This window comes from Prionailurus bengalensis, chromosome A2 (assembly GCF_016509475.1).
Source record: "Prionailurus bengalensis isolate Pbe53 chromosome A2, Fcat_Pben_1.1_paternal_pri, whole genome shotgun sequence".
NCBI lineage: Eukaryota > Metazoa > Chordata > Mammalia > Carnivora > Felidae > Prionailurus > Prionailurus bengalensis.
The window spans coordinates 120,897,667-121,020,045 of NC_057348.1; the positions used below are offsets into that span (position 1 = coordinate 120,897,667).

General features: G+C 42.0%; 2 protein-coding genes across 4 annotated transcripts; one reads left to right on the forward strand and one right to left on the reverse strand.

Annotated features, from left to right (window-relative positions):
* Window positions 1–9,692: 9,692 nt before the first annotated feature.
* Window positions 9,693–20,904, reverse strand: FKBP14 (FKBP prolyl isomerase 14). The gene is made up of 4 exons (XM_043589182.1): window positions 20,517–20,904; window positions 17,248–17,399; window positions 13,824–13,951; window positions 9,693–10,965 (listed from the first exon to the last, which is right to left on the reverse strand). The coding sequence occupies exons 1-4, from the start codon at window positions 20,711–20,713 to the stop codon at window positions 10,807–10,809; spliced, it is 636 nt and encodes a 211-aa protein (XP_043445117.1). The 5' UTR covers window positions 20,714–20,904; the 3' UTR covers window positions 9,693–10,806.
* A 1,707-nt stretch (window positions 20,905–22,611) lies between these two features.
* On the forward strand, window positions 22,612–85,475 carry PLEKHA8 (pleckstrin homology domain containing A8). Of its 3 annotated transcripts, none has more exons than XM_043589179.1 (14): window positions 22,612–23,092; window positions 46,139–46,255; window positions 47,466–47,621; window positions 49,003–49,127; window positions 52,518–52,676; window positions 53,666–53,706; window positions 55,438–55,592; window positions 57,462–57,621; window positions 58,013–58,098; window positions 62,310–62,368; window positions 63,199–63,329; window positions 63,961–64,031; window positions 74,142–74,203; window positions 79,597–85,475. In XM_043589179.1, exons 1-14 carry the CDS (start codon window positions 23,053–23,055, stop codon window positions 79,792–79,794), a joined length of 1,560 nt encoding a protein of 519 aa, XP_043445114.1. In that variant the 5' UTR covers window positions 22,612–23,052; the 3' UTR covers window positions 79,795–85,475. The 3 variants fall into 3 exon arrangements, with proteins under 3 accessions (XP_043445114.1, XP_043445116.1, XP_043445115.1); XM_043589181.1 differs by having other exon boundaries at window positions 22,642–23,092; window positions 79,601–79,713; XM_043589180.1 differs by lacking the exons at window positions 74,142–74,203; window positions 79,597–85,475 and adding an exon at window positions 65,145–67,317 and having other exon boundaries at window positions 22,642–23,092.
* The last annotated feature ends 36,904 nt before the right edge of the window (window positions 85,476–122,379 follow it).

Here is a 122,379-nt window from a genome sequence, read left to right on the forward strand (position 1 = left end):
AAGGCTGAGGGAATCCGCGGAAGCACTGCAGGACAGAGCAGTGGTCATATACTCTTGGAGCACAAAGGGACCTTATTGCACATTTAGGCCAACCAAGGAAACTGTCCTTTTACTGTTAACCTATTTCTGTCTTTAGATTAGAGTAGGTGTTTGGGGTTTTGTTTTTTTTCAAAGACGTAACATAGTTGGATCTTGCTTTTCATTCAGACACCCTCTGCCTTTGAATTGGAGCGTTTCCATCAGCGGCTGTTAACATTTGGCAAAGTCTGGAGATATTTTTGGTTGTCAAAATGGCAGAGGTGGAGGAGGTCTCTGCTGGTATCTAGTGCATGGAGGTCAAGGGTGCTATTAAACACCCTAGGATGCAGAGCACGATCTCCCAAAACTAAGAATTATCTGGCCCTAAATGTCAATAGTACTGAGGTTGAGAAACTCTGATTCAGACCATCTATATTTAATGTAATTATCAGTATGGCGAGTTACAAATGTAACATCTTGATACTTCCATTTGTCCCATCTGTTTTTTGTTTGTTTGTTTAAGTTTATTTATTTATCTGAGAGAGACAGAGACAGTGTGAGTGGGGGAGGGGCAGAGAGGGAGGGAGAGAGAGAGAATCCCAAGCAAGCTCCATGCTGCCAGCACGGAGCCCAATACAGGGCTCAAACTCATGAAACCATGAGCTCATGGGCTGAAACCAGGAGTCAGTCACTCAACTGAGCCAGCCAGGTGCTTTTTACTTGCCTTCTTTTGAAGAACTGAGATTTGGGGCACCTGGGTGGCACAGTCAGTTAAGCGTCCGACTTCAGCCAGGTCATGATCTCACGGTCTGTGAGTTCGAGCCCCACGTCAGGCTCTGGGCTGATGGCTCAGAGCCTGGAACCTGTTTCCGATTCTGTGTCTCCCTCTCTCTCTGCCCCTCCCCCGTTCATGCTCTGTCTCTCTCTGTCCCAAAAATAAATAAACGTTGAAGAACTGAGATTCTTTTTAGTATTCCATTTTAAATCCATTATTGGTTTCCTAATCATACTGTGTGTTTTACTTTTTTTTTTTCAATTTTTTTAATGTTTATTTTTGGGAGAGAGCAAGAGAAAGAGAGAGAGAGTGGGGGAGAGGGAGGGGCAGAGAAAGAGAGAGAGAGACAGAATCTGAAGCAGGCTGCAGGCTCTGAGCTGTCACCACAGAGCCTGATGCAGGGCTCGAACTCACAAACCGTGAGATCACGACCTGAGCCAAAGTCGGACGCTCAACCGACTGAGCCACCCAGGCACCCTTGGGGTAGCTTTAACTCTATGGCTACTTTAGCCCTTCTACTAAGGTATGACTCACATAGGGTCTCTAATAAATGTTCCATGCAATCGATAAGGTGATCCTGGCTGGTAGAAACGTGAACAATTCCCAGTTTTGTGTGAGCTCTGCAAAGTTTTTGGTGCACAGCTCCCAGTAGTTGTTTCTTCCTCAGCCTTGTGGAGATTCATCATTTGCATGCCTAAACTGGTATTCAGTCGATGACTAAAATGCAAACTTCTAAATTTCTTTTCCATTTAGTTTTCTGCAGAACTCTGCCCCACGTATTCCAACTGCTTTGACCTTCCTGAACTCTGATCACTCTTTCCTCACCCGCTCAAAACAACTGGGCTCTGTTTGTTTCCCCTTGTCTTTGCCATGTCTGGTTCAGGAATTGCCTCCACGCAGAAGGCTAAGGCGATTGTAGGTCTCTTCTCATTTGTTTCCTTTCTCTTGAGAATCACAATCCCGCTCTGCCTGCTGACCAATGTCTGACCCACGTTGTCTCATCTATTTTGCCCAGTTTTCTAGTTGCTTACAACAGGATAGCAAGTGCCATAGCACATTTACCTTCCTAGGAAGATGTGGAAGGCTAATCTTCCACTAATCTTCATACCTCTGAGGAACCACATGGACTGATACAGAATCAGCTAGGCCCATTATTTAATAAACTATAAATGCATAGTTTATTTATACTTCTAGAAGTTCTTCAACACGTCTAATTTAACAAGAAACATTTATGGAACGCTTGTAGCAGGAATTGTACTTCTGCTACAAAGATGTAAAAGGCATCGTAGCCCCTCCTCTCAGGAAGTCAGAGGCAGGCAAGGAAATTAAGTAGAAATTAAGTAGAAAGGTAATATATGCATATATTCCACATTCCCGTCAGGGTAACATAAGAATTAGGCACAGATAAATATGTGGATCTAGCATATTGGGAAACGTAAACAAGTATGAAAGATGATCATAAATGAGGGTTACTCGAACACAGACCATCTAAAAATATTATCGATGACAATGTTGCCTTTTCTTCTAAGCAGTGTTACTGTCTGAAGAACCCCGTACAATGATTTCGAGGAGCTGAAGTACGTGTGTAATTGAGAAATGCCTTTAACACATTACTTACAGAGGTGTTTTCCACTTAGTGCTTCTTCTGGTGTATAATTGTAGCAGGAAGAAAAAGATCTGTCACTGGGCAGATCTCATGGGGATGAACAACAGACAGTATTACGTGAACGAGACACTCACATAAGGGTAAGAAAGCCCGTGTAATTGCTTTGTATGCAATCTTATGAGAATCAAAAGAGGTGCTGAGAGCAAAGCCATCAGAAAATGAGAAAGAAAGCTAGTGAAGATTAGTCAGCCACCTGTCTTAATTCTATGACAACCATGTTTAGGAGGTTAGTTTTCTGAATTTGGTTACCATAGAAACAAACCTTTAGCATGCCCTTAAATCAATTTACAGAATTACTGCCCATATCGAGTATAAGCAACACTGAGAGATTTTAAGTACTGAAATCTATTTTTAAGTTATCTTGAGAATTTAAATGATCCATCGAGCCCTTTGAATATGTAATTTGGACGGCCATAAATTATCTTTTGGCAAAAGGTATAAAATTGTATTTATTGTAACTAGGTGATGGGCTTATAAATTCAATTACTCAAGTGTGTCATTTCAGTGAACGTCTTCTATTTAATTTGAAGTAACAGCTCCTAAATGTTCTGGATCTGGTTTTAAAAACAAATTATGTATGCTTCACACGCTCTGTGCCTTTAGGAGTCATTCATGGGTTTAGCCACTGTACAGATGATTTAAAGGAGAATCGCTAAGACCTTGTCTTGTCATCATCAAAGAACAGACTAAAAGATTCTATGACCAGACTGGGAGCTTCAACCTAATCCTGTCCCCCTGATGTTTTCCTAGTTTGCGTGTGTGGAAAAGGTCCACCCCATGCTACCCACAGTTTTAAAACAGGACTTGTTTTTAATATCCTGGTGATACCTGAGGCCACCTTTTAATGGATGAAAGCTTATCCAGAATTGTAGACGTTGAGCCTCTTAGATCTGCAATGTTAACACCACTGCTCCCTCGAGATAATACAGGACTTTCAACAGAAACTATTATTAGTGGGGCGCCTGGGTGGTTCAGTTGGCTAAGCGACCGACTCTTGGTTTCGGCTCAGGTCACGATCTTGCGGTTTGTGGGGTCCGGCTCCAAACTGGACTCGCGCTGACAGCACGGAGCCTGCTTGGGATTCTGTCTCCCTCTGCCCCTCCCCTGCTTTAGTGCGCCCCCTCCCTCTCTTTCTCAAAATAAATAAATAAACTTAAAAAAAAAAGTTATTATTTTCCAATCTTCCCGAGAACTAAACAAAGTCTTGTCTAAATTGCTGTAGGAATTTTGGGTTCAGTTAAAGGAAGACTTATTTCATGCTATCAGTGATTCAGCAATCATCCTACCTATTGAGAGAATGTATAAAATTTCTGACTCCAGAGGAAGAGTATGTTGTTTTGGGCATGCATCTAACTTTCATGAAAGAGCAGAAGATTGGTATCATTTTGTTTCCTATTGGACTAATTACCTGGCTTTCAGATAATTGGAAATAATCTAACATATGGAGAGACTTGAGTGTTTAAATTCCTAATTATTCTTCACTCTCCTTTCCATTGACTTTCTACTTTTCAGTCGAAATCCAGGCCCTAGGTTTCCACTATTACATCCCTTATACCAGCTCTTAAACGCGCAAAGGATTTAACTTTTTGTGTACAAAGAGTGATTTATTCCTTGGAGTCGGAATCTGTGTCTGGTTCATTTTGATTTTCAAAAAGCATCTTATCATATTTTTTTGAAACGAAAATTGAGCAGGAATTGTTTTACTGTCCTATGAATTTCTCAGATAGTCAATCTTTCTCAACTGTGAATATAAAGAAAGGATTGAGCTTTAAGACTTATCAGTGAATTTCTAGGACAGGCAAATAAAGCAGATTGGTGGTTGCTTAGGGAGTTGGGGAAAAGGGGGGATTGACTACTTGGGTGTGGGAGTTTCTTTTGGATAAGAAAAACATTCTAAAATGGATTGTGGTGATGGCTGCACAACTCCGTATGCTACAATTTATTGAATTGTAAAAAAAAAAAAAATCATTGTATTACATGGTTTTATTTTTTAAAAATACCCTACCTCAAGAAGAAGAAAAAAAAAAAAACAACCAAAAACAACCATTGAACATTGCCCAGCTCAGAGGAAATATAGGTCAATGATAAAGAGTGAATAGTTTTGAAGAATTATTGCCATAGTAGGAAAATGTTAGGAAAAAAGAATCCAAGGAGCAGAGTTGGTTTACCGTTCAGTCTTTTTTTTTTTAATTTTTTTTTTCAACGTTTATTTATTTTTGGGACAGAGAGAGACAGAGCATGAACGGGGGAGGGGCAGAGAGAGAGGGAGACACAGAATCGGAAACAGGCTCCAGGCTCCGAGCCATCAGCCCAGAGCTTGACGCGGGGCTCGAACTCACGGACTGCGAGATCGTGACCTGGCTGAAGTCGGACGCTTAACCGACTGCGCCACCCAGGCGCCCCCCGTTCAGTCTTAATGTGAGCAAGAATCAATTAACTTTAGTAGGCTGCTTAATTTTCTTAAAAATGTTTCTTACTTTAAGGCAAATCTCCTGTATGAATATCAGTCCTCTTCTTGGTTATTCTACACAAGTACCTTACCCATTCAATTTAATTTAATTTAGCTTCTAACTTAAGAGCTACTTTAAAAAAAAAAAATCTAGGAGTGCCTAGGTAGCTCAGTTGGTAAAGCAACTGACTCCAGATTTCAGTTCAGGTCTTGATCTCACGGTTTGTGAGTTTGAGCCCCGCATTGGACTCTGTGCTGACAGTACAGAGTCTGCTTAGGATTCTCTCTCTCTTCCCCTCCCCTGCTCTCTCTCTCTCAAAATAAATACATAAACTTTAAAAAATATATAAAACAAACAAATTTAGACTGTTTCAAAATGTTTTCTGCACAAAATAGCTACACAACAATACAAGATACGATTATAATGGGAAAAGAAACAAACAAACAAACACCTGTATGTGGTTGAATGTTATAATATCCTAGTCTCCTGCCCGGAGGTAAAATTATTATCAGTTATATTAACATAAAATACATTCTAGCAGAGTAAGGCCAATGAATGAGAAAATGTTCTGAGAAACTGGAATTAAAGCCCAAAGAGTCTCCCTACCTTTACTTCATTCTTTATAATAACGAGAACTGTCCCCCAATACCTCAATTCACATTGCGTGTGAAATGTTTTCACTGCAACTGTTCACCAGAAAAGAAATTACCTCTATCCCTACAGCAGTGTGGAATTTTAAATTAAAGAAATGACTTGTAAATTCCCAGAAATCCCCAAGTGAGATATAATTTAGCTGTTACTGAAGACCAAGGGGACAGCATTCACTTTACTCTAGATTTTTAGAGTAAAAAACCTCAGCAAACATCTCATGCAATTTGTTTTTAGATCATAAAATAAAATTAATGTTAGTCTAGGTCCTAGGCATTTAGATTGGCTTTGTAAATTATTGGCTGACTCATACTCACTACAGTCATCCATTTTATGCCAGAGGCTTTATTAGCAGTACAGGAACACAAAGAAATGGTAAACAAAAGAATCCTTGATTAGTGTGCTAGGTGTTTTCAGAACTCCAGAATCTCCCGACTGTTTGTATGCTTTTCTTTTCCTTAACAATAACCTATGTATATCAAAATGAGCCACTTAATCCCTTGGGTAAACCAAAGCTGAAGGAATGAAAAAAAGATTATTGTTGGTTTTACATGGAGAACTACTAGGAAATTTTACCTAAATTATAAGTGAAACATAGAAATATAGGCAAAGTACAGAAAGACAGATTCCAAATCAACCAAAAGGAAATTTAACTGCATGGTATAGACAAGTTTTCAGAGAAGGGAAATCATGTACTAGAGAGAACATTTCAATGACTATCTTTGATACGAAACTATATATATACATATTCATATATATGTATATAATCTATTCATAATATATGCATATATTATACATGGCACATAGTTTATACACTATATACAACACATACATATATTTAGTTTTTAAAGGCAATCTCTTGACTGTATATTCTTCTAAACATGTGGGCTATAGATAATTCTGAAAAAATAATAAAGAACAATAATTTTGGGAAAGTTTGGGTCTCTTTTCTCTCTTCTGGTAGGGAAGATGTTCACAAAAACATACTTACTGATGATCTAACTTTTTGCTGTGAGAAGTTAGAGTCCTAAAAAATTCCTAACCCTGGGGAAAATAGTATCTCCAGACAACTTACCCTTTTGACTGTACATTCAGTTTTAGGCACAATTAGTTTCCCCAATGACCAATGCTTTACAGAAAACAAGAAAGAATATTCAAAGAAAAATATAGAAGATCGTATATTCAAGGGCAGGGAGTTGGTGACGTGAATCATCTCTCAAATTAAGAATCTTAGACCACCTGCATCAGTATCATCATCTAGCAAGTGGGCTAAAATGCAGAACCATGGGCCCAACCCAAGAATGAATCAGCATTGCTGGGGAAAGGGGTCAGGAATCTGCATATTTCACACATATACCATGCATCTCTGGTGTATGCTAATTTTGAGTCACTGCTACATTTCTGCAACATTTAGGAAGCAAAGCAAGCCTCTCATTGTATTTGAGGATGGTACTAGGAAACCAGTGTTGATAAGGTCTTTGTCTTCTGTCAGCCTGGAGCAAGGAGCTGAAGGCAGCAGAGGCAAGGCTGAAAGCAAAGGCAAAGCAATGTTTTAAACAGAGAAAAGAATTTACCCTTCAAATAGACTCCAAACCCTTATGTAAGAATGTATGGATTTCATCCTACTGAAAAGAATATGCAAATCTTCCTAAATAGAATGCTACAGATATTAAGAGAGAAAAGTACTATAATTTTCATGTGTCCAAATGGGCATAGGAATGTATAATCACGCTTGACATTTTAGGTTTCAATTCAAACAGAAGTGGGTAAGAAACAAAAAGAAAATAAATCAAAACACCCTTATGACCAAGTGCTCTGCAACTCTGGAAAGTAAGTTGCTTGTTATTTTTTTCCCAGGGTTATTATTACGATGAGAAGTCCCTTTTTTAATAAAAGGGTGAGAGATGTATTTTTTTCCATAAAATTCCACCAAGTCCCTTTTTCTCCTCTTGCAGTTTCCAAACAACGCTGAGAAATCATCCATACGCTCAATTCAGTAGGGACAGACAGCATGCTCATATCTAACAGCGCTGTAGATGTAAAGAATTTCCTATATATCAGGAAGGGGTACAAATTCATTTCCACAAGCAAAGATTCAAATGGCTGATTCCCCTTCTGAATCAGAAATCATTGTTTCTTGTTATTTTTATGACAACCCAGCATTTCATTTAATTACATTTTACAGTGCTCACTCACTCACTAGGCATTAATCATCATAATGTCCACCTGTGACAAAATAAAATCCCAAACGAAAACGATAGTGAGAACTACCACCCAAACCACACTGAATAAAACCCAACACACACACTTTCTCTGGTACCAGAATTCACTAGCAGCTGTTGCCCACGATTCTCAATGTTTAATGCTTATTTCAAAACAATTGAAACCAAAGCACAGTTTTTCTTACACATATCTCTAAACAGAGCAGACAAGGGCGCCTGGGTGGCTCAGTCAGTCGAGCGTCTCTGACTCTTGATATGGACTCAGGTCATGATCCCAGGATCGTGCAACGGACGGAGCCCCACGTCAGGCTCCCCAATGAACATGGGAGCCTGCCTGGGATTCTCTCCCTCTCCCTTTGCCCCTCTCCCGCACTCACACACTCTCTCTAAAAATTAGAAAAAAAAAATTAATGTCAAAAAACAGATAGATAAAATAAACAGAGCAGATAATCACGTTCCATGCGTCACTACACCCCTCTCCTACCATGACCCATCCATCTTCCCTATCCAGTTTCAACATAAAACCTAAAATAACAGGTAAGAAAATCAATAAAGCTGCTAAGGAAACTGGCACTTGAAGAAGGTTTCACAAAACCAATCATTCCCCAAATAAAGTTTATTTTGAAAAGAATACAACATGGTCATATAAACTTAAGTAGGACATATCTAGCAATATTAAATAGTCAAATTATATTACAAGTGAGGTCACAGTTCATGTCTGATTATTACCACGAATGGAAAGGGGGTAGAGGTGCAGCTAAACCAAAGGCAGATGCTTAAAAACGACCATAACCTATTTATATGCTTTCATTTCATGTTTGTGTCTAAAGATTTAGGGGCGCCTGGGTGGCGCAGTCGGTTAAGCGTCCGACTTCAGCCAGGTCATGATCTCGCGGTCCGTGAGTTCGAGCCCCGCGTCGGGCTCTGGGCTGATGGCTCGGAGCCTGGAGCCTCTTTCCGATTCTGTGTCTCCCTCTCTCTCTGCCCCTCCCCCGTTCATGCTCTGTCTCTCTCTGTCTCAAAAATAAATAAAAACGTTGAAAAAAAAATTAAAAAAAAAAAAAGATTTAGATGAGAGTTTATGTGAACTCACATATAAAGAAATACGCTGCCCAAATAATCACAATTCTTTTTGCTTTGCCTGCTTTACCGGAGATAGCATCGCCAATAACGTCTATACAAGGTGCTACGGCGTGACAAGCTCTCTCCTTCCCGACGAACACAGCATAAGGCTTTCTGTATTGTGGTTCATAACTCCTCCGGGTTGAGGAAAATAGCAGTGACAATTTAAGAGTTTTTGACATATAGCTGATTTCATCAGAAAAAAGGTGTTATATATGTTCTTCTCAAGAACTTTATGTTCTGGTGAGGAAAATGTCAACAGAGAAGTGGCAAAAGTAGCCTGTATATGATGCAATAATTGTTCATGACTCTCTAAAACAAAACAAAACAAAACAAAATAAAAAAACCTAGCGGTAAACAAGCATGAAAGGACTAAGAAACATGCCTGGATCTTCTCACAGGACAGGGTTTTTGAGGCAATTCAGTGCTAACCCCAAGACTATTCAATGAAACCAGAGCCTTTCCTAGATCAGGGGAAGAATTCAAAAGTACCTACAACAGCCAGTTCACCATCTTCAAAGGATAAGGAGCCAAAGATAAAAAAAAAAAACCAAAAACAGAGCTGACTGCTTTGAGAGCAAAGTGAAGAGAGAATTAGGTCCAATGAGTTCAAAGGGAAGTTTTGCTTTTTCACTAGTAGAGGGCAAAACAAACATACTGAACTTGGGGACTGGGATCTGTTTGCACAAGTTAGCTGTTGACCTCGGACAAAACAATCAGTCTCTTTGAAGGATAATGTCCTCATCTATAAAACAGTTACATTAAGATCCACCAGTTGTTTCCCCCCCCCCCCCCCCCACAGGGCTCAGAGCAATGAAAATCAAAGACAATAATGCACTTGAGATCACTTTGTAAATGATAAAGAACTATTCTTAGTAAATGGAGATTTGGGAGCTTTTTTAAAGGAAAAGGATAAAAGCCAATTTCAGGTAAAATTATAAAATCATCCATTTTTTTGACGCAGGACAGATTTCTCTGCAATAATAGTAGCAGCTGTGGATCCATGCCATTTTTTGATGAGCAGAAATAGGAAATTTTCGATTGGCTTACTAACTTCTCTCATGATACAATGTTATTGTAGTATAATACATTAGTAATAGATTTTATTCATTAATAAACCAGGAAGGGTAATCTGCTAGACTTAAACATTGACTAGATACAACTCTCTACCTCAGCAACAATGTTTTGACCCGTTATTACAAAGAGCCAGACACATAAATAATTTGTCCTATTTCTCATTATAGATTATTAGTCACTAGGAACCAAACTTTATAAAACTTAAGTCCTGGGCAGAATGTTTCAATGTATACATATTTATAAGTTATTAACTTTGTTACTCACTTCAGCCTTACACATCTCAGTAGAGCAGTAACTGGTTACAAGCCCAAATCAACAACCAGTTTCCTCTTTTCCTTAAGCAGAGACTCAAAGGCAGTTACAGACCCACTGTTTCATTATAACATGAAAATAGTAAGCCTTGGGCTATTGCAAAAGGTTTCTCAAATGTCAGTATCTAACTTGGAGAAAATAGAGGGAAGGAGAAATAGAGGGTGCCGATTTGTTGGGCATGCTTCTGGGTGCAATGTTTTAAAATTACAAGTAAGCAAGTAAACCATAAGGCTTCATATGTGAAAGTGGAAAATAGTTCAGCAGTCTTCTGTTCAAAGACAAATTAATTTTTTTCTTCCCAATAACTCACCAGAAAGAAATGGGCACTTAGGAATCTTAAGGGGTTTTTCAAATAATATTCAGAAAAAAAAAAAAGAAAAAAAAAAAAAAATATATATATATATACATATATAAAACCAGAACAGGAACAGCACATTATTTAAAAATAAGACCTTCTTTTAAAATGGTTGCCCTGTCTTTAAGGATGGATGCCATATAAAATGGGCAGATGTATCTTTATAACTCATCATGTTTATATGTAAATTCTCTGGCAGATATAAATCCATCTTTGTCTTCATCTTCTTTATCAAAAATATCCTCCACCAAAACATCATGATGACTTTCATTCACCACTGCACCATGCTTTTCAAACTCCTTCTTTAAATACACTTTAACCTACAAAATAATGGGTCTCATTAATAATTCTAATTCATAAGACACCCACACCAAGCCTGTTAATATCACAGAGTGGACTGGTAGTTTACTGGATTATATACAACAATGACTAACCAACTGCTTTACAATATATCATTGGATATATTTCCAATGACAGTAACGGAAATTTTTTTTTCTCCTTAAAAACTGTTGCTATACTGCTCCAATATAGACACAGAATATTGCTCAGAGGCAAAGATAAGGTTTATATCATCCAGTAGGGCACCTGGGTGGCTCACTTGGTTACACGGCCCAGTCTTATCTTGGCTCAGGTCATGGGATTGAGCCCAGAGTGGGGCTCTATACTGACAGCTCGGAGACCGGAGACTGCTTGGGATTCTTTCTCTCCCTCTCTCTCTGCCCCTCCCCCACTCACACTCTTTCAAAATAAATAAATAAACTTAAAAAAAAAAGAAAAAGCACCCAGTGAAAGGATACTACCTGCTCTTAATCTGAGTCTAAATGAAGCCAACCATTTGAAAAACAGTAGTCTTTCATTCCATTGAATTATCCAGATCTCTAACTAGGGTCAGAATTCCAGGTACTTCTCTCTTAAAATCAGATTAAAGAATGGCATTTAAAAAATTTATTTAAAATTTTTTAAATTTTTTAAATTCCAGTATAATTTACAGTGTTATACTAATTTCAGATGTACAATATAGTGAGTGATTCAACAAGTCTATACATTACTCAGTGCTCATCATGATAAGTGTGCTCTTAATCTCCTTCACCTATTTCACCCATTGATCCCACTTGCCTCCCCTCTCCTAATGGCATTTTTAATTTAACTAAGTGTCTGGTAATAGTCCATGCTGTGGATCTGGCTATGACCATGCCTCATGACCTCCTAATCTCAGAAATTAAAGCAAAATCCAGCCTGATGAGTACTTACACTAAAAATTTTCACTCATTCAGATATTTAAAGACATAAACAAAATCCTGTTCCCAATTACCCACTAGATTGACCATAATGGAGTTTAACCTGTATTTTCATTTTTAATCAGAGCTCTATTACTCCTTCTGTTAGATCAGTAATTTCAAGTCCTCCTTCCTGCCCGTATCGCCAATATACAAACATATGACATATTTTTTTTTTAATTTTTTTTTTTCAACGTTTATTTATTTTGGGGACAGAGAGAGACAGAGCATGAACGGGGGAGGGGCAGAGAGAGAGGGAGACACAGAATCGGAAACAGGCTCCAGGCTCTGAGCCATCAGCCCAGAGCCTGACGCGGGGCTCGAACTCCCGGACCACGAGATAGTGACCTGGCTGAAGTCGGACGCTTAACCGACTGCGCCACCCAGGCGCCCCAGACATATTTATTTTTAAGATTAAGGAGATTTAATGAAGTTGTTAAAAAAACAAAAAAAGGATGATAAGGCCAGATGGATTAATGTACAATATATCCCTAGGATATACTGTGAGAATAAAGCAAGATGTCAAATATTATGTATATCGTGCTATTTTTTGTGTAAGAAAAGAGGAAACAGGAATATGTATTCATGTTTGCTTGTATTTGCATAAAGAAACACTGGAAAGATACATTAGAAACTAATAAAACTGGATGCAGAAAGGGACAGATCACATAGTAGAAGAGGATGTGGGTGGGAGAAAAACTTTTTAATAAACACCTTTTTTAATTGGATTGATTTTTTTTTAACGTTTATTTATTTTTGAGACAGAGAGAGACAGAGCATGAATGGGGGAGGGGCAGAGAGAGAGGGAGACACAGAATCGGAAGCAGGCTCCAGGCTCTGAGCCATCGGCCCAGAGCCCGACGCGAGGCTCGAACTCTTGGACCGCGAGATCGTAACCTGAGCTGAAGTCGGACGCTTAACCGACTGCGCCACCCAGGCGCCCCTGGATTGATTTTTTTTTTTTTTTAACGTGCTGTATATTTAAGGTTTCTTAAATGAAAGGTTACTGAAATTTACCTTGGATAGAAAAAAGTCCTATGACTGGTAATAGTACAAGGTGTTATAAATTTAGTAGCTGTAGATCATGACCCTATGAGTTCATAATAACTTCCCTTATTTAAGACTTAATCATTTCCTGGCCATTAGAATGAAATTGATTGAAACATAAAAAGGGACTTGATTTCTGACCAGCCAGGCCACAATGGAGAATATGGGCAGACAAAGAAAACTGAGTAGCTCTCTACCTCCAATCCTTTCCTCACAACAGCCAGATTAAGACAGGTATGTGTAAAAATGGCTGCGAAAGCCTAAATGAATTACAGGGAGAAGACTTCTTCCTTTATCCTTACGCAAACACCAGAACTAAGAGGGGGCTGGGAAAGGTCTTCCGCTCTAGAAAATCCAGACCAGAGTCTCCTTTCTCCAGGTGCTACCCAGAACAAAAGAACCCAGCAGGTGGGCCGTTTGCTGCTAAATGCCAGGAAATTACAACAAAGTGCATTTAACAGCCAGTTGACAGTTTTAAACAGAAACTGTCAACAGGAGATATTTCTCCAGACATCCACATTTCTTATATAGCAACTTCAAAATGGGAATTGTCTTAGCAAAATGGACCTTTCAAAAACTCAGAAAGAGGGAAGGATACGGTAAACCTTAAACATGGTGGGGTAGGGGTGGGGGGAGAGGGAAGCAAAAGAATGAATGGTGCTGAGTCTCAATATATTTCTCTCCAAAACAATGATTTCCTATTTTTAAAAAAGCCAATATTCAAAGCATCAGTATTATAAGAAAACTTATAAACAATATTTTATCCAAACCAAAATAAATTTTCTCTAGAAGTATATTTTTTAATAAGTGAGAAGACACAAGCAAACAAAGGAGTAAGAAGAAGGAAAGATCACCTCATCTTTAGAGAGTTTCCAGTCATCATTAAGATCCATTTCTTGGAATGACTCATGGGATCTTGGTCCATTTCGAATCTCCAAGAGATCAATGTTGAATATCAGTGTACTCTCTGGGGGAATTTTACCTGACATGAAGAGAGACGGAGGTTAACTTTTACTTAAACAATCCCAAAGTTTTGATGACAGGAAACTTATGACACTGAACAAAATATTCTTTTGATTGAATTCAATGAAGAGCCTTCCTAAGGCTATCACATATGATGTAAATTACTTGTAACTATATGTTACTGAAACAAATAGAATAGCAAAGGAATAATCCAAACTGGTAGATCAAAAGCAGTCTGCGTTTGGCTTTGCAATTACAAACTGTTTCGTGCACACAAACACACACATACATACAGATGTGCCTAATGGCCTGGTATTAAATTTCAACTATGATTAAGATATTATATATTACATGTCAAGAATGACTTAAAGGGCTGTAGATAATTCAGAGTTAATTATAGTACAAGTGATTTAACTAACTTTGGGGGGGTGGGGGGGGGTGGGGGGGTGCACAAAAGTCCTGACCTAGATATACGTAGACTAGTAGCATTTCTACCACTAGGAGGCAGTATCTAACTGAGAGAGATCTGGTGTCCCACGAGCCGGTATTAAAGCTTAAACTTGCCCCTCTTTAAGCCTATTTCCTCATTTATAGAATGCATTTATAAAATGCAGAATCTGTTGGGAAGATGGAGGAAAATAAAGCTATGCAAAATATTTAGCATTCTGCTTCATAAATAGTAAGCTCTCAATGTATTACTAAGACATAATTCTCTTATAAGCTTTAAAAACAATACAGAAAGGTTCAACAATTTCAGACTTGGGAAACACCTCCTCTGATATAGAACATATATATAATTATATACATATTCTGAAGAAATTTCATGAGAGAGAAGAAATTAAAACAAATTTCTGAGAAGGGAGATAAAAATCTTTTAAAACATGAAAAGAGCTCTATTAAAAGTCCCAGGGGCCTTTTCAAAAAAATACTTTCTGGGCAGTATGAACAATTTTTTTTTTTCAATTTGTTTCCTTATAACTGTATTTAACATAAAGGTCTGGGTAAACATTACAAATATTTCTTAGTCCCCCCCCCCATCCAAATCCCACATATTTCTGTCAAAGAGCATTTGTTAAGTATTAAAGAGAACAAAACTTACACTCTGTGCCCAAGCTTACCATTCCAGATCTAGACAGAGAAGGGACATGCACTAGGTCGTTGATAAAACTGGTGTCTTTCCAAAGGAGACATGCAAACGTGGTACCAAATGACTACAAAATTAGTGTTAAATACACATTAGCAGAATTAGTTTCATGGCTCTCAGTCTGGACGAGTTAAATACAGTATGGAGTAAGAGTAATGGATTAATTCTACATATACATTAAAGGTGAGGCAATAAAGATACAGCAGGAAGGTGATGAACATCAGAGAAACATTTTCTAGATACCTGATTTTCTTCTCTAAAGAGATGATTATCGTAATAATTGAATTTGGTTAGTAAATTCCATTCTTTGCATAAGATTTATATAGCAAGTTCCATTTTAGAATATAATGTTACAAGGGCACCTGGGTGGCTCAGTCGGTTAAGCATCTGACTTCGGCTCAGGTCATGATCTCACGGCTCATGAGTTCGAGCCCCTCCTCGGGCTCTGTGCTGACAGCTCAGAGCCTAGAGCCTGCTTCATGTTCTACGTCTCCCTCTCTCTCTGCCCCTCCCCCGCTCATGCTGTCTCTGTCTCTCAAAAATAAATAAACATTAAAAAAAAAAAGAATGTAATGTTACACATATGGCATTTACTTTCTTCTCTGGAAACTGGGGTTAGGATTCTCACTTTGTAACTTGTTAAGTTTAGACCTACGGATACTGTGAAGTCTGTTATTGCTACAGTATCAGAGTGGATCCCTGTCTGGTTCTGGTGACTACTTAATAAATTTTTTTCTTCATTATGTAATGCCTGCCCATTGTAGAGAATTTGGAAGAGACAGAACCAGAAATAAAAATAATTCCAACCCATCCATTGTTAACATTCTTAATTATTTTCTTGTGATTCACTCTGTGTGTGTATATACTTTTTTCTAATACTTACTCTTGGATATAGTATAGCTTTATTTTCCACTTTTGTATATAACATTATATCTTACCCATTTGGATATAATTTTTTTAATCCTTGAAATGCCATTTTGTAATAACTGGGCCATATTTTAGTTAACCCTTCTCATTACACATTGAAGTTGATTTCAATATTTTTGCTATTAGAAACAATGTAGTGGGGCACCTGAGTAGTCCAGTCCGTCAAGCTTCAGACTCTGGCTCGGGTCATGAACTTGCCCCGTGAGTTTGAACCTTGCATGGGGCTCGCTGCTGTCCCCACAGAGCCAACTTCACCAACTTCAGATCCTCTGTCCCTCTCTCTCTGCCCCTCCCCTGCTTCTAGCTCTCTCTCTCTCTCTCAAAAATAAACATTTTAAAACAATGTAGCAATGGACATGCCTGTCCACAAATATTTCTCCTGATACGTGATTATTCCCTTAGGTTAAATTAGAAAGGAAATATATCTTGTGCAGGAAACGTCATCTGGCCTCTTGTAAATAGCCCTTTGGAAAGCTGCGTGGGTCCCCACTCACACAGCAGGTGTACATCCTGGAACAAACTAGCACAAAGTCTCCTGGAATCAGCTAGCCTATTTGCTTCTATTTTATAACACTCATTTCATGTCACTCCATCAGGTTTTATAAGTGAATTATAACAACAGTTATAAAACAACTTTAACACAAGAATGAAAACAACCCCCCCAAAAAAGCTTTGTTAAAGAAAACTTCAGTTGTGAGCCCCCTGCAGCCCACATCTAAACCCCATTTAATACCTGAATAATCTATATTTCACACGTTCAACTCATCGAAACACTTATGTGGAATAATCTTTCTTTTTGGTGTTAAGATAAATTGATGAGTTTCAGCTGGGGAGGATGAAAACGTTCTGAAACTGGATAGTGGTGATGCTTGTACAACAGTGTGAATGTTCATAATGCCATTGAATCGTACAGTTAAAAGTGGTTAAAATAGGAACCATTATTTTGTAAGTATTGTGCCATAATTTTTAAAAAAACATTCTTTTGGTTAATATGGTGGTAAACTGTTAATGATAGAGTTAAAGGTTCCAGAACTTTGTATCAGTAGTTCAGTTGACCATTAAGATAGAATGGCTTTAATTTGGCCATCTCAAATGATAATCAAGATGCAATCATACTTAAAAAAAAAAAAATAATACACATCTTCTACTTCTGGGGGAAAAATACATCCTAGTTACGCTGACTTCTGTTTCCTAATCCAGAGAAGAACCCCAATGCTGTAGTAAAAATGTGAAATTGTTATTACCTTTTCCTTCTTTTCCATAGCCCAGGGCAGGAGGAATGGTGAGCTTTCTCTTCTCTCCTACACACATTCCCTTCAAGCCCTGGTCCCAACCTTTGAGAGCCTCCAGGATGCCCAAGGTAAACCAAATGGGCTGACCATTGTTATGTTTGTGACTACAATAGAAAGAAAACATATTAGAACTCTTTAGTAACTTTCTTTTTTTATTGATGTGGGAGCATTTTATTCTACCAATAAGTGATTCAGTTTGGGAATTAACAAAAACAGCTATACACATACACACAAAACCAGGTTAATTTTGTAATGATTTAATCCACTGCCCCTATTTCTTGATGCAAATTTCATACAATTGAATCAGGTAGAGAAGGGCAGAGGGAATAATAATAAAAACAGTTAAAAATTATTTGAGATTTACTGTGTACCAGGTATTACCCCAAATTCTTTGCCTCTTTTAACTCCGTGAGAATGATCATATGAGGTAAGTACCATCATTTCCCCATTGTACAGAGGAGGAAACTGAGGTTAAATGTGCTGGTATTTGATCTAACTCCAAACTTCAAGGTCTTAACCACAGCGATGCTGTCCCAGGAACGTCATCCCTGGCAGAAGAGGGAGAAAATCATGGAAAATGGGTGAATTTGGGAAGAAAGAGAAGTTAAGGAGAAGTTACTGCCAAGACAAGTGGGTCCACACCCACATGGACACTGGAGAGTCAGGAGCATGGCATCTTCTAGTCTGCCTATAAGCCCTGCTGATGTACAGTCTCGCGATGGCTCTGACAGGTGGAAACGGCTGCTCTTCAACCCGAACCCCACCTAGATGCTGCCTGCAGGCATTTTCTGTGGGGCTGTGCAGGGAAACCTGGGGGAGTTGTCCCTCAAGGACTGAGGAAGAAGGAAATGATCCAAATATCCTGGCTTAGGATGTGGAGAGAGGCCAGCCTAAGAAACCCAGCCTGCCAAGCTACTGGGGGGCCTGAGGGCTGAATAGCACCTGAGCCCCAGTTCACTCCTTTTTGGTACATACGGAAAGTATTCTCAAGGATATCGGATAGGTGAGAATGAGAAATCACTCTACTAGGTTTCATGGACACCATGGTTAATTACTAAATCTAGGTAAAAGCCATTACTTCCTCTTTTCTTAATTTCCCCCTATGACTAAAGACACAAATTGCCAACTGTAGAACACTTGGGAAGGCTGGAAAAGAATAAAGAAGGAAGAAAACAATCTGCCACCCAGTGCTGACTACAGTTTTGGTACATTTCTTGTCACAGCTAAAGGATTTAAGCTATTTACCACACAGGCTATTATTCTAGACATAGCAAACATGCTTTCCAACAGATCACTTGATGGTACTGCTTCATAAAACTCAGGGTTAGCAGTTCCTGACCATTTACACTGAGGCCGCATGACAACCGTCCCCTCATCAGGCACCAGACCTTTATTTATTTATCTTTTTAATGTTTATTTCTTTTGAGAGAGAGAGGGAGAGACAGAGTATGAGTGGGGGGAGGGGCAGAGAGCAGAGGGAGACACAGAATTCGAAGCAGGCTCCAGGCTTTGAGCTGTCCGCACAGAGTCCAACATGGGGCCCAAACCCACAAACCCGCAAGACCGTGACCTGAGCCGAAGTCAGACGTTTAACCGACTGAGCCACCCAGGCGCCCCCCTGCTTTTTTTTAATGGGTACTAGAACTTTAGTAGCAAACTGCTGAATAATGTTGTATGGCTACCACCAAAGGCCAATAGGTTTTTCATTCTGAGACCTGAAAGACATCAGGCTGTGTCTAAAAGAGATCAGACTAAAAATAAAGATGCAGTTGAAAATTTTAAATGCAAACCTTAATCTTGTTTAACATCTACTGTGGCACTGGCCTTGTTGCTAAGAAGATGGAGCTGTTGAGAATTCTATGGCAAGCCACTGTTTCAGAAATTTTTGCAAAGGCTAACAGAGTTCAAAGAAGAACGCCATTCATTTCTCCAAAACCTGACAGGCCAGGTCTGAATGCTCAATAAAGGCAGTTCATCCGAAAATGAGGTCTAGGATGGGCCACAAAGCTTCACTACTTTAGTTCATGCCATTTTCTCTACCTGGAATGTCCTCCTTGCCCCCATTCTCCACCTGGAAGGAACCCTCCACCCATCTTTCGAGACCCATCTCAATTATGATCTCTGGGAAGTCTTTCTCTTACCCCACCCCCCCAGAGCATCATTAATGCCAGACTCCATTATGCTTTGCAAACACTTTGAACACCCTGTACTACATAGCATGAGCTATTTACTTGTCATCCTCCTTCCTGTAGATGATGTACTGCTGGAGGACAGGAGCCCACTCTTAAGTCACCTTTGCATCCTCAAGGCCTGACTTGTGATCACTCAAGAAGGGTTTGTTAGATGGACAAATAAATGAATGGACAAGGATGGAGAAGCCAAAAAGTTTTAATCTCCCTAGTCTCAAACACAGGGCCTAACATAAAAGAAATGCTCAATAAATAATCTTGGAATGGAATGAAGAGAATGAATGCCTAATTAGAAATCATTACCCTTGTGAAACATCCATGGTGCAATTTCTTTGTTCGTATAGAACAGAATAATGATAGTGTAACCACCTGAAAATCATTCACTATAGTTATTGGATTAATCTTTCAAGGCCATAACCATACCATCAATGAAATCTTTGAATTTCTAGAAAGAATAAAATAATGAAACAAATCATGGTACTATACCTTGACCAAAATGTCATTTGTACGAACAAAAATTAAACAGATCAATAGGCTAGCATTAGCATACCCTACAACAAGCAAATAAATGATTGTGTATTCTGCCCATGAAGTCCCTGCGAAAAATTTAAAGTAAATTTCACCTACACCAAATCCAAAATGGAATTGAGTCATTTTCCCTCGGGAATGGAGTTTGGGAAATGAAATTCCTTTACAGTTTTTTTCTACTTATTGCCTAATTACACACCTAGATACTTCTGCAATATGTCAAAGATTCTAGTTCTAATTTTTATAGTAAAAATTAACCTTTATCCTTACCACACGTTTCCAAGTTCCAAGGAACTTCAAAGGCACCGTTATTGTCTTTATTGTTTTTAACCAAATTGTTTGTCTTGATTGTCTTTAAACAATTTCCTTGCCCAAAGAAGGAAATAACAGATTTCAATTTTTCAAAAGAGAAGTGAAACCTGATACAGGCCACCTTTCCTGCCAGAGAGCTCGCACAGGTCGATGGGTTCTTCACTATTTTACCTGCGAGGTGTAATTACTTACGTGGAGTGAAATAAGGAGCCATCCTTTTCTAAGTAGCCTTCATAGTGGACCAACATCAAATCTCCCCCTTTGGTCTTGCGATGGCAGATGAACGGCTTCTGGAGCACCTCAATCTTCACTTCTGGTTCAGGGATCAGAGCCCCACTCAAAGAAGTGACCGACAACGTCAGCACCGCGTTCCACAAAAAAAGCCTCATGCTGCTGGCGCAGGAAAGTTCCTACAAAAACAGAGAAAGGGCCCCCGACCTCATAGAACTAAGAAAGTATTTGAAGGCTTCAAGACAACGGCTTTTGGCAAGTTCATGACTACCGCTTCCCAGCAGACGTGGCACACTTACTACGACAACTTTCCCACGTAATGCGAACCCGCCTCTAAAGCGTTAAACCCCAAACCCGGGCCTGACTGGCTCTCACAGGTTGGCTCTTGGGAACGATGGCTCCCCATTGGCTAGCAGTGCAGTCCGCCGGAGCCTCTCAAGCCAATGATGCTGCAATAATTACAGCTGGGCGGAGCCAGGACTTGGTCAGGCCGCGAAGCACAGGGAGGGGTCCTAGAGAAAGGCGGACTGAGGAATTCCACAACCTTGGACTTTGGGAGATTTCTGGGGAACGCAGCTAACCGGAAACCCCTCCGGCAGATTTACAGCTGTGAAGCTCCCCGGCTGAGCGTGCTGAGCGCCCAGGCTAAGTGAAAAGGTAGCGGTATCCGGAAAGGCCTGTTTACTCTTGCGCACGCTGAGAGGTTACTCCCCGCCCCTAGGAGTCCACAATCCTGTATTGTTACTTAACTTACAGTATAAACGATAAAGGCTTAAATATTTCTGTAGGGTTCGCAAAGCGCATTCCCGTTGCGTAAACCTCACTACACTGCCAGTAAGGCAGGTTCTTTAATCCCATTTAAATGATAAATGTATCTGGGCAAGGAGAGGTTAAGGGTCCTGCTTAAAATTGTTCAGCCCCAAAGCATTTGAGCTCCGCCTTCAAACCCGGTCTTCTGATGCATTCTACAACACCGCATAATGTTATGGCTGCTAACGGTTTATCTCTTAGTGACTTTAATGTAGAAGGTAAATAATAGCTTCTATCGAGGAGACGGACGTGCAGACCTCCACTTTATAGAAGAAACAGTAATCACAGTTACGAGTTACACTGGCTTATCTTAGCTTAAAATTGTTAGCTTTACATTTTTCGCCTAATTTCAAAAGCAACACATGTTCATTGCAGTCGATTTGGAAGAAACTGGAAAGCACGAAAGTAGGTTTTCCAGTTAAAATAAAAGAGCCGAATTAAACATGAATTTCAGATAAACAACGAATCCGTTGTTCTGCATTTTTGCTAAATCTGGCAATCTTATGCCAAAGAAAAAGAGAAAAAGAGATCGCCTATAGCGCCACCATCTACAAATAATCATCTTAACATTTTGGTTCATGCTTCTGTGACATAGGCTTAAAAGAAATTAGATCAGATTGTACACTTTCTTTCATAACATGCTCTTTCCACTTAATCTATCGCTAACATTTTCCCTGGTCAAACATCCTTGGCACAGTACTTTCTCACATTTTAATACGCTTAGGAATCCTCTAGAGTATCTGTTAAAATGCAGATTTCAACTCAGGAGGCCTGGGCTCGCCGTGAGTTCCTGCAATTTTGACTAGCTCCTAGGTGATGCTAATTCTGCTGTCCATGGACCGCACTTCCAATAGCTAGGCCTTAGAGTTTAAACATGTTTACTAGCCACACTGTATTCTATCGTGAAATTCCCGTCGACTCCGTACGCTCTATTGCTAGCTGCCTCGATTTTCTGGCATCAAATTAGCCTTGAAACAAGATTTGGACCCTGGGGGCTCTAACACAGGAGGCACCCTAAGGGGCCACACTGACCCTCAAACATCCAGAGGTGGGTCCGGCCCCACCTACGGTACCATTAACAGTCTGGACTGTGTCCCGCATCGTCTCATAGGTCGCCCTTCTCCACTCTGACGCATCACCTACTCTCAAGCCCACTTCCCAGGACTCAATTTCCCTGCCTGCAATTCCCGCTACGTCACCCCGCCGCCGCCGCCGTCGCAGCCAAACCCCGGAGTGGACCTTGGGAACGTGCGCGCGAGCGGCGCACCAGACATGCGCGAGCGGGCCCCGGGCTCGGCGCGTCGAGGATTCAGGTAGCGCGCTGTGGCACCGCCAGTCACCGGTTCCCTCGCTACAGTGGCCCCTTGGAGGCTGCAGCCACCACTCGGGCCCACCCAGTGCCTTCGCCTCCCTGTGAACAGCGCGCCGCTCCACCGCACGGGGGCCCTGGCCGGCCGCGTCCTCACGTGCCGAGGCCGCCGCAGTGACCCCGCCCCCGGGCCGAGGATGTGAGGCTGGCCGGGTGTCCCCGCACCGGGCCCGGGCGCCGGGAGTCGGCGGCTCGGCAGCTCTGGGCGATGGCCCTGCTGCCGGTGCTCCTCGCCTCCTGGGGCCTGGGGCAGTGAGGGGGCCGGCGGGCGAAGGGAAACGGCCCCGGCGCGGCGGGGGCCAAGGGGCCGCGGGCGACATGGAGGGGGTGCTGTACAAGTGGACCAACTATCTGAGCGGTGAGTGGGGGGCGCGCCAGGCGCCGGGTCCTTTGTTTGAGCGGCGGGAGGGCGGCGTCGGACGCGCGTTCCCGGGGGGGTCGGGGTCACGGCCCCTAGTGAAACCGGAGAGGCCGGCACGGGTCGGGGATACTTGCCCAAAGCCGTTCTCACGGGGCCGTGTCACCCATGCTGTAAGGACACAGTCCTCTGCTGGGGCTGGGTGAGGCCCATAACTGCCCTTTCGCTTCAAGGAAAGCTACAAAATGCAGAGGTTTGGGGTGACTGGAAAGGCTCGATGCCCTCGGCGTCAGCGGGAAGGAGGCGCTGACTCCCGCAGTGGGGGTCTTCTGGGAGCCTATCGAATTCTGGCGAAGGAGCTGGTCTCGCCCGCCCAGCAGAGAGGTCGGAAGGTTTCCTATGAATGCTAGAGGTGACTTGGAATTCCAGAGGTGAAAGGTCCTTTTTCAAACAAAGTCCCCAGTGCAAACACTTTCCCTTTGTCACTTTCGGAGTCATCTGCGTGCGGACCAAGATACCAGAATTCCATCTCAATAGTTCAAAGCTCCAAAGTATGTACACGGTTTTTGCTTGTCTCACTTGAGCGTTCTTTTTGTTTTACAGACCCAGAAATTCCCACAAAATGAAACGGTAGCAACTGTTTTTGTTGCACTGCTGAGCAGAATGGCTTAAAAATATACTCTGCCCCCTTTCCAGTGTGTGGAAGTACCTTCCTTCATATCTTGTAAGGTCGTAACTATTCTCCAACCGTGAATATGATTCAGAACAAGCATATTTTCGTTTTTGCAACCAGTCTTTAGTAAAAGCCTTCTGCATGCTAGCAACTGTGTTAGGCACCATTTTGGAATTAAACTTTATTATGGAAAAAGAGCTGGGCACTTTTAATTTTAATAGCAGTGTAGTTGAAACCAGAGGTATTCCCAGTATCTCTTATAGTGGGAGAGATATATTTTCCCAGCCTTTGATAGAACAGGACAGTTAAAAAAAAATTCATTAATGTTTATTTATTTTTGAGAGAGAGAGAGAGAGCTCAAGCAGGGGAGGGGCAGAGAGAGAGAGGGAGACACAGAATCCGAAACAGGCTCTAGGCTAAGAGCTGTCAGCACACAGCCGGATGCAGTCTCCAACTAATGAACTGTGAGATCATGACCTGAACCGAAGTTGGCCGCTCAACCGACTGAGCCACCCAGGCGCCCCGGGACTGGACAGTTTTTTAAATGTTTTAGTGTGGTGATGCTCTAGGGTAGTTTAAGGACTCATGTGTCTGTGAGGATCATTTGGCATATTGACTTTGATGAGGTTACACAGCACAGCCAAAAGTGCACCTGTTGGCTGTACCCAGAATCTCTTCCTTTTGCAGACTGTGGTTAGAGGTGAGTTGTTTATTTTCCTGATACTCATTAGTAAAGACTGAGTGAAGAAAGGTGTTTTAGAAGACCTGGCCTTGGCTTTTGAGGACTTTCTTTGATGTCAAATGGTTCAATTAGATGTGGGTAACTCGTGGCTAGGCTTTGGTGAATGTCCAAGGCTCATTAACACTCTGCTAATCTAAAGGGAGCATGCTTGATCCGGTAATTTGTCTTTCAGGTATCTCCAGGTTCTGAGATATATGGATCTTAACCCCTTGAGTAAAATTTAGTGCCTGGTCTCTCACCCCTTTCCATCACACATGCTTTTTAACTTTTTTCTTTCATCCTGAACCCTCTTCCTTCTTTTCTTCCATCCCCCTCCCCTGCCTTTTTTTTTTTTTTTTCCCCTCACTTTTCTTACTCTCATCCTCCTTTATATAGAAAGTTTAGTCTGTGTGTATAGTACCTGCTTCCTGGTTGTTTTTTTTTCCCCCTGACTATTGTTATGTATTCTTCAATACAGCAAAATTTCTCTAGAAGGATCTTTTGGAATCTTTATCATGTGATGCCTGTACCATCTGTCTAGTTGGAAAAGAGTCTCCTTTTTTCTGCCCCAAGTAAGAGAAGTTAATTCTGCGATTGGCGCCAGGGTGGAAGCCCTAAAAACGGGAGCCTGGAGCCATTGCCAGAGGCAGCTGTCCTTATATCATGCTGCTTGTTCCCTTGACCCACATGCCACCTCGTTGTGGGCATAGTGTTCACAGAAGCCCATCACACCACCGGGTACTTTTACTGGATATACTTAGAATTATTTTTTAGCACACTGTCTTTCATCAGGAGATAAATTTACTTTGGAACGAAATGGCATAGCCTAGGAGGAACAAATGCATTGTCGTTTCGTCCACCCGCCTATGTGAGATAGTCTCCCAAAAGAACATAGTGTGACTGTTAATGACAAGCTTTGATGAAGACATTACTACTTTTTCTTCTTCTGATACTTGTTTTTAAAAGTTACATTAAAAAAAATTTTTTTTTATGTTTATTTTTGAGAGACAGAAACAGAGCATAAGCAAGGGAGGGGCAGAGAGAGAGAGAGATACAGAATCCGAAGCAGGCTCCAGGCTGTGAGCTGTCAGCACAGAGCCCGACGTGGGGCTTGAACTCACGTACCGTGAGATTGTGACCTGAACTGAAATCAGACGCTTAACCGACTGAGCCACCAAGTACCCCTAAAAGTAACATGTTTTCGGGTTGCCTGGGTGGCTCAGTCGGTTAAGCGTCCAACTCTTTTATTTATATTTTTTTAACATTTTATTTTGTTTTTTGAGAGACAGAGGACAGGCAGGAGAGAGGCAGAGAGAGAGGAAGACACAGAATCCAAAGCAGGCTCCAGGCTCTAAGCGGTCAGCAGAGGGCCCGATATGGGGCTTGAACCCACAAACGTGAGATCATGACCTGAGCTGAAGTTGGATGCTCAACCAACTGAGCCACCCACGCACCCCAACGTCCGACTCTTGCTTTCAACTCAGGTCATGATCTCACGTTTGTGGGTTCAAGCCCCACATCAGGCTCTCACTAACAACATGGAGCCTGCTTGGGATTCTTTCCTCCCTCTCTGCCCCTCCCCCGTGCTCTTTCTCTCTTTCTCTCTCAAAATAAATAAACTTTTTTTAAAAAGTAATGTTTTTCCTTAGGGTTTTGCACACAGTAATTTTAAAATAGATATCCCAGGGGCACCTGGATGGTCAGTCGGTTGAGCCTCCCGACTTTGGCTCAGGTCATGATCTCACGGTCGTGAGTTCGAGCCCCCGTCAGGCTCTGTGCTGACAGCCGAGAGCCTGGAGCCTGCTTCAGATTCTGTGTCCCCCTCTCTCTTTGCCCCTCCCTCGCTCGCACTCTGTCTCTCTCTATCTCTCTCAAAAATAGATAAACATTAAAACAGATATCCCAGCCACAGTTTTTGTTCGTTGTGAATTTTTCTCTAAATGGTCATATCTGTTTGTGTAATTTTGTCATGCCCACAGCTTGATATGGGAAGCCTTTTGTCAAATCTGAATAGAGAAGTTAGGAAATCAGTTTGTTAGCTGATCCTTTTAATGCTTGGAGGATATTGTTAATTTCATTTGCCATCTACTGTGTTGTTACCTACTATTATGTTAGGCACAGGGCAAGCAACACTGAACAACACGGACACAGTCCCTGCCTTTCTTGAGCTTACAGTCTGATGGGGGAGAAGGACGTTTATTGGAAGTACTTAGAAGCGTGTTCCAAGTGTGTGTGAGTTGGGGAGAAGGGAAGAAGAGAAGCTAGTTTGGGTCACTGGGGGAGGCTTCTCTGAAGAAAAGATTTAAGCAGAACCTGAAGGATAAATAGAAGCTAGCTAGTTGGCGAGGCCAAGGCAGAGGTGCATTTGGAGGCTGTGAGGAAGAACTTTTTAGCTACGGGGAATGTCGGTATGAAGGCCGTAAAGCAGGACAGAGGCGAGCGAGTGAGGAAAGGAAAGAAGACCTGAAAGGCTGCAGAGCTTAGTGTGAGGCTCCAACGAGGCTGCAGGGGTGGATAAGAAGCTTGAAAGGCCCCTGCCTATCTCTTATGCTGGTGTAAACACTATGGGGCGGTAGGAGTATATGAAAGAGAGAGAAATGATGAGAGTGTTTAAACACTTACTTTGTTTGCATTTATTGTCCTTTGCCAAATACTGTAGTTATTTTGTGAGTTTCTCTTGCCTCTTTAATCAACCGGTAGGTATCATTTACTGAAAGTTGGAAACATCATCAAACCCAGAGAATAGCATTTAAATTGCTTGCATGAGTATAGTACTAAAATAGAGAAATAGAAACAGTCTCTTTTCCTAACACACTAGGCATATGCAGGTACCCTGTGCTCCTTAAAAGGAAAATGAAAAAAGAGAGAGAGAAAACTCACGTGTATTGTCTTTAACAGCCCTGAGCCATCCCACTTTTTAAACATCAGAACACCAGACATTCTGGAATTTAGCGTCACACCTTCTCTTTAGACATTAGAGGATTAAACCTGGAATGAAAAGGAAATATGGATCAAACATTTCACAAATCCCTATAGTGTGTGAAATGTAGAGCTAGGCATTGTATGTTTGTTATTCATATTTTTCAAGCCCTAAAAGTTGGTCAAGGAATATTATACCCGCTCGGTTGTAAATTAATAGTAGAACCATAGTTGAGGCATTAAAGAGACCTAAAATCTGATACCAGCTCTGCCGCTGCAAGCTTCAGACTCACTTTACCATTCTGAGCTTAACGTCTTCCTCCATAAAAATGATGAGATTTACCAGTCAATAATTACAAAAATAGTAAAAGATTTTGCGACGTTCTAGGCACTATTCTAAACATTTTACGAGTATTAACTCATTTAATCTTCACATCCATTTTCCAGATGAAGATACTGAGACACAGAAAGGTCAAGGAACTGGCCCAAGGTCACACAGTTAGTAAGTGGCTCCGGAGTCATTGCTCCATTACATAATACCTTGAAAGGTCCTTCCTGCTTGATCATTATATAATTCTAGCTGATTCATAATGCACCTATATTTAAAATATGTTGACCTAGAACAGCAGACTCCATTTGGGGGTAGGAGGAAGGGAGGAGTTCAGGAGTGAGGAAGACTTTGCTCAGTGTTGTGCCTATGTTTTGTCACAAGGAAATTTTCTGAACTGTGCTGTGAGCTTTCTACTTTGCCATTTTAGGTCCCTTTCCTGCCTGTGCAGCAAGCGGGAGGGCTGCTGCCCTGAGCTCTATCCAGCTGCAGGCTTCGTGGGCCTGGCCAGCAGGTTAGGGCACAACACATTGCAGTACTGCATTCCAGAAATAACAAAAGCTTGCATCATGCTGACCAGATGGTTGTCTGGGGAGGTGCGATAATTTTGCTTACTGCCCCCCAACGCAGCTTTAGGAAGGTGACTCTTGCCCGTATACGTTTGTGCTGTGTAAAAAGGACATCTGGAATGTGAGTGATCCAGAGCAAGATTCTCATGGTCTCGTAACCACTGATCCAGCATTTTTTGTTGTTGTTTTAACATCTTTATTGAGATAATAATTCACCCATCATAAACTTCACCATTTAAAGTATACTAGTTAGTAGTTTTTAGTGTGCAGTCATCGCCACAATTTAAAAATATTTGCATTATCCCCAAACGAAACCCAGTTAGCATTCACTCCCACCCCACCCCACTCTTACCCTCGACAACCACTAATCTTCTGTCTGTGTAAACTTGCCTATTCTAGACATTTCATATAAAGGGAATCATACATTTTATGTGTTCTTTTGTGACTGGCTTCTTTTACCTGGCATAATGTTTTTTGGGGTTCATGAATGTATAGCATCTATCAGTACTTCATTTCTTTTTATTGCAAATAATACTCCATTGTATGGATATACCATATTTTGTGTATCCATTCTCAATTGGAAATTTGAGTTGCTCCATTTTTTTGGTTATTATGAGTAATGGTGCTGTGAATATTTGTGTCGGGTTTTTGTGTGGACCTGTTTTCATTTCTCTTGAATATAAACCTAGGAGGGGAATTATTGGGTTGTATCGTAACTCTTTTTGTTTAACAGTTTAGGGGGAATCGGGGCACCTGGGTGGCTTGGTCAATTAAGCATCCGACTCTTGATCTCAGCTCAGATCTTGATCTCAGGGTTGTGAGTTCAAGCCCCATGTTGGGTGTAGAGATTACTTAAATAAACTTAAACAACGACAACAACAACAAAAACACCACACAACCAAACTTCTCCAAACTGGCTGCACCATGTTACAATCTTATCAGTAATGAAAGAATTTCTTCACATTCTCACCAACACTCATTATTATCTGTCTTTTTTCTTATATCCATTCCAGTGAGTGTGAAGTGTTATCTCCTTGTGGTTTTGATTTATATTTCTCTAATGACTGATGATATTGGTCATCTTTTCATGTGCTTATGAACCATTCGTGTGTCTTTGGAGAAGTGTCTATTTACAGCCTTTGCCCACTTGTTGTTTGAGCTCTTTTTTCATTATGGAATTATAATTCTTTATTCTGGATACAGGTTCCTTATCTAATATATGATTTGCAAATATTGTTCCTGTTCTGTAGATTACCTTTTACTTTTTTGATGGTCTTATTTGTAGCACAGAAGTTTTTAATTTTGGTGTCCAGTTTATTGATTTTTTTTTCTTTTATCGCTTGTGCTTTTAGTTTCATTCTTAGGAAACTATTGTCTAACTTAACACAAAGTTATAAAGATTTACTCCTGTTTTCTTCCTGAGTTTTTAGTTTGAGCTCCTACATTTAGGTCGGTGGTCCATTTTAAACTAATTTTTGTGGGGCGCCTGGGTGGCTCAGTCGGTTAAACGTCTGACTTCAGCTCAGGTCATGATCTCACTGCTCGTGAGTTCGATCCCTGCATCGGGCTCTGTGCTGACAGCTCGGAGCCTGGAGCCTGCTTCAGATTCTGTGTCTCCCTCTCTGTGCCCCTCCCCTGCTCATGCTCTTTCTCTCTCTCTCTCTGTCTCTCAAATATAAAATAAAACATAATAATAAATAAATAAACAAACTAATTTTTGTGTATGATGTGAGTTAAGGGTCACCTTCATTGTTTACATTCTTTGCCATATCCAATGTTCAACTCTTTATTCATGATTTCAGTGACAGGGCCATGGGCCAGTATGTTCAAATGCTTTAAATGAAAATGGTTGAAGTCTGTAAGCCCTGAGTTGAAAGTTCTGCTCTGCTACTTACTAATGCTGACACCTTGAGCAAGTTACTTAATCTCCCTGAGCCTCAGTTTTAAGATGACAGCAAGAATAATAGCCATACTAGGTTTTTTACAAAGATGAAATGGATAACATATATGAACCTGTCTAGTACATAGTTCACTTACTGTTAGATTAATTGGACAACTGTTTTGATCAATGATGCCAGAAAAATTCAGTTGTTGGTTTTGTCTGTATGCAAATTGAGTCTCCTCATTGGTTCTGAAAGTGTATGTATTCTGAATTCTTTTTTTTTATGTTTATTTATTTTGAGAGTGAGACTAAGCATGAGCGGGGGAGGGGCAGAGAGAGAAGGGGAGAGAGAATCCCAAGCAGGCTCTGTGCTGATAGGCCTGTGCTTGAACCCACAAACCGTGAGTGAGATCATGACCTGAGTGGCTATCAAGATTCAGACGCTTAACCAACTGAGCCACCTAGGTGCCCCTAACCTGAATTTTTTAAATCCTCCTTTTGGAAGTTGGAGTGATATAACCTATAAAGGAAAATATTCCAATGAGCCATCAGAATCTTGGAATTGACTCTGTAGTCCTATGACAGTCATTGTTTTGAATGAATGCTGATTACAGATCACATAATTCTGTGTACCACTGTAATGTTGCCTCTAGCAAAAATTAATAATTTGTTAAGGAACGTAAGAGATATTAGACCATTGCCTTATTGGCACTCCCTCGAAAGCAGCACCAGTCTTTCCATTAATTCTGATGTGTGATGTGGTTGGAGATGTTAGGAGTGGTCTCAGGTCTCAGGTCTCAGGTCATTGATGTGGTCTGTGGACAGGAGGCCTGAGGACCATTGTTCTCAGACTGTACTCTCAGTGTTCGATCTTTTTTTTTTTAATTTTTTTTTTAATGTTTATTTATTTTTGAGACAGAGAGAGACAGAGCATGAACAGGGGAGGGGCAGAGAGAGAGGGAGACACAGAATCTGAAACAGGCTCCAGGCTCTGAGCTGTCAGCACAGAGCCCGATGCGGGGCTCGAACTCACGGACCGCGAGATTGTGACCTGAGCCGAAGTCAGCCGCTTAACCGACTGAGCCACCCAGGCGCCCCTCTCAGTGTTCAATCTTTACCATTTCCTGTTACTGTTACTTTCATATTGTTTAGAATTGAGCAAAAGCCCAGTTAAACTCCATTAGGAATAGATTTGGAACAGGTAAGAAAGTAGGCATCGGAGCTTTGCTGGACAGAAAACAAATGAATAGACAACAGGGAGGTCCAAAAAATACTGTGATGCTTGGGCATTTCTCTCCCTGGATCCATTTTCAAGTTGGCTGGTGGAGGGTGTGACAGTAGCAGCAGAGATGGAAAAGTGGGTAACTTAGAGTTAGCCAGAGAGAGGGCTGACCTTTCTCAGTATTCGTGTTACATCAAAGGAAGCAAAATATCATTTGCTTGAGAATCTACTCCTTTAGGTAGAATTGTTCCTGTATAGTCCAAGACAAGGATGGCTCTGTCTTGATTTTTAAATACCAGAGGAAAGGTTTCAACAGTCTACTTTTAACACAGTCTAATAGCTCCCCGTCAGTCATTCATTCACTGAGAATGGATGGAACACTAGCATCAACTCTTACTATACTCTGTGTGGATATTAGGGATACTGTTTTGAGTAAGACATGATCCCTGGTCTCAAGGAGATAATAGGCTTGTGGCTGTCCTTCTTAACTATGAAAAGTGCCTTTCTAAATTCGGCTAAATTCATGATTTTGTCCCTTAAGCCTTTACATGGTTGCTTCAAGGCTATGGCTTGACAAAGCTCAGAAGAGCTACACTGCATGTAGCTGGTCCCTAGGTGTAGGGGTTTAGCTCTTACCTATCATCCTCTGGAGTCTTGGAATTTTAAAGGCAAATTTGGGGCATCCCTGACAGGCTGGAATGTTAAAGTCTTTGGTCATCCAGGTTGACATCACAAATATCTTTTTGCTTTTCTTAATGTTTATTTGTTTTTTTGAGAGAGAGAGCGAGAAACACAGTGTGAGCAGGGGAGGGGCAGAAAGAGGGAGACACAGAATATGAAGCAGGCTCCAGGCTCTGAGCCGTCAGCACCAAGCCTGATGTGGGGCTCAAACTCACAAACTGTGAGATCATGACCTGAGCCAAAGTTGGATGCTTAACTGAGTGAGCCACTCAGACGCCCCATGGGATAGGATTAGATTACCAAGCCAAGCCAAGCCTGAGAGTTTTGAATTGGTGGGGGGTCACTTGGGATTTCTGAATAGGAAGAAAGAACAGGTAAAAACAGTACATAAGGAAGATTCAGCTGGCTAAAACATGATAAGGGAGGAGAAAACACTGAAATAACAGGAACACAATGATGATGGAAGGGGAGGAGGGAGGCAGTATCCTCCATTTCACAGATGAATAAACCAAGGCTCGTAAGATAAATAATTGACTTCGAATCACACAATAAACCTTGAGCCAGGTCTGCCTGGCTTTTGTCCTTCCCATGATTTTACACCATACGCCTCAACATGGGCATGGTGTAACAGTGAAGGCAAGAGTGGAGAAGAGTGTGATTGGACAAGACTTAGTGACTGACCTGGAGGGATGGGGCAGAAAGTGACCCTCAGGTTTGGAGCTGGGGTAGTGAGAGGTTGCTGGGTTTGTTAAGAGTGACATTATAATCAGAAGGAAGATGATGTGTTAAACCTTAGATACTCAGTTTCATCCGTCTGTCTGTTTGTAAATTGGAAAGTAATGCCCAGAGGAATTAAGTGACATGCTCAAGATGACACATCTAGATGTTATGAGTCTGAACTTGGACAAACAACATTTCCTATTTTCTTGAGTAAGGTGATGGTGGAACATATGAGAAGCATTGCCCAGAACAAATAAATATAACCAATGTCCAGTTTGATAGCCCAAAGCACAGACAGAGGTAACTTACAGCAGGCTCCAACAGAAGGTTCTAAAGAGAATTTGATTTAATATATTGTAATTATAGTCTCCTCACCATCTGCATGCCTTACTCCCCAGTAGGCTGTCACTCTTTGAAGCCTGGGATCATCTTTTCTCGTAATCTCCAAGCCTGGCAAATTATAACTGCTCAAAAAATGCTTTGTGAATTAATTAATGGTAAATTAAGAAGCCTGTAATTTAGCTAGTGCTTGGTTATTATCTGTTACTATTAGGGATGTCTCTTCCTTCCTCCTTCCCAGCTGCAGCAAAAGTCTTATGACTGACCTGGCAGAAGAACCCACAGCCTTGTTATCCACTGTCCTGTCTGGAGCTCCTCTGGGGAGGCTGAGCTATGGGCAAGGGTTTTGATGAGGTAGAATATGGCTGAGCACCCATAGCTGGACACGGAAAACACCAAGACTGTGGCGGTCAGGACTGAGTAACTGCTTTGCTTCAATTTAGAAATGGTAGATTTTCACACCATTAATGTATCTGTAAAATATCTATAACATATATCATGACCATCATGTAATATATATGAGTTATGAACACAGCAACCATTAAGTTATGGTGAACAATTAAGTCTTGACTCACCACTTCAGAAAGGTTGTTAATTCTGTGAAGAAATTTAATCTTTCTTGACACTAGTTAATTTCTCTTGAAATAGATGCTGCGAAAGAATTAAGTTTCCTGTTACTTTGAATCAAGACAGAGGTTTACAGGTTTTGAAAACTGAAAGAGACTATTAAACTCATGCTATAATTCTGTAGAAAAGGAAATGAAAGTCAAAAGAAGTTAGAGACGAATTCAGCCCTTTTGCTTCTTCTCTCTGTTCCCACTTGATTATGGTCACTAGTTTTTCCTCTTATGTTTGATGAAGAAGCACCTTTTCTTCATTTTTTTCTTTACTTTTGGCTTAATTTTCTATAAGAGATTTAAATAGCCCCTTCTTGTGTTTTTCTGCATTTCTAAACAGCAGTATTTCGTTATGGATTTTTAAAAATTTACAGTGTGTTAATGTGGGGTTTTTTAAATCTTGTTTTTATTTTCTGTTAAACAATAAGATTGTCAACTTCTGGTTTCCCATAATATTTAATTGGCAAAAGTTCTTGAAGAAAGTACGATCGGTTTATAGGCAGAGTGATGTACCGTAGCATGAGGTTAACATTTCATTTAGTGGGTGTCTTACTAGTTCTATTTAAGAGTATTGTTATTGGGCCAAGATGGAGTAAGTTCACTGTAGTCTCTCTCCCACTGAGACTAAAACCTGAACAAACTACTCAAGTGCCTGAGAACTCTGAAAAGTAAATTATAGTAAGCCGACTGGGGAGAGAAGACAAAACGTTAACAACCACCATGGTAAAGATGAACACTCTTGAAACAAATGGAAAGATATAGATTCTTAGCAGAGAAATAGAAACTACTAAAAAGGACTAAATGGAGATTTTAGAACTAAAAAAGTATGATGTCAATATTAAAAAAAAAATCACTCAGTAGATGGGCTCAGTAAAATATAGATGACACAGGAAAGAATCAGTGAACTTGAACATAAGTGAATAGAAATTATCCAGTCTAAAGAACAAAGGAAAAAAATGAAGGGAAATAAATGAATAAAACCTTAGGGATACAAACTTCTACTTACAAATAAGTCCTGGGGATATAACGTACAGCACAGTGACTATGGTTAATAATACTATGTTGTATATTTGAAAGTTGCTAAGAGAGTAAATCTTAAAAGTTCTCATTAGAAGAGAAAAAATTTGTAACTCAATGTGGTAATAGATGTTAACTAAACTTATTGTGGTGATCATTTTGCAATATATACATAAATCCTGTTGTTGATGTTAAATGTCAATTGTACCTCAAAAAAAAAAAAGCACATAGAGTCAGGGACCTCGGAGACAAGAACAAAGGAGACTATAATTACATTTAGACTTTGGAGAAGGGAGAAGGGTAAGGAGTAAGACATTGGTGAAGAAAACAGTCTTGAAAAAATGATAACTGAAAACTTATCAAATTAGGCAAAAGCTACTAATTTACAAATTCAAGATACTCACCAAACTCCAAGCCGTGTGAGCTCAAAGATATACCATACGTATAATGAAACTGCTGAAAACTAAAACACACAAAAAAACAAAACAAAACAAAAAAACCTCAAAAGCAGCAAGAATAGAAAGACACAGTACGATAGGGAAACAGTTTCAGTATCTGGGATTTCTTACCAGCAAATGTGGAGGCTAGAAGGCAGAGTTTAAGAGTTAAGGCAAAATAAAAACACCCTTAGATGAAGGAAAATTAAAATGTTAAAAACGGTTCTTGAAGCTGAAGGGAAATGATACCACAGGAAACTTAGAACATCAGGATTAAAAAAAAAGCAACAAAAATGGTAAATATCCAGATAAATATAATAGACTCTTTCTTCTCTTTAAGTTCTTTAATATGTGTATGACTGTTGGAAGCAAAAATTATAACCTCATGGGGGGATGGTTGTTATATGTAAATGTAATACATATGGTAACTATAATATAAAAGGAGAAGGATAAAGGACTTCTTTGGTTTTAGGTTTGCATATTTTACTTGAAATAGTAAAATATTATTTCTTTTTTTTTTTAATTTTTTTTTTCAACATTTTATTTATTTTTGGGGGGACAGAGAGAGACAAAGCATGAATGGGGGAGGGGCAGAGAGAGAGGGAGACACAGAATCGGAAACAGGCTCCAGGCTCTGAGCCATCAGCCCAGAGCCTCACGCGGGGCTCGAACTCACAGACCACGAGATCGTGACCTGGCTGAAGTCGGACGCTTAACCGACTGCGCCACCCAGGCTCCCCTAAAATATTATTTCTAAGTAGGCTGAAAAGTTAGATGTCTATTTGTTAAGCCCTAGAGCAACTAATGAACAAATACTAAGAGATACAGCAGAAGATGTGGATAAAACGGAGTCATATAATCCAAAGGTCAGGAAAGGGAGGAACAAAGTAGCCAAAAACAAAACAGGAAACAGAAAATTAATAAAGCAGTGTCCCTAGTTCCAACTATATTGATAATCTATTAACTGTAAGTGATCTAAACAGATAAAAGACACAGATTGTCAGATAGAATGAACAACAAGACCAAACTATATGCTGCCTTTGAGATCTTTAAATGTAAAGATACAGATTAAAAATGAAAGGATATACAAACATAGATGCAAAAATCCTCAAAAAAATATCAGCAAATTGAATCCAAAAGTGTATAAAAAGAATTGTATACCATGACCAATTAGAATCTATCCCAAATGTGCAAGGCTGGTTCAACATTTGAAAATTCATCAATGTAATCCATTCTATCAATGGACTAAAAAAGAAAAATCGCATGGTCATATCAGTAGACAGAAAAGCCATTAAGCAAATCACCATTCATGATAAAAACTCAGGAAACTAGGAATGGAAGAGAAGTTTTAAAGAGTATTTTTAAAAAATCCACAGCTAAGGGGCACCTGGGTGACTCAGTTGAGTGTCCGACTTGGCTCAGGTCATGATCTTGCGGGGTTCATGAGTTCGAACCCCACAACAGTCTCACTGCTGTCAGCCTGCCATTGCAGAGTCTGCTTCTGATTGATCTTCTGTCTCCCTCTCTCTCTAGCCCTCCCCCCTCTTGAGCTGTCCCCAAAATAAATAAATACTAAAACAAAAACCAACAGCTAACATCATACTTTATTGTGAGAAACTAGAAACTTTCCCGCTAGAATCAGGTATAAAGCAAGGATGTCTCCTCTTACTGCTCCTTTTTAACATCATACTGGAAGCCCTTGCTTATCCTGTAAGGCAAGAAAAAGAAATTAGAAGCATACAGATTTGGAAGGAAGACATAAAACTGTCTTTGTTCACAGGTAACATCACTTATGTAGACAATCTGAAACAACTAACCAAAAAAGTGGAACTAATAACAAATGTTAGCAAGTTTGCAGGATACAAAGTTCATGCACAAAAGCCCATTCATTGCCTTCCTATATACCAACAATAAACAAGTGGAACTTGAAATTTCAAACACAGTACCATTTACATTTAACCCCCCCAAAATGAAATACTTAGGTATAAACCTAACAAAATATGTATAACACCTTTATAAGGAAAACTACAAAACTGGTGAATGAAATCTAAGAAAAACCAAATAAATGAAGAGATAGTCCATGTTCATGGGTAGGAAGACTCAATATTGTCAACTTGTGAGTTTTTCCCAACTTGATCTATAAATTCAATGCAATCCCAGTCTAAAGTCCCAAGAAGTTATTTTATGGATGTCAGCAAATTGATTCCAAAAGTCATTTGGAGAAGCAAAAGACCCAGAATAGCCAACACTATCTTGAAGGAGAAGAACAAAGTTGAAGGACTGATGCTACCTGACTTAAAGACTTACTGTAAAGCTATATAATCAACAATGTGTGGTATTGGTAAAAGAAAAGACAGATCATTGGGGGAAAAAAGCCCAGAAGCAGACCCACATAAATACAATCAGCTGATTTTTGACCAAGAAAGAGAGACAATATAATGAAGCAGAGATAATCTCTTCAACAAATTGTGCTGGACCAACTGGACATCCACGTGCAGAAAAAGTTAATCTAGATACAGACCTTACAGCCTTCACCAAAATGAACTCAAAATGGATCATAGACCTAAATGTAGAACACAAAACTGTGAAACTCCTGGAAGATAACATAGGAGAAAACCTCGATGACCTTGGCATTTTTATGCCTTTTTAGATACAATCCCCAAAATACAATCCATGAAAGAAATAATAAGAAAAAATAATTAATAAAAAATAATTTAATAAGACTTCATTAAAATTAAAAACTTTTGCTCTGTGAAAGATTGTATCAAGAAAATTAGAAGAAACATCACACGGGGCGCCTGGGTGGCTCAGTCGGTTGGGTGTCCGACTTCAGCCCAAGTCATGATCTCACGGTTCATGGGTTCGAGCCCCACGTCAGGCTCTGTGCTGACAGCTCAGAGCCTGGAGCCTGCTTTGAATTCTGTGTCTCCCTCTCTCTCTCTGCCCCTTCCCTACTCACACTGTATCTCTCTGCCTCTCAAAAATAAATAAACATTGAAAAAAAAAATGTAGAAGAAACATCACAGACTGAGAGAAAATACCTGTGAAAGACATCTGATAAATGGACTATTATCCAAAATATACAAAAACTCTTAAGACTCAGCACTAAGAAAACCAACATAAAAATGAGCCAAAGACCTTACAGACACCCTACCAAAGAAGAGATATGGATGGCAAACGAGCTTGTGAAAAGTAGCTTCATGTCATATGTCATCATGGAAATGGCAAATTAAAGCACCAATGAGGTACCACTACACACCTATTAGAGTGGCCAAAATCTGGAATACTGACACCACCAAATGCTAGCAAGGACATGAAATAGCAGGAGCTCTCATAAATTGCTTTAGAATGCAAAATGGTACAAAAAGAAAAAAAAAAAAAAAAACGGTACAGCCAGCGACTCTAGAAGACAGTTTGGTGGTTTCTTACAAAACTAAACCTGCTCCTACCATATGATTCAGACGTCGCTAAATTTTACCCAAAGCAGTCAAAACCTCATGTCCGCACAAAAACCTGCACAAGGATCTTTATAGCAGCTTTATTCACAATAGCAAAATTTGGAAGCAACAGGATGCCTTTCAGTAGGTGAATGGATAAACTGGTACATCCAGACAAGGGAATCTTGTTCAGTGCTTAAAAGAAGTGAGTTGTCAAGCCATGAAAAGACATGGAAGAATCTTAAATGCATATTACTAAGTGAAAGAACCCAATTTGAAAAGGCTACATACTGAATGATTACAATTATGTGACATTCTGGAAAAGACAAAACTATGGAGACAATAAAAAGATGAGTGGTGCTGCAGGGGCAGGGGTTGTAGTGGGAGATGAAAAATGATGGATACATATCATACGTTTGTCTGAACCCATAAAGTGTACAGCAGGAAGAGTGAACATTGAGATAAACTGGACTTTGGATGATTATAATGTGTCAATATAAATGATAAAAAAATGAGCCATTCTGGTGAGTGATGTTGATAAGGGGAAAGGTTATGCAAATATGAGTGAGGGGCATATAGGTAATCCCTGTATCTTCCTCTCAGTTTTGTTTTAAACCTAAAACTGCTCTAAAAAATTAAAGTCTTTTAAACCATTAAAAAAAAAAAAAGATAGGAAAAGGTACCATGCAAACACTAATCAAAAGCTGAATTGGCTGTCTGAATATTAGACTAGGTAGATTTCAGAACAGAAAATCTCAAGGGAAAAGGAAGACACTGTGTAATTATAAAAGGGTTAATTCGGGGCGCCCGGGTGGCTCAGTCGGTTAAGCGTCCGACTTCGGCTCAGGTCATGATCTCGCGGTCCGTGAGTTCGAGCCCCACGTCAGGCTCTGGGCTGATGGCTCAGAGCCTGGAGCCTGCTTCGGATTCTGTGTCTCCCTCTCTCTCTGCCCCTCCCCCATTCATGCTCTGTCTCTCTCTGTCTCAAAAATAAATAAACGTTAAAAAAAAAAATTAAAAAAAAATAAATAAAAGGGTTAATTCATCAAAAAGATATAGGAATCCTAAATGTATATATATCTAGAAACAGAACGTCAAAATCTATGAAGCAAAAACTGATAGAACTGAAAGGAGAAATTCACAATTATCCTTGGAAACTTCAACATTCTTCCTGTCAGTACTCCATCGAACAAGTAGACAGTAAATCATCCAAAGATAACAGAAGATCTGAATACTATCAACTAACTGGACCTAATTGACATTTACAGAGTGATCCCTCGAACACCAGCTGAATACTGTATGTTTTTCAAATGCACCTGGAACATTCACTAAGATCGACCATATTCTGGGCTATCGTAGAAACCCTGCCCAATTGAAAGAATGAATGCTCCTGTCTTTAACAGAAGTAAACTAGAAATCAATGACAGAAAGATGTGAAAAATCCCCAAATATTAGGAAATCAAACAATATGTTTCTGAGTAATCCGTGGGTCAAAGAGGAAATCTTCAAAAAAATTGCAAAATATTTTCAACTAAAATGAAAACACAACAGTGGTTGGCCAGGGGTACAGTGTGGGGAGAGGGTTTGACTACAGAGGGAGAGCACAAGGGAATTTTGAGGGGAGGATAATGGAATTTTTCTGTATTTGTTATGGTGGTTGTTAAGAGGATTATGCATTTATCAAAACTCAGAACTGGTAACCAAAGAAATTTCACTACATGTAAATTTTAAAATATTGTTAAGAATTTAAGTGCCGAGTCGGCAGAGCATGTGACTCTTGATCTCGGGCTCGTGAGTTCATGCTCCATGTTGGGGGTAGAGATTACTTAAAAATAAGATCTTTGAAAAGAAAAAAAGAATTTAGGTCTCTTTTTAATGGAGTGCAGTTATTTTTAGTGATATGTTTGGATGAGTTACATGTCACAAGGCTGCTGAGTATGGGAAGTTACAGTGTTTTTTAGACATAGGTGTGACTCACAAGTAGTCACTTTTTGGTTTGGATCTTTAAGGTATAAGAACATGTCTAGAAACTGATTTTAAAGTGGTTGTTGTGAAATTAAAAAGGAAGAAACTATAGTATAAAGTTAACATGAGCTATGCTGTTTTAGATCCAAATATATGTACATTTTTTCAAGAAAACTATGCTCATTGGAAAAAATCCATATTGCTTGACATTAGTTGAGCTGAAAAAAGTGAATTTTGCAAACAGTTGCTGTCAATTAAGTATACATTAAGTTTTTGTTTTTTTTTTTTCAACGTTTATTTATTTTTGGGACAGAGAGAGACAGAGCATGAACCGGGGAGGGGCAGAGAGAGAGGGAGACACAGAATCGGAAACAGGCTCCAGGCTCCGAGCCATCAGCCCAGAGCCCAACGCGGGGCTCGAACTCGCGGACCGCGAGATCGTGACCTGGCTGAAGTCGGACGCTTAACTGACTGCGCCACCCAGGCGCCCCTACATTAAGTATAGAAAGACATTGCAGTATATGAGAAAACAACAGGCTGGTAACAGTTTTGGAATAATGATCTTCCAGTCTTTAATTTCTTTGAGTAATGTTATATTGTTTTTGAGTATAAATTTTATACTTCTTCTATTGAGTGTATTCCTAACTATCATTCTTTTCGATCTTACTGTAAAAGGAACTGTTTCCTTAATTTCACTTTCAGTTCATTGCAGATGTATAGAAATACAGTTGATATCTGCATATGGCCTTCTATCCTGCAACGTTACTGAAGTTATTTATTCCAATTTTAATTGAACTCCTTAGGTTTTTGCTTTGATTTGTTTTGAAATATGTAAGAGCATGTCTGCAGATGAAGGTAGATTTGCTTCTTCTTTTCCAATCTGGATACCTTTTATTTCATTTTTTACCCTAATTGCCCTCGCTAGAACCTCCGATAAAATATTGAATAGAAACGGCGAGAGGAAGCATCCTTATGTTGTCTCAGGGGAAAAACCTCCAGTCTTTTGTCATTAAGTATGTTAATTGTGGGTTGTTGTTTTGTTTTGTTTTGTTTTTTACATGCTTTATCAGGGTGAAGAAGTTCCCTTCTATTCTGAGTTTGTTGAGAAGTTTTATTGTGAAAGGATGTTATTACATTTTGTCAAATGCTTTTGCTTTTTCTACATTTAGTGAAGTTGATCATGTGATAGTTTGTAAATCTTTTATTTAGGAATAAATCCAATTTAGGCTTGAAGTTAAAAAAAATGGATATTGGCTCACTTTTTGACTCTGAAAAAGTTCTTATCTATGGGTATAATATGGTCTTATTGCGGTGTTCAAAACTGTCGTCTGGATTTGCTTCCTTTCCCTGCCTCCCTCAAGTCCTCCCACCCCCGTTCGCTTAGTGGGTGAATCACGTTTAGGTCCCGTGTGGTGGCAGAATGACTGCTGACAGCTCCAGGCAAACATCTTCAAGACCAGAGCCAAAAGAGGCAGTCTCCATTTCTTTCCATCTGTCTCCAGACCCAGCAGAAGTCTCAGGTTTATTTATCTCTGGTTGGGTCACTTGCCTGTCGCGGAGTGTATCATTGAGGACAGGGAACGTGAAGCTCCATTTAAGCCTGAATCACATGCCCCACATAGAGCCAGTCAGCCCCACCCAAACTACATGGATAGAGTGTGGAGGAGGAGAATTTCAGTAACAGAGGTGTTGAGGGTGGATGCCAGGTTGCCAAAAATAAATGTCCACTATACCTTTTATAGTGAAATAATCCAGGATAATGCAAAGTATGTGAAATTGGCATTTAAATACTTCTATTTCCCGACCCCATCCCTGGCAGAGTAACTTATATAAGCTAAAACTTTTCTTTGCTCATTGAAATCTCTTGTCTAATCCCTGCAAGCAGAGAGTTTGGCTGACACCACATTCCATCTCCAACAGAGAATGGCCAAAAAAGGGGGGGGGGATGGGAAAGTGGGGTTGGACCGGAAGATTAATCCAATGGTAATCTAAGGGAGCAGGGACTGGTTACACCCACAGTTTTCATCTGCTGTTTTGTTACCTTGAATATTTGATCATTTCCAAGTGTGTTAGCAAGGGTTCTTTAGAAAAACAGGTCCAATAGTATATACAATTGTATATGTATTATATACATATATGTGTATACTTGTAATATATGAAGGGATTTATTGTAAGAATTGGCTCATGCAGTTATGGAGACCGGTCCCATGATCTGCTGTCAGTAGGCTGGAGAACCAAGAAAGCTGGTGATGCAGTTCGATCCGAGTTCAAGGGCCTGAGAGTTAGGGAGATGGATGGTATTAAGTCCTGATCTGAGTCCACAGTCCCCAAGGCACCAGTGTCCCAGGGCAGGAGAAGGTGGATGTCTCATCAAGAAGAGAGAGCAAATTCTCCATTCCTCTGCCTTTTTGTTCTACTCAGGCCCTCAGTGGATTGGATGATACTCACCTGCATTGGTGAGGGGAGTCTTTCCTCAGTCTACTGACTCAAATGCTAATCTCTGCCAGAGACACCCTCACAGACAAACTTAGAAATAGTGTTTTACCAGCTATCTGGGCATCCCTTAGACGATCAAGCTGAAACATCAATCAAAGTAACTGCAGATTAATTTAAAACAGGAAGTGGATTAATGGCCTCTTCATTCTTGCCGCTTTTGTCATACAGTTATTTCTGAGCTGTAACTGAGCTTTCTGGGAAATGGACCTCGTGAAGGAGCAGTGCATCCCAGTCCTTCTTTGGACTGTCCATCGCTCTGCCGGTAAATTTCATATAATGGGACTGAGACTTCTGTGGTCTCTTAATGTGCCTTCTGAGATTCCAGTAACTTTATGATTTAAAGAGAAGGTTTTTTTGGTCACGGTATTTATAGTTACAGACTACAGGATAAAATAACGATATATAGAACTTCCTCTAGTACAATTATAACTTCTAGGTAAATATAGAACATGTTACAGGGAAGGTGCTGTTTCAGTTGCTATTACAGTTCACCAGCAACTTTCAAAACCTAACTGCAGCTGTGCCGTGTGTGTGTGTGTGTGTGTGTGTGTGTGTGTGTGTGTGTGTGTGTGTTGAGGGAGAGGAGGAGCTCTTTAACTTTTTTCAGATTACTATAAGCTAAACCTAGTTTAGTGCCACAGTTTTTCAATTTGTAGACATTATTCCACATTTCATTAGCTGACATCAGGAAGCAGAGGCAGCGCCGTGTCATTGATTAATGGCCAGGTATTTTTTTTTTCTTGTGTTAAGCAAAATAATGGTAAGTCTTAAAATTAATGGTGTGTGATGATTAATTTTTTTTATTTGTTATTATTATTTTTTTGATTTAAATCCAAGTTAGTTAACATATGATGTGATGACTCATTTTATGTGTCAGTGTGCCTGGGCCATGAGGTGCCTGGCCATGTGGCCAAACATCTTTCTGCGTGTGTCTGTGAGCGTGTTTCTAGACGAGATTGACGTTTGAATTGGTGGACTGAGTATATTGCCTTCCCCAATATGAGTGGGTCTCATCTGATCAATCAATGACCTAAATAGAATAAAAAGGCCAAGAAAGAGGGAATTCCTCCTGCCTGAGCTGCAACATTGGTCTTTTCCTGCTTTCTGACCTGGATGGAACCACAGCTCTTCTTGGGTCTCAGGCCTCTTGGTTTGTGTGAATCAGTCATCGGACATCTGTACCTAAGCAGCCCCTAGGGCTCTGCTCAAAGCTTTTCCTGGCCTTCTCTCTGTCTGCCTCAGCCCCAGAAGAGCGTCATGAGAAAAATGTATCCCTAAAGGGCTATAACATTTCAGAGAAAAAAATATGTGTATATCTGACTGAGGAGACTAACAAGGCTTATGCAGAAATAGTCAGAGATGACATTTTAGAAAAAAGATCCAACTCAGGCAAAAGCCCAGAAGCAGGAAGATAGCAAGTAATTTTGGTTGCCTAGAATATAAATTTGTAAGAGGACTAGATAAGATGTGTATTTCAACCAAATATGGTTTGTCCCCTGAAATTCTCCAAAGTAAAAGTTGTTAAGCCCTTGAATGTTTTAAGATTATTTCATTACAGTGGATCAATGCTAAGTAATAAGTCAAAGTTACCTTCTCCTAGGGCTCATATGCCCCCACACAGGCTTATTTGCACTCTGTAACTCTCTATGACGTGGAAAGGGCTGCAGGACACGGGTATAAGAGCACCTGGCCCTGGGGGCCCCAACAGACCAGGATCTGCCATTCCCTGCTGACAAAATCCAAAGACAGAGAGATGAGTAGTGGTGACACAAGAAAAGAATTTATTTCAGTGAGGCCCACACCGGGAAGACAGTGGACTGGTATCTCAAAGACTGTTTCCATAGTGCTAAAAATACTTGTGGGTTTATTATGTAAGGAAAATGTGGGGGAAGGGTCGGTGGGTACCAGTGCTGGGCAGTAAAGGTCAGGTCAGTCACTATCTTGGGGTCAATCGTGCAGGGTCTTGCTGGAGTCAGGGCAGTAGTTAATTGCTTGAGGGAGTAGTTTCAGTTCCCATCACTGGAGGCTTTGCCTGTAGGGTCTTTTGCCTGAGTTAAGAGAGATAAGCTGGAAAGAACTTAATCAGAAAGTACAGACTGAGCTCAAAATGGAGGTGGTTGAAGTCGTCTTTCAGAGCAATGTAATCTTTTGCCTTATTTCTAAGTTCGGGATAATTGTTCTTAACCAAAGGAGAGAAGAGCAAGTGTATGAAAACGATAACGTTCATGGGGCACCGGGGTGTTCAGTGGGTTAGGCATCCGACTTCGGCTCAGGTCATGATCTCGTGGTCCATGGATTCAAGCCCCCGCATTGGGCTGTGTGCTAGCAGCTCAGAGCCTGAAGCCTGCTTGTGCTCTGCCTATTATCTCTCTCAAAAATAAACACTAAAACAAATAAAAAGAAAACGATAATGTTCAGGAAACAATAATCTTTTACCTTAAAAAAATTAAAAATCAGGGGCACCTGGTTGGTTCAGTAGGTTGAGTGTCTGACTTTGACTTCGGCTCAGGTCATGATCTCACAGTTCGTGGGTTCGAGGCCCATATCAGGCTCTGTGCTGACACCTCAGAGCCTGGAGCCTGCTTCGGATTCTGTGTCTCCCTCTCTCTCTGCCCTCCCCCACTCCCACTCTGTCTCTCTCTCTCTCTCTCTTTCAAAAATAAATATTAAAAGAAAATTAAAAATCAAAGATTACTAGTACTATATTAATGGAAAAAGGAATAAAAATCATCGGTAATCCTATTAACTATCATCAGAATCATCACTATATTCCTGGCCCTTGCAGACTTCTATACATTATGTGACTAAAAATATATGCCCCTATGGGTGTTTGTTTCTAATTTTAAAAATGAGATCACGCATACTGGTATTTTCTAACCTACTTCTTTCCCTTAGAATTTCCCCTGGAATTTAAGCTCCTCGGAGCTGGGACCCAGCTTCCTTTATCAGGTCCCGCTCCTGTGTCCTGAGAGGCACCTCACATGTAGGCCATAATTGAGACCTGCTCTTGCTTCTGTTTTCAGGTTGGCAGCCTCGATGGTTCCTTCTCTGTGGGGGGATATTATCCTATTATGATTCTCCTGAAGATGCCTGGAAAGGTTGCAAAGGGAGCATCCAGATGGCGGTCTGTGAAATTCAAGGTGAGAAACCAAGGCATTTCTAAGTTTTCTTTTTCTTTCTGTCTCCCCGACAAAATAAAAAAAGGACTGGCCTCTGCGTGCCTTTCTCTGCTATTCCTGTAGTACAGAGATACATAGTGTTATGTCCCAAAAGAAAGCCTTACGAATAAGACCTAAAACTGCAGACAAGTTTTACAGGGAGGTTGTTTAAAAGGTATCAAAATAAATGAGAGCAACGCGCTTCACCACACATCTAGTGCTCATTCTTGATTCACTTGCTCACCTGAAGCCAGGGACTCTTTGCAGAGTTTATGTAAGTCTTTTTACTGCAGCTTCAAACACTTCCGTGTGTAAATCAGGACACACACACACACACCTTCTCACCACCACCACATTACTTAAAACAAGCAAACGCATAAAGACCTGCAAATAGCCTTTACTTCTTGGTTTGGAGACATCTTGAGACATGCTGAGAAGATGAGGCTTCAAAACAGATTAGAAGGATATTTTGGGGTGAGGTAGGGGGTGAAGGAGAGTGTGGTTTGCTTATTTCTTCTCCTGAAGGTCTCCGAGGCAATTCTCACACTTTTGATCTAACTTGTGAAGGACAGTAGAAAAGGAAGAATAGTGTGTTCTTGATTGCTTTCCAATAAACCCAAGAAGGTACAGAGGCACACCCTTACTTACGGGCGTGCAAGCCTTTTTGGCCTCAGAGCAGCATACTTTACACACACAAGCCAAAAGAGAGATTCTATCTCTATTCTGATAAGGAGAATTGAGTACTACTTTTTTAGTCTTGGTGATACCTCGGAGCCAGCCAAGGTTTTTCCTTTTCATCAGCAGAGGCACCTAGAAAGAGATAAATAAACAGGGGAGGTGGTAAGGGCTGGCATCCCCCCTTGGAAGAAGCCTTTAATGACTGGCACCAGTTGAGCTCAAGAATTTGGGTAGGGTAGGGCACCAGATAGAGCTCTTCTAAGTTTCTTTTATCTTCAATTTGTTTTTCATGTTTGTTTATCCTTGAGAGAGAGAGAGGCAGAGCACGAGCGGGGTAGGGACAGAGCAAGAGAGGAACACAGAATCCGAAGCAGGCTGTAGACTCTGAGCTGTCAGCACAGAGCCCGACGTGGGGTCAGATCATGACCTGAGCCAAAGTCGGATGCCTAACGGACTGAGCCACCCAGGCACCCTAGCTCTTCTAAGCTTCTGACCTCCCTCTGCCTGCTGTCAGTTCATTCTGTAGATAACACGCGCATGGACCTGATAATCCCTGGGGAGCAGTATTTCTACCTGAAGGCCAGAAGCGTGGCTGAGAGACAGCGGTGGCTGGTAGCCCTGGGGTCAGCCAAGGCTTGCCTAACAGACAGTAGGACCCAGAAGGAAAAAGGCAAGTATCGATTGTTCTGTGGTCTGGGAAGCTTGGGAAGCACCCACTGGCATCTCTGGGTTCCCATATTTGTATCTTGCCTCTGACCACCTAGCCAGCTTTTTATATCCTGCAAATGCCATATACATCTGGAATTTAAACCACAGTCTGTATCTAACTCCTCTCTCTTGGCATCTCATAGTAGAAAGAGTACAGGCGTTGGAGCCAGATGCAGCTGGATTCAAATCATGGCTTTGTAGGTACTGGCCTTCGGCCTTGGCATAGGTCACTTAATCTCTCTGACTCTCAGCTTCCTCTTATTTTAAAAAGATGTAAAAGTCTACATTAGAAGGATTGCCGTAGGATTCACCATTATACGAAACTGTCTAGGACCCAGTCTGGCACAGAGTTGACCTTTGGTAAAGAATAGCTGAGCCTTGGATCGGGGCACTTTCTGCAGTAGGACCCCACTTTCCCCTCCCTTTCCCTGGGGTGGGATGGATACTCATTGCCGGGTTGCTGCTGCTTAATGCTCATTAACTTGACATCGTTGTCTCCTGAGAACCATGGCACAGCTTTCTATGTGGACTATGGGAAGAGTGCCTCAGCCCTAACCACCACCTTCCCAGCCCCCCACCCATATATATGCACCTAGAGAGATAGGCGGGAGATGAGGCCTCTTTCTCATGACAGGTGTGGCAGGTGTGCTTGACTCTTCAAGTAGACACAGTAAAATGGCCTCTTCCTTGGTTGTTTTTTAATGCTAACTCAGGAGCAAATTCTAGACACTGTCAGCTTTGACTCAGATCGGGTTGTAACATGCAGCTTTTTCATGGGACAAAAAACAGAAGTGATAATGACTAGCTGAGCCCTCAGTGAGGGAGCAGCTGGAGCACTGTGCTAATGAGGTCTCAGCAGGTGCACAGAGGGTGTCATTAGCTTTGACAGGTGGCATGCTGAACCAGTTCTGTGAATTAACAAGCCATCTTATTAGTGGTAATTGCACGTTACAGAACAGTTGCCCAGTTTTGAGCACTGTTAGCAGGTAGATAGCTATGACCCCATTTTACAGATAGGGAAAACTGTAGCAAATACCAAAATTCTGAACCATTGACTCTTTGCTCCCAGTTCTGACATTAAAGGATAAAAAGTATGCTGTGTCCTTCTTCCTGTACTGGTGATCATTCAGTACCTTGGCCCCAAAAATAATATAGACTACAAAAGACCAGAAATCTCTTTATTCTGTTTTTCTTGTCCTCATATCTTCACTCGTATCTTATCTATAACCCATACCATAAACATCTGACTTTAGATATAGGTTATATATTCCACTCCATGGTATGCTAACTAGTAAATTGTTTATTTATCCTGATAATTACATTATTATCATTTTCTTATTTAGAGTTTGCTGAAAACACTGAAAACTTGAAAACCAAAATGTCGGAACTAAGACTCTACTGTGACCTCCTCGTTCAGCAAGTAGATAAAACAAAAGAAGTGACCGCAATTGGTGTGTCCAGTTCTGAGGTAAAATATTACTTGTCTTAGCCACATGAAAAATAGTGCCAGATGTTGCTTACAGGTAATGCTTACTCTCACACAATCCCTGACTGTTTTGGAATTTACTATTTTTCTGGAGGAAAAAGTAACAAAATTCAAGAGAGAAGAAATGTGCATTTTGGGGATACCAACAAATGCATTTCAGCATATGGAGGCATATAGTTTTCCTTCACAGAATGAATTCAGGATTAATTGATACCCTTTGGAACCTTTAACATTGCTGCTGGTGTACTAAAATATGCTTCTGCCCATTTGCATCACTTTTTAAAATACAGCCTTACCTGTCTAGCACAGCTGCTTCTGTAGGTGTGGCAACTAACGTGCCAGCATCACATTTTTCAGTAATGTGTGTCTGTCACCTTTGATAAGACTAACAAGATTTTATTTTTATTATTTATTTATTTATTTTTATTTTATTTTATTTTATTATTTTATTTTACATAAGCTCTATACACAACATGGGGCTTGAACTCACGACCCGGAGATCAAGAGTTGCATGCCCTACTGACTAAGCTAGCCAGGCACCCCTGTAACAGGATTTTATTGGTGAAATAGTAATTGTTGCTTTAGTATAGACTAGTGCTTTCAGAGATGGAGACACAGCTTTCTTTTCCATCCATTGTCAGTAAGGATTGTGATTTTTAATGTTTATTAATAAAGCTGTCATTCATTCATCCTAAAAAATATATTAAAAGACCTGTCTGGTGTTGGGTATTGAATGGCTCACACTACCCCCAGAGGGTCTCTGTTCTACTCTCAGAGTAATTATAATCTAAACAGCAGTGCCTACAAAATGAAGAACCTGCGGATTCTAATTAATGGTTTTAGTAGAAGAATATTATGTTACTAGTGGTATGTGTGCTTTCAGTGTTTCTAAAGAAGGGTGATTTAACTCATTTTCATTCACCTCCTTTTGGGTTCTCCTATCCATTCAGCAGCTGCCTGTTGTGTACCAGACGCTGTGCTGGGGGAGGGGAGGAGAGGGATACCAAAAGAACATTTCAGTCCTGCTCTTGGGGTGTTTATAGGTCAGAGCAGTGATTCTCAGCCCAGAGCAGTTTTGCCCCGCGGGAGACATTTTTGGTTGTCACAACTGAAAGAGTGCTATTGGCATCCACCGTATAGAGGCTAGGGTGCTGCTTAACATCCTGCCGTGAGCAGGAGAGCTCTCCCCCTTCTTCCCCCACTACAAAAATGAGCCAGCCCCTCATGTCAGTCGCGCCAAGGTGGGGAAGCCCTCCTGATCTAATGGGAAGGGAAAATGTGAACATAACAATTTTTAATTCAAGGGTGCCTTGGGAACTTGCTCATGAATCTATGGTTGTGATACTGTGATTTATAATACAAAATATACATTTGGTCTTCATAAGAAGTATGTATTTGGCAGAGATCCTAAAACCCTTGAAATTTCCTGTGATGAGAATGATTAAGTTGTCTTTTGTTGTGTTGAGGAGACTTCTCTTAAAGTGCCTAAGCCAGAGGCCTGGTTGACCTAGGACCCAACCATGTGATTAGAGGGTTAGAACATTCAGACCCACTCACCCACCCCCACCCTCATCTCCTGGGAAGGAGGAGGGGCTGAAGATTGAGTTTAATCCCAAGTGGCCAATGATTTCATCAATATTCTATGAAATGAAGTTTCCATAACCCCAGGAACAGGGTCCAGAGAGCCCCTGAGTTGGTGAACACATGAAGGTTCAGGGAAAGTGATCAGAGAGCGTGGAAGTTCTGAGCCTGTTCCCAGGTGCCTTGCCCTATGCATCTGTTTCTGCGTTGTATCCTTTTCTAATAAACTGGCAATCTAGTGAGTAAAATGTTTCTCTGAGATCTGTAAGCAGCTCTAGCAAATTAGTCAACTGAAAGGAGGGGGTTGGAACCTCCAGTCTGTAGCAGGTCAGTCAGAAGCACAGGGGACAAGCTGGACTTGACACTGGTGTCTGAAGTGAGGGTTGTGGAGCAGCCCTGCCGGACTGAGCCCTTACCCTGTGAAATCTGACACTTATCTTCAGGTAGATAGCGTCACAGTTTAGTTGAATTGTAGACACCCAACTGCTGTCAGAGGTTTGCTTGGTGGTATGAGAAAACCCATGCATTCATAATCAGTGTCAGAATCATAGTGGTCCACAACCAGTAAAAGCACCTGTTACCTTGTTAGAAATACAAAATTGAAGAAAATACAGAGGCTACTCTTAAAAGAGAAAAATTCAACTGAGTAAATTTTAAAAATCTTACTGACTTTATTTAGCAGCTCATGAATTGGGCAGCATCCCATCTAGCAGATAGAAAGGAGCTCTGAAAAGCTGTACAGGGCTAGAGATTTTTATAGACCAAAGTGAGCAGGAACAAGGAAGTTCTACTGGGCATTTGCTGATTAGTTAAAGCAGGGTTACTTTCCTCATGTAGAGCAAAGGGAAATCTTGGAGCTGGGTCAGGTACCTTGTGCTGATCGCTTGACCCTAGGCCTGCCTTGTCTAGGATAACCAAGCATAGAAACTTGGAGATTTTGAGTCGCTAATGTGAGGCTTAGCATGAGCGACTCCATCTTGGGCCCAATCTAGTTTCTTTTATACCACTAGATGTGTCTACTGTGCTCTCTAGTTGGGGTATGACCTCAATTCCCTGAACAACTTACTAATACCAATATTCAGAGGAAAAACACCCTGAGCAAGTAAAATAACTGGAAGAAAAATGATGTTCAAAAGAATTACAGTTGCTAAAACCTCTCAAACTCATCTGTACTGAAATCCAAAAACCTCATTTGACTGAGGGTTGATGGGGGGGGGGGAGGGAGGGGGGTGGGTGATGGGTATTGAAGAGGGTACCTTTTGGGATGAGCACTGGGTGTTGTATGGAAACCAGTTTGACAATAAATTTCATATATTGCAAAAACAAAAACCTCATTTGAAAGTAAACAGTTTATGGTTTCTAATGCTTCTCTTCTAGAACCTCATTTTTACTCAATGGGAGACATTTCTCCATTGATTCCACAGTTCTTTAGTCTGTGTGATTCCGTTTCATGCCTGCCACCCCCTTACATAAGACCTGAGGGCTCTGTGCCCAGCACCTGGCACAGTTCCAGCATCTAATACTGTTGAACTGAAGAAATTTGTTGCCTTCATCTGGAGTAGGGGGTGTGAGTGTTGAAGGGTCAGATTGAGGATAAGGCTTGTCTGTGGTTAGTAGATAAAGTGGACACACTCGTTATTTTTCTTTTGTAATTGATGTACATATTTGTCCAGCAAAGTAGGTGGGTACATTATTACTACACTGTGGATAAAAACCTCTAAGGACATTCCACAATTGGGCTCTTTCTTTTTTGGCAAGGTAAAGGAGTCTTCCACTTTCGTTGTTTCATAGGAGGGAATTGATGTGGGAACTTTGCTGAAATCAACCTGCAATACTTTTCTGAAGACTCTGGAAGAATGCATGCAGATCGCAAATGCAGCCTTCACCTCTGAACTGCTCTATCGCACTCCGCCAGGTTCACCGCAGCTGGCCATGCTGAAGTCCAACAAGGTAAAGGCCAGCTCAGGTTGGCCGCAGAAGGGCATGAGGAAAAGTTAAAAAATGATATAGTGAACAATGTTATCCATCCCCCTTTAGTGACTGAGAAAGACATTTTTTTAGTAGACTTCCCTTTATGTCCACTCACATATTTCGGTCCTCAGTCCCCCATGTCCATTTGTTTTGGCAATTTTACCACCTAAACCTGTCTCTGATGTAGCTAGCCTCTTATCAGCCTCCTTATCCAGTAAATCTTGCCAAGATTGGTGGTTGCCTTCTAACTAGTTGCTTTCACCCTGACCTTCCAGGCGGCCGATGGTATTTCCATTCATGCAGTATAAACTGGACCACTTTACCCTACACCACGCCATGCCTTCCTCATCGCCAAAGGTTAAAGTCAGAACTTAACCCCTTCTCACACCACCAGCCTCTTTGTCATTACCTGGCTGAACATACTAACAGCATATATCCCCCCTGTGACATCTTTGCACCATTTCCCAGTGCCAAGAATGCTGTTCTTTCTCACTTACCTTTCCCTGGTTAGTACTTCCTCATCCTTCAAGATTGAATCTCTCCTTTCCTGAATCCGTAAGTTGGTCTAGGAGCTTCTCCTCTATGCATGCCCCTATTTTAGCGTTACTCTGTATTGAAATTACCTTAAGGGTAGGAGCCTCCATACTGTTTATACTTCTAGTATTTGAAACGGTGCTGCATCAGAATCTTAATTACAAGAAATCCAACCACCAAAAGTTTGGCTATGGTAATTAGATCCTTCAAAAGACCCACCTTCCTTTTCCTTAGAAATTTGGGTACACTTGTTTGAAAAAATACAGAGGACTGGTTGAGATCAATGACTCCCTTTGGGGAACAATCTAAAATTATTCCTTTGAGTGGAGCAGTTATGTTATGGTCATATTTACCACATTTATATGTGATAAGACTCTGAATATGCTCTGTTGGAAATTTAACACGAAGCTTTCATTTTTTTGCTTCTTTTAAAGATGAAACATCCTATTATACCGATTCATAATTCATTGGAAAGGTACAGTAACTCTTTTGGTTTTTTCTTCTTTCTAAAAATAGAAAAGTAATTTTTTATTGTTGGTTTAAAAGAAATAAAAATATGCTGATCATGATTTGAGGTGGTGCCAGAAAGAAACAGTATCTCATCTTCCACTTTGGGGTGAGCTTGAAGCCATGCAGATCTTACACTCAGCTCTGACTGCCCAGGGAGATGTCTTCATTCTCCCTCATCTGTGGATGAATCTGCCCTCCACATGTAGTAACTTTTCATCACTCTAGTGTGCCGAGGGTTGGAACCGCCTCTCGTGGAGGAGCCAGGCATTGACTTCAGTGTGCTTTTATCCAGAAAAGACAGTACGATTTTATGTTATTTAAAAATAAAAAGCTTAGGTAGCTTTACAAGTTGAATAAAAAACTTAATATCAAAATCTAAACTATTCCTCTAAATGATCCTTTGATTTTAGAAAAAAAGTACACATTTTCATAGTTGTGTTCTTATTATTTGGGGTCTTTATTCAGTTATTATTTTATATAAACATTCCTGTATTTTGACTTACTCCGTATATTTGTCCTTTCAAATTATTACTTAACATTTCATCTCTTTGTATACTATTGTTTGCTTTAGTACAAGGATTGTTCCAATTTGGTTACCGTTTTTTTCTTGTTCTAGATATTTCTACTGGGAACATCTTTGTAGATTTTTTGTGTCTGACATTTCCTTAATATACTCCTACATTTTTAATTGCTAAGTTGAAATATGGCATTTCTTTAAAAAATAAATACTTTTCCTGGAGTCAAATAGCTTAGCCCCTTTGTCTTTGTTTTTATTAGAAGGAAATATTTTTGTTCTTATTTGGCTAGATATAATCACTTACGATAAGGTATCATGGTTGTCCCTTTAACAAAATCAGCTCTTCTACTTGCCTGTTAAACACTTTTCCTGTCACCCCAAAGAGCAGCCTATTCTCAGGATGTATCCTGTGTTCTCCTGCTTCTTTTCTGTCACACGTAACTTTTTAGGGAGTATTCTCCCCTGACCACAGCATGTAGCTTCTGGACAGTTAACTGGTAGGGGAACAGGTAGGAGTGGCCAATGATTCTGAGAGCTGAAGAGAGAGAAAAAACTTCCCAGGGAGAAGCTGAGAAAAGCTAGAAAACTGTTAAATGTGTCCATGTAGAAAACTGATTGAAAACCAAAGAGCTGTCAATGACTGTTTCCTGTTGCTGGTGGGGAGCAGGAAGTTTGAATCCACTGAGGGTCCATGGAAAGCCAGGAACGGCTCTTTGATTTCAGACCTCCAGTTGGCAGACAGGCCTGCTTCCGTCACAGGCACATACCTGCCTTGGAGGCAGGAGGCTGAGACATTTGGCCGATTTAACAATAGTGGTTTCTTTTCTTTTTTTTTTTTTTAACGTTTATTTTATTTTTGAGACAGGGAGAGACAGCATGAACGGGGGAGGGTCAGAGAGAGAGGGAGACACAGAGTCTGAAACAGGCTCCAGGCTCTGAGCTGTCAGCGCAGAGCCTAACGCAGGGCTCGAACTCACGGGCCTCGAGATCATTACCTGAGCCGAAGTCGGATGCTTAACTGACTGAGCCACCCGGGCGCCCCAACAATAGTGGTTTCTAATCACTGTTAAAAGTAGTTGGTGCTTGTGAACCCTTCCTCTCTTTCAAGATCTACCTGTACAGTCTATTTAAGACCAAATAATTGGACTTTTTGCCTTTTTTCCTTATAAAAAATTTCAGGCAAATGGAGTTAAACAATTGTGAAAATGGATCTTTACATATGGAAATCAATGATGATGAAGAAATCCTAATGAAAAATAAGAGCTTATATTTGAAACCTGCAGAGATGGATTGCAGCATATCAAGTGAAGAAAATACAGACGATAATATAACAGGTAAAAATGAAAGTAAAGTCTGAAGCAAACCATTGAACAGTAGGATCTTGGGAGTTTGATTCTTTATCCATGATGTGACACTTGAGGCATTGGCCTCAAGACAATGTGCTAGGAGTGCCTAAGGCAGACATTAGCTGGATAACATAGGTCACTCCACAACGTTGTGCCAGCCCATCTGACCCAGTGTTGAGAAGGCAGAATGAAGAGAATTGACCTATTCACTGTTCTGTGATGTTCGTGGGCTGCAGCGAGCAGCAGTGGGCAGCAGCTGTCTGTGCTGACTTTTTAGAGAATATGAGGATTTCACTGGCCCTCTGCTCTAAGTCTCAAGATCCTTTGAACTTAAACTATGATGTCAGACTTAACAGAGTATACAGTTATGGCAGTTCAGGTTGCTGTCCTCCTGGTTTCTGGTAAGGCCTGCGGATATCACCGTTCACCAACCACCAGCAGGTTTTCACCCAGCCTTCTCTGTGTCCCTCGAGCCAGAGTCCTACACTTCAGGTCAGAGCTTGTAGGGATGCCGCCCTTTCAAATTTGCTAATTCCCTTGGCTCTAACCACTAAAACCAACTTCAGATCAGTCCAAGACAACTGTATTAGAGCTTTTAATTGTGTTGTAAGTGTTTAATAATTATTTTGGAAATAAAATTTTAAATAAGTTTCTTGCTCATCTCCCCGGAAATAACAAAGACCCTGTTTTTTTCCAGATGAGCTGGGGACAGAGAAGGAAGGTTTTCATAGCTAATAATCTGAGGCAAGCAATCCACACAGTGCTGATGTCTTATCCCTTGAGTAAATAATAAAGACGGGAATTTCTGTGGAAACAGTACTGTAATTTATTTGACCCAATAATTTTACTTCTAGGAATTTGTCTTCAGGGATAGTCAAGTTTAAGGACAAATATCCTTGGACGGGGATGTTCTTTATGACATTACAGTGATTTTCATTATTCATGGTAGTTATAAAGTCACTGTAGACACTGAGTTAGTAAATACTGAACCATTGCTCTTAGGGGAAATACAAAGTTAGGTTCCTGCAAACCCCTATTCACATTTTGGTCGTCGACTGATCAATGTGTATAACCTTGTTTTATGTGTGTTTCTGGTTAAAGACATCTTACTGAGTATGTATTGTTAATTCATTAACATTGAACCCATGGTCAGCAGTACTATAATGGCAGTGCTTGATTCGTGCCTGAATGGAGCTCACCTAACATATGTATTTTCTCCATAAGGCCCGTCACAGCCTTCTTACACGTCAGAGCACGAGACAGCACTGCACTTGGGGGCACTTGCAAACAACAAAATCAATAACAGAACGCACAAAGCGTGACCCTGTATAAACACACGCGTATGGTGTGAGAACTGAAGCAGGAAGGCAGTTTGTCACCTTGGTTGACCTCAGCTGGGAATGTGTATATCAGGCAACTCAAATGTTTCACCACTGTACACATGTCTACAAACGACTGCAAAAGTGCCACAAGCATTGGTTTTAGGATCACAGATAAACTTTATCAAGAATACAAATTTGCAAATACAGAATACACTAATAGTGAGGATCGACAGTATTTATAAACACTGAAATTTTAAAAACCACGTGCCATCCACGTGAGCTTGATGCAGTATTATATGGCCATTAGAATGGTATTTTAAAAAGTATTGAATGATAATGAAAATATTCATGATAAACTGTTGAGTGAAAAGTTTACAAATCTACATGTATTTAAACCCACATTCGTGCATGTGTGTTGTGTGTGTGTGTGTGTGTGTGTGTGTGTCTGTGTAGTATTTCAGACTCCGTGTTTTAGAAATATTCACTGAATGTGTGTTAAATTTTATAATAAATAATAAGTATCTCCTGTTCACAGTCCAAGGTGAGATCATGAAGGAAGAAGGAGAGGACAACCTGGAAAATCATGACAGCAGCTTGGCACAGCCTGGATCAGACTCCTCAAGTAGCTCTCCAGAATCCCCCTGGGAAGAAGGCCAAGAAGTTATCCCGACTTTCTTTAGTACCATGAATACCAGGTATCGTGTACTTTCTAAAGTCACTGACAGTTGGACACCAGCTTTCCTTCTGGAAGTCAATCCTGGTGCTCCTTTCAGATGATGGCGTACTATCACAGAATAGAGGAGATGCTATACCACGTGTGTGCTTTTCTGTTTACCTGTCTGAAGCAGCGGATGAGAAGGAATTGAATTGAGACTATACTCTGAACAAATTTTAGCTTGCTTTCATAGACTGTCTTTGGAAAATGATTTTATTGCACCATTTTATAATAGAAAAGCGATCACTGAAATCAGGCCAAATGACTTGCCCTACAGAGGGGCAGCTGTTTTCATGGCTACCTCTGAATTGCAGAGAGTGCTAATGTTGTATTTTCAATCTTTCCTCCTCTATATCACTCTGTATCATTAGCTTTAGTGACATTGAACTTCTGGAAGACAGTGGCATTCCCACAGAAGCATTCTTGGCATCATGTTATGCTGTGGTTCCAGTATTAGGTAAGGTTACTGCATTTGTCTTGAATTCATTAGTCTCTGGAATCTGTCTCACTGCTATTGTTTTGCAGAAGTATCCTGAACTGTATGTACAATGAAGTGACCCTTCTTAGCTATTTCTGCATGTCACCAGCCACGTACGTTAAAACTGTGTGACCTTAAGCGTTATTCCACGTTTCCGTTTTATTCCTGCTTGTGATTAAACGTTGACCACAAAGTAGTATAAGGAAAAATAGGAATTTTGTATTCCAGAAATCATACTTAAAAGCAAGCAAGAGTGGAAGTAGTAGAGGAACAGACCTTCAAATCCATTGGTATAATGAAAAAAATTTTACCAGTTAAAACATTTTTTTCAAGGGCTTAAAAATTGTATGTATAAATTTAACTCCAAATTACATTTACTTTTTATATAGAGTCGGTAGAACCAGGAATCACTAACATGTTGAAATTTGCTTCATGACCTATTTAGCTGTGCATCTTTTTTAATTCACATTTTTAAATTTTGTGTATCTTTTTTGAAATTGAGATATAACTTACATAGAACTTAAGTGTTATGATTCAGTGATTTTTGACAAACACACCTACCCCTGTGTAATCCGTATCCCTATCAAGACTAGAATGTCTTCAGCACCCCAAGGCGACCATTGTATTGATTTCTGTCACCATAGATTAGTTTTGCTAATCTTTCCTAAAATCTCATGTAAGGGGAATCATTATCTACTCTTTTGGATCTGTTTTTTTCTCTCAGTATAATGTTTTCATCCTTACTGTTACATGTATCAGTAGTTCATTCCCTTTTATTGCTGAATTGTATTCTATTAAATGAACATACCACAATTTGTTTATTTATTCTTCTATTGATGCACCTTTGCGTAGTTTCTTGTTTGGAGCTATTATAAATTATATCACTCTGAATATTGTGTCTGTGAACATATTTTTTCATATCTTGAGTAAATACCCAGGAGTAGAATTGCTGATTCATTGGATTCATCTGGTTAACTTTATAAAAAGTGACTGCACAATTATACACTTCAAGCAGCAATGTAGGAGTATTCTGGTTGCTTCACATCTTCACAAACACTTGGTGGTATTGGAATTTTTGGTTCTGGCTATTCCTGTGAGTGTTTAGGTATCCTTGTGGCTTTAATTTGTGTTGGGGAGGAAGAAGTTTATGCCCTTAACGTTCTTCTAGCTGGCCCAAGAATCAGATTGACATGAGACAGAATAACAGGAGAAAATCAAATGTAATTCCATACATACAGAAAATCCACACAGACATGAAATTTCAACATACAGAAAATCCACACAGACATGAAATTTCAAAGACAGACAACATGAGACTTATATGACATCCTGACCCTTAAAGGGGCAGGGGTCTGGGGACAGGATACAAAACGGAGGAAGATCATTAGTAGGAAGGTGAAAGGAGATGGTTGGAAAACCAAGGCTGCGCTGTTATGCAGATAAGTTTCTTAAGTAAAGAGGAATCTGCTAATTGCTCTCTTCCTGGAACAGGCTTTTCCTTTCCAATGTAAATTTAGGCAGTCAAAGGGAAGGTAAAGAATTTTTCCTGAATCTGCTGGGTTTTGATTGCTTTTCACTCAAAATAATCTTCATGTTCCAAGTGGTCCATCTTGGTGTGGCCTGCCCTTGACCCCTACACTTCCCTGATGACTAATGATGTTGAACATTTTCTAATATAATTCATTGGCCTTTGCTATCTCCTTCGTTGTAAAGTCTTTTCCAATCTTTAATCCATTTTTAAAAGTTGGTTAATGTTCAGGGCTCCTGGGTGGCTCAGTCGGTTAAGTGTCTGACTTCGGCTCAGGTTATGAACTCACGGTCTGTGAGTTCCAGCCTCACATCAGGTTGTGTGCTGAAAGCTCAGAGCCTGGAGCCTGCTTTGGATTCTGTGTCTCCCTTTCTCTCTGCCCCTCCCCTGCTCACGCTCTGTCTCTTTCTGTCTCAAAAATAAGTAAACGTTAAAAAAAAAAATTTAAGTTGGCTAATGTTCTTCCTGCTGAATTGTAAGGATTCATTATATATTCTCAAAAACATGTCATTGTAGACATATGTATTATGAGTATTTCCCTCCAGATTGTGGCTTGCCTATTTCTTTTCTTAATGTCTTTAAAGAGCAGCTTCTAACATTCCTGAAATCCAATGTATCTGTTTTCTTTTTATAGTGCTTTTGGTGTCTTAAGAAATCTTTGTTTATGGGGCACCTAGGTGGCTCAGTCGATAAAGTGTCTGACTTTGGTTCAGGTCATGATCTCACGGTTTGTGAGTTTGAGTCCCACATTGGGCTCTGTGCTGACAGCTCAGAGCCTGGAGCCTGCTTCAGATTTTGTGTCTCCCTCTCTGTCTGCTCCTTCCCTGCTCGTGCTCTCTCTCTCTTTCTCTCTCAAAGATAAATAAACGTTAAAATTTTTTTTAAAAAAGAAAGAAATCTTTGTTCACATCCAAGGTCATGAAGATATTCTCTTGAATTTTTTTATACCTTTTAGTTTTGATTTTATATTTACATTTATACATCTTGGACTTAGTTTTTGTATGGTGTGAGGTAAGGGTTGAGAGTCTTGTTTTTTTTCCCTTTGTGATATCTGGCTGTTCAAAAACCATTTCTTGAAAAAACATTATTTTCTCTTTTATATTATTTTGGCCACTTTGTTGAAAATCAGTGAACCTTTTAGGTGTGGGTCTGTTTCTGTACTGTCTTCTGTTCCAGTAGTCTGTTTATTTTTTCATATGCTAATACTTATATTGTCTTAATTACTTGCCTTTATATTAAAGCTTGAAATCAGATAATGTAAGTCTTCCAATTTTATTATTCTTTTTCAAGATTGTTTTGGCAATTCTAGGTCCTTTGCATGTCCATATAAATTTTAACTTTTCAATTTCTATTGAAAAGGATTTTGATTAAGATCATATTGAATCTGTAAACCAATTAGGAGGAAATTTACTTCTTAAATAATTTTGAGTCTTCTAATCTGGAAGCATGCTATTTCTCTCCATTTACTTAAGTCTTTATTTTCACAATGTTTTGTATAGTTTTTAGTGTAGGTGCCTTATACATTTTTGTTAAGAATAAATTTTAGAATTTTATGATTTTTGATGCCATTGTAAAAAGTATTTCATCTTCCAGTTGTTGATTGACAGCATACAGATACAGTTGACTTTTGTGTATTTTATAATATTTTATAATCATGAGTGAGTTAATTTTATAGAATACATCTTCAGTGTTTATTGAAGTTGTATCTTTTTTTCCTGTACTTTTGTTAATAATAGTGAATTACATTGTTTGGATGAATTTAAGTCTACTGTCTTGCTATTTCTATCATCTTGCTGTTTATTTTCTATTTGTTCTATCTGTTCCTTGTTTCTTTTTATTCCCTTCTTAAATTCTAGCCAATCAATTAATTTTTTATTATTCTGTTTTATTTCCTATTTTAGCTTTTTAGCTACCTATCTTTGTCCCTGCCTCTTCCCTTTTTCTTTCTTCCTTTCCTTCTTTTTTTTTTTCTTGGATCAATCAGGTGCTTTTTAGAACTCCATTATTTTTTCTCTTCTGGCTTTTTACCTCTACCCTTCGTTATTTTTTTAGCTGCTCCTGTCCCACAGAAATATTCGAACCACATACATGATTTTAAATTTTCTGGCAAACACATTAAAATAGTAAAACGAAACAAGTGAACTGATTTTTTAAACTAATTTTAGTATATTTTATATAATTTAGTATATCCAAAATATTATCTTAACTTGTAATCAATATAAAGAAATGGCTAATGAGATATTTTGCCTTCTTTTTTTGATACTGAGTCTTTGAAATCTAGTAGTTTATACTTCTAGTACATTTCAAGTTGGAATAGCTACATTGCAAGTGATAGGTGGCCACATATTTAGTGGCTGCCATATTGGACAATGCAGCCGTAAAGATTACAATATGCACTGTGAACATATCAGATTATCCTCACTTGACACTTACTTAGGACCTTATTATAGTTACCCCGGAATGGTGTGTAATAGAAAAAAGTGATGATAGTGTCCTAGAAGCCTTTGAAACTTATGTTTGGGAAATGATTTAAAAGCAAAAAAAAAAAAAAAAAAAAAAAAAAAATGGGGGGGAAAAAACATGCTAAATTTTGTCACTGTAAAAAATACTTTCCACTTGAAATCGTTGCTTTTTTAAAGATGTTTTCAATCTTTTCTTCTAGACAAACTTGGCCCTACGGTGTTTGCTCCTGTTAAAATGGATCTTGTTGGAAATATTAAGGTGAGTGTACAAGCTTGTCTCTACAGAGACCATATCATATATTTGGAGGGAGTAGTGCATGAAATCTCATTCAGAAACACATGATTGTTGACTTTATACTCAAGATGAAAAGTACAGGCCAGCTGTGAGAAAGGTTCTGAGGCAGAAAAAAAAATACTTTAGAAACAGTATTTTTAAAACCTTGAGACTATTTAATTCTAGCTTAAGCCTCATGAGAATTCTCAAACAAAGGAGTGCCTGGGTGGCTCAGTGGGTTGAGCATATGACTTTTGATTTCAATTCAGGTCATGGGATCAAGCCCTGCATCAGGCTCTGCACTGGGCATGGAGCCTGCTTAATTTTACTCTGTCTCTCTCAGGGTGCCTGGGTGCTCAGTCGGTTAAGCGTCCTACTCTTGGTTTTGGCTCAGGTCATGATCTCACGGTTCGTGGGTTAGACCCCACATTAGACTCTGCACTGACAGTGGAACCTGCTCGAGGTTCTCTGTCTCCCTCTCTCTCTGCCCGTCTCCTGTTTGTTGTCTGTCTCTCTCTCTCAAAATAAATAAATATTTTTTTTAAAAAGGATTCTTTCTCTCTCTCCCTCTACCCCTCTCCCCTGCTCTCACTTTTTCTCTCTCTCAAATTAAAAAAAAAATGTTTTAATAAAAGAAACAGAATTCTCAACTAAAACGTATTACCTTGAGAACATAAGGAAAAAGGTAATAGAGGCTTAATTTGTTTTGATTTCTTAGAGGCCTGCTTGACAAGTTTATGCATCTCCATGTTATACTGGTTTACTTGATAGCTTTAGCATTTTTAACTTAGATTGTTTCCCTGCTTTTCCTGCAGAAAGTAAATCAGAAGTATATAACCAACAAGGAAGAGTTCACCACCCTCCAGAAGATAGTGCTGCATGAAGTGGAGGCAGACGTAGCCCAGGTTAGGAACTCAGCTACAGAAGCCCTGTTGTGGCTGAAGAGGTGAGGCAGCTGGGATGGGGCAGCAGTTGAAATCCAGCTCAGTTGAGATGCTACCAGCAAAAAAAGTGCCCTGCAAAGACTGCTTCTGAGTGGGGGATCTAACCCAGTAGCCTTCTCTAGAAGGCCTGATGAAGAGAACACCAGCTCTTTTTTGTCCTTCCCTTCTGATGATGATAAACATTGTTAATATTAACAGTATATGTAAGATAGGAATCTTAAAGGATGATAGACTTGACTGGTTCTCTTTAAGTCAGTGGGCCACAAACTTTGGCAGCATCCAAGTCACCTGGAGGGCTTTCTTCAAAATGCGGATTGCTCCAGTCCAAACTCAGACTTTCTGACTCATTAAGCCTAGAAATGGGGGCCCAGAACTAGCATTTGCAACAAGTTCCTAGGCGGTACTAAAGCCACTGGTCCTGGGACTACATTTTGGAAACCACTGTTTACGTATATCAGATGAGAAGGGTCTAGAACAAACTAAAGGGAAATGACAGGGAAGAAAGGACTGCTATGTAACTTGACCTCTGTTGCTGTGTCCAAGATATTGAAGAAGCTGGTATCTGCCATTTCTTTATACTCATTCAACATAGTGGACGTTGAAAATAATATTTCTTCCTCTCTTTTGTTTTAGAGGTCTCAAGTTTTTGAAAGGATTTTTGACAGAAGTGAAAAATGGAGAAAAGGATATCCAGACAGCCTTGAGTAAGTGTCCTTTACATTTTGATTGATCCACTGAATAGGATATGGAATGGAGACCCCTAGAGGAGGAGACTGGGAATAGGGGAAATTTCTGCTTTTCCAGATTTCATTTGGTTTCTTTTCTATTTCATTGTTATTATTGTCTATTTCTTATATGCTCTGTTAAAAAAAAAAAAAAGAACCCATGAGATTGTGACCTGGTAATCTAGTTCTGGCTTATTAAAAATCAGTATATCTTAAAGAAGAGCTGAATCAATGCAGAGCCATCTCTTAATAGGAAAGCATAATATTTTCAAGAAGTGAGTTCCTCCTTATCTTCAAATACAGTGTACTTCTATAAAATCAATATCCCCAGAGAAGCTAGTTTTGGAGACCATAACAGAGAGGGCTTGGGGAATTTGCTCTGGAGTGAAATGAAAAATGGGGGGTTGTCGTCGTCGTCGTCGTCGTTGTCATCATCGTCATCTTATAGTCCTCAAATGCCTCGTGTTCGTAGTGGTAGACGAGACTAAGATGAAGGCCTTGGTCAAAGGAGGCCATCCTGTATCTCCAGCATCTTAATGCAGTGGCTGAATATTGTAGGCGCCTAGTAAACATTGGGTGGGTGGGTAGATAAGTGGTGGATCTATCAGATTAGTTTTGGAAAACACGAACGACTCGGAAGCATCCTTATAGTGTTCCTGACAGAGTGACTGAACTCTCACTCTCAGCCTAAAGGAAGTTCTCCCAGCGCCGGCCTTGAGGCATGAGGGGTGGGGAGTGGGGATTGAAATTCCATCTTACTTTGAAGCGCTATATTATTTTGATGTAGAGGAGTATGTGGTCAAGCTCTAAGTAGCCATGATTCTAAATAACGAAATTGTATTAGATGCTTCTGTTTGGGAAAGGGAGCCAGTATTCCCTGCAACATTTTGTCAGTGTCAGGAGTGAGCTCTTCCTTCTGTTCATCTTCCCTCTGGGCCATGAGTCCTGAGGGATTCTGCCCTCCATGTGATTTTCTGAGGCCTTCCTATCTAGAAACTTGCTAATGTGCCATGAAACAAAAAAAGCTGGGTTTTTTGTAACACTTTATGAAGAATTTAGACAACTTAATCCTCATATCAATCCATTTTACAGGTACCCCAAATTCTGAGAGATTAAAATACATGCTAAGGCCACAAAAGATCTGGAAGCAGAATCACTTTGGGCCCCCTGCCTCAAAAGTCTTCATTTCTCCCACAAAATGTCTTCTCCACCAACCCTGGGCTACCTGCATTTTCTGGGCTTCTCATATATCCCTGAATTCTAGGACAGTCTGTGATATTCTCCCCTATGTGTCCTGATTTCAGTACTAAAAGTATATTCACCGTAGCAATTCGTGCTCCCTAATCAGTATCCTCAAACTTTATGACTTTTGGAAAAATTAAGATCTTGGGCTCTCTGGATCCCACCACTTGATAGCACCACTTTGGCAATTTATTGACCTTTCTGTTTCTCGGTTTCCTCATCTATAAAATGGGGATGATGATACCATTTCCCTAAAAACGTTGTCGTAATGATTAAACAGGTTCATGCATATAAAAAGATTAGAAAAGTGGCACATAATAAACACTTAATAGAAAATAGCTTCTCTTGTTTATATTTTCATCATCATGACGTATGAAGTTGATAACCTGCCAGAAAATGGGGCTTATTTGTCCCAAATCAGAAATGAAAACTTTACAAAGCTCTGGTGCCAAACCAGAAATTTCTCTCTATGCGAACTTCCTAGCGTGGAAATTTCACACCTGTAGGTTCCTCCACTGCAGGAAATACAGAAGCTGTGGGATTCAGCAGTGTGCCTGGCGGGCTGCACCTGTCACATGATGCTGTTGCTGTGTTGCGGCTGTCTGTGTGAGGGGCAGGGGGAGTGCTAGCCTCCTTCAGCCCCCTCCTGGAGGCGGAAGAGAACTGCTTACGGGACACACAAGTGAAAACAGAGAAGCTTGGCCCCCTAGAGGTAGGGAGGAAGCCGAGGATATCCCCCTTTCTGCCCGACCTCCGCCCCTGAATCCGCCCTTTTTCTCCCCTACTTTTTACTTCGTTTGGAATCTGGGCCCTCCCAAAGAGAGGGCAACCTAGAAAGGGAAATGCTGCTTCAAAACCAAAGTCAGTTTTTCCTTCCCTCTCTTCCCCTTCAGCATGGTTTTCAATGGGAAGGAAAAGAGGGCTGTAAATTTGAGACTTTCCTTCTGATGTTCAAGATGGTTTCAGAAGTCTTCAGGATTTAAATCCTATTTTTGCTTGTAGGAATTCCCTAGTTTCCTGCTGCTGTTCAGTATGAAGAGAAAGTTGCTCTAAGCAACCCACTCTCCCCTCTAGATGCAGACGCAGCAAGCTCTGAGCAAACAAATAGTTTTATAACAAGGGTTCACACACTAGCTACTTTGAACCAACAGGCTCCTTGATGCGAATTTCTTCTGGGCTAACCACGTCTCTTCTCATTTTGAAAGCATTACCTTTATAAGTAGAACTGATATCTTGTCTGAAATTTAGGAATATAGGTAAAAGAGAGGGTATATGCCTATATTTGTATAAGCAAATTAGCTTCCATGTTTTAAGTTCTAAAATTGAATGTGAATCATTGTAGTAACAGCTACTATTTACAGAGCACACAGTGTAGGAATGGCACCAGGTTCTTGATAAACATTTCATTTAGTCTTCCAGATACTCCTTTTGTACAGTGAGTAAACTGAGGTCTAGAGAGGAAAAGTACCTTCCCTAAGGTCTCCAATCTAGATCAGTGGTTCTCAAAGTGGTCCCAGGAGAGCATCTTCATCACCTGCAAACTTAGTAGAAATGCAGACTACCAGGCCCCACCCACACCTGCTGACAGCAACTCCAGGGACACGGGGCACTTAGCAAGTCCTTCAGGTGATTCTAATCCATGATAAAGTTTGGGATCCACTCATCTAGAGCTAGGACGTTGAAGGTACCTGTCACTAGGCTACATTTTGATTATTTGCGAATTTTGATTGCATCTGAATGATTAACCAATGAACTGAAATAAAAGTGCTGAAATTAGTGCCATAGCACTAATCAGTTAATTTTGCCTCCTTTTCATGATAGTTAGCTAGTTGTCCAATGACAGGGAAGTTTTCCTAATCTAGAAACAGCAAGATAGTAGGGATAAATTACGGATAAATCTTGACTAGTACTCCCAAATTTGAAAACACTGCTTAAGACAGGTTTTGAGGTAAATGTTCATAAAACTTATATGATCTCAGTGGTCTTAAAAATGGGGGGTGATACAGGGGCGTCTGGGTGGCTCAGTCAGTTGGGCGTCCGACTTAAGCTCAGGGCATGATCTCACAGCTTGTGAGTTTGAGCCCCGTGTCGGGCTCTGTTCTGACAGCTCAGAGCCTGGAGCCTGCTTCAGATTCTGTCTCCTTCTCCCTCTGTGCCCCCCCCCACAACTTGTGCTCTGTCTGTCTCTCTCTCAAAAATAAACATTAAAAAAAAAGTGAAAGAAAGAAAGAAAGAAAGAAAGAAAGAAAGAAAGAAAGAAAGAGAAAGAAAGAAAGAAAGAAAGAAAGAAAGGGAAAGAAAGAAAGAAAGAAAGAAAGAAAGAAAGAAAGAAAGAAAGAAAGAAAGAAAGAAAGAAAGAAAGAAAGAAAATGGGGGTGGGGGTGATATAGATAAAATCCTAAATGACGCATTGGAAGCCTTGACATGTATTAACTCTCTGGAGAATGTAAGTATAGTCATTATATTGCCGAAGTTTTGTGGCCTAGACTGAGTATCCAGCATCTGGAGGCCTTAGGCCTTATACTGCCCCCTTTTGCATTTGAACCATTACTTGGATTTCCTGTCATAATGATCAGAGCGGATGGTCTCGTGTCAAGGGCTGCTCTTGAACCCGTAGATGCCCTATGGCATTCTCTAGAGTTCATTCTAAGGGAAGAGTTAGGTCCACAAGGCAGATGTGTTGAATGGTCCACCCTATAGCTGAACCCCCTCCATTCACAGATGCCACGTCAAAATGAGCTTTTGGAAAGCCTCCTTGTAAGTAGAAGGCAGAAAAGTTGCTCTGGCATTCCTGTACCATTATACTATGTTATATGCTCTGCACTGTCCCCTAAACGGGATAGCATATTGCCACATCCCTCACCCCGGGATGATTCCATCAATGTCAGGTAGACATTGACCCAGAATAAAAACTTTAGTAGGGTGCTCAGTTGTGTGTTTAATATGAAAGGCTTTTACAGGCAAGAAGAGCTGTGTGAGAGAGCTAAAGTCGGAACTCATGATCTGATATTTAGCACCAAATCATAACTTGACTAGTTATTCTGAAAATACCATGAAATAGGAATCAAATCCTGCCCTCTCCCAAACTACTCACAGCCTGTGCCTTTCTTGAGTGGCAGGCTTGGCTTACAATGCATGTTTTTGTCTTCATAATGCCTAGAGTTAACAAGGGGTAACTCTGGGGACTTGCTTCACTTCTGTCCATTGGTTATTATTTGACTTTCCTTCATACATTCATTTTGTCTGAGGCTTGGTCACTACAAAGAATTCAGTACTCTCCTAGTAGCTCAGTTTTTTGTTATTTTTGGTTTTATCATAAATATTTCAGACATTTCGCAGATATCTACCATTTGACCAAATATATAAAATAGTTCTATAGTGTACCCATGTATCCCTTGACCCCACTAGTCCTTATATTCTCCAGAGAAGATCTTCACCCTGAATTTGCTATTTATGGTCATATGCGTTTTTATAATTTTTCTGTACATTTATGTGTCTATAAATAGTATTGAGGATTGTACTGCAAGTGTTAAACTCATATACTGTACATTGTATACAAATTCATTCAGTATTATTTTTCAGATTTATTCACTTTCCAACCTCTCTTGGTTCCTGATTCTTGCCAAGCACTGGCTAGCATGGTCCATTTGCAGAGCTAAGATGACTGTCATCTCTTTTTATTTAAAAAAAAATTTTTTTTTTCAACGTTTATTTATTTTGGGGACAGAGAGAGACAGAGCATGAACGGGGGAGGGGCAGAGAGAGAGGGAGACACAGAATCGGAAACAGGCTCCAGGCTCTGAGCCATCAGCCCAGAGCCCGACGCAGGGCTCGAACTCACGGACCGCGAGATCGTGACCTGGCTGAAGTCGGACGCTTAACCGACTGCGCCACCCAGGCGCCCCGATTGTCATCTCTTAAACTCAGTGAATGATTGATTCCACCTTTCCCGGCTTTGCTTATATACTTTTTGCGATCTCTCTTAAAACTTAGATTTGCATTTCTCCTTTGTCTTCTTTACAACCCAAAGTAACTTGACAAATTCTTAACCAGTTACAGATTGACAGTAGAGAAACTGTCATACTCAGTTCCTGGACAGAACAGCATGTACCAACAGTAAGGGAAAAGTTGTTCTCTCTCGCATGCTATAACAGGTTTAGGCAAAATCAATCACTAAATACCTCAGCAAATTTCTGGAGCACCTGGCTGGCTCAGTCAGTGGAACATGTGACTCTTGATCTCAGAGTTCTAGGTTTGAACCCCACACTGGGTGTAGAGATTACTTAAAAATAAAATCTTTTATTATTTTTAAAAATATTTACTTTGAGAGAGAGAGAGCGCAAGCAGGGGAGGGGCAGAGAATGAGAGGGAGACACAGAATCCGAAGCAGGCTCCAGGCTCTGAGCTGTCAGCACAGAGCCCGATACAGGGCTTGAACTCACAACCTTACCTGAGTCGAGGTTGAACTCTTAACCGACTGAGCCACCAGGCACCCCAAAAATAAAATCTTTTAGAAAAATAAAAATAAGTAAATGCCTCGGCAAGTTTCTGAGTTACCAGTAAAGAAATCGGATTTATTTTATTTCCAGAATAAGGTTCTGATTCTTGCTGGAAAAAGGACATTTTTTATTTTCATTATTTTGTTTCACAAAAAGTACACATTAGTTTTTTAGCAGAATGGTTTAATGTGACAAGAAGAATGCCCCAGTTCTCATTGCTTTTAGCTTTGTGATCTTGGGCAAATCACCATCTCTCCGGGTCTTCTGTTTCTTCTTTTGTAAAAGGAAAAGAATTGGGCAAGGTGATTGTCATGGCTTCCTACTCAGAAATTTTGACTCAGTCTCTGAGGAACTGACACATCTCAAAGATCTGGGAGAAGGGGATCATTTATGTCTCTCAGAGGCCAAAAATACTTCCAGGTTATAGAACATGTATTATGATAATGAATGGATATTACAGTGAAGATTAATGTGTTTCATTATCTAATCTTCTCTAGGTAACCAAAATAGGTCAGGCTTAGACTTCATTTTATTTTAATGTAGCCTCACGTGGCAGGGATATTTGCAGCCCTAGAAGTCAGCTAAGGACTTTGGCAAGACTTTTTTTTTTTTTTTTTTAACGAATTTTCTTTCATTTGTTGGTTTGTTTTGTTTTTTTTTTTTCAACATTTATTTATTTTGGGGACAGAGAGAGACAGAGCATGAACGGGGGAGGGGCAGAGAGAGAGGGAGACACAGAGTCGGAAACAGGCTCCAGGCTCCGAGCCATCAGCCCAGAGCCTGACGCGGGGCTCGAACTCACGGACTGCGAGATCGTGACCTGGCTGAAGTCAGACGCTTAACCGACTGCGCCACCCAGGCGCCCCTCATTTGTTGGTTTTAAATTGCAATAGTGTTCTTCCCGGACCTGGGAAGGGACCCAGCCCAGATTCTCTGGTTCCTTCTTCTCCTGTTAGACTAGCCGGCCCACATTTTACCCAGCGGCAGAGTTCTTCTCTGGCAAGGTGTGGGCACAGCGAGGCAACTGCCTCCAGAAGGGCTGGGCGGGAGGACACAGATCATGCTGCTGTGCAGGAACACTCCCCCGTCCTGAGCCCAGACCGCCCACGTTATTGGGACTTATGGCACCTGTGTTTTCCTGCTGTCCTAAGGAAGGTGGCACGAAGTCGAGTTTCTGGGCTTTTTTAAATGGTTGACTCAAGTAGCAAAGCGTAGGAAAGGTGTAAGCCCGTGAGGTTGGCGTAGCACTCACTGGATCCCAAGCCTTTGTAAACAGGCAGTTTGTCCAGCCAGGAATGCTTTGGAGCCCAAGACTGAGGACCAAGATGGCTGTGTTTCCGGCCTAGCATAATGAAGTGTAAATCTCACCTTGTTACTTCCCTGACCACAATTCCAAATCAGAATGGTCACGACTGTTAGGAGAAAATAACACAGTCTGTATAGGAAAAAAGACTAAGAGAGTGAACCCCCCCGGAATGCCCACCTGGTTATCTCTGGGAGGCATGATTATAGGTTTCTTTAGTTCCCTCCTTTGGGTGTTTTCCTTCTTTTCAACAATGAGCATGAATTACTTGTGAAATTAGAAACAAGCAGTTAGGTGTTATATTTTTTTAGAAGCGCCACTGTGCCTCCAGTGGGAAATCCAGAATCCTTGGCACGGCATGTAAAGACCCTCACCCTTCGGCCCCAGTGATCTTCAGCCCCAGCGAACTGCTCCCCTGTGCACAGTATGCCACTGTCCCTCACAGTTCCTTGGTGCTCCCTGCAGCCCCAGCCGCCACCCTTCTCTCTGCCCTCGACAGCTTTTGGGACTCCTTTGGAGAATTCCTTGTCTACATGCCCACAGGCTGGGTTCGTTTCTCTCTCTTCTCTGTGTTCCTACAGAAAGAACTGAACACAGATCTTTACTATAGCAGTTGGCAGTTTACATAATAACACTCTGTCGAATGGCTGGCTCTCATAAGTCCGATAACTTCCTGAGGGCCATGGACTGACTGATTTTAAATCACCTAAGGATTTCCCCTGCCTTGCTCAGTAGGCATTGGTAGACCCTCATCCCATCGTGGACATCCACTGGCAGAGTTGAACATCGTTGAATTCCGTCTGTTTATTCATAATGGCATTTAATTCTTCACCTGGATTAAGATCACAAGAACTGAAGTGTTCCCAGTATTCTACCCCTGTGACTCACCTCAGGATGGAGCACCTGCGGACCTGTCCGCTGACTGGCCAGCCTGAATGGCTCCTTGGAAAGGATGGCTGGAAAGTTGGTTCTCTTCCTGATGTACCTCAGAGGCTGTGCCTGGTATTTTCTGCCCATCTGCACTGTACATTTAGTAGGCCAGCAACCCTTCCTTCACTAAAGCCTCATAGACCATCTGCAATGTCCCTGATACCATCTGTCCCCTTAGGGAATCAGATTTTAAGAGTGGCTGAGATTGAAGACTTGTATCTGTGAGCATGCCCTAAGTCTATTCAGACTGTTCCCCGAAAAAAAACCAAAATTAATCTTCCGTTCTCCTGTAGACTGCTCACAAGAGTCTTCTTCATACTTGAATTTAGTAATTCTTTATCATTTCTGCTTTAGCTTTACCAGCTGGGGTGCTGGCAATTCCACCTGTTCCTAAAACTTCAGATAACCAGAGAAATCTATCAGATTTCAAATGTACAGTCTTTTATGTCAAATATAAATTGTACTTTATGCAAACTTGAATTATATAAAATTGATAGTAATATATGCTACAGGTATTAAGAAAGGCTCATGCAAGTTTTAAAAATAAAAGTTGACACGAATTACATAATGTCAAAGCTAGAGGGCTTGAGCAAATTGTAAGATGCATTTAAGCTACAGCCACATGGCAGCACTGTTTTGGCCAGTAAAATGCAGATACCTGATACCCTTTGGCAGGATTCTGTGAACCACACTGCTGTTGACCACATGAAATGGTGGTTGTGGCCTTGGTGTCTGTTTTTGCATTATTTTAACATCTGCTCTTACTATAATTTGAAACATTTTTACATCCTATTGTAATGTCACCTAAACATTGATTAAATGGTGGTAGTACTTGTATCAGTCCGGAAACTAGCTCATGGAAATAAGTAAGTGTGGGATAAAGCTTAGATATGATAAAACATGCTGAATAAGGTCAGACAACCCCCGTGACCCCCTGTGCTGTCATTTAGGAATGAGTAAGTACTGTGAGCACTGGAGACGCTGCTCAGAAATGAAACGGAGCGTTAATGTAAGCGCACTGTGGTGACGTTAGACCTGTGCCTCCCGAGAATGCACTTACTCCTGTGGAAGGATCTGTTCTGAATTTTGCGTATATTATTCAAAGCCTTCAGGAACACATCCTTGAACAACATGCAGTCATTTTGTTCTTCAGATTTTTTTTGTAATTAAAATTATTATATGCAAGTTTTTAAACCCCATTTTCAAACACATTGGGACAAAATTCATAGGTTTCTATCTTTAAAGTCTTAAATGTGAATGACTTTTACTAATAGGTCTCACCAAGTACTTTATAACTAGCTTAGTAACTTCAAGCCATTCTTTCCACAGTAGCTTTAAAGGTTTCTAGGTTTGATACTGCATATCCAGGGTCATAGGGACATCTAGAACAAACATTTGACATCCCAGAATAGAATGTTAGAATTGAAAAGAAACTCAGAGGTTACAAAGAGGGAAACAGAGAGGACAGCTAAGGGACTGGCTCAGGGTCACACAACATTCAGAGAACTGCATTTTTATATTCTTTTTTTTTTTTTTAAACATTTATTATTTATATTTGAGAGACAGAGACAGAACATGAGCAGGGCAGGGAGGGGAGAGCAGAGAGAGAGGGAGACACAGAATCCCAGGCAGGCTCCAGGCCCTGAGCTGTCAGCACAGAGCCTGACACGGGGCTCAAACCCGCGAACCGTGAGATCACGACCTGACCCGAAGTCAGACACTTAACTGACGGAGCCACCCAGGTGCCCCTGCATTTTTATATTCTTATAGTGTATTTCTATTTGTATTTAGTGTAGCTTTTCCAGTATCCTCTCTGCACGTTTATTTCCTGATATGTATGGGACTTTTCCCACCATGAAAATAAAAAGAAGTTCAGATACATTTGCCCAAGGGAAGAGTGGAACTATCTGTGTTTCTTAGGGAAAAAAAAAAAATTGTGTAAGGCTTTTTTCCTACTCAAGACTCTTGGGATACACAATCTTGTAATTAGACTTTTTTCATCAGCTTGTAATACTAACAGTATCATGCTACCGTGTACATTAGAAAGGACGTGATATAAACAGCACATCAAATTCTGGTGAAATTGTGGTTCATGGCGTTTTTCTTCTTTTCAAGATAACGCATATGGTAAAACGTTACGGCAGCACCACGGCTGGGTAGTTCGAGGGGTTTTTGCGGTAAGTGATCCTGCCTTCTATGTTCTGATGGTCACAGCAGGGTGGTGTGTGTGTGTGTGTGTGTGTGTGTGTGTGTGTGTGTGTGTGTGTGCATGCGCGCATAGCATTTCTATTTGCTTTGTTCTCAAGAATAGGAACATAATGTTGCCTATTTAAGTCTATGTAGATCTTTTTTTGTGTGTAAATGTTGGGGAAAAAAAAGCGTCTGGAATAAAGAAGACTGTTAACATGCTTTCCCCTGTCCACCTCCAATGACATTGTGGGAATTTGCCACAGAAGTGGTTGCCTTTCTGATAAGGGAGTAAAGGGTATCCATGCAGGGATAGGCAGGAAGCTGCCAAATACTCACCAATGATGGGAGATGAGTGGGGCCTTCAAGCTCATAGCTCCCTCTGCTGCCCATTGTATTCCATCCTGTTAATTCTAAGATTTTAATGGATTTTTCTTGCATTTAGTTGGATTTCGTCTTTGACTAATTGTCTAATTGGGTGTGCCAGCAGCTAGGGCTTCTCAGACCATTATTTTCATTGTTGGAGACGTTTGTCCTTGTGTGTTTGGGCTCCTGTTACTCCGCCACTCCTTCCTTGCCAGCATGTTGACCTAAGAACACACACCTGGAAATCGTAGTCCCCTGGACAAATCACTTAGCCTGCTTTTGTAAAATAGCAGGAGTAGATAGATGGCCCCTTTATGTCCTCAGTAATACTCTGTGATTCTGCCATCTGAGGAGAGGTCAGCCTTAGTCAGGGACAGCTGTGAAAAGGCAGAGTGCCGTGTGGTGGTTCACGAGCAGACACGTTAGCTGCGAGTGTTCTGCAGAAGGTCGTGGGACAAAAACAGCCTTGCACGTGTCTTAGTAATTAAAGGATAGGAGACATTATTTGCCTGAGGTGAGAACTCTTTAGGTCATGACTTATCAGGGGGCAGGTAAAGAAAGCGGGAAGAACACAGTGGAAGAAATAAAATGGACTGAACTGGTTTTGGAAGGCCTGGAGGTGGCTAGGCCCGTACCCCACCGCTCACCACCCACCGCCGTAGGAGCTAGGCTGGCTGCAGCTACAGAGTGCTCACGCTCACCTTCAGTATATGTTTTGTAATCACAGTAATAGCTGCCGTCTGGCCGTCGGATACCTTTGTGAACCACGGACAGTGCTAGGTACTTCCACGTTCATTATCTTAAGTAATCTCAGGATTTACTCTCACCGTTCTACAAGTTCAGAACTGTCCGTTCGAGTCCCAGAGTCCCAAAGTGCAGCCATGGCAGAGCCCAGGTCTAAACCCCCTCCACTGTCTCCGAGGCCACGTCACCACCGTCTGCAGGGAAGACCGCGTCCGACAGGCTGCCGCTGAGCAGTGGATGCAGCTACATTCATTGATCCCGGAGTAAACACTGACTGCTTGCGGGGGACGGAAACCCGCGTTCCCCTGGTTAGATGACAAAGCACAGGAACGCTGAGTTGCCCTATTTACAAGAAACAGCTGTGTGTTGTAGTTGTTGTTACGGTATAGGAGTCAGAGTTTAATCCTGAAATATTAATGATCCAAGAGACGTTGCCAACAGAAATGCAAACGTAGCAGAAAATTTAACATAAGCAAGGCTCTTTAAAAACAATTTTTAATTTATAGCATTTTCCCCAGCATATAGGACTTTAGACTCATTAAAAAAAAAAAAAAAGTAGAAATCATGGCAGAATAGAAAGGGAAAAAAATTAAATTGTCCATCTTCTCACCACTCCATACAAAATAACCATTTTTAACATTTTCGTGTTTTACCTTCTTACCTTTTATTTGTATGTATATTTATATATTCTTTTAAGATTCTATTTAATTTTATATGTTTATCTAAATATATATCTACTTGTAGGGATTTATATTTTTATATGTACATGTTTGTTATATGTGTAAAATTATTTTTCATACTCTGTATATGCATGTAAATTTTTTTATGTTTAGCTTGTGTGATTTTGTATTATCCTCCCCCCTCCCCCACCCCCCCCCACTTAACAGAGTCAATCATGGCCATTTTTAAATGCCATAAGAGTTTTTGAAAATCATTTTTAATGACTGCAAAATACTTCCCTAGTATGGAGATAATATGATTTATTTGCCCAATCCTCTGTGTTAGACATTTAAGCTGCTTCTGAGGCTGTTGTCAACAGCACTTGTTTATGTGCATTTTTGAGTAAAACTTTATCTCCTAAAAAATAGGTTCCTAGAAGTGGAATTGTTATGTCTAATGCCAAGAACTATTAGAACTTAGAATTTTGAGCACTTACTGTGTACCAGATGTTGTCTTAAGTGCTTTACATACATAAAATTGTTAATCTCCTAATTCCTAAGTATGTTCTCTTACTTTCCCTGTTATAGACAAAGAAGCCTGAGACACAGAGGTGAAGTAATACACCCGAAATTATAAAGGAAGAACATTTTGAAGGTTCTTGATAGTATTGCCAATAATTTTTAAAGTTGCTGGTTTTTAAGAAAATAGATTATGTTGAGCATTTGGCAACAGCCTCGTCAACAGAAGAGCTAACTCAGCCCTTGGAGCCTCTTACTTTTACTCTCCAAGTCACCCCTGCTTTAGAAAGTGTATTGTTTCTGAAGGTGCTAAGTAATTAGCAGAGGCAAATTCATTTAACTGTCTTAGTTCCTCAGTGAAACAGCTTCTACACTCCGGGAATTTGATTCATTTACCAGCCAAACAGTGAACTTTTATCTTCCCGCTGTTGTAATTTATGGCACTGAAGCCCAGTCCAGGCTCTGCCTCCAGCGTGATTTTTAATCATTGTTCATTTGACCTTTTTGGTTTCCTCTTCAGTTGAGTTCTATCACTGGTTCCTAAGTCGACTTGACTGCATCATAGTCCTGTAGGAACCTTTGGAGAGATACATAGTCTGGGGCCCCACTCTGGAGAAACATTTCAAAAATTTTATTGTACCTAAATACACATGCATAGGGCTTAATTTTTTTTTTTTATCAAAAGTCCAAAAGTTATAACAAAAAATAGCGGCCCCTGCCTTCTGTCCCCTCCTTCCCAGACTTACTCCAAAGAGGCTGCCACCTTCAACTACTGTGACTGTCTCTTCCAGTACCTCTGTAATCCTAAAAATGTTTACTGTTCTTTTTGGCCTTATCAGTTTTAGCCATTAATGTTGACTTTCTGTTATAGATTAGGATTTAGCTGTCTTTAGACCTTGCTATCACTACCTCACTTCCCCTCCCTCCACCTTGCCAATATAATTATATTACAAGTTAACATGATAAAGATGAGCCAAAATTGTATGGGTTTTTTTAATTTTGTTTTTATATTTTCCTTGCATCATCAAATCTCTCAAATCACCACCATTCTGAACCCACAGATATATCATACTATCTGACTATATGTCTTGAGTTTTTTTCCGTGAGACTTCCCTTCCAGAACTTTCTAAACTCTGTGCCAATCTTAATTCGTTGTTCAGGCCTGTTGAACTGCTGTGTGCCCTAGGACTCTTCCTTACAAGTTTTTCTGTACAGAATCCCCATCTCACCCTAGCTTCCTAAGTTCTGTTACCTCCTATTTCTTGATCTAATCCCTTGTTTTAGTGTCGTCCCCTAGTGGCTTCTGAAAAATGGTACAAGGGAGCTAAACATCTGAATTCCTGCCTGCCTGAAAATGTCTTTATTCTGCCCTTCTTTTTTTTATATGTGTATTTTTTTTAACATTTTAATATTTTTGAGAGAGAGGGTGAGTGTGTGCATGAATGGGGGAAGGGCAGAGAGAGAAGGAGACACAGAAGCAGAAGCAGGCTCCAGGCTCTGAGCTGTCAGCACGAGCCCGACATGACGTGGGGCTCAAACTCACGAACCATGAGATCGTGACCTGGGCCAAAGTCGGACGCTTAACCGACTGAGCCACCCAGGCGCCCCTATTCTGCCCTTTTTTACTAGAGTGATGCTCTGGCTTGTATAGAATTCTAGGTTAATAGTAATTTTCTCTCAGAATTTTGAAGGCTTCCTCTGTTGTCCTCCAGCTTCCACTGTTACTACTGTAGGGTCTAATGAGTTCCTGTTCCATTTACATAGACTGTTCCTCATCCCTCAGGGTGCTTCCAGGATCTTTATCCTCACATTCTAAAATTGCATGACCTTCTCCTTTTGTCTTTTTCATTCATTATGCTGAGTGCTGGGTAGGTCTTTAAATGTGAAGGCTCCTGTCCTTCAGCTCCAGGAGATTTTCTCACATTACGTTGAGATAATTGCCTTCCCTTCATTCTCTGCTCTCTCCCTTGTACTTCTGCCATTATTTGAGTATTTGGTGTGTACCGGAAAGTGAGCTCAGCGTGTTGTACATATTACATTAATCTCTTCAAATAAGGAAAGTGGTACCAGCCCCTCTTCTACAGAGGAAACGCAGGCTCTAGGGGGTTAAGCACCTTGCTCAAATTTCTCGAGCTAATAATGTGGGAAGATTTGGGATTTGAATCCGTGTCTCCTTCACCCAAGCCTGTGCTTTAACCACTGCATGATAATGCCAGTCAGCCTCCAATTGCAGAAAGGGAGTGGGGCTTATTCTCAAAGACTTGTCAAGAATAAGAAGGCTCAGGAAAGCAAGTGTAGCGTAATTAATTGAAGATTCCAAAGCCTCCAGAGATCTCAGCAGAACCAGTCCAGTGGATCCAGCCAGCAGATTTTGGCAACCTTAGGGAACAACTGGCCTACGAAAGGAAGAGAGCCATCCAGAGCCTAGGAACTGTTCCATCAGGGAAGGGGTGTGGTGTGGCAGCATGGTTGAAAAAACACAGTCGATCCTGAGTTCAGATCCTGGCCCTGGCCCTCGTTAGCAATATAATGTTCATCTGTAAACTAGGGCTATAAACAGTACAGGGTTCTTACACAGATTAAGTGGGATAAGATACGTTACAGCATCAGTGTACAAGCAGACAACAGGGGTAGCTCCCTTCCCTCTGAGAAAATCGTCACGGGTGCAGAGGAAATATTTTCCATGTCGGGGGAAAGAGGGATGGGCAGAGAAACATACGGATGGGACACAAATAGGAGAGTGAGGTGCCCTGGAAGGCTGGCCACGTGGGAACAAAGCCTGGGGGAGCAGCATGCACGCAGGTGGATTCTGAGCATTCAGAAGGAACGGTCTGGATCATGCTGTGAATGAGAAGGAAGCTTTTCTCAGAACTTCTCCCTCAGCACTCCCTGATTTGTTGGCATCGTTCATCCGCAAGATGGCCCGAGTACATACTTGTTTTCTTAGAGCCCGTGGCTTGGAAGGGTGTAGTATCACCCCCCCTCATCTCCGTGTATGCGTGTGAGTGTGTGTGCACGTATGCACTCATGCATAAGCGTAAAGCGTGCAAGAGCAAGAGACGTGGTGCAGATTCTCACGGGCAGTTCTTTTGCAGTTAGCTCTGAGGGCGGCTCCGTCCTATGAAGATTTTGTGGCCGCGTTAACCATCAAGGAAGGCGACCACCAGAAAGCAGCATTCAGTGTTGGGATGCAGAGGGACCTCAGCCTTTACCTCCCTGCCATGGAAAAGCAGCTGGCGATACTGGACACTTTGTACGAGGTCCACGGACTGGAGTCTGACGAGGTGGTATGACGTCTGCAGGACCGCGCTGCCTCCTACCTTCAGGGAATAAAGTCTGCTAACGTGTTTTGTTGCCCTGCTTCATTCCCAGCAGCAGCTTCGACCCTCTCCAGCCCCGTACTCGGTGGGATGGAGAGAAGGAGGCAAAGCCTAGTGCTTTTATATATAATTTTTTTTTAATGCGTATGTGTTCTGTGTGTTTAAAAATCAAGGTGCTATATATTTCAGTTCAAAGGGCCTCCTGGAAACCAAATCATAGCTGTTATATTAGAATTGAACAGCAAGTTATAAGAGCAGATTTGACAAATGAGTTTGTCAGTACTGTGTTTTGTTTTTACCTTTCACGCCCCAGCTGAAAATGAGCAAGTTCTGTAGCAAGGACTGTAACACATAGCCAGTGTTTCGATCAACTTAGACTAAAAACTGGGGGGAAGGCTAAGCCCCTTTGTTGGAGCTATTGAAATGTGGAGTTGGTCTTCCTAGACGTTCAGAGAATCCTCTCTCCCACAGCTGTGTGGACAGGAAGCGCCTGTGTAGTTCAGGCGTTTGGGGCATTGGTGTGGGCATGTCAGTGTCGAGGAGGAAGACACAAACACGGAGTGCCATCCCTGTCCGTGGTGGGGAGACTGTGGCTCCGAAGGGGTGAGTGGTGTGGACTGACCCCAAGCAGGGGGACAGTCTGGCAGAGATGTGACAGGTCACCCGAGATGACCCCTATCTAGTGCCCACACTTAGCCGGCATGCTTTCCCCTGCACCATCTGAATCAGTACAGTGAAACTGTGACATTCAGACTTTAGGGCTTATTACCCATTTTAGAAGTAAGGTGTAGAGGTTGAGGAGTTTACTCACAGGCATATAGCTTCTACTTAGAGGAAGCTGATGATTGCAAAGTGTGATCTGGACCACCTCTGCATCAAAATCACATGGACTGCTTCTTCAAACAGCAAATTCCCAGGCCTTACCCTGACCTACTAAAGAATCAGAGTAGTGGGGGGTGGGACTCAGGAACCTACATTTGAATAAACTTTCCAGTTGATTCCTGTGCACCCAGGGTTGAAGAACTACAAGATTAAATTCTAGTTTAAATTCTAGTTTGCAGAACTCTTTTGCATGAACTAAATGGTGTGTCCTTTCTTTTCCAAAGAGGAAGAGACTTTCATTGAAATAAAATAGTTAAAGGGAGAGTGAGACGTAGAGCAAGTCTACTCACCATTTTCTTAACTGAACCAGCATCGCGCCCAGCCATGAGGCTTGAGCATCGCATCAGGGACCACGGTTCTGAATGTGCTCTCTGATCAGTCTTGGTATCATCACCAATAGTGCAAAGCAAGCTGTCTTTACAGCTTTAAGACGGTATCAGAGTTTAAAGGTAGGATTTAATCTTGCATAATACAACCCTGGGTAGGCGTTCTCCTGGAAAGCGTGTGACGCCAGGGGTCTCCAGTAGGCCAAACTGCCAAGAGTGGGCGTGGGAGGAAAGTCATGGAGGCTTCCCCCCAGAGGCTGCTTCCTTCTAGCAGCTGGAAGAGAAGGTCCAGCGGAAGGTAGTGCTCCAGGGTAGAAGGTGAGGGCCTTTAAAGGGCACAGGTGCATGCTACCTGAGCAGCCCCAGGTGATTCTCTTCCAGGACAAAGAGAACCCTCTCCTTAGGCGGAGGTTCGTGTAGGGAGGGGTTTTGATTTTGTCTTTTATCTGTCTGTAAACGAATTGGCATTTATTTAGCTCGGATTAATGAAGCAGGTATGCAACTTACGTGAGGACTTCTGGAAAATGCTTAAAGAAAAACAAATGTTTAAAGGCTGGGGAAACGGTGCTAAAATGGTATCGCTTCTTCTGTATTTTAGCGCTTGTTACTGGCAGCTGCCAAGGCCTGTGTGTCGCCTGTGTGTCGTTTCCCCTGCCCCCACAAGCAGCTAGTGTGGATCTCCTCTGGTCAGTGCGACTGTGACGGAGGAGCCGGAGGCTACTTCGGACTTCCTGCCCTCCCCGTAGCCTCCCGAGAGGGAAAAAGAAAGCAACAGCCAGTCTGTGCTCGAACCCTGAACGGAGGCACTTTAGGCATTGTGCTGTTGCAAGGGGGTGCCACCGGGAGACTGTAAGTATCCCTTCGGAGCAGCTGCTGCCGCCCCGTCACCCCCAGTGAGCTCATGTGGTCTCTTGGAGAGGGTGCGGGTACACGGCGCGTGCCTCGGACTCGCCACCCAAGCTCTGGATACACACAGACAGAAGACAGCTGCTCGGCGTGGCCATTTCACAGTTCTATAGGTACGGCCTTGGTTTCCATAACTTGGTTTTCCGGGGAAGAAGAATTTAATATTATCTGGGATCACTGGGAACCCAGATCAGAATAGCTTGAGTCTTGAATAAGTTGCATTTTGTACTCCCCCTTTTCCCACCCCCGTAGACAGGCGTAGTGTTTTTGACAGGTATTTTCCTCACTGGAGCATGTTAAATGTGCCCAAGATGTATAAAGCTCGCAGGGTCCTGAATAAAAGGAACTGGAAATGGAACCTCGTGCTACGTGATAAATGCAACTTGACGTGCAGTTTGGCACAGTCAGAGCTTCCTCCTGGACACACAGCATTTGCTTCTAGTTGAAGTTCTAATCTGCAGGTACCGTCTGAGATGGGAACAAAGAAAAGATAGTTAAGACCTTTGCTGCATGATCCTCCAAGATTTCTGGGACTTTTAAGCTTTCTTTCACCCAGTGAGAGATGAGAAAACATTAATATGCTTGTCGACAGAGGAGTCACCTTGCCCTCATTGCTCAAAACATTTTTAGGATTCCTTTTTTGGAGTAACCTTTAGAGAGATCCTGAAGAAGAAGGTAATTTGTCTTCTAGGGGTTAGTAGAAGCTGATAAGTAACATAACAAAGTGCTCGGTGCACGTAATTTCGTCACGTGCGCACCCCTCCCCATCCTCCCACAGGAGAAGCCAGGCTTTACACTTCAGGGGGATTAATACACATTTGTCCAACTGAACAAACTCCTTTCGATGCTGGCAATTATTATTATTTTGTCCTTTGAAAGCAGATTTGCTTCATTATAGCTAATCCTGGTGAAAAATGTTAAGTCGGAGGGATACCTTTTGGGGACCAAACCAACTTACAACTATGAGGTGGAGATGATTTTCTTGTCAGCTCTTGATCCAGCTCTGCAGGGAGTTCTGGAAGCAGGGCTCTCTGGAGGTCGAGCGTCTGAGTCCCCAGAGAATTGACTTTGAAAGGCAGTGTTCATTAGGATGTGTAAGTCGTGGCTTGAGGCACCTTGTCATCACTATTTGCATGTCATTTCTGAACAGAGAGTTTCCTCAAATGTCAGTTTGCACAATAAGGGATATCTGGACTCCAGAACTCAGCCTTGCCGCTTTCTGTTACTGGGGATAGCCAGCAGTGCCCCCTCAGAGCACCGGAGCCACCCCCCACTCTAGCTGTTCTGCCCCATTCCTTAGCAGCTTCCTCTAACTCCTACCTACGTGGAGCCCCTGCTACGGACCTAGCCCACAGTCAGGTGCCCAGTCGCCGGGGATTCTGTTCTCGGACTTCATTCAGGAGCTTCTTAAAGAACCCCCGGTCCCATTTGTAGCTGTGAAGCAGGTGACCGCCATGTGCGGAAAGTGACCTGTCATCAGATGAGTGCCGCCGGGAACGTTTGCGGGCATCTCTTTTTGATTATTAATTGCATCTGTGTATATACCCAAAAAGTCCATGCTTTCAACTTTATATTTTTGGAACAGTGTTTTTAATGAACAATAGGTGGAAGGAGCCAGTAAATAAAGTCACTTTTCTTTATTAAATTTGAAGGAAATAAAAGAGCTAGAGTAAGAGGTCTCTTATTAATGGGACCTGATCTGATTAGGAAAATCACATAGATGAAGAAATATCGTTTAAGACAGTAGAGAGTCAGGGGGTCGTGAGCAATATGAGATGATGTGAGGCAATTTTCTGAAAGCTTTTTATGTTTCTTTTCTATTTAAACTAGTACATCCCACAAGAAGTTGGTTACTTAATGGTGCGTTTCTGAATCGATTAAAATCAGTTACTTCAGGTTTTAGTCCTAGGTTTTACAACTCTTCAGCTTCCCTATTCTGATGTTTTATGGGTGGTTTTTTTAGGGTAAACCGTCAACCTTTTTTACATTTTAGGTTTAGAATTTGTAAGTAAAATATGTTTTAAGCCATCGTTCTGTCAGCTGAGCTAATGTGCTTGGTCTTAGAAGGCCTGACTTCAGATGCCCTTTGTGATCTGGTGCAGTCTGTGCACCAACCTCAGTGTGTACAGTAAGTCTTGTGTCCCTGTGAAGTGTATATGGAGGGCTTTCTTTAGAAATACGTTCTGCTTCTGGATGTCCCTTTGTAACCTGCAGTTGCTTACTCAGGGCTTTCATAATAATGACATACAAACTACTCAGTAGCTGTCTAATCGTATTTTAAGACCGCTTACCAGTTACAAGGTTGTTAGGGATCCATTCAGCACTTCATGAACAAACTGTTCGCCGGACCTTCTCTGTAAACGTTCCCGGTTCCCACCCTGTTGCAGCCAGTAGTCCTGTGTATGGAGGCCACTTGCATGACTTCTCTCGTCGCACTGCTGCTCTAAGGCACTCCAGGGCATGATTAAGTGATCATTGGCGGTACGCATGCATTGATCCTTCTCCTCCGCTGTTCTTCTATAGCCTTTCATTCAACGGAAAAAACATACCACGGCTCTGTAATGCAAAAGTTTGCAAGATTTTTTGGTTGCCCTTTTTAAGCACTTCTCTTTCAGAGCGAACAGATGTTTTCAGCTAAGCTATGTGAGAACATAAGGAAGAGATCCTGCTTGTTTTAAGCACCGTTCTTTCTATTACATATATTTTAAAGTGTGGTCATGTGGTCAGTATTTCTTCCCTGTACTTTATAAACAGCAACCACCCTGGGACGGTTGGCACCCCTTGCAGAACTAATGAGATCACAGACTCCTGTGTACATGTCTCTTCATAGGTGCGTGTGGAGTCAGTGATGACAGGACGGGTGACCTAGAAGTATTCTGTTGCTTCCCAGAAGGCTGATGAGCCAGTGTCATGGCATGCTTGATGTCTGAGTCCCCAGTGTCATGACAGTTTCACTAGAATGTCAGTAAACAGCCCAACTACCTCATGTGAAATTGGCTGTGGACAATCTGTGTCAGATGAGACATGTATTTAAGGTTGATTGAATCTGGTTAGTAGATTGGACAAAATGATGTCTCTCTAAGGAAAAAAAACATGAGACCAGATGCCAAAGGCTACAATGTACATAGATTTCCTTGGATTAATTTTTTAAGTCGGTGTTGAATTCCAGCCCCAGTATTCTTATCTTGAGTGTTTATGGTCTCATAGATCCACGCACTTTGAATACCTGTCACATGCAGTCTTGTGTTAACTGTTCTTGTCCTAAAGCGTTTTGAATGAGCAGCATAATGGCAGTAGAAAGCGAGTGTCAAGTAGTTTGTTGATTTGTTCATTTTAATGGGCCTTTACTTAGAATATAATGTGTTGGAGCCTTTGGGGACCAACCAGTGAATGAGAATTTCATGTTTGGTGTTCATGTAAAAACTGTCCAACTTCTTACTCTATATCTTGTGGGGAGGGTTTTACTTTTTTTGCAAAAATGTTTGAAAACATCTGTCAGATTTTATATTCGTTAGTTATAATAAACTTATTTTTAAAGTATTTTATCAAGCGCTTCTCTTATTTTTAAAGTATTTTTTATCAAGTACATCTTCTAAAGATTTTTCTGTGCACTTCTGAATTGAATATGCCAATAATAAGTCTCATTTGTGGAACACATACTGTTTGCCAGGCATCATTTTAAGCCCTTTACCAACAGTAACACATTTAATCCTCCTACTCACTCTGTAAGGCCAGTACTGTTGTTATCCTCAGATTACAGATGAGAAACGGGCGCAGACTGAGGAAGCCCCTTGCCTAAGATCCCACAGCTGTTAGGGAATAGAGCCAGGCTACAAACTCCAGCAGCCTAGCTCCGAAATCTTTATAAAACTGGTTAAAACCTAAACAGAAATTAATTTTGAAGCATCAAAAGACCTCTGTAATGGCATTGCACTGGGTGTGCCTAGCATTCTAGAACCATTAGCTCCTTTCACAGTGGCTCTGTTCTTTGGCCCGGTTTTAATTCTGTTTTCAGAAAAACCACAAATGCAGAACAGATAGATGAGTTTGCTATGCCTAATATGTGAGTGGCTGTGTGATTAAAAAGTTCACGTTCAATAGGCCATACTTTTTTCGAAATCACTTGATGCCAAAGTAGGGTTGCACCTGTTGGGTTTTCTCTCTTGTATGCTTGTTGGTGGATATTAAATACCTGCAGGTAGATGGGTCTGCGTGGCCGGTGTGAGAAACCACACTGTCCACAGAGAAGCTTCCTGTCAATTGCCCGCACGAGGCCTCCTCTCCAGCCACCTCTTTATTTTTACTTTTTTAATGTTTATTTATTTTTGAAGGAAAGAGAGAGCATGAGCAAGGGAGGGGCAGAGAGAAAGGGAGACACAGAATCCGAAGCAGGCTCCAGGCTCCGAGCTGTCCGCCCAGAGCCCGACGTGGAACTCGAACTCAAAAACCACGAGATCACGACCTGAGCTGAAGTCGGACGCTCAACCGACTGAGCCGCCCAGGCGCCCCAACCAGCCACCTCTTTAAATACATGATCTGAGCCAATTAGAAGTCAGGGGAGCAGGATTGAAGGAAGAGAAGCAAGTGAAGTTGTGGTAGGTCCTTGAGCGCAAGGTTCACGTGGACTCTGCTGGAGTGGCCGTGTTGGGCCACATGCGAGAGAGAGAAGAGACAGCTGGTAGAGACAGAAAACAGATGGTGTGGGCCCACTGAGGAACCGTGTAGCTGCCAGGGCACCTACAAACTTTCTCGGCAGGCTGACTTTCTCTTTCCTACTTCCAGTGCTCAGGAGACCTGCTTTCCTGCCCTGGGAGTCCTCCCCTGGAGAAAGGTGGACCTTTACAATACAGCCCCAACTCTCCTTACACCTCCTCTGGTGGGCGTCTGTCCCTTGAAACAATCACTATGATGAGCATATGTGTCTCTGTTCCCCAATGAATATGGGCACATCATTTTTTTTTTTTTTTTTACTTCTGTTAATGTTTATTTTTGAGAGAGAGCACGAGCAGGGGAGGAGTAGAGGGAGGGAGAGACACAGAATCCGAAGCAGGCTCCAGGCTCTGAACTGTCAGCACAGAGCCTAACATGGGGCTCGAACTCACAAGCCGTGAGATCATGACCTGAGCCAAAGCCGGATGCTTAACCGACTAAGCCACCCAGGCACACCCCCCCAGGCAAATCTTTTTTTTTTTTTTTAATTTTTTAAAAATGTTTATTTATTTTTGAGGGAGACAGAGCACGAACAGGGGAGGAGCAGAGAGATAGGGAGACAGAATCCGAAGCAGGCTCCAAGCTCTGAGCTGTCAGCACAGAGCCCGACGTGGGGCTCAAACTCACAAACTGCGAGATCATGACCTGAGCCGAAGTCGGACGCTTAACCGACTGAGCCACCCAGGCACCCCCGGGCAAATCTTAAAGAAAAAACAAAGTGGCCTACATTGAAGAACCACCACCCTTGTCCCCCTTGCTGTATAAAAACGGAAGTGACTGTCCATACCTGAAGTCAGTTTGTATGAGCTCTGCTTGTTCTAAGTTATGGGCACTTTCTCCACAGAACCCTAGGAGCTTTTTTGCAATGGTTTTGTTCTCACAAACCTTAAACTTCAATACTGCCAGGGATGGCTGTGTGAGGACCAACTATCTCCTGCCTTCTCCATACCTACCAGGAACAGTGCTATCAGGAGGTGTGTGAAGAGTCGGCTTTTGTCCCTTAGCACTGCCCTCTGTAGTACTTGGGAGCCATGGAAAGATAAGCTTCCTGGAGGATGAACCAAGGTGTGTTCAGAAAGAGAACATGTTTCAATATCTGTCCTGAGTTCCAGTGGGTAGGGGATAGAGTAGCCTCCTGATCATGAGGGACCAGCTGACGAGAGGCTGTGTCTGCTGCGTGTTATTCTTCCAGAATCTGTGAATCCGAGTACATTTTCTGTCTCTTCTATTTTTCTACAGTAAACACAGGTTCACTTGGAAAATCTGTGCCTAGTGGCTGTGATGGAGAAACCAAAAGAACAATTAGGTAGGAATGGAACCGTCCTGGAGTTGGTGTTTGTATTTGTTCTTACGTTCACATGTGTCAATTAGATGTCTGAGACCCTTTATACAAGCACACATCACACCCTTCATACATTCATACACACACACACACACACACACACACACACACACATACACACACCCTGACACTGTCCTCATCACCATCATTCTTTCCAGAGGCACAAAATGGAGATACTGCCTTTGTCGCAGGGATGGTTCAGGCTGAAAGAATCGATGAGTGTTAATGGTCTGACATCAGCATTGGACTGGAGACACAAATCACACTTAGGTGGTTTGCTGTGTAATCACATCTCCTTTTTTTAGAGAACAGAATTGTCACATCTTTGCTAACACTGAGTGTGCGGCCAATTTTAGGGCTTGCTGCTTTGGCTTGACGGTCCAAGTTGTTGAAAAGTTTTTAGATGTTTTAAAAGTCAGATCTTGATTCAGAGTTCTGCATGAGATCACCTTCGACATTCCCCCAGACCTTTACCTTTCCACTGACCGTTACGTGTCACTGACCAAACCTTCCCCCAGGTTTTGTGAGTCACTAGGGCAGATGGGGCTCAGACTTTCTGCCTGGCTCCTCCTGATTTAGACCTGGCTCTCTACCGCCCTTCTCTGCAAACTTGTTAAATTCATTCATGTCCAGATAGCAGCCTCAGATGCTTCTGCGATAGCAGACTCCCATGTGGACAGCCCTTAAGTTACCTTCAAGTACAAGCCGCTCACCTGGATTGTGGTCTTGAGCTCCAACCAGACCCACTTGCCTTCTGATCTTCTTAGATGTCCTACCTTCATCTGAAACCCTCAGTCCACACTCGGTCACCTCTTAAGCTTTGCCATTTACGTAGGTGGCGTCACTATTATTCCAGTCACCCAGGCAGGAAATTCCGACACCCTGAGCTCCTGCCTCACTTCCACTCTCTCTACCCAGTTGGCTATGAAGGCCTGCCTCAGCCTCCTCACTCCGGGGGCTGCAGCCTTGACCTCTGAATTCGGTGCTCTTGCAACCTGTCTGCCACTGCCTTCCAAATCTGAAAACACTTTATGACTCCTTGCCGTGGTTCAGATTCTTTCACAAACTTGGAATGCCCTTTTCCCTTCCCCTTCCTCAAAGCCCAGATTGAACCTCACCTCAAAAACTGCCCCACACAATAATCCCAGCCATTAAGTTCACCTCTGAACACCTGTGCTTCTAAACCATACTGCATAAATTAGAACTTAGGGATAGGAAGCATGACTCCCAAGAGAACTAGACATGCTTGGATGAGTCTTTTGTTTATTGGTTGTAGCACCTTCCTCACTAAATCATGAACTTCACCTTATTCAAGTCAGGGCATCTAGCACCCGACACTGCCTTCCTTGCCCATGGAAGGATTCTAAAACTGTCTTAGAAGTTGGGCATTACTTGGGGCGCCTGGGTGGCGCAGTCGGTTGAGCGTCCGACTTCAGCCAGGTCAAGATCTCGCGGTCCGTGAGTTCGAGCCCCGCGTCAGGCTCTGGGCTGATGGCTCGGAGCCTGGAGCCTGTTTCCGATTCTGTGTCTCCCTCTCTCTCTGCCCCTCCCCCGTTCATGCTCTGTCTCTCTCTGTCCCAAAAATAAATAAACGTTGAAAAAAAAATTAAAAAAAAAAAAAAGAAGTTGGGCATTACCTCACACGGTGCTCCCCTGGTTCTTTAAGTGTGTTGGTTCCATTATCCAACTAGCTAAGAACATTCTGAAGCAAAACCCTGTGCATCTCTCCTTTCCTGCTTCCTCTGCTACTCAAATACTCTGAGTGCCTGACCACTCAGCATAAATAATTTGTGTTTTTTATATTGTGCTGTGGGCTCGGTCTTCGGCTTTGTCCGGCAAAGCTGAGGTCAGCAGAAAGGATTACTCAAGACTCCATGCAAGTCAAGAGAGGTGAGAGAGAGGCTAAGGGAAGTCTCCCTGAGCTGCTTTCAAGTTCCCACATTTATTGAGCATACATCCAGGGAAACATTGTGCGATACGTCAGTGGGCTGCATGTAGAAAGCATGCAGAAAAACAAGGCGGTTCCCAAGACTGTAAAAGAGCAGATGCAGAAAGCAGGGTGGAGAAGAAGATAAAATATTCCATAGATAACATGGTCTAAGGAATTCATGAGCACAGGCAGGACCCAGCCCCTATACACACGTTAATCAGACACTGGCCTGCTGTTTTCAGCAAGGCCAGAAAGCAGTGTTCTTCTTTGCAGTGTGTTCCCTATGTTCTCCTCACCCGGGACATAGCTCTTTGATTTCCCACATATTACCTTAATTAATGCAGGTATAAAATGTTTTTTTAAATGGTGCTTATGTGTATCGAATTAGGAACCATTAGAAGACAAAGTCCAGTTCATAGTTTTCAGCTCTATACGTTTAAGTAAATCACTAGAAGGACTTAAAAAAACAAGCAAATAAAAACACTGATGTTTAAGCCCCTCCTGATCACTTAAATCAGTCTCTGGAAAGCAGCCTGACACTTGTATTGGTAAAATCTCCCCCGTGATTATAATATGCAGCCCGACTGAGAACCCAGAGTTGCTGGTTTTGACATTTCAAATTGTGCTTTTGGGGGGTGCCCTGCTGACTCAGTCAGTAGAGCCTATGATTCGTAATCTCAGGGTCATGAGTTCAAGCCCCACATTGGGCATGGAGCCTAGTTAAAATTTAAAAATTAAAGAAAAGAAAACACCTTTTTTTAAAAAATAAATAAAATTGTGCTTTGGGTTTTTTTGTCTTGTGGTGTGTGTGTGTTTAGGATAAGTAAGACCAGATCACAAAACCTTCATCCCCTAAATCCTAACAAAATGAACTACCAAAATAAGTAAAAATTTTAAAGGTGAAAACCAGTTAAAAAAAAAAAAAAAAAAAAAAAAAAAAAAAATATATATATATATATATATATTCACCATCAACAAAGCAACAAAGCAAGGAAGGAGCCCAACCTTGCCATTAAGCCCCAAACTCCAAAAGATGATCACCAAAGAAAAAGACCAGATTTTCTGGCAAGAATGAAAAGAGTTCCTAATCCTGCCACCCTATTGAGGGCATTTGCAAACTCCAGAATGCTCATTAAAACCTCAGGTTTTGGAAGGAAACTGATTGGAGAGTTGGGGCAAGATGAGTAGACATCTCTTCCTTCCTCTGAGTAGGGCTGGCATGTGTGTCTGTGTTGGGGAAGGACGGGGGAGTTCTTGGAGAGAGATGGGTGAAACACGAGAACAAGAAACAGGAAAAACCAGCCTGTCCCAGAATTAAGAGACAAAACCACATCCCAAAGGTATCAAGTATCAGAAGACAGAGCAGAGTCTAATCCTTCCAACCAAAAATGTGTACACACAGCTCCTCCTTCCTCCCACACGCAGACACAGACAAGCAGGTTGGTTTGGCTGATACACACTTCTATGGCTGTGCTGGTCATTAAAATATCAAAATACTTCTATACCAGGAAGTAAATGATCACTGACGGAAGCAGCTCACACTGCTCTGGCCACCCTAGCCCCTCTCACAAGAAACCCCCCAACTCCAGACCACCGACCGGCAACAAAAGAAGTAACGTGTGGCCCAACATGGCGTCTTCGGGCTCCTACCCCAGGGCTGTGGCCACCCTCTCTTCTGTTTGTTCAGTGTCTGTGTTGTGCTGGTTATTAAGTACTTAGAAATCATCATAGAACAGAAGCCCAGGAGAAGAGAAGTCGTCAAATAAGACAGCATACGTGCCAACAGTACATCAAAGCAAATAAATGGTCTGTACAGAGCCACCTTCCACATGAGCAAATCTAAATAAAATGACCCAGCGACCACGTAAACACACAGCCACCAGAATGGGTGGGGGAACAGATGAAGTCAGTTGGGAAGAGAAGCTCACCTAAAGAAGCAAAAGTTCCCACAGGTATACTGTGTTCTCACAAGAACTCAAAAGAGCATGAATCCAATAAGACGAAAGCTCATATATGAGCTGATTAAACAACAGGATGAAGGGCAGACTACACTGCAGCACCCGAGTGGCTCAGTGGGTTGAGCGTCTGACTTCTGCTCAGGTCACGATCTTGCAGTTCATGAGTTTGAGTCCCGCGTCGGGCTGTGTGCTGACAGCTCAGAGCCTGGAGCCTGCCTTGGATTCTGTGTCTCCTTTGTTCTGCCCATCCCTGCGCACGCTCTGTCTCTCTGTCAGCAATTTTTAATGTTTTATTTAGTTTTGAGAGAGACAGAGCGGGCGCGGGGGAGGGGCAGAGAGCAGAGGGAGACGCGGAATCCAAAGCAGGCTCCAGGCTCTGAGCTGTCGGCACAGAGACTGACGCGGGGCTCGAACTCGCAAACCACGAGATCACGACCTGAGCTGAAGGCAGACAAACTGAGCCACCCAGGCACGTCCCCCCAAAAAAGGCAGGCTGAAGAGCGAAGAAAACGGCTTAGCCAAAATAACGCTCTTCTAGAATAAATAAGTGAATTAGAAATAGCAAGAAACGTGGTTGAAAACTAGATACCATGGAAGAAAAGGCTTGAGGTTGAGATGACTGCAAAAGCCAGAGTAATTCTTGAGACGACAATTGTAGGAAGACAGAGATACTCTAGCATATGCGTATTTGGTGACCAAAACAAGGAACTAAAAAAAGTATTGAAAGATATAATACAGGAAAGTTCTCCTGAAATGAAGGAATGAATCTTCAGATTGAAAAAGGGTCCTAGGGGCGCCTGGGTGGCGCAGTCGGTTAAGCGTCCGACTTCAGCCAGGTCACAATCTCGCGGTCCGTGAGTTCGAGCCCCGCGTCAGGCTCTGGGCTGATGGCTCAGAGCCTGGAGCCTGTTTCCGATTCTGTGTCTCCCTCTCTCTCTGCCCCTCCCCCGTTCGTGCTCTGTCTCTCTCTGTCCCAAAAATAAATAAACGTTGAAAAAAAAATTTAAAAAAAAAAAAAAAAAAGAAAAAGAAAAAGAAAAAGGGTCCTATATTCTAGGCAATCTGAGAGAAAGCACTTGACACGAAAATATAACCCGATGGAGTCCATAAACTTCAAGCCTGAAAAAAATTGAGGCCGAAAAAGCAAGCCAGCCAAGGGTCTTAAACTTCTCTACCACAAGATTCAATGCCGGGAGGTAATGGAGAAATATCTCCAAAGTTCTACGTGGGAAAAAGAGTGACTAAGTAGGTGATTGCCAGCCACGTTGTCAAATACAACATGAAGAGTGCAAAACTCAGGGAAAACAACACCCACAAGCCCTTCTTGAGGAAACCGCTTGATAGAAAAGGCGAATCAAACAGCTCAGTAATGGAGGAGCTTGTAACAAAATGGCAGGTGATGTGCATTGAATTTACATAAAGAACGAAGGCCAAACTGGGAACTGCATTGTAGATTCAGACTGCACAAGATATAAGCCTTAATAATATAACTAGTAAATTGGGGGTGGGAAAGGGAAACATAAGCGTGTCAGTCTCTTCATAACAGAGAGTTGATGTCGTCTAAAGAAACGAACATGCGACCGACCTCTGGAGTCTGTTGGTACCTTTTTAAAAAATAAGCTGGAATAGAGTTTTAAATACCTGTTGGGGGAAAAAAAATATTAAGTTTAGTAGTTGTTTCAATTTACTTTGGTTTCTGTCTTAAATGCAGGCAAAGGAGCTGAGTGTTATTTTTTTAAAATAAACGTGATTAGGAATAAATATGATGAATGAAAATGAACATAAATCTATGACTATAAACGCCTCTATCCTTTCGTTGCTATCTGTGTAAGAAGGAAAAAGTCAGAAATGATACCCAACGAAAAGTTAATGGTGGTTATTGTTAGGTGGGTATTGATTTTGTTTTAGTCTCTTCTTTTTTGTCCCTTACTATATTGCTTGATTTTTATTTGAGAACCATGCTATATTTTTATTTTAAAATAGAAGGGGAGCTGGGGCGCCTGGGTGGCTCAGTCGGTTAAGCAGCCGACTTCGGCTCAGGTCATGATCTCGCGGTTCGTGAGTTCAAGCCTGGCGTCGGGCTCTGTGCTGACAGCTCAGAGCCTGGAGCCTGTTTCAGATTCTGTGTCTCCCTTTCTCTGACCCTCCCCCGTTCATGCTTTGTCTCTCTCTGTCTCAAAAATAAATAAACATTAAAAAAAAATTTTTTTTAAATAAAATAGAAGGGGAGGGGAGAGGGTATTTTTAAAACAAGGTTAAAAAGCATTGTGTAGTGTAGGTGGGTGCCTGTTTTATGCTGATCCTTGTAATGACATTGCTTTGTAACTCCTAGCAAGATACTCTAAGCTTTTAACTTAATCCCACCACACTTCCTTTTTTGGCACTGGCTATTTTTCACTCAGGAGCCACTGTTTAGGCACCCAAAGATACTATTCATCTAAAACTCCCATTTTATGCAACTGAGAAGTGCTGCATTCTTTTGGTCTAACCGGAAAAATTGAACGCCAGTATGATACCTAGCGACCTGCCCAGGACATCTGAAACAAATGAAGAAATGGAAAGAGAGACTGTTTGGAGTGACTGACAGTAAATCTTACAAGAAGGAAGCCAGAAAGACTCAGCACCGTAGGAATGTTGCACATGCATTGGCTGCAGTCCATCGGAGGAGCTGAGAGGTTTCTATCTTCGTGCTTCTGTGAGTCTGGAAAGAAAATGTCAACCCTGTCCCCGCCCAAGTGAAATCGCTGGGCAGCAGAGCTGAGCCACGCCAAGAGAGGTGCCATGCTGGCATCCTGGCCTCGGACCTCCCGCCTCCAGCGCTGGGAGAAATACACATCCCTTGTGGAAGCCAGCCAGCCTGTGGCATTTGGTTCTAGCAGCCCGGGCTGATGAAGACAATCCCTCTCCTCTCGGGTTACAAACCGAGATGGCACGAGAATGACTCATCCGCCGCCTGCCCTCCCTTGGCTGCCGGGAGGTCCGCTTTGGGAGGAAATGCAGGCAACAGAGAGAGCTGAGAGATGGCAGCACCCAGGGGTGGAGAGCCCGAGCACGAGAGAATACGGAGGGCTGGATCAGACCATGCCTGGGGCCAGCTCCACGCCTGTCCTTCCCAGCGGCACAAATCGGTACCTCCCCCTTTATTGAGATCTAATTGGAATGAAGTCTCTGTCGCTTGTAACTGAAAGAAGCTTGAGGACTTTTTTTTTTTAATTTTTTTTTTCTTTTTTCAACGTTTATTTTTATTTTTGGGACAGAGAGAGACAGAGCATGAACGGGGGAGGGGCAGAGAGAGAGGGAGACACAGAATCGGAAACAGGCTCCAGGCTCTGAGCCATCAGCCCAGAGCCTGACACGGGGCTCGAACTCACGGACCGCGAGATCGTGACCTGGCTGAAGCCGGACGCTTAACCGACTGAGCCACCCAGGCGCCCCTGGATTGAGGACGTTTTAAGTAAGTCCAGAGACATGTCCCCTTGGCCAGATTGCCCTATTTCTCTCTCGATGCTTCCTGCCTCCACAGAATATATGGGCGTATTCTTTTGTGGTTAATAGAAGGAAACTGAGCAGCAGGCGAAAATTGGAGCCGCCTGGGGGTCCCATGAAGTCAGGACTATTTGGTACCGCGACAGCATCAGGACACTGGGGCCGACGCTCCGGGTTCCGCTGGCCTCGACCTCCTTCCTAAATAACAGCAATAATGGTGAATATGTATGGACTACCCAGAACCGTGTGAACAACTTCAAATAGCTCACCTCGTCCACCCCTCAGCACAAGCATGCAGTATATGTTATTATTGGCACCATTAACACGGGGGCGGGGAGGGGACTGAGACTTGGCAGTGTGGCTCTGTCGGCCCAGGGAGCACGTGCGCGCCAGGCGGGACCGAGACGTGAGCCCACGCAGGCTGACACCCGGGCCCACATCTTCCCGCCGCACTTGGGACGGGAGAGCAGAGACTCCGGGACCCGCCAGACCTGGGCTCGCATCCCAGCCCGCCGCACCCCAGCCGTGGGGCTCTTAAGCGTGCTCCTTGCCTTCTCTGGGCTTCCCTTTCTCCGCCGGAAACCAAGAGGAGGCGGTTGCACCCGCCCCCCCCCCCCCGCCCCCGTTCATAAGATCCTTGCAAGGAGTGAAGGAGGCCGCGTGTGAAAATCGCTGGGCACGCTGCCTCGCTCACCCGGACAGGCACGCGCGGTGGCACCTTCAGGGCCCGCAAGGCTCCTGAACGCGGAGTGGGTGCTCACCCTTTGTGCGGGCCCTTCTGGACCCTCCTCATCCTCCTGGCTGTGAGGGGGAAGCTCCGGACGGGTCTTGGCATGGACAGATCTGGATTCTGGTCCTGCCTTTGCGGTTTGCGGTCCGCCTCACCTTGAGCGAGTCCTTTAACCCCTAGCGTCTTCGTTTCCTCATCTGTCAGACTGAGGTGGTGGTGTCAAAGACATGTCTCCACAACGGGGCAAGAAACGAAAACGCTGCAAACGAATGAATAGCTGTGGGCTGCAAGCATTGCGATGGGTGCCTTGCGAACGCAGGAGTGAGTCCGATACACTTCCTGCTCTCCAGGAATTTGCGGTCGAGGAATGGAGATAAGGCGCCTTCTTGAAATAACTGTGCTGTAAAACAGAATGTAACACAAGCTCCACAAGAAGTGTAAACAGGGGCACCTGGCTGGCTCTGTCGCTAGAGAGTGCAACTCTTGATCGAGGGATTGTGAAATCCAGCCCCAAGTTGGGCGTAGAGCCTACTTTAAAAAAAAAAAAAAAAAAAAACATTAAAAAAAAAAATGCTTTAGGAGCCCAGAGCAGGGAGCACATCGTTTTAGAGGATGAGAGCATAGGAGGCAGGCTTCCTAGGGGCCCACCGAGAAGCTGGGGCGTAAAGAATGGTGTGGCAGTTGGCATTCTCTTGGTGGCAAGTGACTGGAGACCTGACAGACACTATCCACCGCCTCACCTCCCTGACGTTTGTAGAACGTCCGTTTGCAGAATACACATGGAACATTCACCACGTGAAGCCATAGGCTGGACCGTCAACAATTTAAAGCCACTGATGTGAAGAGCGATCCTGGGAAGACAGGAGTGGTGGCAGTGTCGTATTCAGTCTCTGAATTCCCACACAAGAACAGAGCAACTAGACGGCAAAACCAAAAGTTCACGAACAGCTTTTACCACAAAACTAGGTGTATTCGTCCCCTAGGGCAATAGCGAGTTGCCACAAACATGGCGGCTGAACACAGCACTTACTGTCTCCATTCTGGGGTTAGCAGGGCCACGCTGGCTCTCAAAGGCTCTAGGGAAGAATCGTTCTTTACCTCTTGCTGGTGGTTGTTAGCAATCCCTGGTGTGCCTTGGCAGGCACCAGTGTTAACGCCAGCGACTGCCCGTATCTTCACACGGCTGTCTTTTCCCTACGTCTCCAAATCTCTCTCCTTACAAGAATACCAATCATGGGACTTAGGGCCCATCCTAATCCCGTATGACCTCATCTTAACTTGCTTATATATCTGCAAAGACTCTATTTCCAAATAAGATGACATTCACAGATACGTGGAATTAGGAGTTTAGAGTTGAACTGGATCTCTTGGAGGGACACAATTCAACCTGTAACACTAGGTGGCATTATACCTAACATGATGGTAATGAATGCTTTCCTGCCACAATCAGGAAGAAGGTAAGCATGTGTGTGCTCAACATACGACTTCTATTCACTATTGAAGTTGAGCTCCCAGCAACGCAGCAAGGCAAGAAAAGAAAATGTATACAGATTGAAAAGGAAGAAAGAAAACCTTTTATCTGCAAGTGATATATGTAGAAAACCTTAAGGACTGTACAAAGACTATTGGAATTAATAGCCCGATTTACGATATTCGTAGGACACAAAATCAATATAGAAGCATAAGTTGTATTTCTACACAGTTCTTCTAGCAAAAAAAAACAGAAAATTCAATTTTAAACATAGTGCCACTTAAAATATTATAAAATCTATAACATAATCAGGAATAGCAATGGCTCTGTCAGTTAAGCGTCCAACTCTTGATTTCGGCTTGGGTCATGATCTCATAGTTCGTGAGATCAAGTGCCACATGGAGCTCTGCACTGACAGTGCGGAGCCTGCTGGGGATTCTCTCTCCTTCTCTGTCTGCCCCTTCCCCCTCCCAAAAAAATAAATAAATAAACATTTTTAGAAAATAATCAGGAATGAATTTAGTAAAGTACATACCAAACCTCTACACTGAAAACTATCAAACATATCTAAGCCCTAAAATAAATTTTTAAAGGTATACCATGTTCATAGGTTGGAACATCTGATAACGATAGAATGTCTCCTATGTGTTAGGTTTTTGGTTTCCTTTTTCACTCCACCAAGCAATTCTCCAACACCAGCTGGTCTCCTACAATTCAACTGAATTCAGTTCGGCTATGGTCTACCCACAGAAAGCGTCGGGTGCCACAGGTTAAGGACTCCTTAGTCCTTAACAGGATTACCACCCCTCCTTGAGATGCCGGCCACAAGTCCAGGTTGTTGCCTGGCCACCTGTAGCTCAGAGGTTCTGACAACCCCCTTTCAGATTGATTACTTTGCTAGAGTGGTTCTCAACTCAGAGAAACATCTACCTCCATTGAACAACTTATAAAAGGCTGTAACTCCAGAGCAGCTAGATGGAAGTGATGCATAGGGCAAGGTGTGCAGACAGGTGCCGGGAGCTTCCATATCCTCTCCAAGTTCACCCTCTCCCTTCACTTCCATGTGTTCAGTGCAGAAGCTCTCCGAATCGCATCCTTTTGGGTTTTTTATGGAGGCTTTATTACATAGACACGATTGATTAAATCACTGGCTGTTGATGATTGAACTCAATCTCTAGCCGGCTTGCCTCTCTGGAGGTCAAGGGCAGGGACGGAAAGTTCTAACCCTCTAATCACGTGATTGGTCCCCCTGGGAACCAGCCCCTGTCCTTAAGTGCTTTCCAAAAGTCATCTTATTAACAGAGACTCAGGTGTGGTTGAAAGGGGTTTGTTGTGAATATCAAAATGCCTCGGGGCACCTGGGTGCCTCAAAGGTTAGGCATCCAACTCTTGATTTCGGTGCTGACACCACAGAGCCTGTTTGGCATTCTCTCTCCTCTCTCTGCCCCTCCCCTGCTCTCTCTCTTTCTCAGAATAAATAAACCTTAAAAACATTTTTTTAATAAAATGCCTTCTTGATCACTCTTATAATTTAGGAAATTCCATGGGCTCTATTACCTCTGTACCAGAAACAGAAAACCAAATATAGGTGTATCATAAATTGTAGTGTCACAATGTGATACTAATCTCATCTAAAGATTCAGTTCAATCCCAGTAAAAATACCACCATGTAGATATGACACGAAAGGCACGAGCAACAAAAGAGAAAATAGGTTGATTGGACTTCATCAAAATTGAAAACTTTTGTGCATCGAAGACATTGTTGAGAAAGTGAAAAGATAAACTATAGAATGGGAGAAAATATGTGTAAATCATAGGTCTGATTAGGTGTTGCAGGATTTTTTACCTCCATACCCAGGGTTCATTGTCTCGCTGCTTTGAAGAGTCAAGAGGTGGCCACAGAATACAATGAGCAGTAAGCAAAAGTTTATTAGACTATAAGATTAGAAGTAAGAATAGTCTGAAAGCTCTCTTTGCAGAGAGGGCACATTCAAAGGTGAATACCCCCGATTATAGGGAAGGGTCTTTATTTCATACGGTTTGGGTTGGCCCCTTCCCTTCCCTCTCTCGTTCCTTCTCAGGTCTTAACCTTTGTTGGCTTGATCGCTCTAGGTGCTGAGTTGTCCATTCCCGATCGGCTGGATTCCATTGTGTGAGAGGGTCATCCTGTCCCTTGTACAACATAAGCTTTATGGTTTACTTATTTTAGGAAGGTATTTTGATTATCAAATTCCTAAAGGGAACCTGAGGGGGAGTAGGTGGTGTCTGTGACATTCTTAAGAGGAACCTTATGCCCAAGGAGGTTTGCTGTGATCAAATGCTCCCAGCATTGTTCCAAATTATGTGTGTTTCCCCACCCAGGGAACTCACGTCCTAACCTTTCCCTCTCTTTTATCCTATCTTTGCCATATCATAAATGGCAAATGACTCGTATTGAGAATATACAAACTTGTATACTTATAACTCAACAACAAAAAGACTAACGGCCCAATTAAAAACTCGGCAAAAGAGAAGTAGACATTTCTCCGGAGAAGACATATAAATGGCCCAACTGAGCACATGACAAAGGCCCAACTTCATTGGTCATTAGAGATATGCAAATCAAAGCAACAATGAGACATCACTTCAGACCCACTAAAATGGCTAAAATGAAAAACCACAACAAGCAAACAAAAAAACAGAAAATAACAAGTGGTGGTGAGAATAGGGAGAAATTGGAAGCTGTGCATTGCTGGTGGGAATGTAAACTGGTGTAGCTACTATGGAAACAGTTTGAGTTTCTCAAAATCTGTACATAGAATAACCATAAGACTCAGCGATTCTACCCGAAGGCATAGACCGCAAGAGTTCAAAGCAGGGGCTTGAAGAGGCATTTGCATGCCAATAGTTTATTAAAGGTTATTCACAATAGCCAAAAGGTAGAAATAACCCAAGCGTCTATCAACAGATGCGTCAACAAACAAAATGTGGGTCTATAAAAAGAATGAATTATTCAGCCATAAAAAAGAATGATGTTCTGATACGTACTCTAACGTGGGTGAAACTTGAAAACATACACCAAATAAAATAAACCAGCTGCAAAAGACGTATGATGGCACTTATAGGAAATATCTAGAATAAGCAAATTCATAGAGACAGAAAGTGGGTTAGAAACTACCACGAGCTGGGGAGTTACTGCCTACTGGTAACAGAGTTTCTGTTTGGGATGCTGAAAACGCTCCAGAACTAGGTATTGGTGATGCTGGTGCTACATTGTGAGTGTACTTAGTGTCGATGAATTGTTTACTTAAAAATTATTAAAATTGCAAATTTACGTGACATATATTTTACCGCAATCTTTAAAAATTAAGAAGGTAGGAGCACCTAGGTGGCTCAGACGGTTAAGCATCCAGCTTTGGCTCGGGTGATGATCTCACCGTTAGTGAGTTCAAGCCTTGCGTCAGGCTCTGTGCTGACAGCTCAGAACCTGGAGCCTGTTTTGGATTCTCTCTCTCTCTCTGTCTCTGTCTCTGTCTCTGTCTCTCTCTCTGCCCCTCCCCCTGCTGGTGCTCTGTCTCTCTTTTTTTTTCATTTTCTTTAATGTTTTTATTTATTTTTGAAAGAGAGAGAGAGACAGAGCAATCGGGGGAGGGAGACACAGGATCTGAAGCAGGCTCTAGGCTCTGAGCTGTCGGCACAGAGCCTGACGGGGGGTAGAACTCACAAACTATAAGATCATGGCCTGAACTGAAGTAAGACGCTTAACCGACTGAGCCACCCAGGCGCCCCTCACTTTTACACTTTAAATGGGTGAATTGTATGGTAAGTGAATTAGATCTCAATAAAACTGCTAGGAAAAAACAAAAAACAAAAAAACACCAGTGTAGAAATTGATGAACTAATCCTAACATTTAGTGGAAATGTAAAGGACCTAGAATAACAGAACCATCTTGGAACTTAACAAGTTGGAGGACTTACATGAGCTAATTACAGGACTTTCTATAAAGGTGTAGTCATCAAGATGCTATGGTGTAAATATCCGTGGAACAAGAGAGAATTCAGAAATAAACCCACACTCACACAGTCAATTCATTTTTGGCCAAAGTAATTCAATGGTAAAAGGAAGATCTTTTCAACAAAACGTTGAAAGGAACAAATATCTATCTATATAGGAAAAAAAACAAACGTCGACCCATATCTCACACCATACAAAAACAAAAAACAAAAAACAAAACTCAGAATAGACCATTTAACTAAATGTAAAAGTGAAAAGTCTAAAGGTTCTACAAGGAAACAGGACAGTATCTTTGTGAATTTGGGGCACACATGATTTCTTAGGATGCAAAAGCACTAACTATAAATGCATGTAAATCATACTTAAATTTAAAAATTTGAGTTAAAAGCATGTTCTCAGGAGCAGCAAGGTTGAAACAGCAGAGCCAACATTAAAAGGTTGACGAACCAGATCAAAACAGCAAGTTCAAAACACATCAGTTAGGAAATACACAAAACACAACAGCGAAAGTTACAAAGGCTATGGCTGGATAACTCACCATTGAGAAAATACAAATTGGATTTTAAGAGTGCTAAGCATGGTTTCTTAATGTTTACTGGCTATTCACGGTTCTTCCTCTGGCTATTCCTGGTATTGTTAATGTTCATCATTTTTCTCTTGGGTTGTTGTCTTTCCTTTTTAATTCTAATTCTACTGGTTACATGAATAGCAAATATCTTTTCTTGGATGGTGGCTTGTCTCTTCACTTTGTATCTCATGCCTTTTGTTATCAGACAGGTTTTTAATTTTAATATAATCAAATGTATCTGTTTTTCCTTTATGATTTGGGCTTGTTGGATTTGGTTTAGAAGATAATTCCATATGCAAATATCACTAAAACATCATGTGATATTCTTCCCAATAATTGTATAATTTTTCACCTTTTAGATCTTTAAGCCATCTAGATATTGTCTGTGTATAGAGTGTGGTTTGGATTGATTTTATCTTCTCTTTGTGGAGAGACACTTGACTCAGGACAACTGGAGCAATCCTTTTCCTGTAATTTAAATCCCACGGGGGTATCTGGGTGACTCAGTCTATATTACGTGTCAGACTCTTGATTTGGGCTCAGGTCACGATCTCATGGTTCGTGGGTTCAAGCCCCGTGTCGGACTCTGTGCTGGCAGCTCGGAGCGTGCTCGGGATTCTCTCTGTGTCCCTTCCTCCCCTGCCCCACCTCTCTCTCACACAAAAATAAATAGATGGACTTTAAAAAATAATAATAAGTGCCACTACTATCATATGTAAATGAGTTTAATTCTAGACTCTTCTATTCCATTTGCCTAATTATCTCTGGGCTGATACCACACTATTTTTTTTATTATTTTTTTTTTAATTTACTTTGAGAGAGAGAAAGGGAGTGCATGCGTGTGGCAGAGGGGCAGAGAGAGAGGGAGGGAGAGAGAGAGAATCCCAAGCAGGCTCCAGGCAGTAAGCAGAGAGCCCCATGTAGAACTCGATCCCAAAATCCTGGGATCATGACCCGAGCAGAAATCAAGAGTCAGATGCTTAACCAACTGAGGCACCCAGGGGCCCCATGCTCTTATTTAAAGAGGATCTTGATATCTGATTGGAATCAGTTTCCTCCATTCTGCTCACATACCTCTTGTGTTTCCTCTTAAAATGAGTTTTGACTATTCTTCCCCTTTTAATCTTCTGTATGAATTTACGGATCATCTTGTCAAGTTCTGAAACATAACCTTGTTAAAATATATTGTAATTATACTAAATTCATTAGACTGATTTGGGGCTTACAAAATTGTTACTGTTGGGGCGCCTGGGTGGCTCAGTCGGTTGGGCGTCCGACTTCAGCTCAGGTCATGATCTCACGGTCCGTGAGTTTGAACCCCGTGTCGGGATCTCTGCTGACAGCTCACAGCCTGGAGCCTGCTTCGGATTCTCTGTCTCTCTCTCTCTCTGACCCTCCCCCATTCATGCTCTGTCTCTCTCTGTCTCAAAAATAAATAAACATTAAAAAAAATTTTTTTTAATTGTTACTGTTATTATAAAATTGTATCTTCCCATCAATAAATATGGTTTATATTTTCATCTATTTAGCTATTCTACTATGTTCTTCAATAAAGTTTTGTATTTTTATTTATAAAAGTCTTGTACATCTCTTAATATATTTATTCCTAGGACCTTATATTTTATTGCTGCCATTGAAAAATATATCTCTTAAAAATCACATTTTATAACTTTTGTTGCTGGTGAATAGTAATGTTGCTGATTTTACACATTTTTTACATTCTGCAACCTCAATAAACCCTTATTTCTAGTAGTTTGTATCTTCTTTTTACTTTTTAGTTTTTTTCCTTTCCATTCTTTATAACTTTTATTTCTTTTTCTTGTCTTATCATGCTAGTGAAACACTCCAGTACTGTGTTGAAAGAAGGGGCAGTGGAACAAATGTCTGGTTCCTGATCACGAAGGGAGTACTTTTAACATTTCACAATTATACAAGATTTTTGCTGTATAATTTTGAAAATCGCTATAATTTTGGTAGCTACCATTTACCAGAGTAAGGAAGTTGTGCTTTGTTTGGAGTTTGCTATGAGTATTAATAATGAAACGATGTTGCATATTATTAAAGTGTCTTCTACATTTATTGAGATAATCATATGGTTTTCTCCCTTAACCAGTGAATATGTAAGTCTCACTAATGGGCTTTCTAATTTGAACCCTCTGTGCATTCCTAGGATAAATCCAACTTGGTAACGATGTATTTTGTAAAAAATATTTATTTATTTATTTTTGAGAGACAGAGAGAGAGAGAGAGCAGGGGAGGGGGCAGAGAGAGGGGGAGAGAGAATCCCAAGCAGGCTCTGCACTGTTAGCTCAGAGGCCAATGCAGGGCTCGAACCCACGGACTGTGCATGACCTGAGCAGAAATCAAGAGTTGATGCTTAACGGACTGAGCCACCCTGGTGCCCCTGTAATGATATATTTTTGATAGACATTTCTGGATTCAGTTGACTAATGTTTTATTTAGGATTTTTGCATCTCCGTTTCAAAGTAAGATTAGCCTTTAATAATTAGTTTCTCATCCTGCCCTTATCTAATTTTGCCATCAGAATTATTTTTACTTCATAGAATGAAGTGGGCAGTGTTTCCTCATTTTAATATTCCCTGGAACAGTTTGTTTAAGATAACGATGACATGTTCTTTGAAGTTTGAGTCTGACTGGTAAAATCTTCTGAGCTTAATGGTTCGTTTTACTTTATTTTTGAGGGAGGAGGGTGGATTTTAAAACTCCCGATTCTGGGGCGCCTGGGTGGCGCAGTCGGTTAAGCGTCCGACTTCAGCCAGGTCACGATCTCGCGGTCCGTGAGTTCGAGCCCCGCGTCGGGCTCTGGGCTGATGGCTCGGAGCCTGGAGCCTGTTTCCGATTCTGTGTCTCCCTCTCTCTCTGCCCCTCCCCCGTTCATGCTCTGTCTCTCTCTGTCCCAAATATAAATAAAAACGTGGAAAAAAAATTTAAAAAAATAAAAAATAAAAAATAAAACTCCTGATTCAAGGTGTAAATGTAACCAAACTTATATTTCTTCTTGAGTAGTTTTATATACATATTTTTAAAGCCGCATTTCGTGTATGTTTTGGATTAACTGGTTCCGAATGTCAAGTTGAGCTGTCCACAGGTGACCCTGAGAGCTGACTCTGGGTAGCTTGGACAAGAAGCTGGCCAGCACTGGCCCCACCGTCTCCTAGAGGAAGGGGTAGCACCCATATTCGGCTTCCCACAGGACCAGGAGCTCCCTTCCCTTGGGTCCCCACAGCACCTGCCGCCCTGGTCTCCAGGTGCTGGCAACTGGTTTCCTCAGCAACTGCTATAAACATCAGTCTGCCAAGCAGTCTGTTTGCCTCCCATCGACAAGCTCATCACCCGGGTCCTGACACGACTCCCTACAGTGATAGGAGGACAGTGAACCACGTATCTTGTCCACCATCTTGTCAAGACCACCATCTTGTCAAGACCACCATCTTGTCTCTTCTGGCCAACCCTTCATTCTGACCCTATCTTGTCTCCTCTTCTGCCCCCCAACAGAGCCTGTTCCTGATCTCGATCTGTGTCGCATTATGAAATTCATCCTGAGCCCCGACACCTGATACGGTGACAGTGAAGGAACCTACCTTGCACAGCACTGGTACGTAATTGTTCTTAGTATCATGGTTACATCTCCGCTCTTTTGTAGTTAATATCCCGCGTGTCAGTTGTAGTTATTTATTTGTGCCTCCTCTCTCTCTTCCTCCCTTTTTCTCTGACTCACTGTGTCAGGTGCACTAAAGGTTTGCCATGGTGGTTTCTTACTTTGATTTTGGAGTCATTTCAGATTTACGGAAAAGATGCAACGATAATCCAGAGTTCCTGTATTACCTTCACGCGTCCTCCCTAATGTTAGCATCGCACCAAACCGTGAGCATTTGTGAAGAAACTAACATTAGTACAATTGCCTTAGTACAACACATTAACTACAGTACAAACATTATTCAGATTTTGACCAGTTTTTTTTTCCCACTAATGCCTCTTTTCTGTTCCTCGATCCGATCCAGAATACCACATTGCATTTGATGTCGTCTGATTTAATTTTTCAAAACGCAATTGCATTGGATAAAATTTACGCACCATAAAGTTTGCCCATTTAAAGTGTACAAGTCAGTGGTTTTTATTATATTGACAAAGTTGTGCAGTCCCCACCATAGTCTAACGTCAGAACATTTGCATCATCCCAAAAAGAAACGCTGTACCCAGTAAGCAATCACTCCCCATTCCACCCTCCTTCAACCCTGGGCAGCCACTAATCTGTTTTCAGTCTCCCTGCATTTTCCTATTTTGGACCTTTCAGAGAAATGGGATCATACACTTTGTGGTCTTTTATGACTGGCTTCTTTCACTGAGCATGTTTTTGAGGTCCATCCATATTGTAGTGTATACATCAGTATTTCGTTCTGCTTTATTGCTGACAAGTACTCTGTTGTATGGATATACATTTTATTTACCCATTCAGCAGTTGGTGAGCATTTGAATTGTTTCCACTTTGTGGCTGTTATGAATAATGCTGCTACGAGTATTCATGTAGCAGTCTTCGTGAGGCACATATGTTTTCGTTTCCCTTGGAAATGTACCCGGGAGCAGAACTGTTTGGTCTTATGGTAACTCCATGTTTAACATTTCAAGGAACTGCCAAGCTGTTTCCTAAACTGGTCACACCATTTTGGTTTTTTAATCCACCAGTGTATGAGGCTTCCGATTTCTCCGCCTCCTCACCAGCACTTGTTATTGTCTGGCTTTTTAAAAAAATATTATAGGGGCGCCTGGGTGGTTCAGTCGGTTGGGCGTCCGACTTCGGCTCAGGTCATGATCTCGCGGTTCGTGAGTTCAAGCCCCGCATCGGGCTCTGTGCTGACCGCTCAGAGCCTGGAGCCTGTTTCGGATTCTGTGCCTCCCTCTCTCTCTCTCTGACCCTCCCCCATTCATGCTCTGTCTCTCTGTCTCAAAAATAAATAAACATTAAAAAAAATTTTTTTTAAATAAAAAATTATTATAGACAATTTAGTGGGTGTGAAGCGGTAACTTGTGGCTTTGATGTGCATTTCCCTAATGACTGATGGTGTTGAGTACCTTATCAAGTGCTTATTGGCCATTTGTATATCTTCGGAAGGGAAACCTCTGTTCGTATCCTCTGCCCAACTTTTCAGTCATGTATTTTCATATTATTGAGTTGTAAGAGTTCTTTATATATTCTGGATACAAGTCCCTTTTCAGATATATGACTTTTAAATATTTCTCACTTTTAAATGCGTTGTCATTTTACTTTTTGATGATATCATTTGAGGCACAAATTTTTTTTTAATTTTGATGAAGTCCAATATATCAAATTTTTCTTTTATGGCTTGTGCTTTTGTTACTGTATCTAAGAAGCCATTGTCTAAGATCATGAAGATTTACTCCTGTGTTTTCTTCTAAGAGTTTTATATTTTTATGTATGATCCATTTTAAATTAAAATTTTTTAATGTTTGTTTATTTTTTGAGAGAGAGAGAGCATGAGCGGGGAAGGGGCAGAGAGAGAGGGAGACACAGAATCCGAAGCAGGCTCCAGGCTCTGAGGTGTCAGCACAGAGCCCTACACGGGGCTTGGACCCATGGACCATGAGATCATGACCTGAGCCAAAGTCGGCTCCTTAACCAACTGAGCCACCCAGGCGCCCCTCTGAGAGCCTATTTTTAAATTAATGGATCTAGGATATATATATATATATATATATATATATATATATACACACACACATATATATATGTACATATATATGTATATGTATATATATATGTTATTTATTTAGAAAATATATGTAATATATTATTTAGTGTTTCTGCTGACTCATGGAGGATGTTCCCTTTCATCGTTTGTGAGCTCATCTTCACGGGAGACTTTTTTTTCATGAGAAGCCCCTGTGGTCTGGGTTTTGGGTGTATCCTTCAAGAGCTGTTTTGCAGAGAGATCACCATACCTGTATTACCTTTTTGGGCATTTATCAGCGTGGATCCTGGATCACCTGCAAATTTGAACCTCCAAGTTTGGGGTGGAAACAAATGTGGAGATTTTCTTTCTCAGAAAGAAAAGTGGGGACATTTTTCCCACTTGAGCCAAAACACACAAATACCTGTCTGTCTCTCTGTGCATGTTTTTTAGATGCATGTTTTTTCGAATCTACTCTTCCGGTAAAACACAGCCCTTTAAAAACTTCTTTTTTTTTTTTTAATTTTTTTTTTCCAACGTTTATTTATTTTTGGGACAGAGAGAGACAGAGCATGAACGGGGGAGGGGCAGAGAGAGGGAGACACAGAATCGGAAACAGGCTCCAGGCTCTGAGCCATCAGCCCAGAGCCCGATGCGGGGCTCGAACTCACGGACCGCGAGATCGTGACCTGGCCGAAGTCGGACGCTTAACCGACTGCGCCACCCAGGCGCCCCTAAAAACTTCTTTATTCAGGGATCCCAGGCCTAACCCCACCAGCATACCCCATCACTCACTTTCCTCTTTGTTGCTGACGTGCTTGGGCCTTCCTGTCTCTCTTGCCAGTGCATTCACGTAGTTAAAACAATTTTGCTGTATTGTAGCAAGCATTTCTAGACAATGTGGCAGGAGAGCTTTTAGATTTTTTTCCTCTCATCTTATCTTATGAGATTTGGAAGCCTTGTTCTAGCCTTTCAAAAGTATGATGTAATCATTTTCTCTTTATAAGAATAATAAAAAATTGAAGATGTGTATAAACGTATTGGGAAGAAAACATAAGCTACTCATGATACCATTATGTAGAAGTGACCACTATTAGGGTGCCTGGGTGGCTCAGCGGTTGACGTCCAACTCTTGATTTCAGCTCAGGTCATGATCCCAGGTCATGGGATCGAGCCCCGCATCAGTGTCTGTGCTGAGCATGGAGCCTGCTTAAGATTCTCTCTCTGTCTCTCTGTCTCTCTGTCCCTCTGTCTCTCTCTCCCCCTCCCTCTCCCTCTCTCCCTTCCCTGCTCACACTCTCTCTAAAATATAAATACATACATACATGAATGGAAGAGACCAGTATTTATGTGTTTCCTTCTTTCCTTCTTATATATGTCTAGATACACCTTCACACATATGTACACGTATGTCTGTTTCTGTTACATAGCTGGATACATATGTGTACATGTGTTCGTTACTTTTTCACCTGATATTGTGTTGCATTTCTGTTGAATCACTAAAATTCATTAAGCTTCCTTTTCTGTACCCTTTGCTCTAGAAATAAAACAATGGAACACCTCCTTTAAAAACCCTATAATCCTAACTCACTTTATGCCACCGACAAATGCTTTGCATTTAAAGCTAGTTAATGTATCTCCCTCCCGGAACTGATTTTCATTGACTGTTCTGGATAACTAGTTATATTCTGAATATTTTGTCTGGCCTCCAATTTGCGGCAGTCAAATCTCAGACGCTCCCCCCTCTAGGTTTCTTGTTGAAATTGTTCTCTTAGTGAAGGTTGGAATGTCTTTAGTGGACCCCCCCCCCACCTCAACCCAGTTGCTCTCTATGAAAGGACGGAACTTACTAGCAAGACTCTCCATGGGCAGGGTATAAAGATGGTCTGAAACCCAAGTTGGGAATATGGCAAAGTATGCTTGATAGAATGCCATATTCCCCTCCTCTCCTTCCAAAATAGTTCAGCTTCAGGGGGATGGGCACTGTGTTCCACTTGGTCTTATGAATGGAGGTCTAACTTTGGCATAGCCTTTCCATCTGCCTTCCCAGCATCCATGCCCCGGTTGACATGATTGTGGAAGGCAGGTTGCCCATTACAGAGGAGATAATCCTGGAAACTGTAAGGGGCAGGTAGGGTGGAAGGAGAGAAAACATTCTTGGGAGACCATGGTTTTCACCCCACAACCGACAAGAAATCGACTCACACTCTATGCAGCATGAAGAAATGTGCATTTCCTGGGCCCTTCCCAGTCAAGTCAGAGCTATGCTATGTCTCAGCCAAAGGGATTTCAGTTCCAGATTGGGTTCTTGAAACTCAAATTAGTTCCAAGTTAGATTCTTTGGTATTTCCAGTAGAAACAATAGTCTTGAAATCCAACACTTTTGATTTTTAACAGCCAGGATTTATGAGAGGAAAAAAAAAAAGTATTTCAAGTTTCAAAAGGCTGTCCCCTAAAAAGACCAGAACAAAAAGTCTGTGCAGTCAACGGGATATTAGAAAGAAATTAGAACAATAATTGGATGGCTCTATTTCCCGCAGATTAAAGATCATCCAGACTTTAGTCAAAATCATTTTATTAAGATAAAAAGATATATTGGGGCGCCTGGGTGGCTGAGTCAGTTGAGCGTCCGACTTTGGCTCAGGTGATGATCTCACAGTCTGTCAGTTCAATCCCTGCATCGGGCTCTGTGCTGATGGCTCAGAGCCTGGAGCCTGCTTCAGATTCTGTGTCTCCCTCTCTCTCCGCCCCTTCCCTGCTCATGCTCTGTCTTTCTCTGTCTCAAAAATAAACATTAAAATTTTTTTAAATAAATAAATAAAATAAAAAGATATAAAAAGATTCAGATCCTGGTGAGTTCCTAAAAGGGGCACAGTAATGTCTGTCAGCAGCCGAAGAGCAGTCATGCAGAAGACGGTGGGTGGAGGGTGGCCTGGCAGGACATGGTGAGATGGGATCAATGGAATTCATCACGCCTCAGTTACACCTCTCTCTAGGGGGATGGGACGGACTGAATGCCTCCCCTGAAGCCAGAGTGCCCAAGATGTCTGAAGGTGACAGTATGGAGAGACAGAAGTGCATGAGGATATCCTGAACTGAGTGAAACCTAAAATCCTGGACAATGCCGAAATGCCCGAGTTTATCTGGAGCTTACTGCATTGCTTTTCTGCCATCAGGCAGAACGAGGGCTCAAAATTTAATTGTGCGACAGGGAAATAAAGTTCAGTCGCTTGTGCATTTGAGTTCGTGGCCTATGCAGAACTTGCCCACCAAACTTTAAGGAGCAACATGAGGGAGTTCATTATAAGCCTGCAGGTGGGCGTCTGGTGGAATCCAAGGGGGGAAATGTGAGCTGGGCTCAGAAAGGACTAGAGACGGAAACTGGAAATTCATCAGGGTCCTTTCTCAGCTCCCATTCTACTTCTCTCTGCATATCTACTTCCCTCTTCTCTCTTCGAGGATCAGCTTTCTCCACTTCCCCGTCCATATGCCAGAATGTGGCGGCATCTAGAGCCCAAGTTATGCGACAGGTGTAGCCACACACAGATTCCAACTTTCGGTCTCTTGGTCTCAATTCCGGATTCTTGCACAAGAATCTAAATGGCCTCCTTTAGCTCCATTGTCTGTCTCCCTCAATTCAATCAACCGTGACTGGAGGGGCAGTGGCCAGTGGTACAAACCTGATGGGAGATCCATCACCTCGGTTCAGAGCTCAGTCCTCAGGCAGTTGGAGATGGTTGTGGGCTGGGAAGATGCCCCAAAAGACGATGACTTCTCATTCACTGTGAGACGCATGCCTCACTTTCCCCATCTACAAACTAAGAGGAATCCTACCTATAGTATCCCCTGCTTGTAATGAAGGCAGAGGGAACTAACATGTACTGCTTCTCTTTATGTACCAGCCACTGTAGTAAGTTAGCCAGGTTATCAGCTGCTCCTGGAAACAACTCTAAGAGGCGGGCATTTCCCGCCCCCCCCCCATCTTTATAGGGAAGGAAATTGATACTCACAGAGGCTAAATCTCATAGCTGGTCACTTGCAGAGCTCAGATGCAAACCGAGGCAGCGCAGCCAGTGCGGAGGTGGGGGAAAGAGCTCTTTGCAAGACTGAGATGACACCTGGAAGCTGTGCATTACATTCCCGGCTATTGATAAATTGCATGGGACAGTACCTTACACGTAGTAACCGCTCAGAATTAGAAGTCTCATGAATGAGAGCACCTGGCCCTTCAATTACAGCAGAAGTCGTATCACCCTGGCGTGTTCAGCTTACACTGATCTACCAAACACTTCTGGGAAGTGGGCTCCCATCTGCCTTAAGGGTCTTCTGCCAAGACACATTGGATTAAAAATGAAAAGAGATGAAAACAGCAGCAGATACCTGTTTTGACTGTCATTGATGTTCAGCCACCTTTTGGTGCAACAGTGCAATGGATTAAAGAGCTTCTGAAGCTGCCATCGCTGCTTCTTGTTGAGGTGTGAATTTTCCAGCTTCCGGGCCTGTTTTCACAGAGTCTTTAGAATGTATCCATGTGCTCTGATCTGCTGACCTTCTGAAGCTAAATATAACTCTTTTTGATTGGTGCTGAGCCCATGCACAGAGCTCAGAGTCTCCGCGTAAATGTTTGCTGGATGAAAGGTTTGTCAACGGGTAATGATTAATCACCTACTGTATTCTCAGCCCTGAGAATGTTAAACCTCTAAGAAAACAATGCATGCCTCTGAGAGCAAACAATCTTTTCTGCGCGACCAAAAACCTAAGAAACCAATTAGTAGGGCAATGCAAATCAAAGCCACAGTGAAATACCTCCTCATACTCACTGGGATAACGATACTGAAAAAAAAAAAAAAAAGGCGGGGGGAGGAGGTGTGGAATTAAGGGTTGTCAAGGATGTGGAGGAATTGGAACCCTCATACATTGCTGGTGAGAATATAGAACGGGGCAGTCACTGTGGAAAACAATTTGGCAGTTCCTTAATAAGTTGAACACAGAATTCCCAAGTGACCCAACAAGTCTACTCCTACCCAGGTATACACCCAAAAGAATTGAAAACAGGTGTTCAAACGAGAGCTCACATGAATATTCACAACAGCCCTCCTTCGCTGCAGCCAAGAGGTGGAAACCACCCAAATGTTCAGCAGCTGTGAATGGATAAACAAAATGTGGTATATCTAGGTGGCTCAGTCGGTGGGCATCAGACTCTTGATTTCGCCTCCGGTCATGATCTCACAGTTCATAAGATCGAGCCCCGCATCGGGCTCTGTGCTGACAACACGGAGCCTGCTTGGGATTCTCTCTCTCCCTCTCTCTCTCTCTCTCTCTTTCTCTCTCTCTCTCTCTCTCTCTCTCTGTCCCTCTCTTCCTCTCTCTCAAAACAAATAAGTAAACTTTTAAAAATGTGGTATATCTATACTATGGAATATTATTCAGCCATAAAAAGTAAGGTAATATTCATACAGGCTCCAACATGGACAATAATGCTGTGCTAACTGAAAAAAGCCATATGCAAAAGGCCACATATTATATGATTCCGTTTCCATGCAATGTCCAGATCGATTTCTTTATATATATAAATATAAGCTTAAAGACTGTAAAAGCTATGACCAGACATGAGAATGTCAATGTCCCACACGTTGTCATTCTGTGTGGGTATTCCATCAGATGGCCTTTTTTTCTGAGAGGGAGAATCAGGACACATTAGCCTTGGAGCTGCTGTTGGAAATCGGTCCATCTGCTTGTTCTAATTGAGTTCAGAAAAGAAATACCACCAGATCCATGTATTGATATATCAGTAACTTCATTGCCAAATGTATACACAAGACCCTAGAACTATTTATGTGTTATACTTTGGGCTACACTTCCATTGTGTTTTTTAAAATAGTGTTATTATGACTCACGGTCCGTCTCCTGTACTCTATGAATCCACCCCCTTCCAAGAAGACTTTTGAATCATGTTCATTTATCTAAGAGCCTTATAATCAGGGAGTTCCTTTTTCCTTTTTAAAAATTTTTTTATTCAACGTTTATTTATTTTTGGGACAGAGAGAGACAGAGCATGAACGGGGGAGGGGCAGAGAGAGAGGGAGACACAGAATCGGAAACAGGCTCCAGGCTCTGAGCCATCAGCCCAGAGCCTGATGCGGGGCTCGAACTCCCAGACCGCGAGATCGTGACCTGGCTGAAGTCGGACGCTTAACGACTGCGCCACCCAGGCGCCCCTCCTTTTTTTATTATTGAAGTATAATTGATGTATCACATGATGTTCGTTTCAGGTGTAAAACATAATGATTTAATATTTGGATACATGGCAAAATGATCACCGCAGTAAGTCTAGCTAACATCAGTCACCACACACAGTTACATTTGTGTGTGTGTGAGATGAGAACTTTTAAGATCTACCCTCGTGCGGCGCCTGGGTGGCTCAGTGGGGTGAGCATCCCACTTCAGCTCAGGTCATGATCTCATAGTTTGTAAGTTCAAGCCCCGGTCGTGCTCTGTGCTGACAGTACAGAGCCTCCTTGGGATTCTCTCTCTCTCTCTCTCTCTCTCTCTCTCTCTTTCCCCTCGCTCTCTGCCCCTCCCCCACTCATGCTTTTTCTTTCTCTCTCTCTTTCTCAAAATAAATGAAGAAACTTAAAAAAAATCTAGTCTCTTAACAGCTTTCAAATGTACAGTATAGTATTATTAACTGTAGTCACCATGCTCTACATTACATCTCCAGGACTTACTTATCTTAAGACGGCAAGTTTGTACTTCTGATCACCTTCACCCATTTTAATCATTCCTCTACCCCCTGCCTCTGGCAGCCACCAATCTGTACTCTCTGCCTACGAGTTCAGTTTTGGGGAAGGAGGTTGATCCCACACATAAGCAAGATCATACTGGAATTTGTCGTGTTCTGTCTGACTTATTTCACTTAGCGTAATGCTCTCAGGGCCCATGCATGTTGTCACGAATGGCAAGATTTTCTTCTTTTTTGTGGCTGAATAACATACCGTGTCTTCTTTGTCTATTCATCCGTCAGGGGACACGTAGGTTCCTTTCATGTCTTGGCTATTATAAATAATGTTGCAAAGAACGCGGAGGTGCAGAAGCTTTTCAAGTTAGTAGGGCTTTTTCCTTTCCAATAAATAGCCCGAAGTGGAATTGCTGGATCATACGGTGGTTCCATCTTTCATTTTTTAAGGAACCTCCATACCGCTTTCCGCGGTGGCGGCACCAATTTACATTCCCACCAAAAGTGCCCGTCCCTTCTCTCCGCGTCTTTGCCGATACTTGTTATTCTTGTCAAGTTCTTTCTTACAGTGTTGTTCCTTGCACTTGTCTGTATAGAAAAATTACCCTGACCGTTGAAATAGATCATTTGGGGGGTATCTGGCCAGCTCAATAACCACCTTCCATTGAGGGTATCTCCATCTTCATGTGCCAGCTCCACTTGTAATTGATGACCCTGTGTTGCTGGCCGTGAATGGACACCTGACCTGAGGTGAAGCAATCAGATTGGAGTTGGCATTCAGAGATGAATGAATGACTCCCTTCCAGGTGAAGTGGGGGTTATGGAAAACGATGAGCAGAGGCTGCCATCATGGAAAGCCATTCTCATCCACATCTAACTAGAGAGAAAGTGGACACTTAAAGAGAAGGGAACAGATGTGCAAAGTCAGAGGGGGAAAGCCATCTGGCCAGAGAGAGAGAATGAGGTGGAGGCAGGGAGGGGGAAGGGAAGAGGGAGAGGGAGGGAGGAGGAGGGAAGGGAGAAGGCAGACAGAAGGAGAAGGAGGGAGGAGGAGGGAGGAGGGAAGGAGGGAGAGAGAAATTAGTTTTCCAGTTCCTGGTTATCATGAGCTCTACTCTTGCCCTTGGGTTCTGTGACATACTCGGGATTTTTACAAACATTCTCCTGCCATTTTATTCGTTTGCCTAAGCTAGCGTGAATGAGCTTCTGTTATTGATGAACAGAAGACCATTGACTAAGACTGCTAAAACCCACTTCTCCACCTGGTTTTGAGCCCCCAAACAAAAGAACAGACCTTGACTCTCTCTGAATTAATGAAACACGGTTATAGATATTCAGAGGTGGACTCATCTATTCCACATTCATTTTACAGATGAAATAGCGGTGTCTGAGGAAGTGAAATCGCCCAAACCTTTCCACCGCATCACGAATCTTGGCTGTGATCTAACAGCTACTTTCCTGGCGTTGTAACTGAGGACGTGCACGCTCTCCCAGGCAAGGCTGGGACACAGCACACTCTGTGATGTCATCCCGATCATGGGTCATGGATCATTGTATCTCATAAGAGATCCGTCTGCTGCTAGCATGACAGCGGCTTCTGGTTTAGCAAATTACCTGGATACACGCCCCTTCCCAGAGGGAATCCACACCCTTGTAGGAGTTCTGGAGCAACGCTCTCAGGACCCCTCTCTAGAGGATGAGCCACTTCAACGGGGTCCTAACAAGCCTCAACAGACAAATAAAATAGAGGCAGAGCTATAACCTTGATCAGAAATGGAAAAGAGGAAAATGCCATTTTGCCACCTTAAAGTCTGTGTGTTTCTCTCTCAACAGCACCAGTGAGATGTTGCTGAAAGGAAGTTGTATGTGTTTTACTTAGAAATAGGGAGTATGAGGTGTGCCTGGGTGGCTTGTGCTCATGCACGAGCCCTCCCCCACTCATGCTCCGTCTCTCTCTCTCTCTCTCTTTTTAATTTTTTTTAATGTTTATTTATTTTTGAGACAGAGCATGAGCAGGGGAGGGGCAGAGAGAGGGAGACACAGAATCTGAAGCAGGCTCCAGGCTCTGAGCTGTCAGCACAAAGCCCGATGCGGGGCTTGAACTCACAAACTGTGAGATCATGACCTGGGCCGAAGTCGGATGCTCGACCGACTGAGCCACCCAGGCGCCCCGTCTCATTAAAAAAAAGAAGAAATAGAAAGTATGAGAAACTATTTTATTTTTTTTGATTTTTTTTAAATGTTTATTTATTTTTGAGAGAAAGAGACAGAGCATGAGTGTGAGAGGGGCAGAGAGAGAGGGACACAGAATCCGAAGCAGGCTCCAGGTTCTGAGCTGTCGGCACAGAGCCCGATGTGGGGCTCCAACTCACAGATCATGAAATCATGACCCGAGCTGAAGTCAGACGCCTAACCAACTGAGCCACCCAGGTGCCCCTATGAGAAACTATTTTAGATGAAAGTCAGGGCAAGGAGGGGAATGATTGAACCATATAGAATTTTGAAGTGTTTGAATAAAGAACTTAAAATAACCTCAAACTATTTCGGTTTCTTTGATGTATATGAAAGGAAAATATTTCAGGTGCGTTGGATCAGATAGACATGTTTTGAAGACAAATGCACCCAAACTCTGTAACCCAGAGCTTCCTCAAACTTTATTTTAATTAATTTATTTTTTAATTTTTTTAAATGTTTATTTATTTTTGACACAGAGAGAGAGAGACAGAGCATGATGGGGGAGGGACGGAGAGAGAGGGAGACACAGAATCCGAAGCGGGCTCCAGGCTCCGAGCTGTCAGCCCAGAGCCCGACGCGGGGCTCGAACTCACGGACCGCGAGATCATGACCTGAGCCGAAGTCAGACACTTAACCGACTGAGCCACCCAGGCACCCCAAGGTGTCCCCTTTCTTAAGTGTCTTGGGAAGGAGAAGGGGTAGCGCGCATCCCTCCCATGTTGCCCTCTTGGGTGTTGCTTCTCCAGATCCCGGGCTCTGTTTACCTCTGCCATCACCGCTGTGACATATCACACACTTCTCTACCAGTCACCACCTCCTGGACCTCGGGGTCTACTGTGCCTCGAGATACCATGTGACTGCCATGGGCTCAAAGGGTGAATGTGGAACCAGCCCTACTCACTCCCCTTTCTGCCTGACTCCTACCACATAACCACAGAATCTGAAGCAGATTTGCCAGAGGGGAGGGCTCCTTGAATGGACTTACAATGGGGGAGTAACTAAAAGGTAAAATTACGTGTTAGTGTCAGTCTTACTCCTAAAAGCCACAGAGGGCTTAGAATGGGGTGGGGGTGGGGGGTTGTGGAAGAGTCGGTTTGAGCAGGAGAATCTTGGTTGTGCTCAGCAGTTCCAAATTGGGCTCCTGAGACGTCCCAGCCACCATGGGGTTTGAATACGCCTTCTCTTGGGGCACCTGGGTGGCGCAGTCGGTTAGGCGTCCGACTTCAGCCAGGTCACGATCTCGCGGTCCGGGAGTTCGAGCCCCGCGTCGGGCTCTGGGCTGATGGCTCAGAGCCTGGAGCCTGTTTCCAATTCTGTGTCTCCCTCTCTCTCTGCCCCTCCCCCGTTCATGCTCTGTCTCTCTCTGTCCCAAAAATAAATAAACGTTGAAAAAAAAATTTTTTTTTGAATACACCTTCTCTTGTCACCAACGCACGTCTCCCAAAGACAAACAGTGGTTCAGAGAGATCCAAGTCTAGATTCGTATAAAAAAGAGAAACAGGGGTGCCTGAGTGGCTCAGTCGGCTGGGCATCTGACTTCGGCTCAGGTCATGATCTCACTGTTTCGTGGGTTCGAGCCCCACGTCCAGCTCTGTGCTGACAGCTCAGAGCCTGGAGCCTGCTCCGGATTCTGTGTCTCCCTCTCTCTCTCTGCCCTCCCCCTGCTCTCTCTCTCTCTCTCTAAAAAATAAACATAAAAAAAAATTTTTTTTAAAAGAGAGAGAGAGACATTTCTCTACACACAACAAAGACTACACAACTCTCTGCCCACCAATGGAGATGTTTTCACTTTCCTTCTGCTTCCAGGGGCAGAACAAGAAAGGGGCTTCAGGAGGCCCTAATGTTTCTTCACCCTCAGGCTCCACAAAAGACCTGGCTGCAGTACTGGAAAGACCACTGTCCTGTATGTGGAGCCTGAACACAGCCCTACACAGGATGCCTCACCGGACTCTGTCTAAATGGGAGAGAGGCAGAGTGATGTATTATCTTTCTGTCTAAGCAACTGACCTTCCCAGTTGCATTAGGAAAGCCAAGGTTCGAGCGAGTTGTGTAGACGTACTTTCCAGAATTAATTTCCATTGCATTATTGGCATACCCCTTCCATTAGTTAATAAGAATGGCCGAAACAGAACTTGTGGAAGATTTTTCTCTCTAGATCTGTAGTTCTCAAAAAGGGGCAGGCTTGCTCTCCAGGGAACATTTGGTGACATCTGGAGACAATTTTGTTTGTCACAGGCTGGGGGGACTCGGGCAGGGGTGGGGGGTGGGGGCTGGAGGCTGCTGGCATCTAGTGGGGTAGAGGCCAGTGATATTGCTAAACACCCTAGACACTCACGGCCAACTCCCCACAAGAGAGAATTACCCAGATCCCAATATCAATAGTGCTGCTATTGAGAAACTCTGCTCTAAGTGCTTGGGAAAAATGAGGTTTTCCTTCATCTGTGACCAGTACTAACCAGCCTCCCACCCTCATGTCACTCCTGAATTTTACTTTTAAAATTCATCTGCTGATCTTCCTACAAATCATCTCCCAGAAGCAGATTAAGAGTGATCATGGCATATACTGTGTACCAAGTTCTGGGACAAGGACTTTACATAATTCGTCTCACTATTGTCCCCATTTTTCAGGAGAGAACATTGAGGCTCTAGGCAGTTAAGTAAGTTGCAAATGTCCATAAAACTTAAAATCCCAGAGGTGGGAATCAACCCAGAATTCCAAAGTTTCTACTTTTTAACTCAATGCCTGCCTTCCTTCCCTCCTTCCTTCCTTCCTTCCTCCTTTCCTTTTTAAAATAATCTCTGCACTTAATGTGGGGCTCAAACTCATGACCCCAAGATAGAGAGTCACATGCTCTACTGACTAAGACAGCCAGGCACCCCAACTCAATGTCTTTCTAAGGAAACCAACAGTATTCAATTCATTAATACTGTTCTACTTTTCATAGTGAGAATTTTTCATCTTCTGACAAAAAGTATTTGTTACATAAATATGTTTGTAACTATGGTCATCCGTCACTTAGAGCCGACTTCATAGATGGATTTAAAAACACATGTATTTTCTAAACTCCCTGCTTTCCAAGAAAAGCTACGTATTTTATATAGTTTAGTCTCAAATTTAAGGAAACTTTTCATTTTTGGAACTTCCACACTAATGCATATAATGTTTTAAATGGTAGAACCAGAAGTTTGCTCTATCTTGAGCTTCCCATATTAAAAAGAAAGAAAGAAAGAAAGAAAGAAAGAAAGAAAGCAACATTTTGTAACATTTACAAGAGCATACTGAATGTTTTTATTCATATGCGTGTCTCCTCCATTGTCTTGTATATTAGTTTTCTACTGCTACACAGCAGACTAAAACAAACTTAGCAACTTAAGAAAACACCCATTTATTAGCTCCCAGTTCTATAAATGAGAAGTTCCTGCACAGCCACTACTTAACTGAGTTCTCTGTTCAGGGTCTTTCAAGGCTGCCATGTGGCGTCGGTCAGGGCTGACTTCTCGCCTGGAGGCTCTGCAGAAAACCCGCCTTCAAACTCATGGAGGACATGGGCAGAATTCAGTTCAGACTGCAAGTCTCATTTCCTTTCTGTCTGCTGGTCCTTTCTGTCTGCTGGCCGGGAGTTGCTCTCAGCTCCTAGACTCCGCTGTGTGGTCCTTGCCAGATGGCCCCTTCCATCTCCAAGGTCATTTAGTGGAGAATCTCCCTGATGATGAATCTTTTTTTTGTTGTTGTTGTTCCTACTTTTTTTTTTTTCAACGTTTATTTATTTTTGGGACAGAGAGAGACAGAGCATGAACGGGGGAGGGGCAGAGAGAGAGGGAGACACAGAATCGGAAACAGGCTCCAGGCTCTGAGCCATCAGCCCAGAGCCCGACGCGGGGCTCGAACTCCCGGACCGCGAGATCGTAAGTCGGCCGCTTAACCGACTGCGCCACCCAGGCGCCCCTCCCTGATGATGAATCTATCTCATGCTTTGACTCTCTCTCTGGGAAAAGCCTAGTCCTTTTTAAAGTGTCACCTGATTAAACCAGGCCCAGCAAAGGGCAATCTCCCTATCTTAAGGTCAATTGAGTGGAAATCTTAATTACATCTGTAAAATCCCTCACATTAGTGTTTGAATCACCGGGAGAAGGTGTGAGTGTGAGTATACGAAGTTGGCATGGAGCTTGGGAATCGCCTGCCTAGTTTACAGTCTGCAAATTCCTTGAGGGCAAAAACTGGGCCTTGTGTGTCTGGTACCCAATAGATGCTCCATCAAAGGTCACTAAACCAAAATGTTTTAAAGGAATTGGGAAATTCTGAAGTCAGGAGGTTGTTACACAGGAGCATTAACTTCAAGGTGAAGACAACTCCCATCAGGAAAAAGATCAGTGCCCGGGATGCCTTTGGGCCGATCACCATCCTGACCTCTTCCCTTACCGAAAGATTAAGTGGAGTTTCTACTTTCTGTATGGGAATACAGCTCTGATTCAGTAAGGGAAGTCAAGGGAAAAAGAATCCCTATCCCAGAACTATGCCGGAGAACAATTTTCCAGAATCACACTTATTCTGTTGGGTAAGGCTGTATTCAGAGGGATGATGGTGTCATGAGCTTCCCTTAGCTGGTCTGCCAGCCCTTCTTGAGGGTGGAACAACACATTATTCTTATTTATATCCCTAGGGCTAGCACTGTGTCTGGTTCAGAGGACCAACTTTAAAGACAAAAGCTGATTGAACATTTGTAGAATGAATGCTATTCAACGTGTCTCTGCTAGTCGTCATTCAACTCCTCTGGGCGAGGGCCCTTCTGACGCATTTTTTGCAATCCAGCAATGCCTGCCCCATCCCTGGCAGTCAGTGAGCATTCAACAGGTGCAATTGTTGGGCTGCGTACGCTTGTTTTAAAACGTACTTTCTCCTCTCCAAACTAGTAGTTGGTCATTTTATGTTATGCAATATGAATTGAGGCAGCATAATATTCAAGCTAGTCTTATGAGGCTTATTTCTAAGAAATACTCAGCTTTATGTGAACGCAAAAGAAAAAAAAAAAAACAAAAAAACCCCACCCAAAACCTGTCCTCTTCCTATCAAATGGATACTCACAGCAGTGTCTGGTAAATGTATTTAGGACAAACATTTTTTTTTTTCTCCTTACATCAATAAGGGGACAGAGCTTGGATTTCTGAACAAGAAAAGCTCCGTTTCCCTTGGATTCTCTCAGCTCCTCCATCGCTAGCCTCAGACAAGGTACAAGTTATCTGCAATTCTGTGGGCGTCCTCTGCGCTTAAACCGCTTTCGGGAAAATACTTTTCCCGACAAGGCCTTCCAACTCCGGATAAACGCAGGCGGGGACTACAAGCCCTCCCCACTTCACTGTACCCGGCCGAGCCGCGGATTTCGGGCCCGCGCTGTGACGTCACCGGGCTGGCGTCAGACTCCGCTGGTTGGCTGGGGCGCATGACGTCACGGGTAGGGGGCGGTGCCGGGCTCCGGAGGACTCCGGGATGCTCCGCGTTGGCTTGTAAAAAAAAGAAAAAGGAAAAAAAAAGTGGTGGGGGCGTACCGAGGAGTCCGCCCCGCCCCGCCCCGCCCGCC

What these genes read in the sequence shown, in the direction of transcription:
- FKBP14 (XM_043589182.1), bottom strand. Translation starts at nt 20,713, where the DNA reads ATGAGGCTTTTTTTGTGGAACGCGGTGCTGACGTTGTCGGTCACTTCT. An exon ending in GGCTCCTTATTTCACTCCAC is followed by an intron (nt 17,400 to 20,516) that starts GTAAGTAATTAC and finishes TTTCTATTGTAG; the next exon opens with TCACAAACATAACAATGGTC. An exon ending in GGAAACTCTCTAAAGATGAG is followed by an intron (nt 10,966 to 13,823) that starts GTGATCTTTCCT and finishes ATTATTTTGTAG; the next exon opens with GTTAAAGTGTATTTAAAGAA.
- PLEKHA8 (XM_043589179.1), top strand. Translation starts at nt 23,053, where the DNA reads ATGGAGGGGGTGCTGTACAAGTGGACCAACTATCTGAGCG. An exon ending in TGCTGTGGTTCCAGTATTAG is followed by an intron (nt 58,099 to 62,309) that starts GTAAGGTTACTG and finishes CTTTTCTTCTAG; the next exon opens with ACAAACTTGGCCCTACGGTG. An exon ending in TAGTTCGAGGGGTTTTTGCG is followed by an intron (nt 74,204 to 79,596) that starts GTAAGTGATCCT and finishes GTTCTTTTGCAG; the next exon opens with TTAGCTCTGAGGGCGGCTCC.